This window comes from Panthera uncia (genome assembly GCF_023721935.1).
Source record: "Panthera uncia isolate 11264 chromosome C1 unlocalized genomic scaffold, Puncia_PCG_1.0 HiC_scaffold_3, whole genome shotgun sequence".
NCBI classification, from domain to species: domain Eukaryota; kingdom Metazoa; phylum Chordata; class Mammalia; order Carnivora; family Felidae; genus Panthera; species Panthera uncia.
Genome location: NW_026057584.1, coordinates 73,116,814 through 73,235,901, shown reverse-complemented (window position 1 = coordinate 73,235,901; position 119,088 = coordinate 73,116,814). Strand labels below are relative to the sequence as shown.

At 39.1% G+C, this 119,088-nt stretch overlaps 1 protein-coding gene and 1 long non-coding RNA gene across 3 annotated transcripts; both read right to left on the bottom strand.

Moving 5' to 3' along the window:
- Nucleotides 1-23,978: 23,978 nt before the first annotated feature.
- CYTIP (cytohesin 1 interacting protein) lies at nt 23,979-63,843 on the bottom strand. Of its 2 annotated transcripts, XM_049615617.1 has the most exons (8): nt 63,579-63,843; nt 56,339-56,388; nt 56,038-56,092; nt 51,737-51,839; nt 51,430-51,523; nt 48,557-48,626; nt 36,915-36,981; nt 23,979-34,084 (listed from the first exon to the last, which is right to left on the bottom strand). In XM_049615617.1, the coding sequence occupies exons 1-8, from the start codon at nt 63,750-63,752 to the stop codon at nt 33,627-33,629; spliced, it is 1,071 nt and encodes a 356-aa protein (XP_049471574.1). In that variant the 5' UTR covers nt 63,753-63,843; the 3' UTR covers nt 23,979-33,626. The 2 variants fall into 2 exon arrangements, with proteins under 2 accessions (XP_049471574.1, XP_049471575.1); XM_049615618.1 differs by lacking the exon at nt 56,339-56,388 and having other exon boundaries at nt 63,579-63,838.
- A 41,323-nt stretch (nt 63,844-105,166) lies between these two features.
- Nucleotides 105,167-106,819, bottom strand: LOC125911607 (uncharacterized). Its single transcript, XR_007454380.1, has 3 exons — nt 106,742-106,819; nt 105,735-105,831; nt 105,167-105,256 (listed from the first exon to the last, which is right to left on the bottom strand). It is a non-coding gene; the product is annotated as an uncharacterized LOC125911607 (long non-coding RNA).
- Between the last annotated feature and the right edge of the window lie 12,269 nt (nt 106,820-119,088).

The following is a 119,088-nucleotide window of genomic DNA, read 5'->3' as shown; positions in this document are numbered from 1 at the left end:
TAGATATGCTAAGCCTTTGGTTACCATGCTATACTGTCTTCTCTAATTCCTTCCCAACTCGGTCTCTACCCCAATCACCATGACAACACATATCTTATAAAGAGAACCTTTATCAACAGGTAAGGTAAGACCTTTGATGTTACTCTTCAGGGATCTCATCCATATCCATACTCTCTGTGGGATCCTGACATTTTAATGTCTGAAATACCTGAATTCCAAATAACCAATAGGAAAAGGGAAATAACTCTTCTACATTCTAATCACAAAGAAGGTTGCTCAAAGTCCTAAGCCAAAAAGAAATGCAAAATGTTTCCAGAACCTCATCATGGAAGATATTTAAATATTCATGAGAAGCATTATTATCATTAGAATATCTAAAAGGAAATCCAAAAGCTGCAGAGGAAGGCCAGGGCGAGGTGGATTTAAAATTCGCTGCCCTTGAAGCCAGGACAGTAGGGTTCACACCAACTCCATTTGACTGGCTTCTTCTTTAAGCCTATATAATCTTCTCAACTAGTACTTTGCTTTTCCTTTTATTTCTGACTCTTGGTCTTAAGGCCCTTAATAAAAAAGTGACATGGATGACTGCCAAAATAACATAATTGGCTAGAATCCAAAATTCTGACATTTGTCTGGCATGCTAGGTTGTTCATTGGAGCCTAGATTTCTGAATCCTTTGAATATTGGGCTGGCTGACTGCTCGCCGATAACAAGCTTTCCACCAGACTCGCATCTGCCCTCCGGTAGGAATCTGGTTTAACTACTTTGTGAAAGACCAAGCTCCATTTTGCCCTTAATTTCTCCCATCATCCTCTGAACAGCCCAGTGAAGTAATCTTGCTGGCTGTTTTCTATGGAGTAAGAAACCTGAACTTGGAAAGTTAAATAAGTTACTCAAGGTTATGGAACTGTGAAGGGCAGAGCAAGGTTAAAATCCAGGTCTGTCTGAATACAAAATCCATTCTCTTCCTATTACGACAGCCAGCTCCATAACAGTGTTATTCATAATGTCAATCTTAAAAATGTCTTAGAATATTAAAAGAAGTATTTCAATTGACTTGCATCCAATATTAGCTTATCACTTGCCTTAAGAAGCAACTATTCTTCCTCATCTGTCCAATCAGAAATTCAACTCTCCGAGGATATTTAGTATCCTCTCTGGCAACTTTTGATGGTGAAACAGGTCTTCTGTTCAAATGCTATTGCTGTCAGTTCATATACATGTGGTTAGAAACAAAGATGGCTACCATGCCCGTCTCCCTTCTGCAGAAAACAGACAATAAATGGACTCCCTCATCTTACTAATGCTTATAATTGGTCCATCATTCAGAATCCCAAGCTTCTGTTCAAGTTCTATTTTTCTACTTACCTTCTGTGTGTGCGTGTGTGTGTGTGTGTGTGTGTGTTTACCATGCATAACTTTTCACTGTTTCTTTATTTGTCAAGTTTAAGAAAGTCATGTGTCTGGAGCTCATTAACAGCATCTCTAACAGACCAACAGCACTTGGAATAAGCATGAGCAGCCTGTAAATAATACTCCTCCCATGTATGTATACTGAACTTTGAGAAATATTCTATGATTCTTTCAGCTTTCTCAAAGAAGACACAGTTTCATCTAGAGAAAAACAAAGCTTGGGACAACTGGCTTCCTTCTGAAAGCTTCCATATGTAAGTCTGTGACTCCCAAATTTTCTGACCAGGAATGCATGTTGGCACCTGTTTATGGCATGTAGAGGTAGCCTGAAGTACATGGATTGTGTGTGTGTGTGTGTGTGTGTGTGTGTGTGTATTTGTGCACCCTTCCCTGAGTTCTTCTCATAAACCAATTGTTAGAAGAAGCCCCAACAGGATCTCTTACACCAAGAATATTTTTATGAAGTTCTGGCAGTCCTTGGACCACAGTTTTTAAGAGCCCACTATTATTATCATTTATTGGAACAGCTTATTACCACCCCTCTTCAGTTCTCAATAAGAACAGACTTCCACATCTCTCTGAAGTGCAAACAGTGTGTTCTAAGTCATAAGGAGCCCACTATGTCCCCCACAGTGATTTCTATTGTTCCGGTTGCATCCTGACTGATATAGTGATGTAACTATGGGTCTAACACAGCTTCCTTCTTTAGGATTGAGGAAGCAAGTCTGCTCTGAAACAGTAAAGGAAAGAGTGAGGCATGAAAAAGTGGGTAAGCCGATTTCCCTTGTGTGCTTCAGAGCACGCAGATCACCTGCATCCACTACCTGGCAGGTGAAGGGCTGAGGGTAATGTGCACATATAAAATTCTCCAACATAGTAACCCAGCCTGGGGACTACAGGTTCCCAAAGGAGAGAAAAGGGCGGACTCAGAGTAATTTCAAGGGTTCTGCCAATACACATAAGTTCCTACCATAAATTTTGCTGTGGACTAATTAGTACCAGAAGGGGGCAATGAGAAAATAAAGTAAAATGGATTCTAACATTCCAAATGAGTAAGAGTTGTATTTTAGCGCAAATGTGTTAGCCCGGCCACATTTTCTCCATGCCCTGGCTTGCTTCCCTTCACCACCTTGGTCTTTTCTGAGTCACTGCACACCACAGCCGAAGGAGCCGCTGTGGCCTTCTCTGAGACTGCCCCAGACACCTGGGTGGGGTGAGACAGGGGAGGCAGCGGTACTTTTAGATGAAAAGGGGATCCACCAAAACAGAGAAGTTGCAAAAGTTGATCCCTGTCTCATTTTCACGCATTTCTTTAATTCTTCTTTCAATTTCGACCACAGGAAAAACAGGGACAAAACCAAACGAAACCGAACCTTGAAAAGGCTTTGCAAATATCAGCCAAGATCACACTGCGTTCTTAATTGAAATAATTATTGCAACCAGCTCTTCATGTCAATAGGAATGAGCTGCATGTCTGATGTAGAGGTTGGGGCGAGACCGTCAAAGCAACTCTGAGAGCCCCTGGACTCAATGTGATTGCACTCTACGATGTAAAAAGAGGATGGAGAGGGATATGATGAAACATGATACATGGCAAAGAAGGCCATGTCAACATGCTTGGCAAGCATTCTCCAGAAACAACGGTTGAATTGAACTTAATTAAAACTAGCTAACAAAGTGGAATTTCAACCTGATTTTTTCATATTTGATTGTAAGGCTAAAAATAACTCCAGGCAAAAGTGAATACTGTGAAGAATAGAGAAAGAGTCTTAGAGGAATCTGATAATGCCATCGGACAACTGGAGACAAATTAAACATTTTTGTGGGCTGAGATGACTAAATGTGACAATACATCAAGAAAAAATCATAAATCATGAAGTAAAAATCTTAACAGAAGGGAATAAAACATGAGGAAACTTCAAGCTTTCTCTATGGGTCAAACCACCGCCTCCTTCAATATTCATTAAGAACCTGGGAGGTGAATATTATTATTCCTACTTTAGAGATTAGGAGGTCATGATTCTGGAAGATTCATAACATGTCTGAAGTCACAAAGATATTTGTGTTCCCGCAAACGTTGGCAGGTATTCTACAAAGAGTTCCATGGTACATAATTTTTTTGAAAAGCAGATCATACTGTTTCTCTCTTCTAGAGATTAGACTCTGAGAGGTCATGCAGAGATCAATCTTTTTAACTTTTTAAATATCTCTTTAATTCAAAACTTCTCAAACTTATAACATGATGGGAAATGTGTGTGTGTGTGTGTGTGTGTGTGTGTACTTACCACCTTTGTGAGCACATGAATGTTCTACTAGAAGCATTTTGAAAAGGCAGCAAAATGCTATAATGGAACTAAACCAATAAGACTAAATTTAATACAGATAAATTTAAATCACATATTAGATATTTTAAAAGTGTAATTATATAAGAACAAAATTCAGGCCAACAGTGTATTTTAAAATGCCCAGGAGAAGGACTACTACAAGCCAAAGATGATGACAAAGCTAAAAGTTAATGAAATCTTAGACACCTTAATAAGAGGATGCTGTCTATATCAAGGGAGAGTAAGGTATATGTCTGGCCATAAATGAAACCTTGAAATAGAATGTTGACAAATTAAAGGAGGATCAGACATTGACAGTGAAGTTGAAAGTTCTGGAAACTATGTCACATGACTTTACTGGGGAATCTGGGACTATTTCATTAATGTAACTATTTGGAGGTTTGAGGTTGCTAAGATGCGGTAGTTAACATTCTTCCCATAGTTAACAGACTGTGATGAGGATAATGACTTACTTACTTAAGGATAATAGACTTACTTGGTATTTTCCTAGAGTCCTGAATGAGGAGTAACAGTTTATAGTTATAAGGGATTAAGTTTAGTTGTCACATAACAAAATGACTCAGAAGAAAATGGACGGATGAAAGATCGGGCCTGTTAGTCTCTTAAAAGTCACCGAGGAGCAGAGGTGTTTTTCTAGTTACTTCACTTAATGGGAATATACTCTAAAAATTCAGCTGTAGTGAAAAAGGAATTTTCAAAAATGCCAAGGGAGCCTGGATGGCTCAGTCGGTTGAGCATTCAACTTCAGCTCAGGTCATGATCTCAGAGTTTGTGGGTTTGAGCCCCAGGTTGGGCTCTGTGCTGACAGCTCAGAGCCTGGAGCCTGCTTCAGATTCTGTGTCTTCCTCTCTCTCTGCCCCTCCCTTGCTTGTGCTCTGTCTCTCTGTTGAAACAAATAATAAAAACATTAAAAATATTTTTTAAGGGGCGCCTGGGTGGCTCAGTCGGTTGAGCGTCTGACTTCAGCTCATGTCATGATCTCACGGTCCATGAGTTCGAGCCCCACGTTGGGCTCTGTGCTGACAGCTTAGAGCCTGGAGCCTGTTTCAGATTCTGTGTCTCCCTCTCTCTCTGACCCTCCCATGCTCATGCTCTGCCTCTCTCTGTCTCAAAAATAAATAAACATTAAAAATTAAAAAAAAAATTTTTTTAATGCCATAGCCATGTTCAAAAAGGAAATAAAAGTGTATTTACTGGTCCAGAACTGAATAGCGTCTTTGTTTATCAAAGAACTCTTCTGTTGACCCCATGGCGACTTCAGTCATTGACTATGCTTGCTATGGTGCTTCTCCTCTTTGCTGTTGTAACTGCACTGACCTGCCCCACAACCGACTAACGTCTTTCCCTTTCATGGCTTCCTCTACTTCAAGGCAGGAGAACCTTCCTGGTGGCTTCTCCTCACTAGTTTCTCTGTTGTTTGGCTTCTGACATCTGTGCTCTCTGGTGATTTTCTCTATGACATACCTTAAAACCTCCTGAAAGATCATCTTATTGGATTTTTCCTGCTAACCATCCAGGGGAGCACATTACCGTTAGATTTCTCTTACAAATGCCTTACAGACTGATCTCTCCAGACAGCGGCCTTTGAGACAGCCACTCAGCCATGATCTACCCAGTTGTGACCAGGGTGATGTGATAATAACACAGCAACCTGTATGAGAGACATTCGTAAGAGGGGCTGTAAGTGGCAGACACATTAGATGGCCCACCAAATACCACCATCTCAGAAGAATGCTCCAGAAGGTACTTCTGCTTTGTATGAGAGAGTAAATAATACCTTTCGTATAGTCCCTTCTAACACCAATATTCTATTATCTTAGAGCATAACTCTAACCCATTGTTTTTTCTTCATACTGAAAAACTAAACCTTAAGTCTTATAGAAATAATGGATTACTGGTACCACGTTTGATACAAAACATAAGTGAACATAATTTTACTTCTTCCAATAGAAGTCTCTAATCCAGAACATTTATTAACAAGTGAGACAAAAGAGAGAAATGAGAATAAGCTGTAAATATACATGGACACAAGTTTCTATTTTACATAAGCCACCCTGGCTCTTACTTGCTGAATTTAAGTAGATCTCAGTATCTTTGAGATTTGGTTTCCTAATTTGAAAAATGGAGACTATGATCTGACTTTCAGGGTGTGAGAATCAAATTTTATGAGTATGAGAATTCTGTATAAGTTGTAAAAATTTCTGTAATGCCTTAACCGATAACCCGGAAATGATTCAAGTCACAGGATTTTGTTTCCCTCAGTATCCAGTTAGCAAAATAAGTTATTTCAAGCAAATGCACAGTGCCCGTTTTCTGCCCAGCAGAAAACTGGGCACTTGAAATTTTCAAAGGAGCACAATAAATTCAGGCATCCTTCTAGGTGATGAATTTACAACCAGCCAGTAGTTCTGCCTTGATTCTTATCTTTCTCTTCCTCATAGTCTGTTGTTTGATTTCCTACATGATTCAAAAGTATAGAACCACCAATTAGTTTATATTTCATATTAATCTCTGCAAACCAAGTTGAGTTACAATCTGGACAATAAATCCTAGAGGAAATACCCAAGAGACTGTCATGACACATTGTTCTCTGGCACAAGCAGAGATAATAATTAAGAATCACATGACTTAACACTAAATATAGATTTCCTGTGTGGTTTTTGTCATACACGCATCTCAGCCTTTTTTTAAATGTTTATTTTAATATGCCCCACATTTAGCCTCTGGGAATCATTTCAGTGAGAAGCTGGGAAGCTGCAGTAAATTTTTGATTACTAAAAAGACAAATGGATGGGTTATTTAAATATCTTTATGTTTATGACAATAGATTTGTTTCAGATCAATTGTCCCATTGTGGCTAACTCATAAAGAATTCACATCAGAGTAGGAGAGGCTATGCATTGTTTTTCTCAATACATTATTATCTTGAGATATTCACTCAGTCAACCAACATTTATTGAGCCCTCACCGGGCTAAGGCATTTCTTCCCGGGCTAAGGATACTGCAGTCAAAAACACAGATGAGTCTTCTCCTCTGGTAAACTGTCAATTCTGTTTTGGAAAGGCAGACTGTAAACAAGGAAATAATAGAGAATTCCAGATGGAATAAAATGCTAGAAAGAAAAGAAAGTGGGGAACAGAATAAGGAAAAGCAACAGGGACAGGGATGAACCTATTTAGATGAGGAGACGATGGCGGGCCCTCAGAAGGGAGGTACCAAGTGATGAGGAGCCCGCCGCTCGCACACTGGAAGGAAAAGTCGTCAAAGCGTAGAGAACCACAGGGGCAGGGCGTGCTCGGGGAACAGAGGCCAATGTTGCTGAAGCACAGAAAACAGAATGCGGTTGGAGATGTGGTCAGCGAGACAGGCAACAGCCAGAGTCTACGTGCGCATGTGCGTCATGATGAGGGGTTTGTGTTTAATCTAAATTCAATGGGAAGCAATTCGAGCTTTAGCAAGGCACCCATCAGAGCTACATGTTTTAGTTTCTTCTGATTATTGGCGATAGGAATGGACTTAGGGAAATCATTTCCGTTTTGGAAACGTTGAATAACACGGACCAGTTTATTTTATACTGGTTTCTGCATAGCATAGTAGGAGTTCAAAGCTGATAATAATAATTAAAAGAAAAAAAAAAGAGTAGTCACATAATAGAAGGGTTGAGCCTTCTGGTTCTGTGATCACTGTAGGAAGACCAGAGATTATGAGTTTGTGGAATTTTCTACTTCCTTCCTGTATAGTAACAGATGACTCTACTTTGTCTTTACATTTTACCCAAGATGATAACTTTTGGGCCACCTGGGTGGCTCAGTTGGTTAAGCCTCTGACTCTTGATTTTGGCTCAGGTCATGATCTCATGGTTCGTGGCATCAAGCCCCATGTCAGGCTCTGCACTGACAGAGCGGAGCCTGCTTGGAATTCCCTCTCTCTCCCTCCCTCTCCCTCTTTCCCTGCTGCTCCCACCAAAATAAGTAAAATAAACTTAAAAAAAGACTATAATTTTTGCACAATGTTGTTTTAAGCACACAGCCCTATTACCTAATTTCAATGAAATGTCATCAGCATAAAAAGCAAACAACAAAACAGAACAAAATTTGATCAGCATCGATGTGGACAATGAAAAGAAAAAACAAAATAATAGTGCAAAAATATGCAAAAGCAAAGAGGATAGAAGAAAGAGAGGGGGAGAAGCCTGACACACGCCTGGGGAATACAAAGAAAGTTCATTTCTAATCATCGGTTTCTGTGTACTTTTGAACCGAGAGGGTTTTGAACGGAGTGAGTTCAAAAGGTGGCCAAGATGGATAAAGTGTCTTTGTTAATCGAAAAATTTAAAGTGAATCTACTCAAGAGAAGCATACCTACAAGCCCTCTAATGAATTTCTCAGTGGGGGAAAAAAATCTGAACCTAATTCTTTAGGTTAGTTCTCTTTAGTGAAAGACAAGTCTAGTGAACCAACTTTTCTGAAACGCTGAAAGGAAAATGTTGCAGAGAATTAGGGCTGCAAACCATTGCAGTTTAGGCCTTTCCCCTTGATCTATTTTATTTTATTTTTTATCTTCTTTGTTGGCTAATCTGAGAACTCTGTGTCAGGCTGCCAGGCAATGCAAAGGTCTGAACTCTTTGTGACGGGAATTTGAAATAATCACATTATGTCTGTCAAGGCTTTGTATTTGTAGAGGTAAACAGTAACAATCAAGAGAAAAAGTCTGCAATCTGTATTTGTATTACAGGGATAATGACCAGGACCCATTGTACTTAATGGAAGAATAGTGTGGCATCGCCAGCTAAGTCTTTGAAGTACAAATATGATCGCACAAGGTTTCCCATAGAAAACTTCTTCCTTGAACTTTGTGACCGTTGGTATTTTGGTAAACCTAGTTCCATAGCCTTATAAAGGATGCAAGGGAATTTCAATAAGAAGGTCATGAAAGTAGACTTGGGTTGTAGAACATTTTATAAGGCTTTACTTCTGTAAGTCTCAAGGTAATTGTAAACATCCAGTTTTATCAGTTCATTGCATCTGGGAAATAAGTCAGCTGCTTTTAGTTATGGAATAAAGACAGGAAGAAATTTAAAGGTTCAAAGCTCTGAACTCTCTTAACTCATTTTTTAAACAATTACAGAAGATATTTTGTCAACATGAATAAATAACACAAAGTGGTACTTGAATTAAAATTGGAGGTGTTGCTACACTAGATAAGTATTTATATATTATTAATGGTAAAATGGCTGAGGTAAATTGGATAATGGGGCTGGAGGGGAGGGACACATTATTTTTTTGTGTGATATAAAAGTAGAGAACAAGTTTTCTTTTTTTCTAGTACCAGTTTGCTCTTCTAGAAGCAATATTTTCCATCAGTGGAGGAAAAAGAACTATAAATAGGGATGGTGAAAGAAAAATCTGGGGGAAAATATCAAAAGCGAGATGCTTAAGCAAGATGAAGGCTTAATTCATGTTTTGGGGTCACTTTATAGAAGGCCATATGGTTTTGCAAAAATCAATCAATCAGTCAATCAATCAATCAATAACACTGGTATCTAGTAAGAAACACCTGTTTGCGTCCATTATTTACCATCCAGGTGATCTAGGGCAAGTTATTTCACCTTCCTGAGCCTTGATGTCCTTAACTCTAAACTTAAGAGTCCAAATGAATTTCATGGAGCTATTGGGGGACATAAATGAGATATCACCTTAAAAGCAGCTGACCAATGGTATATAATACCCAAAACACATTCACATCTAATTCACAGTGTCTTCACTAGTATAGCAAAACTATATTAATTTGTATTTAAAAGAAATCTGTGTTAATGCAAGAAATAAGAAAACTAAAAGAGTTCCATATTTTCATTTCCCTTTAATATACTGTATCTCCTCTGTAAGTATACTGAGGGATTTTATTAGTGGCAATGAATTAACCACCCTTTATATAAATGCACTTCTTCCTGTTACCTTAGACTTTCAGGATAAAAGACAGTGGGAAACTTGCCTTTTTTTTTTTTACAGGTTTAGGAATGAAGGAAATAAGTTAAAGCAAGAGGCTAACGAGATACGCAATTTCTTCTCTCTCAGTGGTACTTTTAGAGAGGGGATCAGAACTGCTAGAGAAGAGCACCAAACGTGGAATAATTTAAGGTGACATTTATTAGTTGGATAATGACCTGAGTTCTGAGAACTCAAATAGGATTAGCCATAAATAAAGAAATTCTAGAACCAACGGAAAAGATTTCTGCACTTTCACCTTTTTAAAAAAATTTTTTTTAACATTTATTTTTGAGAGACAGAGATACAGAGCATGAGCAGGGGAAGGACAGAGAGAAAGGGAGACACAGAATCTGAAAGCAGGCTCCAGGCTCCGAGCTGTCAGCACCGAGCCTGACCAGGGGCTCAAACTCACGAATCACGAGATCATGACCTGAGCAGAAGTCGGATGTTTGAGGGCGAACGCTTAACCGACCAAGCCACCCAGGCGCCCCTGCCCTTTCACCTTTTTAAAAGGGTTGGGAAGATAGAAACTGAAGTGTTACAGTTTTTAAACGTAGTTAAATTTACTGAATCTTTATTGTGGATCAGGCACTAGGCTGAAAGCTTCTTTGTTTTTTGAAGCTTATTTACTTATTTTGACAGAGAGAGAGAGAGAGAACGAGTAGGGGAGGGGCAGATACAGAGAGAGGGAGAGAATCCCGAGCAGCCTCCATGCCCTCAATGCAGGGTTCGATCCCACAACCCTGGGATCATGACCTCAGCCAAAATCAAGAGTCAGACACTTACCTGCCTGAGCCAACCAGGTACCCCTTGGCATCCATTTTAAAGTTAACAAAGTAAAGACATATGATATCTGTCCTTCTCTGACTGACTTATTTCACTCAACATAATACCTTCCAGTTCCATCCACATTGCTGCAAATGTCATGATTTCATATGTGGATCTTAACAAAAGTCCATGGGGGAAGGGAAGGGGGAAAAATAGTCACAAACAGAGAGGGAGGGAGGCAAACCACAAGAGACTCTTAAATACAGAGAACAAACTGAGGGTGGATGGGGGCTGGAGGAGAGGGGAAAATGGATGATGGGCATTGAGGAGGACACTTGTTGGGATGAGCACTGGGTGTCGTATGTAAGCCAATTTGACAATACATTATATTAAGAAAATAAAAATAAAGTTAACAAAGTAGGCCAAGATCATATAATTTTTAGACAGAGGATACCAGCATCTGACTCCAAAGTCCTAGTTCTTGACTACTTCACTGCACTGTTCGGTAACACCAGTACATGTCATGAAGCCTCTGCTGAAACATTTCCACTTACACAGCCTCCTGGTATTTAGCCATATTTTATGGGAATGAATTCTTCAAAAGGAGCAGTATGATATGGGATACAGTCTGATAATTTGTCCTTGTTTTCTTTAAGAGCCTATAAAGTCTCATGTTGGGATTCCTATTTTAAGTGAATTTATAAACAACACAATCCATTTTCTTCTCCTCTTGTAAGTATCATTAGGTACAAATTTCAGTGAACTCTGATTGTCAGATTGTTTTTCAGGAATTCTCTCCTGTGAGGTAACCTCTCGCTTTCAGTAGAGGTAATAATTAGTTACCGTCTCTGTAGCTCACATTTATTGAGAGCTTAGTATGTGCTAAACTTTATATATAACTTATCCCATTTAATTCTTACAGATCTCTACAGGTAGATACTACTATTATCTCCGCGTTATGGCGAAAGAAACAGGCTCGAAGGAGGTAAGTTTTGTCTTGTCCGACATTACAAAGCTAGCAACAAGTAGTGGCAAGATTTGATTCCAGAGCTATGCGCCTACAAACCCAAAGTCTCCATCATGTAAAAGTTGATTGTAAAGTTGATCATTGTAAAAGTTGATTAAAGTCACATTTTACATTTTACACTCTTGGGCAAGACATACAATCTCACTGTTCCACAATCTCCTCTTTTGAAAAATGGGAACAATAATATAACTGGCTCTCAAAGTAAGATGAATAGATATGACATAAAGTACAGATAAGAGTTTGAAAAGTGCTAGAGCATATAGTAAGCATTAGATAAATGCTAACAGAAATTTTAATTCTACCCAACAATGTTTTTTGAGTAGAAATGCTAAACTCTATATAAATATCTTTGTGTGTTTCTTGAGGTCCATGTAGAACCAAGTTACAGTAACGAGAGTGAACCTTTCTGGAAAGAACTCAATCTGATCACACACTGTTAAAATGCTACAGTTGTTGGTGGTTAATCCTACTTGGATTTGTCCTTTGGTTCCAATCCCACTGTCCATGTGAACTAGTGTCCAATTTCTATGGAGAAAGGAAGCTATAAGTGAAAGCCCCTATACTGTTTTGTGATCCAAAATATTTATAAGACTCTGGTGTATGGAAACAGGAATGCAAGGTGCCATTTCTTTATGATCAAAGTAACATGGGAAAGAGACCCTCCTAAAAGTGTTTTCTAAGAAGTTAATAGCGTATGCACTTTTTCTCTAACTTTGCCATTCAGGTTGGCCACCTTAGATGGCATCTCATTTTACACCACATCAAAGGACTATCCCGAAGGCTTACATTAAAAAAGAAACAGGCTTTACATATAGCCCTATCCTTCTAAAATTGTTTGATTTGGAATTTCAGGAAAATATTAGATTAAAATATTAGATTAGATTTATAGAATAAATATAAATATTTATTCTATATTTTTCCTTGGCATCTATGAAAAGTGTCAAAAACTTTTTAAATGGGGAAGAGCATTACAAGTTCAGAAAAGAGTTATAAAACAAACAAACATGGAAACAAAAAATCATGGGACCATATTCACAAAATCTACCAATTTCTGTACAATGTTGACCAAAATGAAGGCAAAAGCTATAAACATACATATTTAAAGTAAGCCAGAGAATTGCTAAAGATGTTTCCAATGATATTTTAAATAAAATAAGAAGGAATAAAGGCATGGCAGTCCACAAAAGACTTGGGGAATGGCCCTAAGAGAGTCAACATCAACACTATGCAAATAGCATAGAAGTAATTGATACCGAGGCTCAAAAAGTTTTGACCTCAAAAAATCCATCTGGAGGTAACATGAGAAGAAGAAGAATAAAGAGAACAAAGACCAGATTTGTAGTTAAAGATGAATGCAACTGAGCAGAAATAAATCCAGAGTGATCACTTCTAAAACCACAATAAGCCAAGAGGTTCTGTTGAAACCCAAGATGACCTCAGACTAGTTCACCTGCTCACCCCCAAAAGAACCATGCAACAAGGTCAATAAACAATTTTGAGTTGATGAGGACTAGTGAGGCACCATTCCCAATCTGAAGCTGTCCATGGCCCTGACTCAAGCCATTAGTGTGTTCCACACTGTTCTTAATCTAAGGGCTGGTAACATTAATTTCTTCATTCAAGAATAGTAACAAACATAAAGAGTCCAACATGAGACCCTCAACCAGAAGCTACAAAAACCTTTGTAAATGAACAAAAGGAGAAGAAAATAAGATAATACACTAAGAAATAGAAAACCATTAAACTATCCTGCTCTATGCTTAAAGGGATTATAAGCATATTCATAATCAAGGGGTTATGAATTCTCAAAAGGGATTTGGTGAAGAGATACAGTGATCAAGGATACACCATAAGGGGCACCTGGGTGGCTCAATTGGCTAAGTAACCAACTCTTAATTTTGGCACTGGTCATGCTTTCATGGTTTGTGAGTTCGAGCTCCTCATGGGGCTCTGTGCTGACAGCATGGAGCCTGCTTGGGAGTCTCTCTTTCTCTCTCTCTCTCTCTCTCTCTCTCCCTCTCTCTCTCAGCCCCTCCCCTCTCAGGTGTGCACATGCACACGCTCTCTCTCTCAAGAAACAAACAAAACAAAACAAACAAACAAAAAACACCATAAAAACATGTGACCCTATGTAAGAGTCACCAGAAGTAACACATAATATTATTAAAGTCTTCAGATATTGGAGCTATCAGATACAGAATATAAAACAGCTATGTACTAAGTATTTTTAAAAATAAAAGATTGACTTTTCTTTCAATGCACAAGGACAAAAAAGTAATCATGAAAATTTGAAAAAGAACCAGGTAGGATATTTAGAGAATGGAAGCATTGAAATTAAACATTTAGTGGATGGATTAAATAGGAGATTAAGCAGAGATGAAAGGACCGTGTGAAGAAATTATCAAGAATTAAGTAATTATGAAGAAATCAAGATGAAAACAAAGTGAAACTAGGAAATGAAATATGCAAAATCTACATGAAAACACAGACGTATAGAATAGGATTTTCTAGCACACATCAAATTCAAAATGTGGAGGGGCAGAATAGAAAGAATGAAGGAGAGGTGATATTCAATAGATACAGCTGAAAAATTCCCTGACTTGCAAGATAAGCAGCCTTAGGCAATGAAATCAAAATATAATATGCCATTCAGGGTAAACAAAAGAAATTAACACCTAGACATATTGTAGTGAAAAGGTATATTATCAAAGATAAAAAGAGGACATTATAATTATTCACTAAAAAAAACTAGCAAAGATAATAAATTAAGAGCAGATTTCTCAAGAGCAAAAATTGAATAAGGAAAATTGTAAAATAAAATCTTCAATGTTTTGAGAGAAACTGCTATGTGCCTATAATCACGAATCCGGCAAATCTTTATTTCAAAAAATGTGAAATACAGATTTTCTTACATTAAGAAATGTAAGTTCACCATTAGACTCTCACTGAAAAGATCAATATTGGGAAGAAAGAAAATGATGTCAGAAGCACTATCTGAGATACAAGAAGGAATGGTAAGAAATTAATAAGGATGAGAGTAATAAATATTTACAAAATAATCATTATTATCATATTTGTATAGTTGGAAGAAAGAATTGAAATACTGGAAAACAATAGCATACAATTCAAGAGAAGGGTGATCACAGTTAATGGGTAGTATCTTTGGTTTCTTCAAAAGAAGAGGTTAACTGTGTCTACTAACTTCAGACCTTGCTAGATTATTAAGTGCACATGGTACAAGTTCAAGCATGCCCATTGAAAGAACAAACTGGAAAGGTATGCCTTCAAATCCAACCTAATGGGATGAAAAGCAAAAGCAAAATACATTCATTTAAAAAGGAGAATTTTTATTTTTTATTTATTTTTATGTATCTATGTTTTTGAAAGGAGAATTTTTAAGAGCATAGAAAAAACAAGTCAATAGCATAATATAAGATACTAGAACACATACTAATAAAGTAAATAACCAAAACAAATAAAATAAAACTAAATGTTCCAAATAAAAGATAGATTTTTTTTAAGGATGAACTTTTAAAAATCAGGCTATGTTATGTTTACAAGAGACACATTTACAAAATAAAGATCCAAATGTGTTAAGAACATGGAAAATGATATGCCAAATCAAGAATTGCAACAAAAAACTCCGTAATATCTATTTTATATTAAAAATATGGACTTTAGTCCAAAAAGTATTAGAGACAAAGACATCTCTACATAGTGATAGAAGTTTCCAGGGGCACCTGGGTGGCTCAGTCGGTTGGGCATCCGACTTCGGCTCAGATAGTGATCTCACGGTTCAGGGGTTCAAGCCCCGTCCGTGTAGGGCTCTGTGCTGACAGCTTAGAGCCTGGAGCCTGCTTCGGATTCTGTGTCCCCCTTGCTCTATGCCTCTCTCTTTCTCTCTCTCTCTCTCTCTCTCTCTCTGTCAAAAATAAATAAACATTAAACAAAAAGAAGTTTCCAGTAATCAGAAAAATATAATTCTAGACACTTATACACCCATAAAATAACTCCAAAATATGGAAAGCGACCATGTAACAAGCTAAAAGCAAATCCCAGCTAATCGTAAACAATAATATTATACAAACTATATTACCTGCAGTGTAATTAAGGGATTCAATAACACAAAAGTCGGGGTGCCTCAGTGGCTCAGTCGGTTGAGAGTCTGACTTTGGCTCAGGTCACAATCTCAAGGTTCGTGAGTTCGAGCCCCACATCATGCTCTGTGCTGACAGCTCAGAGCCTGGAGCCTGCTTCAGATTCTGTGTCTCCCTCTGTCTATGCTCCTCCCCTGCTCACACCCTGTCTCTCTCTCAAGAATAAATAAAGATTAAATTTTTTTTTAAAAAATAACACAAAAGTTAAATAAAGTATCCCATACTTTTAGAAATATAAAATACAATTCTAAAAAAAAAAAGCCACAGTTCTATATAGCTCATTTGCAAAATAAGTATTCATAATGCAAATTTAAGATATTTAGAACAAAACAATAAAAAAATACACATCCAATGTTTGTCAAAACCCATGGGATCCATCCAAACTAGTAATTAGAAAGAGATGTATAGCCTTAAATAATTACTTTAAAAAGCGCAAATCCATTCTAAAAAATTAGATACGTAACAGTAGACTAAATTTGAAGAAAGTAGTAGAGGGGAGAAAATTTTGAAAGCAAAAATCAGTAAAAGACAAAATATAGTAAGTACAACAAAGATAACATGTATACTTTAAAGACTGCTGAAATAGACAAGCCTCAGCCAAAACTGAAAGGGGAAAGTGAGAAGAGACAAACAAATGTTAGGATTTTTAAAGATAGCATAACTAAATAGTTAATGAAGATTAAAAAGAAAATCAAATGATACCATGCAGAATATTATACTAAAAGCTTTCAAAACTTACATGACATGAGCAGTCTTAGAAGTATGTAAGTTATTAAAAATCGCTCAAGAAGAAACAGAACTATTTTTTTAATTTTTTAAAAGTTTTTATATATTTATGAGAGCTAGAAACAGTATGAATGGGGGAGCGACAGAGAGAGGGGGAGACACAGAATCCGAAGCAGGCTCCAGGCTCTGAGCTGTTAACACAGAGCCTGACACAGGGCTTGACTCACAAACCGTGAGATCATGACCTGAACTGAAGTCGGACCCTTAACTGACTGAGCCACCCAGGCAGCCTGAAACAGAATTTTTGAATAATCCTATAATTAGTGTATAAAGTCAAGTAAAAATGTACAGATCTTCTTGAGAAGTAAATAGCAGGCCCAGATAACTTTACAGTTGAATAATACGAAGTTTCCAAGGAATAGATCATGCCTATCTTTCAGAAACTAACCAGGAGAAGAGAAAAAAGAGGAAACACTCCTTGATTCAATCCTTAGACTGATTGGTAGGTCCCAGAGCTACAATAAGGAAAATGAAGGTGATTCAGAGAAGACTTCTGGCCAGTATCAAAAATTTGGGATAATCCTCAACCTCAGATGGGATAGGAAGAATGGGGTGGCAGGGGGTGATTGAGTACCTGCAACATAGACAAGGAATAAGAAAACCAGGAATCATTAGCATGTGCAGGGGCCATCACAGTGAACAAGGGACTCTTACTAGGATAGAGTGAGTATACTAATTAGAAGAGAATATTTAGAAACATAATTGGTAATTTCAAGGTGATATAATTCAATGCTAAAACGTTCTAGATATTAAGAACTTGATTCTGAGTTTTACAAAAATAAGTCGATGTACCAAAAAGAAAAGTAGACCATGATTTATGAAGGAAGACCATCATAAATCAAGCAAAAAATGAAGAAAAATGATGGCAACCCAGGGTGGGGGGGGGGGAGAAAAGATTTGGAGAACAGAATACGCAGATTGTTAAGCTATAAAAAGTGGGAATTCAAGAAAAAGAGAAGGTAGAGATAGAGCAGAGGCAATAATCACAGAAACAAAATAAGGGTAAGCCATCATTGGGTGAAAAAGGAGGTGAATTGTTCAGATCGAATGGTCAATCTAAACACGTGTAATGCACACAGACACCACTGATGCTCCTTAGTCTGATAGGCAAAATGTATCTGAGAATGTTTTCCAAGAATAAGTACCCAAGAATTCCAAGAGTACGTATTTTAAAATATACTTTATAAGGGAAACAAACTGGCTTTGGATTGTTTACATGCAAAATGAGAATGCAAAAGAGAGAAAATATTTATTACCGTCTTGAGAAAGGGCTGTCATCCTAAAGCACAATCCCCACCAGTAGAGCATTCACTTAAGAAAGCAAAGAAGAGGTGTTTTCATATATCAAAGGTTCAGAACATATGCATCTGATGAAGTTTAAAAATAAAGTTGTGGAACATTATATGTGGTAAAATTCAGTTTAGGTAAATGTATTAGATGTTTACGGTTTTTAGATATTAAAAACTACAATTTCATACATAAATTATATTTTTTACAGTACAATTTCATATAGACATGCCCAAAGGTCTGTAAGAAAACTCACTAAAATATTAACAATACCTCTGAGGACATGAGTAGGCGTTAACTGGAAACATTTTTTATTTGATTTAATAAAAGCCTTGAGATGCCTTGGTGGCTCAGTCGGCTGAGTTGTCTGACTCTTGATTTTGGCTCAGGTCATGATCCCAGGGTTGTGGGATCAAGCCCCAGGACCAGCTCTGTGCGGAGTGTGGAGCCTGCTTAAGACTTTCTCTCTCTCTGTCTCTCTCTCTCTCTCTGTCTCTATCTCTCCCCCCCCCCTTCTCCACTTGTGCTCTCTCTCTCTCTCTAAAAAAACAAAAAGCATAAAAATTATTTTGTCATTGCCAAGCAACGATGCCCATGAACGTTCTCGTTTGAGGATAGTCTCCTAATCCATGCTTAACTCGTGTTAAACATGTTCTCTCTTCTGGCACCTCACAGAGGATTTTGCTCTTAGAAACCTGACATTTAAAAAAATTTTTTTTGTTTCCAAAATGAGCCCAAAGGGCACACATGTCTCTCTTGCTTTCTAAAATGACTGCCAAATTTGTGTGTCCCATGCTTAGTGATGCATACACAACATTTAGCTTTTTATTGTTGTTTGTAAGACAAGAGGGTCAATAAGTATCTTGTGGATCCTTTTGTTTATTAAATTTCCCCCCTAAAGGAGCAACAATCAAAACCCTCCAAATAAATGACACAAAGGGAAAGCATGCGGATTTGTGTGTGTGTGTGTGTGTGTGTGTGTGTGTGTGTGTAATTCTTCAAATTGTAAAATCAGCAGAGATACTGCAAACATGATCGGTTACACATTAAAATCCAAGGATTTTGTTAAAAGCAATGAACATCAACTCGACAGTGGTCTGGCAACATACCATTTCTAATCTCACTGTATCTTTTTACCAGGGGCTGGTTCATCTGTCACCTCCAATGACAGAGAAAGGGGAGACGCTCGTTTGTTACAACTGGCCTACAATTTCTGAGACAGATTCTAAGTCTCTTGAGTATTTAAATACGATCGATCCCAAACCCTCTGATTACCAATAGGTTTGAGCACCCATTTGAGGCCCCGATGAGCCTGCCCATTAGCATTATTTGGTGCCAAGTCAGAGAGAGAAGAGTTTTGAGGGACAAGAATCAAAGCCAGCTTCAAAACTTCACACGTGCGTGGACAATGCTAGGTACTATGGGACACACAGAAATGAATAAGTAAGCAAATCCGCCGTCAAAGAAGGTAGCATTTTTAGCGGCATAAGGTAAGAACATGTATGACGATATATTCCATACTGTTATATACAATATAAAAAAAATACAATCAGTGCTATTAAGAAAGTGAAGTTCAAAGACCAAGGAAAGGTAAAGGATGGACAGCTCACATCAAGGAGGAGATATCAAGGGGGAAATTGTGGGTGCGTGTGTGGATGTGAATGCATATGTGTATTCACACATCTGTGGTGTGACGGGGAGGGTGGCATCTGAGCCATTTACACACAATTTATTGAATTTGAGAAAATTAGAAACAGAGGGGGGGAGCTGTATGTAGATCAAAGGAGCGGCATCAATAAAACAATAATGTCGAGAAAGCTTGGGAGTGAAATGGCGGTGCAAAATCCCAAATTCAACCCAAGATAATTTGGCATGCACTCGATCAATCTACAAATTTTGTTAAAGCAGGTGATCATAAAAACCGGAAGATTTCATCTAAAAGATACGAGTGTATATTCATTCACCAACATTGTAACCTAAAACCAAGTACCCTTCTTTGAGTATGGACTCCCTGATTGGAATTCCAAAGGCATCATTCTCTTATAAAGCATTTATCTAGAATATCCAGCCCCAATTTCTTTAAAGTGTGAGGTGAATTCATAGACCCTTGTGAAGCAAACCAATTGCAGAATTTGAGGCTTTTATTATTTTCTTCCAATGTTTTATACTGTCCTGCCCAATTTCAGTAACAATTTTTTTTTTAAATTAAGTTTATTTGTTTTGAGAGAGACAGAGACAGCACGAACAGGGGAGGGGCCAAGAGAGAGGGAGAGAGAGAGAATCCTAAGCAGGTTCGGTGTTGTCAGTGCAGAGCCAGACTGGGGATTCCATGTCACAAACGGTGAGATCATGACCTAAGCCAAAACCATGAGTCAAATGCTCAACTGACTGAGCCACCCAGGTGCCTGCCCCTCAGCAACATTTTTAAATAGTAAGTACACTTGGGAATTACAAACAACCAAACCCTGAAGAGCATAACCTCAACAAAAGTTAGATGAACACACCGAATGTGAATTAACCTGGGAGTGGAGATCTTGTGTTGGTCTGATGAGGCAGTTATGCAGAGAAGTCTGTTAAGAAAGCCTCTACTGCAGTCCAGAGGCATGAGATGCATGTAGAGAAGCTGGGGAAATACAGCTGAACGGGAAAATCAGGACTGTGTTGAAGAAAGCATTGAGAGCTCTGCTAAGGGGGCGCCTGGGTGGCTCAGTCTGTTGAACGGTCCACCTCCTTACATCGGCTCAGATCATGATCCCAGGGTCCTGAGGTTGAGTCTCGAGTTAGGCTCTGCACTGAGCGTGGAGCCTGCATAGGATTCTCTCTTCCTCTCTCTGCCCCTTCCCCACTTACACTGGCTCTCTCTCATCTCTCTCTCTCTTAAAAAGAAAAAAAAGGGGTGGGGGAGATTAACCTAGCAATCGAGTAGGATGAGAGGGAGTAGGCAGAGAGTGGGGGTAGGAGTGTGGATTGTGCAGGGAGTTTCTTCCACAGTCTAGATTTAGGTCCGAAATTGCAAACTGGTTTCCAGGAGGCTAAATATGGCTGCCAGATATATTTTCTTTGGCTTGCACTGTGTTTTCTCAAGTTCAAAATTTAGTTGTCGATGTTTAGAAACGGGGAGACCATGACCATGGACAAGACAGTTAAAAACAGAAAACCTGAAAAACAATTCACGGGAGCCGAGTAGCAGCTGCCCTTCTAGCCAGAAGCTCTACAGTCCCCATCTCTTTCTGCTGTCCTGACACTGAGGCTGATTTGTCTTTATCTTGCCTATACCACTCACTCATGTATGTACTCTCCCTAATCTTTGTAGTTATAGAAGCTGGAAGGTCTGTCCATTTGATACAATCGAAATACAGGATATCTAGGAGAGACAGGGAGAGTGGGGGTCAGGTATATTAGAAGCAAGGAATTCTGGCTTGAGAAAATGGCTGAGGAACACAAGTAATATTTCAAGTTGTGACACGGGATGAAAACCCCAGGGAAAAGGGTAGAGAGGGAAAAGCAGAGAGCAGAGTATGTAACTCAAGGAATGGCTCCATTTGGGTCAGTGAAAGAGGAATTAGAAAAGGAATAATCAAGAAGGCAGGACGAGAGTATTTCATAAAGGAGAGAGTCTGACTGCAGAGAGCAAGTGTTACAAAGAGGTTGAGAAAAACCAGGTTTAATATACACACATATTTAAAACATGTAAAATTATGACTGGATCCCCTAAGTCTAGGAGTGGAGACAAGTTATCTTGGAGTATGATTTTGTTATGAATAGGAAGTTTCTAGAGTGGATCCTTAATTAGGTAAATATAATCTACTGTCTTACAGAAATAACAGGACCTTTCATCAGCTAACTGCAGCTGCCCCTGGCATGCAAAGTTGGGCACTATTGTAGGTGAGACAAGAAAACACTGATCCCTCTTTTTAGACTCTAAACTTAGCCATTTAAGACCTCCACTGCATTGAGAATGTCCTTAATGAGATCCACTCACAGGGAAAGGACACAAAGGGACCACAAGGGAAGGAGTAGTCTCAACAGATGGTCTTTGCTCAGTACTAGAACCCTGCTAGGCATGCAAAGAGGGGTTGCTCCCATGTGAAAATTAGAATAACTCCTTCCAATTCAGCCATCCCATCATGAAAGGGGTCCTGAAGACAAAAGACTAAGCATGAGAAATTGAAAGAACTGCCATCTTGAGAGCTCACGTGCTCTTGGCTGAATTAAATACCAGATGATCTAGACTGTCCTCTTTCCAAAAAAATCCCAAGATACTGAAGCCTTGGGACCAGGAAAAATACCAATCAGTGCCCTACACTCTGGAAAGCAGGATTTCATTGATGACATTTTGTGACACAAACAGAAAGAACAGTAAGTGAACCTGGGCTGCCGAGTAACTTCTCACAGTCTCCATTTGTCTTTTCAGGAAGTTTGGAAGCACAACCAAGTAAAGTCCCAAGGTTCTCAGGGAATTTGGAAAGGAAGATAGAATAGGATCCATGAATGATAGTTTGCTCATGCTAAGTTGAGCAAATCCGAGGATCACAAAATTTATTTCAATATTGAAGACATATGACCTTCTTTTTACTTTTCATGTTGGTAAAGCAGACTTAAGTATTAAATTCAGAGTAAAGAAAGATGGCAAACATTTATAGGCCTGATGGAAGAAATCTGTGGCTAAGTACGAAAGATGTGGGACATGGGAAAAACGGATTCACATCAGTCAGTACCTTTTCTCAGAAACAGGGCCAAAGGGAAAGTGACACAGACACCACTGGGGGTAAAAGAATTGAGGATATTCTTTTCAGATGGCTTCCATTTCAGTCAAGTAAGAGTCAAAATCATTCCGTGTTGAAAATGAGGGAAGGGCACCTGGGTGGCTCAGTTGGTTGAGGGTCAGACTCTTGATTTCAGCTCAGGTCATGATTTCACGGTTCATGAGTTCGGCCGCTGAGTTCAACTCATGAGTTCATGAGTGCTGACCGCTCAGAGCCTGGAGCCTGTTTCAGATTCCGTGTCTCCCTCTCTCTCTGTCCTTCCCCCACCTGCACTCGGTCTCTCTCTCTCTCTCTCTCTCTCTCTCAAAAATAAATAAACATTTAAAAATATATAATAAATTAAGACATGTAATTTTCGATAGTTTTCATAACTTTCTTATCCTTTTTCTCTTATCACTCAGAGTCCAACCCTTTACCAATAAGAGAGCCGGCAGAGAAATCATGAGCATAGAACAGTGTTTCTATGGTTCCTTGACTATTTGTGTAAGAATCTGTCGGGGAGCTTGCTTAAAAGGAAGATTCCTGGACCCCACCCAGACCGATTTGACAGACCTTCTGGGATCTGATGCCTGCATTTTACAAGTTTCCCAGGTGGTTCTTATGCAACAAGCCAGCACTTGTCTGAAGACTGCTGTTTTAGAACCACTATCTTAGCTCATGTCTAGTCCAGCAAGTCTTAGGCACGACTACTCACCCACATCCTGTTTTTAATCGGTGGCTCTGTCTGTAGTTTTAAAACTAAAATAAAAGAGTCACACACTGTGGTGAGGAAATGGCAATTCTGTCTAATTAGGATCAGTCGCATACCCATTACTGTCTTCTATGTTTCACCTATGTATTTTTAAAAAACACTTTAAAAAATTTGCCTGTACATCACTTATGGTCAAGATTTGAAGGATACTATAATTAAGTACAATTATATAATTTTATAATATTAAACTGCATTGCCTAGTCAATCAGTTTATCATTGTCCACTATTTAGTTGTGGTGGTGATGAGGTTTAAAGATATATTGACACATTAACTCAATTTCTGGACATTTGGGGAGAAAGCAATTACAAAATTTCACCCTCCAAACAGTGTCATTATGTACTTCTCATTTCCTTTCTGGCATTACGGGTTCATTAGCATTTGCAGATTCGGATAATAAACAATTGGGGCAAGAATGGAAGACACTGTCTTCAAACATCCACTGAGAAGGGAAGGGGTACTAGGCGATATCTTGTGTGCTTACCATTTTGAGCATGGACATCAGTAATAATTTGTAATCTTACCTGAATGCTCTCAGGTTATAATCACGAAATTGACACTGTCGTAAAGAAAAGAAAAGCTTACTGCAAATCCAGGTGATTTGCTTAGAACAACAGTTTTATAATTTCCCTTATCATATATCTGATTGATTGATTGATTGATGACAAACAACTTTTTTTTTTTTTTGAGAGAGAGAGAGAGAGTGCATGTACAAGAGCAGAGAAGGGGCAGAGGGAGAGGAAGAGAGAGAATCCTAAGCAGGTTCTGCACTGGGCACGGATCTCAAGAGCTCAATCTCAAGACTGTGAGATCATGACCTGAGCTGAAATCAAGGGTCAGATGCCTAACCGACTGAGCCACCCAGGCGCCCCTCATATATCTGTGTTAATGTCATAAATGAAGTGAAGTTCTTTGCACTCCTTCCCTAAAGGGTTTATGTACAAAAATAATCACTTTTCTGACTCCAAATTGAGTTAGGTGGCCCTTGTATAGGCTCCTAAAATATATTATATATCTTCTTTACCTTAGAGTTTATCATAATATAATATGTGTCTTCTGACACAACTGTAAGTTTTGAAGTAAGAAACTTTTATTTGTTTTCAGTTTCTAACACAGTTCCCCCTAATTAAAACTGGTCAGTTGTTCATTGACTTGTTGAGTGATTGAAGAAACAAATGGAAACTGAACATAAGCATTCTTTTGTGAATCAAAATTCTTGTCCCTTTAAAAAATATTTCGTTCATCTGGTAGCTACAAAATTATAAGAAGGAAAATTGTACATGCCACCAAAGGTGAATTAAGCTGTGCACCTTGGAAAGTCTGGTAGACAGTCTCATGAAAGATATCACAAAGTTACACTCTTTATCATGGAGAATTTAGTTAGTAGTAGGGAGATTTAGAAACTTGATTCTGTCATCATCAGTATTGTTCCTTGTAATCGGTCCTTTCTCTGGTTGCTTTTAAGATTTTCTTACTGATCTAAGTGTTCCATGATTCCACTATAATGTGTGAGTGTGGGTGGATGTTATTTGCCTGTTCAAAATGTAGTCTTTTTTGACTCTTGTAATTCATGGGTTTTTTCTTGGATTCTGTTAAATTCCCTTTCATCAGCTTTTCAAAACAGCAACCCTCTCATTTCCTCTATTTCATTAGATGTATCCTCAATATTTTCATTCTCTCCTCCCTCTCTTTAACCTATTTCTAATATTTTCACTCTTTTTGTCTTTCTTTCTCTATGTGAACGTAATTTCCTACATCTTTTAGTTCACAAATTCTCCGTATCTATGTTGGGAGGTTTTGCTCCTCCCATCTGGAAGGTTTAAGTTCAATGACCATGTTTTTAGAGTAAAAATGTGCTTAAATTTATTTAAATCTTCCCAGTTAATCTTAATTAAAATAAAATTCCACCGTGCTTCCTTTTCCTTCCTTTTATTCTTTTCAATCAAATTCCATGTACTTCTTTCTAATAAACTTTATTTCTTGAACAGTTTTGGTTTTACAGAAAAATTCTGGAGATAGTTCAGAATTCCCATATACCCAGCACCCAGTTTCCCCTATTACTGACATCTTATGTTAGTATAGTACATTTGTTACTGTTAATGAATGAATATGGATGCATTTTTAGTAACTAGAGTCCATACTTTATTCAGAATTTCTTTTTACTTAGTGCCTTTTTTTTTGTTGTTGTTGTTCCAGGGTGCCATCCAGGAGACCACATTACATTTAGTCATCATACCCACCTTGGCTTCTCTTGGCTAGAACAGCTTCTCAGACTTTAGTTGTTTCTAACGATCTTAACCATGTTCGGGGGTTACAGTCAGTATTCTATGAAATGTCTCTTAACTAGGATTTGTCTAATGTTCGTCTCATTATTAGACTCAGGTTAAAGGTTTGAGAAGGAAGACTACAGAGATGTAGCCCTTCTCACTACATCGTATCAAGCCTACGTGTAATCAATGTCACCTGTCACTATTGATATTGATCTTGATCACCTGACTGAAGTAGTTGTCAAGTATCTCTGCTGTAGAGATACTTTTCTCTCCCCTTTCCATGCTGTATTCTTTGGAAGGAACTAACCACGTTTAAGGAATGAGGTGCTATACTCCACCTCTTTGAGAGTGGAATGTCTACATAAGTTATGTGGAATTTTTCTGCACAGGAGATTGGTCTCTTCCCTCCATTCATTATTTATTCAGTCATCCATTTATATCAGTATGGGCCCACCCATGGATATTTATTTTATATCTTTGGCTACAGTCTAATACTCTTTTAATTAATTTGTTGCTCAAACCTCCACATTTGGCCATTGGAAGCTTCTGTCTCCCTTTGATATCTCCATTACAATGAGGTTTTGTTTTTATATTAAATACTTTACATTCTGGCACTACAAAGTACTCCAGGTTCTTGTACATTTCCTGCCCCAGTTCTAGAATCAGTCATTTCCGCAAGGAATCTTGGCTTCTTTTACTGGAAATGGATTTAGAAACCAAGATCTTAGTGCTAGGTCTGCTCATTGATTCTAGGGTATCTCATTCCTTCTATACCTTCTCTGCTGACAGAGCTAATTAATATGTGTGAGTATATTAACCTATGTATATAATATAACTATAAATATTTCTCTGTGTAACCATCTGTATCAGTATTAAGCTAATACTGAGTGCATACTGATGTCTCTATCTATAACCCATTTCCACATGGACCACCCTAGTCTCTTCCCTTACTTACAGTAAACTCCCACTCCAATAGAGAAAATCCAGGCTCTCATCATCAACCAGTCATTTATTAATAGTTCAACTCTAATATACATGTACAGCAGTATCAGAATGGTTTACAGCCACCCCTATCAGAAAAAAAAAATTTTTTTCAACTGGGATATGTTTATGTATGGTTGCTTTTGCCTTTAATTTTATAGACTAATCATTCCCAAAGTTACTTAAGTCGGCTCCTTTTCCTTATCTTTTCTTAAGTAGGTGTTTCATAGATTAGTAATACAGTCAGAGTGTCTTGTCCCATTCTGCATTTAATCCTGGGATCCTCCAATGTTTTAAATGTGTTTTTGTTAATTCTCATACATTAAGTTATTTTTTGTGCTGTAAAGTTCTATGAGTTTGGACAAATAGATAGTGTCATGTATCCACAATCATAATATCATGCAGAATAGTTTTATCATACTTGTTTTGGTCTGCTTGGGCTGACATAGCAAAATTCCACAGATTGGATGGCTTAAACAACAGTTGTCTCACAGTTCTGGATGCTGGGTCCAGATCTAGTCCAACATTAAGGTTCCACAGGGTTTGGTTTCTGGGGAGAGCTCTCTTCCTGGTTTGCAGATGGCTGCTTTGTCCTCAAATGGCCATTTCTACCCACAAGGCTCTGCTCCCGAGCAGTCAGTCACCAGAACTGTGAGAAAATAAATTTCTGTTGTCTAAGATTCTCCATCTGCAGTATTTTGTTTCTGTAGCAGTATGTTGTTTCAGTAGACCAAGTAGACTTAGACAGATCTATAAAACTCACCAGGGCTCCATCTATTCAACTTTCTCCACATACACATCCCTCCATCCTACCCCAGACCTCTGGAAACCACTGATTTATTTGTCTCTTCCAGAATTTCACGTAAATGGAATCTTATAATAGCCCTTTCAGATTAGCTTCTTTAACTTAGCAAAAGGCATTTAGGATTTATCAGGTCTTTTCCTGTCTCGATAGCTCATTTTTTATACCTGAATAATATTCCATTATATGGATATACCACAGTTTATCCATTAACCTATCAAAGGACATTCAAGTTGCTTCCAAGTTTCAGTGATTACGAATAGAGCTGTTACAAACATCTGTGTGTGGGTTTTGTGTGAACATAAGTTTTCAATCAGTTGGGTTAATACCTAGGAGCACAATTGCTGAACCATATGGTAAAGCTATCTTTAGCTTCGTGGGGAAAAAAAAAGCCAAACTGTCTTCCAAAGTGACTGTGCTATTTTGCATTCCTACCAGCAATGCAAGAGCTTTTCTGTAGCACTACATCCTTGATGTCAATTGGCATGGCCAGTTGTTTAGATTTTAGTTATCCTGTAGCCATGTAGTAGTACTTCATTGTTGTTTGAATTTGTAAATCCCAAATGACAAATAATACTGCATTCTTTTCATGTATTTATTTACCGTCTACGTATTATCTTTGGAGATGCGTCTGTTTAGATGTTTCGAACATGGTTTAATTAGGTTGGATTCTTAGTTTTGAACTTTAAAAGTTCTTTTTGTATGTTGCATATAAGTCCCCTTCTAATATGTTTTTTTGCAAATATTTTCTCTCAGTCTATGCTTTTTCTTTTGATTCTGTCAACAGTATCTTTCCCAAAGCAGAAGCTTTTAATTTTAATCAAGTCCAGTATATTGATGTTTGGTTTCATGAACCATCCTTTTGTTTTACCTAAAAATTCATGACCAAACCCATGTTATCTTCCAGAAGTTTTAGACTTTTAAGTTTTATATATAGGCCTATAATTCATTTTAAGTTACTTTTGTGAAATGTGTAAGGGCTTGCATATGGATATCCAGTTGTTCCAGAACCATTTGTTGAAAGCACCATCCTTTTTCCATTTAACTGCCTTTACTTCTTTGTCAAAGATCAGTGGCTATATTGTTACAGGTCTATTTCTGGGTACTCTCTTCTGTTGTGTTGATTTACATGCTATTCTTTTGCCAATATCATGCTTCTTAATTATTGTAGACTTACAGAAAGTCAAGAAATTAAGTATTGTGATCCCTCCAACTTTCCCCTCCTCCTCCTCCTTCTCTTCATTCTTCTTCTTCTTCACTTTGGCTACTCTAGGTTTTTTGCCTCTCCATAGAAATTTTACAATCAGTTTGTCAGGGTCTATGAAATAGCTTACTGAAATCTCGATGAGGATTTCACTAGATGTATAGATTAAGTTAGGAAGAAGTCACATCTTAACACGATGAAGTCTTCCAGTCCTTGAACACAGACTCTCCATTTATTTAGATTTTCTCAGACCGAATTTTTCACATATAGTAACAGTACATATTTTTTCAGGTTTATACTTAAGTATTTCATTTTGGGGTATTATTATAAGCTTTGCTGTCATGTTTTTGTTTTTGTTTTTATTTCAAACCCCAGTTGTTCAGTGCTTGTATATAAGAAATCAACTGGCTTTTGTGTAGTAATTTGTATTCTGTGAACTTTCTGTACTCACTTATTACTTCCAGGATTTTTGTTGTTGTTGATTCTTCCTGAATTGCTACATAATCATGTCATCTGCAAAGTTTAATTTCTTGTTCTCAGTTTGTATATACTTTTTGTTTCCTTTCTTGTCTTAGTACACTAGCTAAAACTTTTAGCACAATGGTGAATAAAAGTGATGACAGGACATCCTGAGTTTGTACTTGAACTTAGTGAGGAAATAGACAGTTTCTCACCATTATGATATTTGCATATATTCTTTAATAAGGGACTTCTCTTCTATTCCTAAGAAATATAAGTCTTATTTTCTTTCAAACTGCTTTATTTACTCATATTCTGATGATTCTGCTATTTGTGGCATCTCCTGACTTTTGCTCATGGTTAATCATTTCCTTTTGTGCTTTGTAGTTTTGATTATGAGAATTTTATTTTGTTTTTCTGTGGCATTCCTGACCTATGCTCATAAAGATGTACCCACATAGAAGTGACAAATTTCATCGTGTCGATCACTGAATTCACTTAAATACACTCAAATTCCCTGAGAAGAATTTTAAAGGAAGTAGCTAGTTCACACTTTAATATTCTTTGAAGTTTCCTAATATTTCATGCACCTGAGCAACAATGTTGGGAGGTCAGTAATGGACCTGAATTCAGTTTCCTCTTCAGCTTTTTTGGTTAGTTATACAATCTTGGCCAGGTTCTTTAATTTCAGAACTCTTTCATCTTACTACTTCTGTATTAAAAATTGTTAACATTCTCCATTTATATTTACTCAAAGAAGTTTAGAAAAGACTCACTGTATTATCAAGTTTGTGAACTCCTTGAATGATGTTGTGAACAAATCCTAAGGCACCTCCTTGATCCCCACCTCCTGATATTCACGCCTTGTGCCATCCCTGCTCTTTGAGCTTGGATGGATCCCATGACTTACGTCTAACATAATGTGGCACAGTTGGTCGGATGTCACTTGTGCAGCATGTCCTGCGATGTGGCAAAGATGATGTCACCTGTATGGTTACATTGCATTATTTAAGGCTGCCTTGCTTGCGGTCTCTCTTTCCATTGCTGGCTTTTGGTGAGCGAGCTTCCGTGAATCCTATCTATGGCACGAAGAAATGATTCTGACAGCAACCTGAGGGAGCTTAGTAGTGTTTCTTTTCCCAGTCAGAACTCCAGGTAAGAAGTCATCCCAGATGACACCTTGATTGCAGCCTCATGAGTCCATGAGCAAACCCAGCTAATATTTGCCCAGACACCTGACCCACACAAATTTTGAGCTAATAAATGTGTTTGAAACCTCTAAGTATGTAGTAATGTGTTAAACATCAAACAGCTAATACAAGGGCAAAGCCTCAATTAAGTAGGTAATGCCTTTTAAAAATGTCAGGGGCACCTGGGTGGCTCAGTCAGTTAAGGGTCCAATTTTTGCTCAGGTCATGATGTTGTGATTTGTGGGTTCGAGCCCCAATGTCAGGCTCTGTGCTGACAGCTAAGAGCCTGGAGCCTGCTTCCGAGTCTATGTCTCCTTCTCTCTCTGCCCTTCCCTGCTGATGCTCTGTCTCTGTCTCTCAACAATAAATAGATGTTAAAAAAATTTCTTTGCAAAAAAATAAAAATGTCAAAAAATTAGGTATCAAGAGGTCATCCCAGATCTCTTAAAAATCTGCTTTTAAAATAATCATTTCATGTAAGGTGAATAAGTAAAGAGATAGAGATAGAGAGAAGGGGGGAGAGAAAGGGAGGGAAGAGACTTCTGACACTGAAGAATAGCATTCTTTATTCCAGAAAGGTATTAACTTTTTTATTGCCCATATTCTGTAAGGAAATAGATACAAAGTACCAATAACCTTGTAAACTGAAGGGTTCGATATAGTTGTTATGTAGTATTTACTATACTTAAGTTGTATACATCCATAAATACTTATACTGTATGATCAGTACACACAAATTATACCCAAGTTTGATTTCTTCAGTTCAAACTAGGATTTTTAATACTATTTGTACATGCAACTAAGATATAAAAACACTACAAAGTAGAAAGTGATGAAGAAAAGCTCATTTCAAAAAATAGAGTACCCACGTTTCTGACACCACAAAGGTGGTGTTCCTTTAGCCACATGACAGAATAATTCTCAATATGCTTCATTCAAATTTGGCTTCTCGATGCCATGCGACAAAAAATGCATTTTCACAACCAGTTATAAATTAGTGAAATCCACCAATATCGCATATTTGACAACTTTGGGATAAGCAAAAAACAAAGCACTTAGCTTTTCAATTATTTTCTCAAAAATTACATCAAAGTGAGTCATTGTGCTCCAAAAGATTAGAGAAATGAAGTCTTCTAAAGCCCCACTGAGGTCACAAGTCTGAAAAGCTCTGCTGTGAGAAATTTACCCACATTTCCACTGAACAGCTAGTTTTCTTACAACTTGTGAACACACAAAACATGAGATACCCTTCCTTCCTGTACTTTGGTTAAAAAGTGCTTTTCTTTTTTTCCAGAACATATCAAACTCTTGACTCTCATTCTTCTTACCTCAGACTATAGTAAAATTTGCTCTGTCCCTTCCCTGAACTTTTTTAGATTTGACGATTACTGTAAGGAAGATGTATTTAACACTTAAAGCCAGAAGAAAAGCAAATAACCTATAACCTGCTTTCCCAGATGATCTGTGGAAGTTCTTGAAACACTGATCACGTTGTAGAAGAATTTAAAGTCATCTTTCCTCAAATAAACATGATGATTTCTTTCCCCCGGATTTGGCAAAATAAGGTTAACAAAATACACTGCAGATGATCGTTCTAATCTATGATGGGAAATAAACAGTGTCAGGCAATCACAACTGGTTTGCAAGCCCTTGCTGAAAATAAATGTATTGTTAACCACGTAGCTATTAATGTGCCCATATTTGAAAACTAGCCTGTGGAGGCCAAGAGAAAGAGTTATTCTAAATGCGTTTGTTTTCTTTTTTACCAAAGACAATTTTTGTCCATGCAGAGTCTCTGAGGGGTGTGCTTTATGTATTCTCTGAGGAGTGGGGGTGGGGGGAAGTTCTGTGGTGATGACCACACAGAACCAGCAAAAGAGTAAACAATATCTTGAAAGACTGAAGATAGGCCAGAGCCAGAAAGAAATGGTTTTCGATGTAAGCCTCGCCCTTGGCCATGGGAACTTCTCTGAATTCCTCCTCCTTTCTGTAGGCCTAACACCTATCTAACAGGGTTGGATCACATGGAAAGCATCTTTAACCTGCTAGGTATTCAGTAAGTGGTACACAGGATTGTAACTGTTCCTGTGAAACACTACAAACTGCTTTTCATATGAATGATTCTCAAGCAGAGCCGACTGGATAATTCTAAGTTCAAATAATTAATGGAAAGCAGGTTCCAATTAGAAATCTTTTTATATTTTATTTTTTAACATTCATTTATTACCCTACAGGCTTCCTCACGCTTCCTTTTTTTTTTTTCTCAAAATGACTCATTCTTTTGATTTAAGTGTGGTTCCACTCAAAGTCACCTATCAAACATCTCTTTCTCCCAAACACACACACACACACACACACACACACACACACAGCTTTAAATCAGTAAGGACTATTTATTACACTGTCTACTCTAGAATATAGGTCATGAGCAGCTGTATCACCAGAACAGAGTAACCATGGACTTCAAATGGATACTGAATGAAAATGTCATTTAAAGGCTAGAAGTAATGTGATACTAACATGACCAACACGCAAAAAAATGCTAAGGCAGTAACTGGAATCTATAATATAAAGTGAGGAATAATGCGAAAAACTCTACAGGAGAAAAATCCTTTTCCTGGCTTTAATTTTTCAAATTTCAGACATTTGCTCAAAAACAAAGATTACAAAGTTGTATGCAGGATCTTGAGAATTCTAGACTTGCCATCAAAGTTTAGGCAGAACAAAAGTTGAATCGCGTAAGTGACATTCTCACCTATTTTGGTTAGGCTGACTATAAAAAAGGCCGTATCATAATCTTCCTCAGCACCCCTATTAGACAACATGTTTCCATGGATCTCATGGATCTAAACCCTAATATTAACTTATATGCTTCCTGCTTTATTGTTGCTGTGTTTGTGAAACATAGCTATCATCTTTATTTATAATCCTTCACAGATTTAAGCAGAAAACGTTCAAAATTGCCTATTATTAAGCCTCCCTGGAGGCTCCTGATCTTAAGCAAACATAAGGTTCCATGACCTACCAATGAACCTACGGAAGGTATCCCAAATAATTATATTCCGTCACTCTTTTATTTACACTTGACTCTGAAAAGTTCTCAGTTTTTCACATAGATAATCCAGAAAATAAATATAACCCTTGCCTTCACAGGCAGCATTAAAATGAGCAGGAATGTGCATTAATTTGTTATAGTATCTAACTTATGACTTAATTCCCCTACCTTCTGGTTATAAACAGAGCTTTCCTGGCTACAAAACGACTTAAGAAGCAAAAATCATGACACAAAAATTTAAATAAAGGTCACTATTGCCATGAAATGGGGTTTCAGTTTTGCAATCCCTCCACAGTTTCCCACCAGGCCGGGTGGAGTTGTTCTAAACAAGTCTAGAGATATTTACGAAATAAGCTAATACAAAAGGGCAAGACAGCCCATCAGAAGCGACTCTCTTCCTCTTCCACTGCACGGTGAAGGCCGGGGATGAATTTTAAGAGTTGTTTCCGGACACTTCCCCTTCTGCTTTTCCGGGGCAGGGTCCCAAATATGTTTGAGAAGTTGCCCTCCCACAAGGGGGACATGGACCCACTACTGGCAGTACTAATGCTTCGGTTCCTCCTCGAAGAAGACCTCTTCAGAAAATCGTCCCCATCCCTGGGGACAAAGCACTCATCATCTGTGCTCGTCTGTCGACTGAAGGCTCCCCTGCTTGAGTCCTCAGACACACACATCTGGTAGCCATCTTCGCTGTCCATCGTCATGGAGCTCAGACAGCTACTCTCGCTGGATAATCGATTCCGGTCCAGGAGGGCAGGGCTGGGCCCAGGCAGGGTTCCAAACAAAACTGATTCATCTATGTCCATGTTCTCCAAACTCGAGCAGTTACCTGAGTCACCTAGAATGCAGAAAAGAGAGTCTACTGTGGAAATGCATATGAGCATCACTCCCTTCGAGTAAATACACAAAACTTCTCTTCAAAGGGCGCAAAAAAGAAAGAGTAAAAGTGAACAATATTTTTCACTGAGCTTCACCTATATGAACAAGTGACTTATTTTGAGGCCATTTGATAAACCTTGTAGGGGTGTTTCCCAAACTATTGTTCATGGACTAGCTTCCATGTAACAGTATTCCACAGTCACAGAAATGGTAATGCTAAATGAAATAAATTTAAACAAGATTTTTCGTATAGGAACAGTTAAACTCATCTGACAGTATGCCAGGGTGACTTGTCAATCTCCAAGAATTTAATTTATTTTTTAAAATTTTTTAATGTTTTATTTTTGTTTTAATGTTTTAATTTGTTTTATTTTGGGGAGAGAGAGACAGAGCACAAACAGGGGAGGGCCAGAGAGAGAGGCAGACAGAATCCAAAGCAGGCTCCAGGCTCTGAGCTGTCGGCACAGAGCCCAACATGGGGCTTGACTCACAAACTGTGAGATCATGACCTGAGCCAAAGTCAGATGCTCAACCGACTGAGTCACCCAGGCACCCCCAAGAGTATTATTTCTTAAACTGAAGTGACTCTGCAACATTCACTAAAATTCTCACAGAAATGGGGTTCTAAAGAATATCTTTGGGGAAAAAAATAAAGAATATACTTGGGGAAATGCTGTCTTATGGACTTCCTCCATTTAGTTCCTCTGATTTTTAGTTACCGTATTGTTACTTATTTTTTAATTTTTTTATTTATTTTTGAGACAGAGGAGACAGAGCATGAGCAGGGGAGGGGCAAAGAGAGAGGGATACACAGAATCTAAAGCAGGCTCCAGGCTCTGAGCTGTCAGCACAGAGCCTGACGTGGAGCTTGAACTCACGGACTGTGAGATCATGACCAGAGACGATGTCGGATGCCCAACCGACTGAGCCACCCAGATGCCCCAAGGTACTGTATTTTTTAAACAATTATATAATTACTGTAACATAAGTTGAAGTATATGGGAAACACAGTTATATAACCTGCACCTATAGGCTGATTATAGAGAATTCAAAAGGTGTTTAAAACAGAAAAAAATACCTTCCAGCCTCAATATTCCTTGTTTCTTCCCAGACTACTTTAACACCTAAATGCTCTGGAATGCTACTGTGCCCAGAAAACATCCCTGTCCTGAAATAAGTAACAATTCATTTGTACAAGTTGAATTTGATCGGCTTAGCTAAATTTGTTCATCAACCTTTCTCTGTATCTGGGCTCTCCAAACTCAAATTTTAATTGCACACCAACATCCATCCTGTCCATACCCCACTTGCTTATGTACTACCTGAGTTGGTTGGTATGCTGCTGAAAGAAAGGGGATTAATTGTTATACCAGCCTGAGAATGACATAATTAGAAGGTGACTCTGCTTCAGGAAAAGAAATAGAAGAGACTTTATTTTTCTATTTGATCTGCAAGGTTCAATATGTGAGCCCTGCACTGACTAGTCATAATGCTTTCCTTTTTACTAATAAAACCTACTTTACATCATCTGTCAACGAGGTGATGAATTCTTTTTGATTGGAAAGCCATTGAGAATCTCATGCCTCGTGTATTTATTCTAGGCCTAGAAAAAGTAAACTAAAGAAGTCCTTCAATCTCTCAAAAAGAACATGTACAAAAGTGGCTTTATGCGGAGTTGTTTCCCTTAATCCTGAACGAAACACCTTGTCCGTACAAGCCTGTTCCTATAGAACCCCAGAACTGCCTGTACTTATTAGACCAAACCCCATCTCCACTGCAGAATGCTCCAGAAGGGGAGGCAAAGGTTTCCTAAACACTCTCAAGTCTACAGAAATCCAGGAGGTAGCTGGATTTTTATACCTCTGTCCTGCTAGGACACTTCAGACCCCACCCCCCCAAAAAAAGAATCTATTAAGAATTGTTTTAATATTAATTTTAAAACATACAAAAGAGAAGTAACATATATAAATTTCATTTAAGAGAACAAAATTTCAACACAAACCTCTATGTCATACATTAGTGCCTAATTATGAATTAAATGTCTTTTTTCCCATAAATAAGTTATGACTTGAAACAGACATTCTGGGTTATAAATGGAGACTTTAGCTCAGTGTTATCTTAAGAAGATATAACCTATGTTTCACACCCACATACCTAGTGGTTTCAGTGAATTGTTTGTATGTACAAGTTCATTCCTCGGGTTACAGGAGTCACATAGCAAATGTCGCATCAACAAATTTTTCAATCAACCCATTCCCTTCAGAATTCACACAATTGCGAGAGCCATGCATTGACTATTGGGATGATCATTCCGATTTCTGTCTTGGGTTTATGGGCCCAGAAGAAGAGATTCTCTGCACTCATGTAACTTGTATAATATGAACAAATGACAGGAGCTCTACCCAAGAAGCGTGCTACCATTCCAGCTTCCATAGTTTCTGAGACTCACACAACCCCCGAGCCATAAACATTGTCAGGAATTTAACTCATCCACGGCTCTTCTAAAATCTCCACGTGCCTCTTGCAATTGTGCACATGCATGTGAGCATGTGCATGTTTTCATGTGCCGATGTGTTACACGTATGGAGGAGAGGAGGTGACTGGACTTACTCACCCTCCAGATACATAGGTCACTCCAAAAGTCATGACAAAAAACCTACACTAGCATTCCTAATCCATGCCAGACAATTTTTTCTTACAACGATGATAATCTTAAAATAACGTAGAGGCAGAAATACAAAAAAAAAGATGAATGTTAGTGTGGTTTCTGAACAGGAAGTCACATTTACCATGAAGCAGACGCTGTTCCTGTAACTGCAGAGATCTGAACTCCACCCATTTTTTCTTCAAGGTTTGCTGATAAAGAAGAGAAAAAGTGTTAATTATTGGGAATCCCCAGTGAAGGTAGCAATTTACTTCTGGATGTTGAGATTTGTCATTAATTTTTTTCTTCCTTTCTTTCTAGCACTAACAAACCCTCTCATTCATTCAGAAGATTATCTTCTATACAAAAGGGGGATATTGGGAATGCTACTTTCTCAAGAAATAATCTAGTAGCACCAATGTGTTGAAACAATCGACAATAGAAACAATGACTTTTTTTTTAATTTTCATTTGTTTTAAATATTACATAACTGATTGTTTGGGTCTGTGTCCATTTTCTAGCTGTTGAGGCAAGGATTTACCACCTAGGCTTCCCCCACGCACAAGATGAAGGCATTCATAGAATCCAGACCCTGGGATTGTCATGAAAATTAAGTAAGTTAGTAGATGTAGAATGTTTGGAACAGTGATTACAACTTAGTAAATGTTCAGTAAATGCCATCATTCTTTAAGCCTGGGGCATTAAACCAGTGTTTTCTGCTGCACACCTATTTATCTTTCATACCAAAAAGGGGAAGCTGGCCTGTCTGAAAGGCTTCCTTTGGAGGGCTAAACTTAGAACACTGCTAATAAGGACCCTCACTTAACTGCTTCCTTCCTTGGCTGCTCAGCACGAGAACAGCGTCCCAGGGTGGGAATGAAGTGGCTGCTGTCAGTCAAGACTGCTCAGGAGACCTGGCCTAACCCATCAAAGGGGCTGAGGTGAGGAAAATCAAAGCCAGCCAGGCAGAAACCATCTGACAAGGATAGCTAGAGGCTCATTCTCCCTCACATCCTTTGGCCTTTACCCTACCCCAGTCCTTGCCGGTTGCCATCCCCACAGCAAGCCCAGCAGGCAGGCACAGCTCAGATTTGCCTATGGCCGCTTCATCCCAAAGGAAAGGCAGCCTAGTTGGAAACAGGCACTGCTCGGTAAGAAACAGTCTGGAAGAGGTAGATGAAGGCTGAAAAGAAAGAGGGAAAAAAGCACATTTGGAAGGGGAAAGCCTAAGGAAAAGAAAATAATACACTTACAAGAATATCGTCGAATGCTTAAGGGAAGAATGGCTTTCCTCAGTTCAGGGACTGAACAATCAGTGGGTGGGATTTTCCAAGCCTTGGTAACAGTAACACTAAGCATCAACCCTTAGAGTTACCTATATGATATGCAAGCACTAAATCAAAGCCATAAAATGCCTGGCTCAGTTGATGTCTTGTTTTTTCTACATTATACTTTAGTCAGCGTGTCTACGAGATGGCCAGGCTACCTGAATTACAGCTCCTTTTATTTGTGCAAACTGTGGTCCTATGAAGGTCAGAGTTAAGGACCCATGGAGAAAAGAACTAGGATCCAGCACCTTCCTCCTTACAGGGGTCTATCTCCTGCAAGAGAATAGAGTCCAGGAGAGGAGCACGGCATAGGCTGACAATCAACACTAAACACAGAGAGAAGCTTGCACTTGCTTTCAGAAATACAAAGTCAGGCCTTGCCAAATAGTTATTTTTTGTGAAAACAAACGTTTTAAAATATCTAATCTGTTGATTTGGTCCAGTTATCTAGACACGTCATCATTTAAACCAAGAAAACACCAGAGTAAAGAGCAGATGTGTCAAAGTGATTAAGAGTTCTTGGTCTCTGTGGAAGCTTCCCCATTTTCCTCAGAATCTGTTTCTGCCTGTTCTTAACATTACAGTGGTATATTTGGACCAACGAGAGCTCTTGCCATCAGAAGAAAATGAAAGCATGTGGGAGATCTAACCCTACTGGGCCCTATTGCCTCAGTGTACCTAGCTCAGGGCCTGGTATGCAACAGCTGCTTAGTAAATATTGGTTGAATGAATATATCAAAGGATGGCTTCCTGAAATCAAACTCAACTCTCACAGATGGGTATTTTGAGTTGGATGTATTTCCAACGTTTCCAATATACGTGAGACATACAGCTAAACATTTCCATCTTTACGACTTTTATAAAGTGCTCTCGTGGATAATACACGGTTTAATTTTCCTAACTGTCCTACGAAGTTCCAGACTAGAAAATAAAGGTGCAATGTACCAAATACTTCCCAAGGGCTACGAACCCAGTAAAAAGCAGAGTTAGATTAAAAAGTAGCCCCTCCAGCTAGCACAGTGGATGTGCTATTTTCATGTTAAACATCTGAATCAGAGGTCCTGAGAAAGGGAATCCCTGAAGCCATGGCTCAGAAGGGACCACTCTTTCTAAAGAAGAGCTTGTGGCCTCACAGAGTCTTTGAAAGATCAGTGCATACTTATGTGGGACCCACAAACTAAATGTCATTGTGGGAAGGGGAAGCCAACTTGACCCTGGTTACACGTCAGATCCAGACATTTCTGGCTCGTGACCATGAAAATGAGGCTGAGAAAAGCTGCTAATGGTGGCTATGGCTCATGTAGAACTCGAGCCTAAAGAGGCAATTGTATAAAAATGCAGCCTCATGACCTGAGCCAAACAGGACACTAACCCTCTAGAAGGCATCCACACGGCCAGCCCTGGCTTGGGATTGGGAGCCTTGAAAGTGCAGGGTGGAGGAAACCCAAGCACAATATTGAGTGGTAAGGGAGAGACCACCATATAAGGGAAATGGGCAATATAAAGTCCAAAGGTATGAAAGACTAGAAAACCGATTGTCAGCACATGGATTCTCTCCAAATAAAATGAAAACGAACAGTGTCCAAAGAAGACTTTAAAACAGGAATATTTATAATCCTCTGAGGAAGAAATGAAACCAATGTTGATCAGAACAAGAAATCTGAAACAAAGAAGTAAAACGAGAACGGATAGACATGAAAAAGAATGATCTGAAAATTAAAAATTAATCCTGGGGCGCCTGGGTGGCTCAGTGGGTTAGTCGTCTGACTTCAGCTCAGGTCACGATCTACCGATTCATGAATTCGAGACCCGCATCAGGCTCTGTGCTGATAGCTCAGAGGCTGGAGCCTGCTTCAGATTCTGGGTCTCCCCCTCTCTCTGCCCCTCCCGTGCTCACTCTCTGTCTCTGTCTCTTTCTCGAAAATAAATAAGCATTAAAAAAATTTTTTTAAGAATCAATTAATCCTTAAAGCTGGATGGAAATAACTCATTCTATACAGCATAAATACAACATTACTGAAGAACTAAACAAGAACCTAACAAAGAAGATAAAGTGATACAAAATATGAGTGGTTAGGAAGCAAGGGAAATAAATCAAAAGATTCTAAAATATGTCCAACATGAATTCCAAAAGATAATTCAGGGAATGGTGAAGAAGGTATATTCAAAGAGATCAAGATGATAGTTTTCCAAAACTGAAGAAATTCATAAGTCTTTAGATTGAAAAGATAGTGCATTTTTTAAGCAATATAAATTTAGAAATGAATCCAGACCTAGTCACATTTCAGTGAAACTTTAGATCAGCAAAGACAAAAGAACATCTTAAAAGTCACCAGAAAAAGACAAAAGATTGCCACAAATTGAAATACTGGTTTTTGAAAAGACTCAAAAATAGAAAATCCTCTAGAGTACCATAAAAAAAAGGCATAAAAAGTAGTACAAGTAAAAATGGGGACATAATCCTTCTTGTGAAGAAAATAAAAATATGAGAATAGAATTTTTATTATCAACTTATTCGATAAATTTGAAAAATTTGAAAATTTATTAACAAAAAAATTAATTCAATAAAACTGACTCAAACAAAACAAAACAAACAAAACAGAAATCCTGAGAAGTCTTATAATTAATAAGGAAACTGAAACAGAGTTTAGAAGTATTCTCACCAGAAAAGAACCTTAAGCCCAGATGATTCAGATAGTTACAAGAATTCTAGCAGAGAAGAAAAGGGGAAGATTCTTCCCAGCTCACGCTAAGAGTCCAGAAAACATGATGCCAAAACTAAAGAAAGATAGTTTGAGAGAAGAAAACTGCAGGCCATTTTACCTATAAATGAAGCTACCTTCAAAAATCCTAAAGAATATATTAGCAAATCAAATCTACAATTATATAAAAAAATGATTGTAAATTATGACTAGGTTGGGTTCTTCTACAAATGCAAGAGTAGTTTAACATTAGAAAATCTTTAAATGTCATTTGCCATATTGACAGATTTTTAAAAAATACATAAACAGGAGGGGTGCCTGGGTGGCTCAGTCAGTTAAGCATCCGACTTCAGCTCAGGTCATGATCTCGAGGTCTGTGGGTTCGAGCCCTGCATCAGGCTCTATGCTGACAGCACGGAGCCTGGAGCCTGCTTCGGATTCTGTGTCTCCTCCCCCTTCTCTCTGCCCCTCCCCTGCTCACACTCTGTGTCTTTCTGTCTGTCGATAATAAATAAATTTAAAAAAAGTTTAGAAATACACAAACAAGAATAATACATGCAGAAAGCAGTGTTTGATAAAATCTAATACACAAGCACTATAAAAACTACCAGTAAATTTGGTATGGAAGGGAGCATCCCAAATCAGAAAAGTATATTCATAGAGAGAGCTCGTTCCTAATAGGAACAAGTAGGAATTCCCTTTAAAATCAAGAAAAAACAAAGATGCCTATTATTATAGTTTCTATTCAACACTGTATTATAGGCTATAGTCAATGTAATGAAGAAAGAGAAACTGTTATTCTCAACGGTTACTATCTTCACAGAAAACCCAAAATAACCTACAGATAATTTGTTTAAATGATATAGTTTAGCAATAGTTTGAACAAGATAGCTTGAATGACAGCATAAAAATTGATTTTATGTATCTATACATCAACCTCAATCAAAACATTTATTTTTTATAACGAAACTATAATACAAACAAAAGTCATTCATAGAAAGGGATACATCTAGCGAAAGACATACAGGATCTACTTGTGTAAAATTATGAGACTCTGTTGAAAGAGATAAAGAAAACAATTAAAAATGGTAAGATTATGAAAACTTTTCCTCTAAGATCAGGAAGAAGACAAGATGTCCACTCTCACCACTTTGATACAACAGAGTGGAAGTCCTCGCATGATAATCAGACATACAAGGAAATAAAAGGAATCCAAACTGGTTAAGGAAGAAGTAAAACTGTCACTATTTGCAGCTTGTATGACACTATATATAGAAAACCGTGAAGATTCCACCAAAAACTATTAACACTAACAAACTCAGTAAAGTTGCAGGAGACAAAATTAAAATACCGAAACCTCTTGCATTTCCATACACTAATAATGAAGTAGCAGATTATAATTGCATCAAAAAGAACAAAATATCTAGGAATAAATTTAACCAAATAGGTGAAAGACTTCTACTCTGAGAACTGTAAGACATTGATGAAAGAAACTGAAGACAACACAAACAAATGGAAATATATTCAATGTGCACCCTTTGGAAGAATTAATATCATTAAAATGTCCATACTACCCAGAGTAACCTAAAGAGTAAATACAGAATACAGTCCCTATCAAAAGACAAACAGTATTTTGTAAGTTTATTTATTTTGAGAGAGAGAGAGAAAGTATGAGTCGAGGAGGGGCATGGAGAGAAGGAGAGAGAATCCAAAGCAGGCTCAGCACTGTCAGCACAGAGCCTGACATGGGGCTCGAACCCAGGCACCATGAGATGGTGACCTAAGGCCAAAGTCAGATGCCCAACAAACTGAACCACCCAGGCACTCCATGAATAGCATTTTTTAAAGAACTAGAATAATCCTGGGGTGCCTGGGTGGCTCAGTCAATTAAGCACCAGACTTTGGCTCAGGTCATGATCTCATGTTTGTGGGTTTGAGCCCCCGCATTGGCTCTGTGCTGACTCCAGAGCCTGGAGCCTGCTTTGGATTCTGTGTCTCCCTCTCTCTCTGCCCCTCCCCTGTTTGTGCTCTATCTCCCTCTCTCTCTCAAAAAATAAATAAACATTAAAAAAAATTAAGGGGCGCCTGGGTGGCTCAGTCAGTTGACCATCCGACTTCGGTTCAGGTCATGATCTTGCGGTCTGTGAGTTTGAGCCCCGTGTCGGGCTTTGTGCTGAAAGCTCAGAGCCTGGAGCCTCTTTCGGATCCTGTGTCTCCCTCTCTCTCTGACCCTCCCCCGTTCATGCTCTGTCTCTCTGTCAAAAATAAATAAACATTAAAAAAATTTAAAAAAAGAACTACAATAATCCTAAAATTTGTATGAAACCACAAAAGAACCCAAATAGCCAAAACAATCTTAAAAATGAACACCAGAACTTGAGGTATCACAATCTCAGATTTCAAGATAAACTAAAAAGCCAAAGTAATCAAAACATTACACCAGCACAAAAATAGATACATAGATCAATGGACTAGGATAGAGAGCCCAGAAACAAACCCATACTTATATGGTTAATCAATCTATGACAAAGGAGTTAATAATATACAATGGGGAAAAAATAGTCTTTTCAGTAATTGGGAAAACTGGACAGCTACATGCAAAAGAATGAAACTGGACCACTTTCTTATACCATATAAAAAATAAACTCAAAATGGATTAAAGACCTAAATATGAGACAGGAAACCATAAAACTCCTAAAAGGAAACATATGTAGTAATCTCTTGGACATTGGTCTTAAAAACATATTTTTGGATATGTCTCCTCAGGCAAGGGAAACAAAAGCAAAAATAAATTATGGGGCTACAACAAAATTAAAAGCTTTTGCTCAGCAAAGGAAACCACCAATGAAGCAAAAAGGCAACTGAATGTGAGAAGATATTTGCAAATGATATATGCAACAAGGGGTTAATATTCAACATATGTAAAGAACTTCCATAATTCAACACCAAAAAGCCCCAAATAATCCCATTAAAAATGGGCAGAGGGCCTAAATAGACATTTTTTTCCAAGGAAGACATACAGATGGCTAATAGACACATGAAAAAAAACACTCAACATCAGTTATCATCAGGGAAATGTAAATCAAAACCACAATGAGATATCATTTACATCTGTCAGAATGGCTAATATAAAAAACCCAAGAAATAAGAAGTACTGGGGAGTATGTGGAGACAAAAGAAACTTCATGCACTATTGGTAGGAATGCAAATTGGTGCAGCCACTGTGAAAAACAGTACGGAGTTTTCTCAAAAACTTAAAAATAGAGAGGCGCTTGGGTGGCTAAGTTGGCTAAATGCCCCACTCTTGATTTTGGCTCAGGCTATAATGTCACAGTCCATGAGGTCGACCCCCAAGTAGGGCTCCGCACTAACAGCTTGGAGCCTGCTTGGGATATGCTCTCTCCCCCTCTCTTCGTCCCTCCCCCACTCACATGTATGTTCTCTCTCTCTTTCTTTCTCTCTCTAAAAATAAATAAACTTAAAAGAAATAGCCAAGATATATAGGCACCCTAAGTGTCCATAAATAGAGAAATGGATAAATGGTGTCCATAAACAGTGGAATATTATTCATCCACAAAAAAGAATAAAATCTTGCTATTTGTGACAGCATGGATGGAGCTAGAGGATATTATCTAAGTGAAATAAATCAGACAGGGGAAGACAAATAGCACAGGATTTCACTCCTATGTGGAATCCAAAAAAATTCCACAATCAAACAAACAAACAAACAAAACAAACAAACAAAAAGAAACAGATTCAAAAAATACAGAGAACTGGTAGTTGCCAGAGGGGTGGGGAGTGGGAGGATGGGCGAAAAAATGGCAAGATCGTCTGTCACTAAGAAAACTCAATACCATACAAATGTCAAGCATTTTGAAATTGAGCTATCTACATAAAATGTGGTATCAATCAAAATTCTAAAATGTACTTACAGAACTTGACAATCTGATTCTAACATTTATATAGATGATCAAAGAACCAAGAATAACCTGGAAGTTTTGCTCAACGGAATACCAATATTTAAGGTAAAATAACTGAGTTTGAGATAAACAATGGATTGGAATACAGAGCCCATAAGAAAATCCATGCATATATGAAACGTGCTTGAAAACAGAGGCTTCTCTGCAGTTCAGTTGGGGGAAAAGACGGACTATAAAATAAGTAGTACTGAGAGAACTGAGTATTCATATGAGAATCAGAGAAAATTAGAATCCCATCTCAAATCACATATAAAACTTAACTCTAGATGCATTCAGAATGCAAGTGTAAAAAAGAAAAACTTTAAACCTTTTAGAAGAAAATATAGAAAGTGCAGATTACCTACAAAGGATAAAAAAATAGGAGATCTTTCGTAAACAAAAATATCAAAGGCGCAATACATTTAAAGTGCTCAGGAGACAGAGCATCAGCTAAGAATAATTCAGTCACCTCGCAAAACTCTCCTTCAGCAGTAGCAGTGAAAGATTTTCTTGACAAAGAAAGACCTACTTACCCTTGCTAAAAGCAAGTACTACGGCAAAAAAAGAAAGTAAACCCAGAGGTAAGGAACAGAAAAAAACAGCAAGCAGGCCAGTTCAACTTATGAGTGTATTTGTTCACTACCAGATATCTGCAACAGAAGCCTGTAGTTTTTCTTTCTAAAAGTTGATAAAATTCTCCAAAGGCAAGCAATAATAAGAAAGATGGGGTCTTAAATGGACATTTAAACATGTTAACGTTCTTATGATGTTCTATGAGAGGATGGGTATATTGAAGAAATTCATGCATCATTTAAAAAATAGGTAAGTATGAATATTAAAACTTCAAGAGAAAACATTGAAGGAGCAGAAATTGCTTAGAAACATGAAATGTGTTTTTTACAGGAGAATACTTTATTCCATGAAATATAGTCCTATTTGATCAGTCATACTTTAAATAACACCACCAGTTTATTTTGTACATTTCTTTCCTTTTTCTACAAAAGGTTAAAGAAGCCAGGTTTATTTAACAACAACAACAACAACAACAACAACAAAAAGATGCTCATGAATACCCTCTTTTACAAAAACAAATTAAGTTTTGACAGTTTTAAAACCTAAATAGGGGAGCCTGGGTGGCTCAGTCAGTTAAGGATCTGATTCTTGATTTCGGCTCAGGTCATGATCTCACACTTGATCCAGCACTGAATTGGGTTCTATGCTGAGCCTGGGGCCTGCTTGAGATTCTCTCTTCTCCCTCTCCCTCTCCCTTTGTCCCTCCCCATTTGCACTTATGCTCTCTCTCTCTCTCTCTCTCAAAAAAAAAAAAAAAAAAAAGCCTAAATGTAATTTACATTTACATTTACATTTAACTGTTTATTACATACAAAATATTCATGATAAAATGTTAGAGGCATTCCCTTTAAGGTCAAGAACAAGAAGATTATCACTCTTGAACAACATGGGGGGGGTTGGGGCACTGACCCCTGCACAGTAAAAAAATCTACATATAACTCTGCACTCCCTAAAAACTTAACTACTAATAGCCTACTGTTGACTGGAAGCCTTAATAATAACATAAACAGTTAGCACATATTTTGTATGTTATGTTACATACTGTACCCCTACAATAAAGTAAGCTGAATCCTTGCACTTCAAACCTTTGTTGTTCAAGGATCAGCTATATTTGAATAATCAGGGAGTAAAGGGCCAAACCTTTCAGTATCTGCAGATAATAAAAAAATCTAAGATAATCTACAAATATATTGGAATAAAGAGACTTCAGCAAGACTACTGGATTTAAAATTTACACAGGGGCACCTGGGTGGCTCAGATGGCTAAGCGTCTGACTTCAGGTCATGATCCCACGGTTTGTGGGTTTGAGCCCCACATCAGGCTCTGTGCTGACAGCTCAGATTCTGTGTCTCTCTCTCACTCTGCTCCTCTTCTGCTCACTCTTTCAATCTCTCTCTCTCTCTCTCTCTCTCACTCAAAAATAAACATTATTTTTTTTTATTTACACAAAAATAAATAACAACAACCTAAAAGATCTTTTAAACGTAAAAGATCATATTGGAGCGCCTGGGTGGCTTAGTCGGTTAAGCATCCAACTCTTGATTTCAGCTCAGGTCATGATCTCACGATTCATGGGATCAAGCCCCGCATCGGGCTCTGGTCTGACAGCACAGAGCCTGCTTGGGATTCAATCTCTCTCTCTCTGTCTCTCTCTCTCTCTCTCTCTTTCCCTCTCTCCCACTCATGCATGTGCACTCTCTCTCTCTAAAAATAAATAAACATAAATAAATTAAATTACAGTTAAAAGATCATATTTATTATAGCAAGAAAACTTAGAAGGTACATAAGAACAAACATAATAAAAGATATATAGAAGTGCATGAAGAAATTATAAAATATTTTTGAAGTACATAAAAAACCTGATTTAAAAGATCAAGTCCTATGTTTGAAGTAGGAAAAGTGAAAACCATAAAGATGTCAATTGATATTTATTCTATAAATGTCAATTCCCATCATAATCTGAACAGAGGAATTTTTAAAGAAATTTTACAAATTAACTCAAAATATAGCAATAAGTACAATAACAAGAGTACAAAATCAGTGTTGACACAGAAGGAAACAGAGGCTATTGATGAACTAGATGTGGGGTGAGGGAGGAAGAATACCAGATAAAACAGAAACAGTAACTCTACCCTCAGGGGCGCAAAAATTAAAATGTACACACTTCAGGGGCGCTCAGTTGGTTAATCGTCCAACTTTGGCTCAGGTCATGATCTCACAGTTCGTGAGTTCCAGACCCACATCGAGCCCTCTGCTGTCAGCACAGAGCCCGCTTCAGATCCTCTGTCCCCAGCTCTGCCTCTCCCCCACTGGCACGCACATGTGCATGCTCTCTCTAGTTCTCTCAAAAATGAATAAACATTAAAAAGAAAAGAAGTACATGCTTCACAAAGAAAATTAATAAACACCAGCTATTGTTAAACACAGTCCAGGCAAGCAACCTGCCTGTAGTAGGCCATGTGGTCTCTGCTTAGACTGACCCCCTCACTGCCATGCAGGGGAGATCTCTGGGATAAAGAGATCATTGCAATCTGTAGGACCATGACTCACATGCACATGGGTGAGGGCTGTACTTCATGGCCTGGCAGAACCTCACCCATCTAGCAAACTGAGATTTTCAAGACCCCCAAAAAGCCATCCCAGGGAATTGTATCTAAACATCCTGCAATATGCACTGTCTCCTGGAAACTTAATTTTTTTTTTTCTGCTTCAGAGTTGATTGCGTGTTGGCCAATGAAAGTAGATTCAAGGACAACCACAGGAGCAGAGGGAGATGATTTCTGGAGGAAGAAAGAGGCTGAACAGAAAGACACAGAAGAGGAAAGTGGAAAAACAAAACTTCTAGGCCCTCCTGCAAACAGGCAACACGGAGGGAAAAAATGAAGAAAAGACCAGCAACTCCTCCTTTGTTTCTTCCCCAAACAAAATGTAAATCAAGAGAGATCACAGGTGCATGAATGAAAGTTCTTCAAGTGATGTGCCTTCCTGTTGCTTTTCTGAGCCTCACAGAAACACGGAAGGAGGAAGGAAGAACATGATTTGCACTGGCTTGTGGAATTTAATATTCCTGTAAAGGTAATTGTGTGGCTCTTGATAATTCAGCAGTTTAGACTCATCATGACATTTCATCTTCAAGGGCTATTTCAATTCCTCAAATAGATTTTTATTCCACCACTCACACGTTCAAGGATGAAAAAGGTACCTCACTGTATTAAATTAAATTACCTTTAAAACTTGTAGCTTTGCTTCAAGCTCTGTTCTTTTGAGAATCATTGTTCCATTAAGAGTCTCTATCCTGTTTTAAGAGAAAGGGAGGGGGGAAGGGAACAGCATGAGTGATTCTTTCAAACAAGTACCATCCTTGTAGATTATGCCACTTTGAGCACAGACTACACTTAAAAAAGCAACATAAATGTTATTATTTTCATGGCACTTCAAGTATCTGCACCTAGGCGGAATCTTCTGACAGTATTCAGAGAAAGAAAATGGAACAAAAGCAACACAAAAACAAAATGTCCCCTAGAGAGGGAGGTTGAAAGAAAAGATACTGTTTAACTTGTAACCCGTGGCTCGCTTTATAGATGCCAGCGTATGGCAATGATTGTTGTTCTCTAATGGAATCTATTCTTATGGTCTCTGACTGAATCACCTATTCTATTTGGTGAATATTTACTGGGCATTTACTGTGTGCCAGAATTTAGATAGTCATGCTTAGCATGAGAGGTCCAGCAATGAAACCAACATGCAATAGGGATTTTCAAACAGTGGTAGCAACATGCTCTTTCTTGGAAAAGGGAAACATCCTTTCTTTCCTGGGATGCTAGGGACCTTTACTCTGTAAATTGACTTAATTTTACAGCTCGAACAAACAGAACCGAAACCACTAAGAGATAATAACCTTCATATGACTCTCACATCTTGGAACCTTTTAAGTTTATAAACCTTAATCCTAGCATTATCAGTTTGATGCTGTTCTTTTCTCCCTATACCAAATGCCTTTCTAAAAATAAAAGGACGTGTTCTATCCTGAGTGATTTGTTTTGTGGGCTCATGTTGAGGCCTTTATTTTGACTACTAAGTCAGCAATCTGAATAAGGTAACAAATTCCATGTGTTAGTCACACACCTAAATATTTTTAAAGTATTGGTTCAAGTTCCTTCTGACAAATAAGCTGTAACTATTAAGATTCAGGAAATCTTTCAAGTCATGGGGGAATAATAGCATTAAATATGGAGATGAATTTTTCTCCATTTCTAATAGCATCATTCCCAAGATAATGAAATGATAATGAAAGCCAAGATGTTGTCTCCTTTCTCATTAGGATGGTCTTGTCTCTGGTCACGAGTGAGGATCCCTATGAATCTGTTTCAGTGGGAACTTTAATGCTGACCTGAGCTGAACAAGCAATAAATGTCTATGTGCCAAACCTCAGGAATACACTGGTCACCCTCTTCAGTATTTATACAGTTGTCTCTCATTTTCCTGACGTCTGAATTTCCATTTGTCTCCACCCACTACTCCTTAATTACATACCTGCGTTCTACCCACTTCAACCATTTGGAACATAGCCTCCTGATTCTAACTGCCACCATTTTCCCTGGGATTCTATATGGCTCCAACCATACAGATTCAAGTTTCTCTGGAGTAAAGAGCTCCTTTACCCTGAACTCACAGGATCCAAAGAGTTGGACCATCAGGAGTCCCACACACAGTAAGGACATCTTTGAAGCTTTAGACCAGAATAATTGAAGAGCATCCAGGGGATTTTCTATTGGCAGCTTGCAATGAGCAGCTGTGGGGTAGCTGAAGAGAACAGATCTTGGCTTCCAGAGTGGGTGGTCAAATCCTAGCCCAGTCACTCACTATATCATTGATCTTAATTCCACCTAACTTAAGCTTCAGGCACTTGCTCTATAAATAGAAATAAAACTAACATCACAAGGTGGCTGTGAAGGATGAGCGAGATAATGCACACACACCCCACCTTAGTCATAATAAATGCTTAAATTACTTAGCCTGACAAGACCCATGCTCTGCCCCCTGGCCAACTCCCTGGCTTCATTTCTTATATTCTCCCTAATCTACCAACCACCCATCACACTGGTTGTTTCTCTATCTCTTGGACATGCCAAGCCCATTTTGAGAATTCACAGACCTCTCTCTTTGCCTGAAAGGCTCTCACCAGAAGTTCACATGACCATCCCTTCTTTTTCCTTATGTCTCAGCCCAGATTTCCCCTCCTCAGGCAAGATCCCTCTAAACGCAGGTAGAATCCTCTTACTCAGTATTCTACCCCGTTCCTCATTTTACTTTCTTAATAGCAGGAACCAAAAGTTAAAATTTCAAAATTACTTATTTTGAAGGCTTTCCTTGTCCATCTCCCTCCACAGATAATAAAGCACTACAAGAGTCCTTGTCTTTGTCTCTCCTAAGCCTATATCACAAAGCTGGAAACATAGTATTTGCTCAATAAATATCATTTGAATGACTGAGGAAATTCCATCTTTTAACTAATTACTGAAGTCTTATTAGGCTCTAAAGGATGGTATGGTAGAAAATTCAGTCAAATCTCTAGTTGGGGAGAACACTCTCCCATGAGTAAGTCTGGACTATTAGTAAGTGTGAGTGTGTGTCGCAGGGCAGGGAGGGTTGACCAGAGTTTTCTTCCTGCTACATGGAACGCTAGAAGAGAAAAACAATTGGCTTGTGGTGTGAGAGTAAAAAACTCAGCCCTCCTGACCTTTTATTTGTTCTAACCACAAGATTATATCAACCATGGAAGCTGGACTAATTCCTCTCTATCCAAAGAGAATGTGGTGCCAGTTTAGTTGAATTTAACATTAAGATAAATAAATAAATAAATTTTCTAAATGTCATCCCTCCCACACAGATGTTGGGGCTATTGATGTCCTCTGACTTTAGATGTTGACAATACTTTCAAGTTTGAGGAAACCTTGAGAAACAAAAGGGATCCCAAAGCTTTGGTGCACTGCCTGCCTTCTTGTGATCCTGAACAAAAAGCCTATTCATTCACTCAACAGGCATTGTGAGAGACCATAACATTTCTGAAGCCCCATGGGAAGCAGATGGATAGTTACGTTAACACGTTTCCTGAAGATCTGATCAGGTCAACGACTTGTTTGTGGGTAAAGCCTTCCGTGCTCACACCATTGATATTTGCAAGGACATCACCTGGGAGATGCCAAGAAAAGTGAGTGTTAAAACACTTGCTTGAAGAATCCCTCCTGACATGCAAATAAAACAAAACAAGCAAGCCCTAAACCTTAGCAACATAAAAGAGGGAAGAAAATTCAAAGCAGCAATCACATCCTGACCTTCGGTAGCATAAAGATTTCTTTTCTTGCTATTTAAATCATTACCAACATGAGCAAAGTTATAAATTACCAGTTTGCAGGCCAGCGTAGTGGGCTGGGCTATCCTCCTGTATTTTGCAAATCAGAGTGCACATCTCAGAAGAGCACATGTTCTGGTTCTGGAGCCTGTAAGTCTAAAAATTCAAGTGATACATAATTATTATTCAAAAAACTCAAAATCTATGTGTCAAAAAATAAAAGGGTGTTGATTACGCAGCAGAACAGGTAAAGGTACAAAGAACAATTGGAAAGGCTTTCTTGAATATAAACTGAATCAAAGGTACCAGTCCTGAGATTCTATGATGAAATCTGTAGCCAATCCTTTTCATTAAAAAAAAAAAAAATCCAGGGTGAGACTAAAAGTGGGATAAGACTGGCTCAAGATTTTCCATTTTCAAGCCTGAGAGACCACCTGATGCTCTCATTATTACATATCTATTAAGAAAAATTAGGTTTCTTATTTCCCAATGGGATAAAACAATAGTAGCCAAAAAGCAAAGAGAAAAATCTCTGTGTGGTTCTCCCAAGCTAAAGCACTCATTACAAGAGCATATGGAACAGTACACATCCAGGAAGGGAGATGTGCCAACAATAATTATTTTAAATCAGAGCTCTGCAAATAATGACAATCTGCCCTGTATTTTTTCAAAAGTGCTATAATTGACGTGATTACCTTCTTGTCTAAGTGCTCTCTGGTATGCCTGCCTGAATACTCACCGGTTCATTAGTCACTCAACTAAATTAGAAAAAGTTATGCTTCGTCTCTTGCCTCAGTTTGTCAAAAGCTTGGTTTTGTTTTTATTTTTGTTTCAAACTGTACCAAGAACACTCCATAAATATTGCTCGATATAGTGGCCCAGTGACCTATAACAAACATATTTCTCTTTTGCACACATTTAAGTTACGAAGCCTAGTTCCATTTAGAATCAAAATCAGTATCTGAGTTGAGTAATCTGATTCCTAAAGTTATTCCTATTACAGTACTGCTTCTCTGTGGAGAAATTAACGCCTGATGTTCACTCCTTCTTATTTTACAGACACACAGACTCCAGAACCAGAAGTCAATCATGTGCATGCAACTCCTAGAAACTTGACTTAGTTAACATCTAAGGAATCTCTATTCGCTCTGCAAGGCATTTAGAATCCCTATATCATAAAGGTACGAGGGACCTTTAAAGGTCATTTATTACACTTCCCTCTATGTCAGATCCCTTTAACAGCTTTTCTGCCAGGAAGTCTTGCTACAGCCTGGACCCTTTCAGGAATGAAAAGATGATCTAGTCCATGCGGTACATGAACCAAAGCTCTAACAGTCACTCCTCTGGGAAACCACCGTTATAACAGCTCTTATTAGCAGTGAGAATCTGCCCTCCAGGTCCAGTGATCAAAGTGAGTACAATGAGGGGAAACATGTTGATTTACACAGCCAGCATATATGTGCACAACCAGTGTAAAATTTGTGGATTGGGGACAGAGAAGAAAAGGCAGAAGCCCCATAGTTCTGGATTGAAATAGTCAAATAATCCCTCCCGCCCCCCTCACACACACACACACACACACACACACACACACACACACCTAGTCTTCTAGTTCCCATTTTAGAAGCCAATGACAGAACAATCCCCTGCATTTCTCAGAGATATAAAAGTCACATAGCCCTCTCTCAGGCCCAGTGACCTTTATTCTAACACCTGCCATTGTTTGATCTACTGGTACCGGGCACGTTACTAAGGACTTTATATGATGTATTGTTTCATTTGAAACTCCTAAGAATCCCACCAGGCAGCACCGAGAGAACATGAACTTGGTGTGTATGAATCTAACATTTGTGTTGCTATCAAACTGTGTGACTCTCACTAACAGTATAAAACTAGCACCCAGGGAAATCCAAAGGGGATGTGTAGTTTCTTTGCCAATGTGCCCTTCACTTGGTAGACCAGAACCCAAATACATGTTAACCATGGGTGCACGATGTGGATACATGAGGCTCTATCTGGTCTTCAAAAAATTCCCAGAGTATTTCCCCTATTTGATGACTACCGTAAATCTTAGGACTGTTAAAGAATAGATTATGGTGTGGGGACGCTTGGTTGGCTCAGTCGGTTAAGCGTCCGACTTCCACTCAGGTCATGATCTTGCTGTTCGTGGGAGCTGTGGTGACGGCTCAGAGCCTGGATCCTGCTTCAGATTCTTTGTCTCCCTCTCTCTCTGTGCCTCCACTACTCTCTCTCTCTGTCTCAAAAATAAATAAACATTAAAAAAAAAAAATAGATGATGGTGTGGAGCTGGCAATGGAAAGCATATACCAAGAGGAAATTGGCAGAGGACTGGGTTCCTGCTTTACTGGAACACACTGCAGTTCAGAAATAAAATCATTAACTCGTGTTTATCTACAAAGGTTCTAGCTGCTGTAACCTGCTGTCCACTAATGATAGTTTTGACTTGTGCTCCATATGGAGTCAGCATTCATGGTATGGGGGAGAAACATGGGGAAACAATGACATATATCATAGAAGAGTTAGAAGAAAATCCTCATTTGTTACATTAAATAGGATAAGTGAGTAGTCATCGATCTTGTTTCCAGTAGCAACTGCTACATACCCTCTGGATAATTCTCATTTAAAAGCAAGCACAAAAGGCAGTGTCTCCACAGCAGAGAGAGAGAGCGTTTCATATGAATGGGGAGTAAGAGAGAGTACTATGCTTCTAAAACCTCATAGAAGAATCATAGATGTCACCGAATTTAAAAGTAGAATAGTTCAGGGGCGCCTGGGTGGCTCAGTCGGTTAAGCGTCCGACTTTGGCTCAGGTCATGATCTCACGGTCTGTGGGTTCGAGCCCCGCATCGGGCTCTGTGCTGACAGCTCAGAACCTGGAGCCTGTTTCAGATTCTGTGTCTCCTTCTCTCTGTGACCCTCCCCCGTTCATGCTCTGTCTCTCTCTGTCTCAAATATAAATAAACGTTAAAAAAAATTTAAAAAAAAAGTAGAATAGTTCAGAAAGTAGAAAGTATCTTTCTTCTTCCTATAGCCTTCTCCCTATTCATTATAGCTAGGGTTCCATTTGGTTTCTTTATTCAGAAGGCGTGTTTTACTTATTAGCAGTTTCCTGTTCCTAATCTTCAAATACACAGCATCTTTCCAATTTGGGGGCTGATATTCAGTCACCAAAGTTTTTTGAAAGCAGCACCAAAGTTAAGATCTCAAAGCTGATGTGCACTATAAGAATACGATTATGCAAAGAATATGATTATCTAAAAGAAATGCCAAAGTGTGATGGAGGAAAAAAAACAATAATACATAAGCTATTACTGTTGCACTTAATTGGACTGGACTTCATCTGACCTAACTCACCATTTTTACAAATATGGCCATGAAAAAGCAGAGAGCAAATAAGAAATGAAATTTTTAAGCTATTAGAAATTGAAAGCTATATGAGGCACCTGGGTGGCTCAATCAGTCAGGTGTCCGACTTTGGCTCAGGTCATGATCTCATGGTTCATGAGTTAGAGCCCTGCATCAGGCTCTGTACTGACAGCTCAGAGCCTGGAGCCTGCTTCAGATTCTGTGTCTCCCTCTCTCTAGCCCTCCCCTGCTCACGCTCTGTCTCAAACTCTCTCTTTCTGTCTCTCTCTCTCAAAAAATAAACATTTTTTGAAATGTCAAAAAAAAAAGAAATAGAAACTTACAAAGACTGTTAGAAACTTCCTAGAGCATGAGACAATATGCAGGTAGACCCAAATGTTCTAAAATGTTTCAAATAGTAATTATAAGGTGTTGTCATTAAGAAAAAAGTCCAATTTTCTTCGTCATATCCAAGATAAAATCCTTAGTATCTCAAAATGTAACAGAGTTTCCACACGAATACATGCAGTCCCATATACACAAATATACACGCTTTCAAGTATTTCTTGAATGCCAGAGAATAGATTTAAAATCTGATATACAGTACAAAAATGATTATGCAAAACACATCTTAAATGCAAATATATAAAATGCACATCTGTAATAGAGTATTTCACTTTCTTATTTAGAAGATCTGGCTGAAACCAAGTATTTCTGATCAGGCTCAGACTTACAGGAAAACTAAAGCAACTCAGAACAAGGAGCTGAGCAGGTCTCAGGGGTTTTATTTTGGCTTCAATGTTTTCTTTTCTTGATGGCACCCAGCACGCTGAAAAACTCCCCCAAACCACTGCACACTGGATAAAAGTCACAGATACAAGTCACGGAGCCCATGATTCTCTGATCCTGTCTTCCCTCTTTCTTTGCAAATATCATACTATCAGTGCCACTTTCTTCATTAAAATCTGGAAAATTGAAAACTGCCCACCTGGATTTCAAATCCAAAATTTCCATTATCTTGCTTTTCCACGGTAACAAGCTTTCTGTAACAAAGAAAAAAAAATTGAAAATATGCATGAAGACCAAAGTATCACATTTGTCACATACATATCATTAAATAACTGCCACAATTACGAACAGCTGACGTTCATGTAAACCATAGTATGTGAGACTCTGTGTGTGTGTGTGTGTGTGTGTGTGTGTGTGTGTGTGTGTTGTCGTCCACAGTCTGAAGAGCTGTGCTCCTGAATGCCTTGGTGAGAGACACAAAAATACAAGAATCTCTTTACCTTTGAGACCAGGAGAAGTCACCTAAAGAACTTGATCTCGTTAAAGCAAGCTGAAAAATATAATAAGCACACAGTTATCCAAAGGTCCTTAAGACACAACTATAGAGTGTTGTAAATCACCAAGCACTTTGTTCTTTGTCACCTTCTTTGGCCCAGCTCTGGGAAATTGTTATGTAAAGGTAGTAATTTCCATTTTCTAGTGGTAGCGAAGGAGAGCAGGGAAGGGGAACATTGGAGCATTAAAAGGCTAAATGAGGCTCAGATAATAATACACCCTGGCAAAAAGAGTCCACGTAATGTGGCAAAACTCCAAAGCTTCCAAAAGGAATGTCATCTCTAATCTCTATTTAAAATAGCCTCCGAAAGATTAACCATAGCATTTTCTAATCACACGGAAATCCAAAGAAAACAACACCCACAGAATGGCATATAAAACTCAAATGCTTGATAGTTTTTTGAGATACTGATGAAATGACTGTATTTATTATAATAGTTCAATATGTTACTGTTTTTAACAGGATAAAAGAATCTCTAAAGAACCAACTCATATGCAGAAGCACAATTCAGGTGAAACCAGGGACTCAAAACCTCAATTCTGCTTATGATTGATTTTTGCAGAAGGTCTGGAAGAGTGCGGTGAGATCTGTAGCCAAGAGAGCAAAGGAACCAAGTAGTATAAACAACAGGAATACTATCACCTTTCCTCTTCGGCATATTTTGGAAAAAGATCCTATAAACATAAACTTCCGAGATATCTTCTACCCTTGTAAATAGGAAAAGTAAGCAAAAGGCAGCATCTTGTTTTTTCAGGTGATGGCTGTTTTTTCTGTGTTTTTGTGTTATTTGTTTAGGAATTAACAAATGGTAATCAGCCCTTTCTCAAATGTTGGTCCAGTGGCCCAAAATGTAAACTGCAATCCTAGCTAACCCACGGGTGTTTCATGGTCAACCTGACATGCCTGTCATCTATCAGTGAATACATAAAAATGTCAGGGGCTGCTTGGGTGGCTCAGCCAGTTAAGTGTCTGACTCTTGGTGTTGGCTCAGGTCCTGATCTCACGGGTTGTGAGTTCAAGCCCCACATCGGTCTGTGAGCTGACGCTATGGAGCCTGCTTCGCGTTCTCTTTCTCTCCCTCTCTCTCTGCCCCTATCCCGCTCATGCTCTCTCTGTTTCTCTCTCTCTCTCAAAATAAATAAATAAACTAAGAAAAAAAAAAAAAGTCAAGAGATCAACACATAGTCCAAACAAATAGAGGCTGAAAATCAGAAGGCGAAAAACACATAAAATTAATGCACAAAGAAAACCCTCATTAAGGCATTTGTTAGGACAGAAGCCTACGTCACTGTAATGAATCTGAATTATCAAGTACCAAATGCCAGCCTTTTCACAAACTTTCTGAAATGGCTCAGCATTCAGAATTTGGCTACTGATTGGTCAGTTATGCTAATGCAATGAAGAGATGATCTCTCCTCGCTTTGATGCAAATTGATTACGTTTTGGAATTCCTTGTCTTTTCAGTTCCACCCCTCAAATCATTTGCATCATCCTGAAGTCTGCAATCAGAAGGCTCAGACCCAAAAAGATTCTCTAGATTTGCCAGAAATTATTTATTTTCAATTTGTAAGGACTAACGATAGATGGCCTGCAACAATGTGCATAGCTTATTTCATCCTGATTTGTCCTACTAACCACAAACATGGGCTAGGGACAACTCAGCTATGCAGTAGGGCTGCCTTCTTATAAAAGAGAGCAATAAACTTGATATTGCCAAGTATTTTCATCTTGCCAGCACACTGCACTCACATTGTCTCAATCGACTTTCATTATTTGCATCTCCCTGGCTTTTATCCTTGTTTCCAATTGCAAGCTTCTTAGGTAGGTCATATCTACCTGTTACCTGTTATCATAACCAGGGCTTATATTTAAAAATACTACTCTTGCTATCAATATTCATCATATTATTCACATATTCTTGTATGTGGAGACTGTATGTGTATTTATATAAAGGGTATGCTGGATCAAATACCTCGCCTCTGTACAGAATTATCTTTATCCTTAGAGCCACGTGGGGACTGTACTTGTTTTCCTTTCTACCCCAGTGCCTAGTGCAGTGCCTGGAATATAGGGGAAACTTCAAAATAGCTAAATAGACAAATAGAAGTAAACTATTAGACACCAATGTAAGTAAGTAGTGATGAAAGATCAAGTTCAGGAGAAATGCATTAAAATATTCTTCAACTTTGCCCTTCATCAAATTTTAAATATTTGCAGGAAAAACTCAAGGGTAATCATTAAAAATATAAAATTAAATTTAAGAAAATCCCAAACACGTGGCAACATCAAAAATGAAAAACAAAACAAAAAGAACAAAACCATCTCAGTCCAAAAACAGCAAGACCCATAAAGGATTAATAGGAAACAAAGGAAGTTCTAATGCCTTAATACATAACTGCCAAATGAATAAATGGTGGCAAAAATGAATGAGTTATTTCCAGCCTTTCCTCGCAATTTTAAATGCCCTTTTGCCAGGAAAATAATCATAGCACTGACAGGAACCTTAAGATTTCATCTGGTCCACCTGTAACCTGCCTTCTAAAGTAAAAAAAAAAAAAAAAAAAAATCATTCCAGATAAATTCAAATATAAAATAGTTTAACTCCACAAGACAAACCCAAAGCAATTTTCCTACTTTTCTCTGGCTAACCTTTCTATCTAGCTAATCGACTAGTTGAAAATATTTGCCTAGCACACCGTGAGGCGCACGGCAGAGACCCAATTCCTGTGGCTCACCTGATTTGGGTTACCAGTGACACACACACAAAATCAGACTAAGTCAAATTGTAAATTAGTTTCTACTCTAAATTAGCAATGAACCTCTCTTAGGCACCTAATGTTTAAAGAAAAAACAATTTAAACAAATTAGGCACCATCAAATTCTCTGACATGTGCCACATCTTGACACACAGCCTCCTTGCATGTGATCTGGGCTGTCAGACTCAGGCCATGTGGAAAGGAATGTTCTCAGGGTTCAGCCCGTGCTCAGGCACCCGGGTATCTGCCTAAGTGGGAAGAAGCATGCCTAAGGCCTTATCCAAAGCGTCACCCTTTGAAAAATATTTTGCCTACAGCCCTTTTCCTAGAGTGAGCGGTCCTGTTCTAGGCTCTAACCTGTTCTAGGCTCTAACCCGTTCTAGACTGTAACCCGGGGTGTCAGTGCTCCCGAATGCGCTCCCAGCCAGAGCCTTTTCTCGGGGTTGCAGCGGAGACACCAAAACATATGGATAAGGAACGGGTGTGTGATGAACGGCATATGCCGGCAACAGCTGTCTTTTATTACACATTATCTAATATGAGAACTCTAGGTTTGGCAATTTGGCAGGCCTGCAAGCCACACATTCAATGACGACCGCTGATTAGACAAAGCTCCTTAACCCCTTGTTAGCCACTAATATAAAGATGCCTGGGGTTGAGTTTATGATTCCTCTTCTTTTGTTTTTAGTCAGAGGGCTTCAAAGATCAGGCATTAATATTCAAAACGGAATTTTTGCCGCTATGCGGTGATTTACAATGTCCCTCTTTAGGGGGAAGCCAACACTAAATATTTCAGCTGTCAGTTTGCAAAAGATCAGGGTAATCTGTAGCTCAGCCAGAGAGCCAGCAGACTCACAGGAGCTCAAAGTTCAATACTGCAGCCACTTCTGCTGCTAAGTAACAGATTGTTACTTCCTGGTCCCCACTGAGTGAATGCATTTCCGGAAAGTATTGGGGGTGGAGAGAGGATATATATTAACATGTTTCTTTTGTTTCTATTGTTTGTTTCAAAAGCCCAAATCCTGTGCCTTGTTCTCTTCTCCAGTCTCTGCTGCAATCTCCCTAATTCTTCCAGGAATCCAGGTTTGTTTTTGTTTTTGTTTTTTTCTGTTTCCCTTTTAACCCAGGAACCTTGAGTTAGCAGGGCTCTACAGACTATTCTAAGATACAGCAAAATAACGAAACCGTGTGCAATTTCCTAAGTCGTAAGTGCCCTTAAGGAACCCAAATAAACATCACAGCTTCCCAAGAAAGTCTCACTGTGGACTCATGAGCTTTTTTTCCAAGAAAAACTGTGGGCTGTTCACTCAAGGCATGCCACAGTATGAATTAGAGAATACTTTTCCAATTATTTTGTAGTGAAATTAACACAGTGTTGTACCTAAAAGTATTCATTTAATGATCAAGATGCCTTGTTGCAGTTAGAAACTTGGGAGTTCGGGGTCACAGACAGGTGAACAGACAGAAATCATGTGAAAGCTTCTGCAGGGCAGAACCCATCCCAGAAATAGACACGTTCCAGAGTTTAGCACAAAATTCCGTATCAGAACTTTTAAGTGAATTCACCCTTTCTGAAGTTGCCTATTGAGTAATAATTCAATAACCTGGAGAACGTCAGGCAAAGACAACCTGTGGTACCAGTGAAGCACATTCCAGTTTCTAACCCATTTGTCAGGTCCCTGGTTCTTAAACTGCCTTCCAACTGCAACCTACTACCCTTGAGGGAGCGGCCCAGAGGTACAATCACTACTCCTTTGTTATCACCACATTTATAAAGCCTATCTGTATTTCCTCCCGTCTCCTTCCCACACTGTTTCCCTTTGCAGGGATTTTTACCCCCAAAAAATATGTTCAGAAGTAGAAGCTGTACTGAGATGTCTGTCGCCTCCTACAAATACAGGTATTGAGATAAGAGGAACACACAGAAATCTATTTTTAAGCAATTCCAAGTGTAAACACCCAAATGCTTCCGAAGATTAATCTGAAACTACGTGCTCACCAGATACAGCTTTGCAGAAACCAAAGCCAACAATAACGAGAAGTATGAACTGTTGACGTCAGCCCTGAAAGTGTTGAAAATAACAGTGGGCAGAAAAACACCTGCTCATGTGGTTGCCTCACAGGGATCTTGTTGCCTGCGATTCAGGGAGTGCCAAATGGGTGATTATTCTCTACAAACCACTTAAAGGAAATGAACATCCATTTGGAAAAGCCTGAAATGTTGGGATAAACTTGCATCAAGTCTCATTGATGCTAACTCTACAGAATCATAAGTATCATGCAGAAGAGAGTTTTTGTTTTGCCTTCTTTTTTTCCTTAAAGTCATTCTCACAACAGGAAGAAAACGCTGTTTGAATAGGAGTTTGCTATGGGAGAGAATAAGAGAAAAGGGAGAAGACGGGGCCTAAAAAGATGAGAACATCAGATAGATTCCTCGGTGTGAGAATGTGGGCATTTGTATGTATATAGGTTATATACCTATGCACAATGCATGTGTTTTGTGTGCCCAAATCCCTCTCCTTATCTCCTTCCAGTAACCTCGTACTGACTGCCTTCTTTTTAGTGGAAGCTATCTTCCCTCGAGTTTAAGACCAGATGTGACTCCTCCGTTTTCACTGCCTTTCACAGCCAAGTCCCCGGGTCTCCTCTCCATTCTGTCCATTTCCTTTTTCTCCAACTACTATAAAAGTTGGTCCCTCACTGCTAATCTCTACCCACGTACACACCATGTTTCTAGAGTGAGGTTCCTAAAACCCTCTACTGCTCAAACATGCCCAGTGGCTACCTGTGTTGGTCAAATCACTGCTTCCTCAGGGGAAGTGTTTAGTAAAGCAGCCCGCTGGCTTCTCGGCCTTTACGCTAAGATCAACGTAAAGGAGCCCAGCACCAAGGTCTCCACTCCCCTTCAACAGACACTTATTGGGTCTTCCAGACATAATAATGTGCTGTTACCTCAATGTGCCCTAAAGGCCCCGAGATCTGTGCCTTGGCATTAATTATTCCCTTGCTCTGGAATACCGTTCAGAACTGGAACATCCTATCCTTCAAGGTTATATTAAAAGACATGTCCTTGAATTAGAGCATTTATGTTGTGTAATGCCTATTTTGTTCTGCCTACTGAATTGTTAACCCTAAAAGGCCAGGAAATGCGTTCTTTTCATCTCTGTACCTTCTACACACTGCTCCATATCTGAAACCTGAATAAAGACCTTGGTGCTTCCTATAGCTGCTTTATTTTCAGACAGGCAGTAAATTGATAGAAATGTTCATCATTTGATTAAACGTAATGTCATAAAAGCACTTGTGCATTAAACGAAGATCAAAAATCCCAACCATGGCAAATTATGCCCTTATCTTCATTGTGAAAAATAACGAGGAATCAGCTGTATACATTGCTGAGAAAAGATCATGACTCGCCCACTATGCTCTAACTCTCTAATCCTGAAATTAGAAGGCTTAAGAGGAGCACATGATGTACATGGAGGATTGAAGGGCAAAAATTCATGCTTTAAAGCAATTCCAGTTCTGAATTCAGATATGTACTTGGAGCATGATAGCAAGTTATGTAACTAAAACCTGAAGAGGTGCTAGGGTTAAAAAAATTATTTTAAAAATTGGAAATTGTAGAATCAAAGAAACGAAAAATAAACTCAGCTGGACATGGATTTTCCTAAGCAAGTTTTCATCTCTAGGGAAATCCCTTCCAATAAAAATAAAAATGATAACACGATGGTTGAGCACCAACTTCGCGTCAGGCACTGTGTTAGGCACGGCGCATTTTCTTCACTTACGCCAAAGAAGAGCTCCTTAGGGTGGTTCTATTATTATCTCCATTACAGAGAAAAGAAAATGAAGTCTTAGGCAAGTGGCTTGCCCAAGGTCCCACCAGCTAGCAAACAGCTGAGCTGGTACTCAATCTGCCAGTTTATCCAGTAAAAGCCTTCATTCCCAATGGCATTAGGTATGTACCTGTGCCCCCGCACTGAAAATAATTTAGTCAACAAACACTGTCCGGAGAAAAGGTACTCTCATTCCATTGAAAATGACTATCACGGAGTGAGGCTGGGAGGCATAGAATCAATGGGACACATACAGGGGGAAAAGATCAATGATTCTCAAACGGGCCACATCTGCATGCACTCTCTAAGTTTGATGCCCTTAACGATTTTCATTTTACCTGAACACCTCTTCAAGTGAGAAAAACAATCTTCTTTTAAGTTTGGCCTTGAAAACAATATTTTATTATGGTCTTAAATCTTTTGGACTAGTCCATGAGCAACCTGGGCTTCTTAGCTGCGTCCTCCCCCATACTCTTAAGTGACTAATTCCAAGCCTCTAAAGTACAAGTTCAGTGCAAAGTCAGATAAACATATCACTCTGCTCCCAAGAGAACAGGAAAACTCTGAAAGTACAAAATAGTAATCATACCTGCTTTCTTCCCCGAGGCAAAGTGGCCACTGTGTCTGCCAGCATTTGAATCCTTCTATTATCATCCATTCGGAAGCTGCCTGTGAGTGTAGAGTCAGAGTTATAAGATGGACCAGCACAGTAGTCCACCAGATTGCCATTGCTGTTCTGTTGCAGGAGCCTTTGTAAAGACATTGTGAATAAAGATTACTCCAGCTAGCACATGGTTGAGTGGCCTTGCAGGATGGGGGAAGCTAAAACTCTAACCCTCTGACAAGTAATCAAAAGTAGCAAAGCAGAAAGAGCCCATGTGACTTCTGTGGTTTTAGGTACTTGTTACACAAACCCTATCTTGCAGTTCACTCCCATTTCTCAATGCCTTTTTTCTTTAAGCCCCTGGGAGAAACAATACTTTTACCGTTAAAAAAAATCAACTTATTATTTTCTCTTTCAAAAAACCAGAACTCTTATGCTTTTATGAGCTGTGGCAAGTTGTGTTCAAAAAACCATCTGCCTTATTTTAAAAGGAAGAAAGAAATATTTCCCCAAGTTCTGCCATTTGCTACCCACCCATTCTCCTACTTAATACGGGCAGTTCAATGTCAAAGTCAAGATACGCATTCAGTTCTTGTGGATATAAGCAAGAATTACAGGGTCCAGCCATAATGTTCTCTTACAAAGTCCTTGTAATGTACTTTCCCCAAAGTACACCCTAGCTCATTAAAGTTCATCAAAAAGGCATTATATCTGCCACTTGGATAACCATTCAGCATTCTTCCAGTTGCCCTTCTACTACTTTGTCCTGACTAAAATTATCCATCATCTTACAAGGAACAATGGGAGGAGAAGACCAGCACGTTCAGAGCTCAAAGTTGACCCTCTCTTAGACTGGACTTTGCTGCAGTATCAGCCTGTGGTCCTCGGGGAATAATGGAAAGAACAGGAAGTTATCAGGCAAACCAAGGTGGCGCAAGAATGTTTCTTGTTGGTCCCGGCATGAATATGGGTCAAGGACGCCATCATGAAGTACTCAAGATCACAGATACTTTTTTTGGTGGGGGTTTGAGACCTGTAGTTTTGAGACAACTGGTTTCAGAGGAGGAGCGGGGATGTAAGTAGAGAAAAGAATCAAAACAAAAACCAAAAAAAGAAGTTTTACCTACTAGAAAAAGTCAACTGTGATTTTCAAAATAATTGTGAAGGTCAGTAGTAGGATGTAAAGGAGTTAGAAAGTTTTGAACTAAAATGGAGGTCAAGGTAAATCCAGGCCGAACAGAAGCTGCCAAATATAAAGGGTAAAATCTTGAACAAAACGATGTTTCTAAAAACATAAAAATATCTAAATCAGGTATTACAACTGCATTTGCCTTCAGGGCCCAGATGGGTAAAATAATATAACATAAATGTGTAAAACAAAAGAGAGTGGTAGAGACTTTGACAACTAAAGAATGTGTCAGTTATGAAGACATTTATGTGGTATGTGTGTGTGTGTGTGTGTGTGTGTGTGTGTGTGTGAGAGAGAGAGAGAGAGAGAGAGAGAGATTTTAAAACATCTCCAGGCTATGAGGTACATGACTTAAATCAACACTATTAATTGAGGACAGCAGTGCACCTGCCCCCTCAGAATTTTATAAAGTTAAGTAAATATTTTCATATTTCAAAATGCCAAATGGAAATTATACACTTGCCTGATATAAGGCCATATAGCAAAATGACAACGAAGCATTACAGATGGATGCCAAAATTGTATCAATTTAATTTGTTATGCTGACCTTAGCTAATATAAATTATAGAAGTTTATTATTAAATTAAGAAATTAGAAAAAAAAGCTTTACTTATTTTATGACATTTGTTTAAGAAGGAGAATCTTTCAAATCGTAAGATCCATTGCTGTGCAACCAGAGACAAAGGCAGAGCTGACATTCAGTCAGTATATACCAGATTGGTCAGTCTTGTTAATTATATATTTAGGACCTGGCCTATTTTGATTGGCCAGTTCCCTTCTCTGATTGTCAAAGTCTTGTGTCATACCAGTTATTAAATATTTTTAATAACATCCTCCATCAAAAATAGCCTTTGTGATAAAATGTGGAGAAATACTAATATTTTCATACAAATATGACTTCAAGCCTCAAACCCTTGATTCACAAAGGTGTTCTACTATTTACAATTTATTTGTTCTATAGAATTTACCTCAGAGTAATTACACTATTCTGAACTCTCTTCCTCTTCATCCTCCCCTTTATTTTATAAAGCTGATTCAGAAAATAAATCAGATCAATCTATCTACCTACTCAAAAGATTTCAAAATTGCCTCATTGTCCACAAAATAAAATAAAATAAAACTTTTAAAAAGTCCAGTTCTTATCTAACTTTATTCTCTGAAATGTCATATCATTTTTTTCAGATCTTTCTTTTGAACTTAACGTATGATATTTAGATTACACCTGGAAAGTAAGAGCCAATTTGTATCTTTAAATGTATACTCGTGTCCTATGTATAGAAAGCATTCAAGCAATGTTTGTTAACAAAAAGGGGAGGGAAGTAGATATTTAACAAAAATGAATTAATATTCATCTAAAGCACCAAAGAAGAAAAACTAAACTGGTAGAAAATTCTTGTATTATGGACCCATAGTCCAAAGAGCCACAATCTTACATAAAGAGAAATCTGAGAGATGCAGAAAGAATCTCTTTTAAAATATGTCTGTCATGGGGCACCAGGGTGTCTCAGTCAGTTAACTACCTGAATTTTGGTTTCAGCTCAGGTCAGGATCTCATGGAGTTGGAGCTCTGCATCAGGCTCTGTGCTCTCTGTCCCTCCCCCACTCATGTTCCCTCCCTTCCGCTTTCCTTTCCCTCTCCCATTTCTCTCTCTCTCTCTCTCTCTCTCTCTCTCTCATCTATCTCCTTCTCTCTCTCAAAATAAATAAGCTTAAAAATATATATATGTCTGTCGTCTACTCAGAAAGCTAACATCCCATTATTGGGGGGGGGGACATTCTTATTCGAGGCATTTTTTCATAACTATGCAAATACTCGTGGATTGAGTTAAGTTTTAGTACAAATGAATTGAACCCTGAGGAGCTGGAACATGGGCAAGATGTGATAGAGGCCTCTGAGAAGGGTATATACCTAGAGGACGGAACATAGAAAGTCAGGAGGGTCTAGAAGGCAAACTTGGCCAATTCCGTAACACCCATTAAACTCATAGACAGCTATAAGAAGGTTAACAACAGCGGTTTCAGAGCCTAACTTTTTGGATTCAAATCCTGGCTCTGCAAGTAGCATTTGACCTTGGAAAAGTCATTTATTCTTTCTGCTATGGACTGAATTGTGCCCCACTATACTCATATGCTGAAGCTCCAAACCCCAGTGTGACTGTATTTGGAAACAGGACCTATAATTAAGGAGGTAATTAAAATTAAATGAAGTCCTAAGGTGGAGTCATGATCCAATAGAATTGATGTCTTGATAAGAAAAGACATCAGAGAGCTAGTGCCTGCTAGCTTGCTCTCTTGTCTCTCTGCCATGTGAAAACATAGGGAGGGGATAGCCGTCTGCAAGCCAGAAAGAGAGGAAAGAGAGCTCTCACCAGGAACCCAATCTATGGGCACCTTGATCTTTGACTTTCCACCCTCTAGAACTGTAATAAATTTCTATTGTTTAAGCCACCCGGTCTGTGGTATTTGTTATTATAGTATTGGTCCAAGCTGACTAATACGCTCTCTAAACCACAGTTTTTACATACCTAAAATAAAAATTTGTAGGGAAGAACAGATAAAATAGTCCATGCATAGCACTTGGTTCAAAGTAGAGTATTATTATTGAATTTTAAGTAATAAGAATTCAAAAGGAAAAACTTCAAAGGAAATTACTTTAATTCCCTATGAAATGCCTTATCTACCACCAAATGCTCATATATGCAGCAAGGGTGAGCAGTCTAAAGGCCAGAGTACATGTGAAAACCCTTGCTGTCCTGTACCATTTTGCAATGCTTGCAAAACACTGTCAGAGCCAACGTCAGAAATTTCTGGGTTTCCGTTACCCCTAATTCATCTATTCATTAGAGTAGATATGGGACAGAAGGAAATGGCTGCTCAAAAAAAAAAAAAAAGAAAAAAAAGAAAAACCCAAGAATTCCTTTGTGTCTTTCAGGTTTTAAGACAGTTGTTGGGTTTATTTTATTTTGGCTGTTTGCCTTTATTTGCACAAGAAGTCTTCATTTGCTTCCTGGAAAACCATAGGGTTTTGTTTTGGTTTGGTGTTTGGTTTTGCTTATTTGTTTTATTTTTGCGTTTTGCCTTCATTTACACAGGAAGCCCTTATTTGGCTACTTGCACTGACATAGACACAGGTTATAGTCACACAGACAATATTTGAGTCTTTTATGTTTGAGTTTATGTAAGGTAAATTTAATTTGGTAGGGCTACTCTCATATCTGAGAGCTGACTAACAGTGACAACTGGTTTGTCCTATTTCTCACCTATTTGTGTGATTGGACTGGGTGGATGGGTGTCTCTATCTTCCTCAAAAACTCTGTGTGGGTCCCTGGGATTCTGAGAGAGTTGCTTAAAGGGAATTCTCCTTCTTCAGAAAAAGGTAAACGACAATCAGGGCTGGCTCTGAAAAATAACAAGCTCAGGAGAGGGAAATAATAGAAACAGAGATCATGAAGTCCCTATATTAGAAACCCTAATGTGGATACAAACCAAATATTAGCTTCAAGTTGTGACGTACTTATTTAAAACCACACACACACACACGCAAGACTTTAAATCTAATATAAATAATAGTTAACAATAGATCATATCCATTATGTTTTATTACAAGTACAAGGAAATTTTCTGACCTATTAAAGCTTAATCCAACCAGTCATGAAGCTATGGGTAGACTATAGTGCCACCTAAGAGATTTAGCTGCTGAATTCATCTGGGGTCCTAAACAGATTATCTGGATCAGTTGTTCATGAATCCATTCAGTAAGATAATTTCAAGCCTTATTTCAAATGTAAAAACAGATTATCTTTGTGCATTCATTTTGTGCATTTATCGCATAGAAACATAATTAACTGCTTTTTAAAAAAATTTATTTACATCATTTTACCTACTTCAGGTTTAGGGAGCGTGCTCTGAGCATGATGGGAATATGACAAAGATGGGTCTCTAAAAAGGTCCATGTTAAAGGTATAAAGTTGTATGTGGGCCACTTTGAGGTGATACCTATGTGTGTAGGTTTTATCCCGGATCTCTGTGGGTGTGTCAATACATCTATACAAAATGCTTTGTAGGTACGAAGGACTTAAGTCTTCAGGACACAGTCTCTACAAATTATTTTAGTTATTTTAGTTATTTATTTAATTTGAGAGAGAGCGCACACAAGAGAGAGCACGTGTGCGCGCATGCAAGGGAGGGAGGGGCAGAGGAAGAGAGAAAGACTCTCAAGCAGGTTCCACACTCAGCGCAGAGCCCAACGCAAGGTTGGATCCCAGACTCCGGGACCATGACCCGAGCTGAAAGCAAAAGTTCTAGCTTAACCAACTGAGCCACCCAGGCACTCCCCTACAATACTTTTAAGACTGTACTCCTCAGAATACAGTAAGAAGAATACTCCTCTTCTTCAGTAAGAAGATCCTTGAGTTACCCGGAGGAGAAAGGTGTGCCAGCTTCTGGAATTTCCAGCCCTGACTTGAACCACAGTAGCTCCATCTTTATTTGCTTTGTACTGTGTTCCTCCTCATACCACATGGTTTCCTTGGCTTAAAAAACGAAAGCTACAGGCTTATAGAACAGAGAAACGAATCACAACACATACTGTGTGAAAAATAATAGCCTGTTAAGTCACTCGTTAAGAAAGTGTCAGTCCGCAAATGAGTTTCCCGGTATTCACAGACATGGCTCTCTTTTGGAGGGAAAAACACTAACAGTGAGATAGTTAGGGTTCATGGGGACAAGCCCCAAATGAAAAACATTGTGTACCTGAGGCGCTTTCTGTTGCCTACTCCTGTGAAACTGTTTCTCCTCCGGGACAGAACCAGAAAGGGGCCACAATGCAGCCTTATATACAAGCCAGACTTAAAATGGGAGACCCCGGCTCCAAACCACACCACTGAGCTTCCTGAATTGCCTGTCAGTATTGACCAATCAGAACAAGGCCCTTCCAACCCTTTTGGAGAAGGGCACTTTCTCTATGGGAGGCCTGCCTGACTGGGGTCTGTCTGTTGGTGCCGTTGCTCCTGTAACAATAGTAAAGACTCTTTAAGCATGAACACAAAGTAACGAGTGATCAGTAGCCCAAGGATCCGTAATTCTGGATTTGCTGAAAAAAGTTTTTAAACTACTTTTTTTTCCCCATGAATTTATTAAGAGAAAGGTGAAGATGCTTTAAGCAAACTGAAGTACATTTTCATCCTAAAGAAGTCATTCTCTGATATGAAGATGCCTTTCTCAGAAATATAAAGTCTCTAAGAGAAATAAATTGGCCACCTAATTACCAGAATATTTTCCTTGCTTGAGGATTATTATCTTAAAAAAAAAAAAAGTAGCTATTTTTTTTCTTTTAAAGTTGCTTCATTAATAAAGCATTTGGGATATGACCAACACGTTTAAACATAAAGGTCAAAATATGTATTGTTTTTTACTCTAACAACCATAAAATAGGTGAAAAGTATCAGCTATACCTAATAAAAATTACTTCAGTAAAGTATGTGGTTTCCATTTGAACATAGGGGTAATTCACTGAAATGAGTTCATTCAGATCCATTTGAGTCAAAGAATAGGACCTTAAGCATGTGGGCAAGAAGATAAAATATTTACAAATAGATAATATATACATATGTGTGTATACATAGATGAGTGTGTGTGCAAGAGAGAGAGAGAGAAACTATAATCTTTATTGGTGATATGGTTGCATAACTAGAATATCCGTGACAATCTGCAAGCCATTGAAAAGTAGACTCAGTAGACGGTTTTCTTAAGTGTGAGTTTCAAAGGATACCATATAAAGAGAAATGAATTTATCATACTGCAGCAATGGATGAAAAGAACTGAAATAACGGGGGAGAGAAACATTATCAAAAGAGCCAAAAACCATAAAATAGGAATGAACCTAGCATGTTTAAGATTTTATGAAGAACATTATAAAATCCAGACTAAGGAAAAGAAATACCATGTTCCTATATGAGAAGAGTCCTTCTTATAAAGATATCTGTAAATTTCCTAAAGTATTCAATGTACTGCACATCAAAATCCCCACAGGTTTTGTTAGCTTGTTTGTTTATAACATTTTATATATGTTCTTACACTCCTCTGAACAAGAAAGTACACAAGACTAGCGGAGAAGAATTTGAAAATAATAGTGGTAGGTAAGTATGGGAATTGAGAAAACTATCGTACCTGAGTATCAAAAAATATCATAGGAGTTAACACCATCAAATAGAATAGGTCAATAAAAAGAATATTAACAAATAGAATATTGTCAAATGGAAAGAGAATCCCAAACATATCCATGCATATTCAGGTATTATATCATTAAAGCAATTAATTTCATTAGGAAAAGAATAGACTCTTCAATAAATGTGGTTGCTACCCATGTGGAAAAAAATTAAGTGATAGTATTTTATTACGATGGATAATAAATTCCAGATGGTTTAAAAAGTTAAACGTAAGAAAAAAATTTACATATATAAAATAGTAGTGGAAAATACAGAATATTATAGTAAGATCAGGTTGGAAATGGTTTTCCTAACAATATAAAAGTCCAGACAGCATTAGCAACATAAAGATTAAAAATTTATGTCCAATGAAAACTATAATGAACATAGGTCAAAGCTAAATGGCAGATACCAAGAAATAGTTTGTGATGCACAATTGATTACAGAAGAAATACAAGGCATCAACACATTTATTAAAGGATATTCAAACATGTTAGCAATCAGGAAAGTAAAACTTGAAATACTATACACTAATTTTACCCACCAGATAAACAAAAAATAAGAATGGATAATACCTAGTACTGGTTAAGTTACAGTTAAGTGGACTCTTAGAACTTTGTAGGAATATAAATCAATAAAGCTTTATTAATAATTTGACAGTATTGGAATCAAAATATACACACCAGGAATTCTACTAAGTATTTACCATACAGAGGTACTCTTAACACATGCAGAAAACAGTACAAAAATGTTTCTTGTGACATTATTTGTAATTATGAAAAATTGGAGTTTTAAATGTATATATATTGGGAAGTGTCTAAGTAACTGATGATAATTCCATGGAATATTCTGCACCCATTAGAAAATACAAAATAAATATGTACATGCATAAAGATCTTTAAGGGAAATAAAGCAAGAGAAAAGAATAATGTGCATAATAGGATCCCATGTTTGTTCCTTAAAAAAAGATCATTTATGTAGATGTGCACAAACATATGCCAACCTGTGAATACTGGTTACTGCTGGAGAAGGTGCTGTGGGGGCAAGGGAGGAGGGGTATGAAAGAAGCCCTACAAAATTTAGTCTATGTGTTTTGAACCTTTAATAACAAATATGCATTCCTATACTAGTTGGTCAACTTAAAAAAATACCAACAATTCACAGAGAATGTTAAAAAGACAATCACCTTTTGTTGATAATAATATCTTAGCATTTTCAAGGTCACCATACCTGTTTAAGCTTATTGATGAGAATTATTGGATATGTGATGTTTGTTCACAGCCTACGATTTTGCTTTATTTAATGGGATATTTTGCACCCATTTAGGGAATTCTTTCATATTTCTTTATCATTTTCTGTCAACCAACTAAACTTCTTCCTCAGGAAGGACCGCTGGACTCCCCACAACATAGTGTAGTAAAGGAGAGGAACACAATCACAAGCCACTGATTTTTATGCAAGTAAAGGGCACCGGTTCGTCCTATTGAAACCCCCTCCTGAATGGCAGAACTGCCAAGTTCAGTTCTCATTAGTCTTCTATTACCCCTCCCCTTCCCCACCACACACGCATAGCTCCATTTCAAAACCCAGATCTTTCATCAAAATTCAAGGTAAACAAGTGACAGTGTTTCTTCTTTTTCCCTCAGTGAACACCTTGCATCACCCTCAGTACTCAGCTTTTTCTTAACTCGCCCAGGGGCTGCAGGCAGTGCCACCCCACAGAATGGGGAAGGGTTTCGGAACTGTAGAAGGGAGCTTCTTAGAAAGCAAGACACCTGTCTGGGACTGGAATTTTGCATACGACTTGGAAGACTAAAATACCTACTTGCTAGGTAGGTAATTTCCTCCTGGCCTTTGAATAAAATCCAAACTCCTTAGCCTGCCCTTTCAGGTTGTGTATATTCTGGTAGATCCTATGACCTCATATCATACCACACCCTGGTTACACTGGCCTTTCTTCTGACCCTCCAACAGAAAGCAGTTCCTCCTCAGGGCTTCTTGCACTCACTTTTCTCTATGCCCAAAACAGTGCTCTCCCCACCATCTTCAGGTGGCTTGTCCTCTGTCTCTTCAAAGTTCAGCTCAAGTATTGCCTCTTGGAGAGGCCCAAACTATTCCTAACTGAATGGATAAAGGTGTTAAATAAGCCAGTCCAAGCAGAACAACTCTGGGAGGGAGTGTGCACCTTGGAGTTTCCTAAGTAGACAACTGTCCAATCTACTGAACACCTGGAGCTGCCTGGATTGACCTTACTGCCTGTAAGGGACTTGCTTTTGACAATAGCAAGAGAGGCAGCAGAGAAAGGCTAGCAGGAAGCAACTTAATGGAGTGTACTTCACCTTCTCCATTTTTGCTTTTAGAGTCTAGAGAGATGGGGTGTGTGTGTACGTGTGCATCAGAAGGAAATACAGAAGAACAATAAGGTAACTCTTAGAATATCAGAATTCTCTATTTTACTTCCATCCCTGTCTACTTACAAAAAGAAGGAAAGACATGAAATCTTAATTTCTCTGAGATCCAAATGTAATACAGGGAAGGACAGTGTATTAGTCATTTCCTTGTGTCCATAAAGTTATGAACAGAGCTGGCTAAAATGGGCATCTATAAATTTTTCCTAACTATTATTTAATGGAAATAATAAAGTCAGACAGACACTGTACAAGGTAGTAAGCACAGGAGACAAACCAATGACAATGCATCCTTCTTTGGTAAATCCATAGTTAGAATCTTCAATATAGAATCAACTAAATATACAACTGAAAAAACATATATATCCTTGAAGTCATAAGAAAATACTAGCTGAATTTACTGAATGTTAGACTGGAACGAACCTAAGAGTCATCTCATCTAACTCCCTTAATTTTGGGGTAACAACAACAACAACAAAAACAACAACTAAGCCCTGGAAAATGTAAGTCTCACTGAAGAGACAGAGTAATTTCATGGCAGAACTATAAGTAGACTGCTTGGTATCCTTCAATCCTACAAGCATTTACTGAGTACATAATCATAGTAACATCTTGGCAATGTCTGAAGTGTTTACTCTCATAAAAATCATAAGAATAGTATTATATTTATCATTATTTTTCAGATGAAGCTCACATACTTGTCTAACCTTACACAAAGAATATCCAGGACAGTCAGGATTAAAATCCACAGCAGACATTTCCAATGATAACAACATTAACCACTATGCAATATTGCTTCCCCAAAATTGCTCTAACACTATGGGGACGTAAAGATGAGCCAGATAGGACCTTGCCCTCATGGAGATCAGAATCCAGACATATAGGGAAAAAAGTCTCTCAGAATGATAGCAATTAAAACAATAATTCAAGGGGCACCTGGCTGGCTCAGTTGGTTAAGCGTCCGACTTCAGCTCAGGTCATGATCTCGTGGCTTGTGAGTTCAAGCCCCGCGTCGGGCTCTGTGCCCGGGCACAGCTCAGAGCCTGGACCCTGCTTTGGATTCTGTGTCTCCTCCTCTCTCTGCCTCTCCCATGTTCATGCTCTGTCTCTTTCTGTCTCTCAATAGTAAATAAACGTTAAAAAAATTTAAAAAAATAGATCTAAAAAATACTATGGATTTACTAAAGAGGGACCAATTATTTCCTCTACTGTAGCTCAGTTCATTCCCCTAAGAAATTTACAATCTAGATACAGTGGTCTGATTTGTACATAATTAAATCATAATAAAAGGAAGAGTACCACAGGGACTGAACTGTGTCTCCCCCCCAAAATAATGTTGAAGTCCTAACCCTTGGTACCTGTGACCTTATTTATTAGAGTGTCTTTGCATACATAATCAAGTTAAGATGAAGATTTAGGGTGGGCCCCAATCCAGTATTATTACCCGTGTCCTTATAAGAGGAAAACATCATATTGAAGGGAGACACATAGGAATCACACAATGTAGCAGAGACAGATTTTGGATTTCTAAGCTTTGTGGGTGCAAGTCAAGGGACACCAGGGATGAAAGGGCACCACCAGAAGCTGTGAAGAGAAAAGGAAGGGTTCTGCCCAGAGTCTCAGAGGACACATGGCCCTGATGACACCTTGATTTCAAACTTCTAATTTCTAGAACTGTGAGAGAGAAAAAAAAAAAGTCTGAGTTAAGCGGCTAAGTTTGTGGTAACTTCTCATGGCAGCCCTAGGAAACGCATACACATCCATTCTTCCTTATATTTAAAGAAAGTATAACAATATTAAAAGTGGAATGTGTGGTCAATCTCAAGAGCAGGTGGTTATTCAGCCCCTCCTTGATCTGGGTGCTGATTCAGAACACAGCGAAAGGTCTGTGAAGTGACAAGTATTGACATTTTATACACAAATTCACGACAAGGAATTATGCTGAATTTGGAAACAATGATACTTTCTCTTTAGCCAAGCACTGATCATTCTTTTTTACTAATCACCTGGATGGGGCTGGGGAGAAGGTTGTGAAATGAATGATCTAACCTAAGATAGGTAGACAGCTGGCCTAGTTCCCAAAACAAAAGCCTTGGGAAATTGCCAAGAAGTCCGGACACTAAGCTTCTGGAGGCAGCCAGCTAGGGTTTTTCCCTCCCCACTGATGGAAAAATACAGGAACTACTGCTTCTCTGGACGAACACCTGATCATATGGTCCTGCCAGTGTCAGCCAGAAAGTGGTCCACATCTCTTGTTGAGCAAGGATATGATCTACTTAAGAGTACTGATTTCCAGTGTTGAGCAAGCCTATCAATTACTATATATATATATATATATATGCCCATTTGCACCTCTGACTGCAGAGGAAATTGTTAAGATAAAAGTAAGTGAGGACCCAATAAGGACAGTAGCAATGACTTAGGCTCCAGAAGATCTTGTTTCCTTCCCCAGCTCTGCCACCTACCAGCCTGAGGGCTTTGGCAAAGTCAGTGACAATCTGGGGTACGTTTCTCCATGGACTCAATGCCGGGGGAAATGCCACATCATTATGTGGATCAAAATAAATGACATAGGAAATGGAATAGGAATGGAATAGGAATGACATAGGAATGGAATAAATGACATAGGGAATGGAAGATCTATGAGATTGTAGTCTTACAAGAATTTAAGGGTTTTAAAGTTCCCTAGAGGATGCTAGAATTTGATGCACAACCTACACTCTTCTGGTACCATATTTCTAAAAACCACTTTGGTCCACTTCCATTATACACACCGTAGCAGTGAGAACGTAGTATTTCAAACCCAGGGATGCCATCACATCAGCTACAGAGTAAGCTTCAGAGTCCTTCACATAGTTTTTGGCCCCTTCCTCGGCCTGTATCCAGGACCCTTTCACAGCTGTGTATCCCTGTGTGTGACCTTACACGTACAGTGCTTATGAAAGGAGTAAGGCCAACCTTTCAGCTTGAGCTCTTAGGCCCCTGGGCAAGTTACTGAACTGATCTGTGTGCTATTGTCCTCACCTATAAAATGGGACTAGTTATACTGCACATCACCAAGGAAAACACAAGAGTACACAGAACCTAGTATTGTTCAGTAAATGCTTCCTGAAACCATTATTACTCATACTGTTTACTCATATTGGCCCGCCAGCCACCCTGGACTGCTGTGTTCCTTCTATACACATGGTTTTTTCCAACTTCTTACCTTTGTTCACAACACATTGTTCACCTGAATCTACCTACACCAGCTCTATCCGTAGAAATCCAACCCATCCTCCCAGGCCTGACTTAAATACCCTATCTTTCACGAAGCGTTACCCGACGTCCCCAAGCAGATATGAGCATCCAAAACACATTTTTGGGGATCTCTCTTATGATGAATCACATTTCCTCCTCTCCCTTAATAAGTCGTGAGCTCACCTCTCCACCCCCCCTCCCCAGGATAGAATTCTTTCCTCATTCATCTCTGTATCCTTCCAGCTAGCACTTGGAAGAGTGACTTTCTCATAAGAGCTGCTCAGTAAGCATTTGATGAATGCATTCATAACCTGCCCAAAGCTCTGGCAGTTGATTTATTCTCCTGGTGGTTCTTTACTCTGGGCAATGTAGGCATTTGATGAATAATAGTTACTGTGTTTTCAATATCCATGTGTAATTTATGTTTTCTGGATTGTTTGGCTTAATTGTAATGAGTGTGAAATAATTTGGTAGTTTGAAAGGAAAACTTAATACGGTAATAATATACATTTTATACTTTATTTCTGTGCTGGTAAAGTGCCATCAACTGCAATAGTTACCATTGATATACTATACTTTTCAAGGAAAACTTCCACGTTAAATGTACCCATAGACGGTAAGAGCATCCTAATATCAGAAATGTAAACTGTGGAAAAGATATGCATCAGAATTGAAGAAGTGTAATTAGGGCTCCTTTCTCCCAGCATAGACCCCTCAGTGCTCTGAGATGTACACACTTTATAAATTAGACTCACCTAGCCAGTCTTGTAGGGCAGAATGCAGCCTGTCACTTTGTTTCAGACTTCTCTTTTTCTACTTGATTGAACCTCATGTTTTGTCACTTCTGCCTCTAGAATGTCTAACGTCTAACATCTGACCACCTACCTGCCTCTTCCAAGCTCGGGCCCTGGGTCCAGCAGCCTACAACACAACAAAATGGTAGGCAACTGATCTCCCTACGTACAGTCTCCCCCAACCCAACTATTCCTGTCTGACTGTGTCATACCTCAGGCCTACTGAATAAAGTTTACACTTCTTAGCCTGGCATTAAAAATCAGTCAGAATCTAATTCTTACCTAATTTTCCAATCTTAGCTTTTAATCCAAATAAATTTAGAGCCCCTAAGGTGTGAAAGCATTCCTCCTGAGAATATACCTAGCATTGTCATACCTCAGCATCTTTGTTTAAACTCTCCCCTCTTCCTGTGTCTGGGTGGCTCAGTCCGTCGAGCATCCAACTTTGGCTCAGGTCGTGATCTCACAGTTTGTGAATTTGAGCCCAGCATCGGGCTCTGTGTTGATAGCTCAGAGCCTGGAACCTGCGTCATATCTGACATCTCCCCCTTTCTCTGCCCCACTCGTGCTCTGGCTCTCTCTTTCAAAAATAAATAAACATTAAATAATTTTAACTGTCCCCTCTTCCTAAAACCTCCCCCTCGTTTCTATTTGTTGAAACTTCCTCCACTGTTAAGAGCTAAGCTCATGTCCTACCTCCTTGGTGAAGTATTCCCTGATGAGAGCAGCCAGCCTATCTCACTACTGCTAAACTCCTATAAAATTTAGTATCTGCCTCATTCACACAGCCCTTGACACATCACCATATATTCTAGTCACTTATGTGAATCGTCGTCCTCCTATTAGGATGAGAACCTCATTTTATGTATATTTATCCCCCTCATGGGCTTAAACCACATATTGGTTTAGTAAAAATTGAATGGATAGATATCAAGTGAGTAAACAAGGTTCTTGGAGCAGATAACTCACTTGACCGGATGTCACGTGGAGGTTTCTGGAGTGACATGGGGGGAGTCAGAGCCGATGAAAATTACTGAAATTAAGAATTTTACTTCAAGCTATTCCATATGCTCGTTTGACAGGGCACTCAGGAGCGTGATACAGGAACGACTGGCACGCTTAAGGATGCCCCTTAAGGCTATTGGTAAAATGGCCACTGTCCCTAACCGATTGGTTTTGTTTTGACCAAGTAGAAAACATGCAGAGTAGAAGGGCTAAACTATTAAATATTCTTGGGGTCACGGAGGGGAAACTCTCAAGTGTATGTCACCACCGAAATACCTGTTGTAGGTTAGCGGTGTCAGAAAAAGATGTCACCACTTTACAGGAAAGAGAAGAGGAAGGAAAAATATGTCATTTTGTGGAAAGAGAAAAGGAAGCATTTCACGTCTTCCCTGCTGGTGGTTCAACTTCAGCCGACAGGCTCTGTACCGCGGAGGATTTCGGGACCACCCTCCTCGGCAACACTGGAGAAGCATGAAAATGAAGTCTGTAGAAGAGATGCATCTGGAGAGAGACAGTAATTACTGGCCAGGACTGATTAAAATTCTCGCTAGGACCTCAGAGAAGCGCTGAGCGTGGCTAAGCAAAGAAAGGAAAGCGTAACTGCTGCTTCCCAGAGCACGTGTGGAGTGAGGAACAAAGACAGGAAAATATATCACTGGCTCCTAGCCACAAGCTAAGAAAGTGAACGAAGGAAAAGCCAGATTGTATCGATCTGTCGCTCCTATCTATGATATGATATTCAACGCCCTAATCAGTGTGTAGGACAACGCTTTCGCTCCCTGTAAGCAGATTGTTAATATTCCCTAGGTCTTTCTCATGCTGCTGCATTTCATCTCCCTCAATAACAGCAATCACAGGGGCAAAGTTTGTTTGTGTGAAACACTTGTCTCACTCATACACCTGGCAAAAAAAAAAAAAAAAAAAAAAAAAAAATCCCGTACGTGTTACACACTGACACACTGATGTTTCCTTCCCTCTTCACTCCAGAAAACAAACTTAAGGTTTTACTCCCTGAACCAGGGATGACAAGGTAGTTTTTGTTTTTGGTTGTTTTTTCTTTCTTTCTTTCTTTCTTTTTTTTTTTTTTTTTTTTTGCCAGGTTGTTGACTCCCACCTTTCCCTGACCTAGAGAGTTGGTTTACTAGCTGGTTTCTCAAGTAGATTTTTAAAAAAATAAATGCTTTTGAAGTATTCTGTCCAAGATGTAGGGCTCACATGAGCAAAGGTCTTCAAGGCAATTAACTTTGATCTGTTTTCCAATAACTGCTAGCTGATGATGTTACTAAACTTATGCCTTTGAACTTTTGCTAAGGATACAAATTCCGTTCAGGAGTAAATGGGGTGGGCCTGGGTGGCTCAGCCAGTTGAGCATCCAACTTGATTTTGGCTTCGGTCATAATCCGAGAGCCCCACATTGGGCTTTGAGCTGAGTGTGACACCTGTTTAAGGTCCTCTCTCTCTCTCTTCCTCCCTCTGCCCCTCTCCCCCGCTCACGTACTCTCTCTCTCTCTCTCACAAATGTAATAATCAGTTATACCATTATAGATTTGTCACTGTCCACTGTATCCCTTGCTTGCTGTTTGCTATCCTTTGCTTAATGGTTTTGCTTCTGGAACATGGTTCACTCTCCCAAACAAATGGAAAGCCAAACCATCTAAATCAATGAACTCCCTAGGAAAAACAGCGTACTTGAAAATGCTGGCAGTGTTTAGGGACACGCTAGTCTGTAATATGGCTTTTGTCATTTGCAAGTGAACCACCATGGCTTAGTGTAAATTTCCCTTTTTCTCCACTTTTTAAATGTGATTTCCCTGAAGGCAGGAATCATGTCATGAAAACTATGGACTAAATGGGATCTTTTTTTTTTTTTTTCAATATATCAAGTTTATTGTCAAATTGGTTTCCATCCAACACCCAGTGCTCATCCCAAAAAGTGCCCTCCTCAATACCCATCACCCACCCTCCCCTCCCTCCCACCCCCCATCAACCCTCAGTTTGTTCTCAGTTGGACTAAATGGGATCTTGAAGATCATCTAGCCCTGCTTACCAAACCCTGAGGCCCTCTTTGTCATTCCCCAGGTAAGCAGTAGTTAATTATTTACTTAATTCCATGGGTGCTTGAAGGATTTAGGTACAGAGAGGAATGCAGTTGTGTGTTATTTTGCTTTTAACTACTGGTAGTTTGTTAGTAATAGTTTTGTAATTGTCTGTCTTTTTCTTTTCCTTATTCCTCCACTTTTTTACAAAAACGCTAACAAGGTTTGCAAAGAAACACAAAATTGGCATGCAAACAAGGTTTGAGAAAAAGCAGGGCAGGCTGAGAGGAAACCAGCGGTCTCCCCAGAAGAAAGTGTACTTGGAAAAGTGTGATTTTCCTATTTACATTCCTTTTTTTTTTTTTACAGCTGTTTTTTGAAAACGCCAAGAATAAACAAGATACAATGGGCTTTGTAAAGGGAAGGAAAAGAAGATAAGCGCTGCACCCAAATGCCAACATCACAGATTGAATAGAATTGTCCCAGGTTTTATGACTGTTTCATCCCTAGCTTGAAAAATACTGTATATTTTTTGTCACCAAGGCTAATTTCATATACTTTGTACGTTTCTCCTGTATTCCTGGTAGATGAGAAGCCTTCATAAAGTTTGAGATGGGGGGACCTTAGAAATAACTCAATACAATGCCTTCATTTTACTGATGGGGACAGTCTGAACCAAAGAGGTGAAGCCACTTGCCTGGAGAGACATGGAACCCTGGAGTAGCTGCGGAGTAAGGCCTGGGACTTCCACTTCCCACACCAATGCTCCTTCTGCCAAACCACACCACCTTTTACTAGAAGATCATCATTAGAACCTACTTTGCCTTTTTCTTTTCTTCCCGCATAACTCCAGGCTACTAGACTTTCAATCATTTTTATGATCTTTCAACTAATCAGTAAGATTTTGGCATGGTGTAAGATCACAGGTAACTTTTCAATAAAATATAAAACCATCTGTTCATTTGCCCATAATGGCATCTATTGTTCTAGCTCTCTAGCTTTACTAGTTTTCTGTTCCTCTTAATAAAAATAGTCCTTTGCTGCTATTTTCTGTTTGAAAACCAAACTCTCATACATATTTCTGGTTTTTGCTCTTTTCCTACTCCTTTTCATGTGCTACAGATCAGACTGCTAAGATTTCTGAAGCCTGACACAAGAATCGCTTAGTGCTCAATCCCGCTGCCTTACTGCCTGTCATCCGTCCATCAATTCAAAAATGAATATGTAGGAATGTATTTCACAGTCTTGGCAGGACAAATTTTTTAAAGACTCTGACTGATTTACAACATTTAACCAAATTGCTAGAAATATACCCTGACAAAAAATAACCCTCAATACTAAAACATAATTATAGGAAAGAAAAAATAAATTCTTTCTTCAGGTACCTGGAAAAAAGTCTGAGTTATAACAACACCGAATGAATTACTGTTTTTTGTTTTGTTTTGTTTGCCTGTTCTTCTAAATTAAATAAACTAAAAAACTTTTTTATGCTTGGCTATTTGAGGTGGGGTAGGAAAGGAGATAGAATATAAATTCAATCATGGTAACTGGCATTTCAATGGAAAACAAGATTAACATATTAAAACAATAAAAACCCATTGTACTAACTACGTACAGTGGGTTAGCATGCTCTTCTTCCATGAGAAAGAAAGATACTATGCATATGAAAGGGGTCTCACATCCTAATAAATATTCTCTCTGCTAAGCCCTTGGTGTCTCAGGTAGAAAACTGGGAAATGCAAACTCAATTTAATACACAAATAATAAAGTTTAAAAAACACACATGCACACTGCCACAGGGTTTTTGTTCAATATGAGTCTACGTAAGAATAAGAACTTGGGGGTAGTCATTCCAAAAATGTTCCAAGTGTGCTGCTTAGAAAATTATGCCTTCTTACCTCTGGAAGAATAAAATGGAAAGAAAGAAAAAGAAGGCAGAACATAAGGAGAAAGAGGAGGAAAATAGGAAACAAAGAAGAATAAGAAGGAAAGCAGCAGGAGGAGGAAAAAGTTAGACTCTTCCTGAGTTAGGGGAAGACTCTCACAGAGAGAGGAAGATAGTTCTGTTTGCACCCAGATCTTGTTCAACTTTATAATTCTTGTCTTTCTACCCAACTGTCTTTTCTAATCACCATTCTGTCCACACTAAAGTTTCATCTAGAATCACAAAATTTAAAAGATATGATTAGAGTAAAAAAGTCCTTGGGACAATCCCCTTCCTCTGCTACATTTGACACACAAGGAAACTTAGGTAGAGACAGTGTATTAGATTTGCCCAAGAACACAAAACATTATTCTAAATAAACTAGAAGAGATAAATTCATTCCAAAACAAATTTACTCAGGGTAAGGGGTGGTAAGAGTGGTCTTTTATATCAGTTTAATAGTAAGTTACACCTGCGTATGAAAACACTCAAATTGGAGGATTAAAATGTCCTTTGTGAAAAACCGGTCACAGGAGTATCTTTTCCTGGTCCCTGAGTTTCTTAACTAGAAGAGCCTGAGTTGAACTGGTTGGCGAAAAGCAAACTTTGGCCCACTCAGTTTACTTCATATAAAAAAACCTAAATATGGAGACTAGTGATCGAAGCAAAGAAAGTCCCAAGTTTAGCATGTCATAAGTTATGGATATTTGGAAGAAGATGCAGAGAAGAAATCAGGAAGAAGCTAAGAGTTGAATGACACGGTTTGGATAAAACACAAAGGCTGACCTGATAGTCTGTTGATTAACTACAAGAGGACAAGACTTGATGTCCAGACAAGAGCAACCCAGTTATTACTACTCTTCAAATGATACTTGAGGTGACATTTTCCAGAAAAGAAAGACCATTCAACATTAGCATGTACTGTCAAGGAATTTGTGGAGTGTCTTTTTTTGGAGTTTTACAAAGTTAGGCAAGACTTCTAGGGAAGAGAGTTGGATGAAATCCAGTGGTTACAAATGAGAACTGAGCATCCTTAAGTACCCATCTAGCCCTAACAAGTCAAGCAAAGGATCAAGAATGTAAAATAAGGTGGGGGGGGAGGGGTGCCTGGGTGGCTCAATTGTTAAGTGTCCAACTTTGGCTCAGGTCATAATCACGTGGTTCGTGGGTTCGAGCCCTGCGTTGGGTTCTATGCTGATGGCTTAGAGCCTGGAGCCTGCTTTGTATCTCCCTTTCTCTCTGCCCCTCTACCACTCGTGCTCTGTCTCTCTCTGTCTCTCAGAAATAAATAAAATTGTTAATTTTTTTTGGAAAAAGAATGTAAAATGAGGAAAAATATTGTATTCTTTTTTAAAAGTAAAAAACAGGTAAAAAAAGGAAATGACCTTAGTCTATCTCCTAGCATTTGCAGAAGAAACACATTGTTTGCATCTACAAGGACTGAAAGACACTGTCAAAAATTATCAGTTTGTGGGGTGATGGTTCCTGCCAGAGTAACCTAATTGTCTTTGACTCACTTTTAATCTGGGTGGATGTGGTGAGAATGGCTGATGTTGCTTAACAGCATTTAGTGTTGGTGTTAAATATAGAAAATTCACAAAAAAGATTCTTATCTACAGAGGAGTGGAAAACATTGTTATACATGATGAAACAGTAAGACAGAGAGGAAGATGGGAAATGTCCCCCTTCCTGTCACATAGTTCATCTGTGAACAAAGTTCCCTCTGGCTTCAAAAAAAAAAAAAAAAAAAGACCTGTGCTCAAGAGAAATAGGTAAATGTGTGGTCGGGACTGAAAAAGCAAGTCCAATATGAATAACATTACCCCCAAGAAAGTATACATTACCTGAAGGTAATGATGGAAAATGATGCACTATTCAAAACTGAAAACCGGATAACTAATTATTACAAGGTACAAAGAGAGTCAATTCTGAAAGTGATACCTTTTAATATGAGAGAAGGAAGATTTGGAACAACAAATCACAAAAACAGCTTTTCTTTAAAATAGCAGTTTTATGACTTTACTGTACAATTTTCTGTGACCCTAACCCTCAGTCTAGCTTACACATTAGTTGGATCTTATTAATCTAGTTGAAGATGGAAATACACACTGGTGGTCTCACTTCTCATAAGCATACCACACAATAGAGCAATAGAGTCACCTCTAAAAAGATGAGGAAAATAAAGGCATATATATATATATATATATATACACACACACACACATATATATATACACACACACACATATATATATATATATATATATATATACATATATACATATATACTCCTCTGTATTAGGAGTTTGTTGTTAGACTTGACAAATTCTAACACGCTAACACTTAAGTGCAGTCACTGTGCATCCAGTGTTTGAGAAAACTGTCCTATTGTCTTTCAACAATTATATCTCTTAAGCATCCTTTATTAAATCATATTTAAAATGTCTGACTTGGAATATATAATCAAAGTAATACGAAAACAAACCAATCATACACATTTCACCACACTCGCTTTATACGCTTTATATAGAGAAAAACTCGGGTTGATGGTCTGGATTAAATTTAACTTTTCCCCCAGAATCTGTGAAAATTCAATTCAAAACAACAACCTTTAGCAAAATCCCACTATATATCTGGCTCTAAGCTAAGGAAAAGCAATGCTGAATTTTGTAAAACATTGTCTCTGCCCAGAATGAGCCTACAGTCTAGTAAGAGATCAACATACCCACTTCCATAGAATAAAAGACAGAAAATGGTACAAAGGATTTCAAGAAGACAGAACTGAGAGACTGATTTCTTCTTGGGATGGGGCAGGAGTTCTCTTTAAAGGAGGAAGATAAATTTAGAGATACTAGTATAATTTCAATAGTTAGATACAGTGGTTATGGAAGACTCAACATTTCACATACGGATGAGGGCCCAAAGGGAGTCATCAAGAGGAGAAAACAGAGAGAGAACTGATCAGAGACTGGTAACAAGGCTGGTGTTTCAGGAGTGTGGGCTGCTTAGTAAGAGACAGCTACCAAGCACCTTACAGGGACTGAATGGGTAAGGGCTCTTATCTACTATGCTAAATACTTTGGACTTGATTCAATAATCAAAGGGGAATCACTCATTTTTTTGAGCAGAGGTATAAGGCAACTAAGTGGAAATTTTAGGGAAATTGACTTGATCGTAAGATAATTGGAGGGAAAAGAGCTAAAGGCCAGTTAGACTAATGTCATAATCTTAGAAATAGGCAATAAAGGCTTGAACCAGAGTAGTGTCCATTCGGGAAAATGGGAAAGAGGAGAAGCCAGAAGTACAGAAGTATAGGAATAGGACTTACATAGTGACTCTTACGTACAAGGCACAATGGGAGTGCAAGTTGAACTCTGAGCCATACTGAGGATGATGATACCTTGGGCAGGAATGGCAAGGAACCTAATGATTTCGCTCCACTGTTGGACTCCATTTTCACTGCCACTTCTGTAGCCAAGCTCCTACAAACAGTGCTCAACCTCTGAGGTCCAAAAATCAAACTGCATTGGAAAATCTAATCCTCTCCTTATCCCATGCTACAGAATTCATTTGTAATGGCAGGTCAACAATTGTTGAGATTGTGTAGTTTTCTAAAAACAGTAATTCTGAAAGCCGCACTAAATGGGTATCTTGAACTCAGCTAGATAATCAGAGTCTGACCATCCCTTCAGACTAATGTCCAATCAGAGAATCTGACCTGAGCATCCAAAGACTGTAATGGAATTTGTTTCAGTTGCTTCCTCTTCCTATATGAGACAACTCTCACTGGGTACCAAGAAGTCATACTCTACTAGTGAATCTTATCAGTAGAGGAAGAACGTGGCCTTTAATGACCTATTCAAGAGTAATGTTTTATTAAAGTAGTTTAAATGTTAAAAATAATAATGAACTAAAGGGTAAATGAACCCAAACAATACATATGGGTGGAGAAGCCAATGTAGGCAAACATGACAGAAAGCTCCTACGGGTCACTGAGAAACATTTAGCCAAAGATATTGCCCTTGTGTCTCTGTTCGGTTTTTTCTAAATGCACTTAAATATGAACACAAGCTCTTTTAAAATTGTATCTCTGGTTCTAAGCTCTTGTAAGCACATCATCACGGAACCTTAATGATCGTATGGTCTCCCTCTATTGAGGCCAAACTAGGAGGAAGAGTAGAGCCCCTGGAGCTTGAATTTCCCCAGTTAAAACCCCCACAAGGGAGGCAACGAGTATGTGTACTGCAGGTGTACATGTGAATGTGGAAGGAGGTGGGGGAAAGATTATTCCCAGGGGCCAGGCTGGTCTGATTTGGGGTTATCGGTTTGAGTGATGTGACACCAAGAGACGACAAATGTGTCAATGTCCAGTGAGCAGAGGTGATGGAGAGCTGACTGAGGAAACCACGTGTGAGAGGATGAAGGGCAGGACAGAGGAGAAGATACACAAACAGAAGCGACAAAATAAGATGTAATAGGAATGGGTTTTGAAACAAATTCTGTGAACAGGGACTTCCCTTGTGTTTCCACATCTCCCTGTGCATAGCCCATCCCACTTTGCTTGTTCGGGAGATGTGTTCTTTGATGCCAGACCTCAGCGGGTGTTAGAGACTTAATGTCGGTACAGAAGGCCCACAGAGATACCATTGTGTCAAAGCTTTTCTCTCATAGGCACCTATAATAATTTTTGCCACGAAATCTAAGAGCCAACAGGACGCAGCCTGGACACTTGGCCCTCACCTTTTCTACCCCAGGCTTTCACTTCCATACTCACGTAACCACTGCCAAACCATTACTCGGGCTCTTGAGTCATCCAGGTGAGTTTCACTAGGACGGGGCAGGGCTTTATGCACCGACTATGGTCCCTAGAGGATGCAGTTTTCAGCACACCTGCTCACATGAAACTCAGCCCAGCATTCGTCCCAGTTTCTCCTGCACAGTCAAATGGTACTTTTCACACACCTTTTTGGCAAAGAAAACAGCTCAAATGCATCTGCGGTTACCCCAGGGGAATCATTTTATAAGAAACTTTTCTTTTTAAATATAATTTATTGTCAAGTTAGCTAACATACAATGTGTGCTCTTGGTTTCAGGGGTAGATTCCCGTGATTCATCGTATAGGCACCTTTTCTAGCAACCACTAACCATCGTCTCTGGTGAGATTTTATACCTGAATCTTCTTTCTGAGATGATGGGCAGCATCCTCATGAGAATGAGCCATCCCCCCTCTTCCCTTGTTAGCCCAGTTCAGAAGTGCAAAGAACTTCTACCTGTTCCTCCTCCTAACCAGGATTCAACAATTCAATTTCCTGGACATTGATTCATCATCTACTATGTACAAAGCTATGAGATGAAGTTCTGGAAAATAGAGGGATGAGCCTAACATGAAAAGCTACTTGGGGGATAACTGTATTTTATAAAGATGACCTCATAGATATCCCATAGGCTTTCCTTACAATGTGATTTTTGAGAGGCAGGATATACATTCTATTCCCTTGAGTCTAGATAAGGCTGTGGCTACTGCAGAAATATGCTATGTGACATCCAAGGTTAAGTTATTAAAAAAAAAAAAAAGGAGTTTCTATCCTGTTCCCTTGAGATGCACGCAACCCAGCCACCATGCTCTGAGGAAGCCAAGTAGGTCCATGGAAAGACCATGTGTGGGTGTCCCGGCCACCATGTTACTTGAAGTTCCAACAGAGAGCCAGCATCAAACACCCACATAAGAGCAACTGAGCCTTCCCATGATTCTAGCCCTACCTCTGAGCCACCCCCACCAATACTGAATGGAGCAAAGATTATGTTCCCCTTGGGCCTTGCTCAAATTGTTGATATGTGAGTAAAAAAAAAAAAGAAAAGAAAAAGAAGAAGAAGCATTTATTTTAACCTCTGAGTCTTAGGATCACTTGTTACTTAATGATAGATAACCAGAACCATCATGCATAGCATGATGTCCTCAGAGAGCTCACAGTCGATTTAGGGAAATAAGCATGTTCACAAATGACTATGATATGTCAAGGTATAACACAATTACCTTAGGAGATCCACAAATGAAACTGAATATGCGTGTGTATGCATGTATATCCGGGCTTATGCATAGGCAACTCTGAATACATTAAAAATTCATACCAGTTACCTCTGTGGAGTAGTCTTTGGGGGTAAGGGAAGGAAGACTTCTTTTTGTCTACCTCCTTGTATGTTTTAAGCTTCACCCTATATATGGACTTACTTCCGTAACCACAGAAACTGTTTAAATGTCTAAAATAATGATAAAATAAGTTGAAGGAAAAAGCTAGACTTTTGCTGCAAGCACCTTACAGGGACAGAATGCAATGAAGCCATTGGGAAGAGCTGCCTCTTCTCTCTCTATGCTTCTGTTTTCACATCTGTAGAAAATAGGACCAGCCTCAGAGGGTTCTGTGAAAATTTAAATGCTGTATGAGCACCCAACGCCGGTAAGCACTCAACAAATAGAAATGAAAAGATCTAAGAGATCCTGAACTGCTGAGTGTTGCCATGGCACGCAGACAGAGGGTCCCAAGTCACAGAATCAGACTGTTGCTTTAGGAACAAAGACATTGTCTCTCCTACTGAGAGTAGAGGATAAAACGGAAGCAGCCCTGTTAGGTGTCATTACAAGAGACAGTGTATGATGGCAGTGATTATAATGTGAAAACTTCTGCAAATGCTACACGGACCTACTCGTTTTCCAAAATGTGAAGAGACCACTAAGAGAAAACTTTCTATCCCAGTTCCCCATTCTGCTTCCCCTTTCATGATTTTCATTGGGTGTAACAAGTTGTCTGCGTCTTACAGATGACTGCCATCCACAGGCGGCAAGGTCAGTGTTTACAGTACTTTTGCATCTAGTGTTCAGCTTTTCCCTGTATCTTGAGAAACTAGGCGTTGTCTCAGCTACATCAGGGGAACACTGATCTTTCCATTTGTTCTCATACATAGTTTCCCCATTCAAGTTATATAGGTCACCCAAAAGATAGGGAGGGATAAGTTAACTTCTTCGTCGTCAAAGTGCCCCACATTCTAAAACGTTGGTGACAACATGATCTATTTCTAGAGGTATGAAGGTTTGGAGCACTCTAAAAGAAATGGAGAAGGTGAAGCCAGCCAGCCATGAGATTACGTGATGGGTGAGTATAACCATAGTATTTTCATAATTGGCAATGAGTTATCTTAAGTGTTGTATGTTTCAGGGCAATGGCATCATCACCATGCTTGCAAAGTCAAATGAGTAACGAGCAGTTCCTCTCTGACTCAGAAATTTCTGTTGTTTCCTGTTTGATTTAACTTCCCTAAGTATCTTAGAAACAGATAAAATATTGCTTCAGCTTCTTCAAGGTGACCAGACTTGATATTTTTTTCTTAGGGACCAGGTGTTTCACCTCCTCCAAGCTTCTGGCACGTCAGGAACTGTGTTGTATCTCCATTTCCCTTTCCTTAACTTAGCCGTGAAGCCAGCCTCTCAAATGCAAGAGAACTCTCTATGCTCACAATGAATTAAGCAACAACAAAAATAGCAAAAGAAGAGACATCATGCTAAATGTGGTCAAGAGCCAACTTGTTCAATTTTGCGAAAATTTAGCCACTTGAAATCCCTTTTTAAACAGGGATAAAATTAAATAAACCAAGAGAATGACTAAGTAACAAACAAATCTTGCTGATTCCATCACTGCATAACGCATATGAGGAAATGTCTGTGTGAACTGAGATGAATACGAAGAGTACACCGTACAAACTATGTACCCGGAGTTCCCTCTCATACCTTGGGTGGAATTGGACAGGGGCACGAAGCATCCCTAATTAGCTCTATAGGAGCTTGTCTTGACGGGGACAAACACAACCTACAAAGGTTCCGTGGCGACGCTTAGCTGGGACTTCTGAAAGATGGTTCAGGTCTCTAGCAAAAATAGTAATAGTAACAACTGGACACAAGATTTATGTGATATGGCAGTCATCCCAGCCCTCCTCCAGACCATTTTCCCCTACTTTTCATTGTCACTGCTGGTGGCAACATTCTGGAAAGAAAGTGAAAGGAAGGCCATGTTCAGATAACAATGAGTCAATGATTCTTTTATACCTTTTAAGTACCCTTTTATCATAAGTCTTTGGCACAAGAGGTACCTCAACAAGAAGGCACTCAGTGGAATATGAATAAGGTCTGACGATCTTATGTATAACTTGTGACTATAGTTGAGAACACTGTATATTATATCATTGAAATTTGCCAGGAGAGTAGAACTTAAATGAAAAAATAAAAGGGTGAGGTGATGGATGTGATAATTACCTAATGAAGCAAATCCTTTCACAATGTCAAAATCATTGTGTTGTACACTTTAAATAGCTTACAGGGGTACCTGGGTGGGTGGCTCAGTTGGTTAAGCATCTGTCTCTTGATTTCGGGTCAGGTCGTGATCTCATGACATCAAGCCCCTCATGGGGCTCCATACTGACAGCACGGAATCTGCTTGGCATTCTCTCTCTCCCTATCTCTCTGCTCCTCCCCCACTCACATGCTCTCTTTCTCTCTCTCAAAATAAATAAATAAACTTTCAAAGAGTAAAACTAGGGGCGCCTGGGTGGCTCAGTCGGTTAAGCGGCTGATTTCAGCTCAGGTCATGACCTCACGGTTGGTGGGTTCGAGCCCCTCGTTGGGCTCTGTGCTGACAGCTCAGAGCCTGAAGCCTGCTTTGGATTCTGTCTCCCTCTGTCTCTGCCCCTCCCCCACTTATGCTCCATTTCTCTAAAAAATAAACAAAAAAATTTTTTTAATAAAAAAATAAATAAATACCTTACAATTTTCTCAATTATATTCAATAAAGTTGGAGTGCAGAGAAAGGTGTCTACTGAGGTTGACATTACTTCAAAACAAGAATCAGAGCCCCACTAACGCATGGCATGTGGCTAAATGCACCTTCTATTCTTAGCTGCCCAGGGCATGCCTTTCTCCACCACTAAAAGTGCCTCCTCGATGGTCTAATTAGAACCAATTTGACACCTGCTCTATCTTCAACCCCTCTAAGTAAGAGATTTCTATACTTTCTTAGCCACCTGTCAAAGTGCACATAGGCACAACAGCCCCTCCAGAAGCATAGAAAAAAATTTTAATTAGTTTCTCGTGTTCTTTCTCAGTTTATGTGTTCTTACAGTAAGTAAACCCACATTATAAAGGTGGGTTTTTTTAGATAATAAAAGTTTTAGAGCATGTCAAAGAGTCTGTAGATTTACAGGGTTACCTAGGAATTACTGATGTCAACAATATTGATCTGGTAATCCAGACAACACTTTCCCCTATCCCCAAGAGGAGTGGTTTCAACTACAGTAACTCTGATCATTTTTTTGGCCAAGAAATAACATATCTAAGTCCCTAACGACCAACACGCAGCAGACAGTACAAAACAGAAACAAAAAGAAAACAAAACAGAAAACTAATGCCGGGTGACACTGCTGGTCTGGGGTGGGCTACTCAGGGCTCCTTGCTGATTGCTGACTCTGGGGTCTTCCAGATTGTGTTATTCCTCTAACAAGGCCTACTTGCCCCCAAGAAGGCCCTTTGTTTGCCTTGTATTATGAAGTACATGTTTACATCCCCACCCCTACCACATTTATGTATTGAAACCCTAACACCCAGTGTGTTAGTATTTGGTGATTAGGCCTTTGGGAGGTAATTATGGCATAAGGGTGGGGCCCTGATGATGGGATTAGTGCCTTTTTAAGAAAAGACAAGTGAGCTTGCCTGTCTCTGATCTTTTTTTTTTTTTTTAATTTTTCTTTTGATGTTTTATTTATTTTGGGGAGGAAGACAGAGTTGCAGCAGGTGAGGAGCAAAGAGAGAGGGAGACACAGAATCCGAAGCAGGCTTCAGGCTCCAAGCTGTCAGCACAGAGCCCGAAGCGGGGCTCGAACCCACAAACCGCGAGATCACGACCTGAGCCAAAGTCGGACGCTTAACCGGCTGAGCCACCCAGGCGCCCTGTGATCTTCTCACCATATGACACACAGCAAGATAGAATCGGGCTCTCAGCAGAACCCAATCATGTTGGTACCGTGATCTTGGGCATCTGAGTCCTGTGAACTGGGAGACATAAATGTTTGCTGTTGAAGTCACCCAGTCTGTGGTATTTTGTTATAGAAGCCCAAGACTAAAATCCCTTGAAACCTGTGGCAACTGACACAGCCAACAGTCTCACGGGGCTCTTCTGGACATGTTGCTCCCAGTGTGTCACAGGCCAGGAAGTGCTGCTGGGGCACAAGGGCCTTCTGAACCTCAGGGATTATCAACAGAGCTCAGTAGCAATGCGGTGTTCCCTATTGTATATGAATTTTTAATATGTCCCATAAGCTGAGAACAGTGGCCCAAAGCTTACTCCGTAACCTCACCTGCAAAATGAAGATAATGCATCTGTTTTTGCAGGATTGTTCTGGAGATAGCGAACGATGCTTTGAACGGTGCCTACAATATTGTCACTCAACAAAAACAACACCAAGCTGTAGTAGAAGTAGCATCAGCCGCACAAGTAGTATCATTTCAGCCTTGCCCAGACAGATCCTCTCTAGTGGGGTTATTCACAAGGTGGGTCCATTCTCAGAGGTCACTCTGGGGCTCGAGCCAGCCTCCAGGAAAGTTAGATCTGCAGTCAAACCCCAGAGGGACCTTTGGATCCAACACGGCACATTCAGAATTTTGTCCACAAAAAGAAATAAACCATTTATGTATTTTTGTCTTTAACGTGTATTAAGTAACACTGAGAGAATGCCCCCAAACGTTAACAAACCAGAACACTACCCAAACTAGAGATTAATGACTGTTGTTTCCCCAGAGCCTGGCCAAGCTTGCTTTGGGCGATTTACTGCCCTATCATCCTGGTGCTTCTGGAATCCCAGTGTGTGCCCGTGTCACATGCATCATGCAGATGCCTCCCATGGAGGAGGGATCTGGAAGCACCAGACAGCTTTGCCACTCTTCTTCAGGCTCTAGATTGCTTCTCTAGGAAATTTCCCCTCTCCAAAAACTATTCTCAATGTCCCTCTTGTGTACTTATGTTCCCACAGCATGGGGGATTTTTCTTACCACCCCACACCATTCATTGGCTTTTTCTCTTCTGTATTTCCCAACAGGTTGTAAGCTGCCTCAGGGCAGGGTCTTAACTCTTTTTCACTTGTATCTCTAGCACCTACCAGAGTGCCCGGTGATAGGTGCTCACTTTGCATTTGCTAAATGAATTACTGAATACTAGAGGTAGAAGCAGTGGCGGGCAGGGTTGACATGAGAAGTTAATAACAACGTCAGGATTTCCAACAGGAAACAGAGGGGCTTTATGTGGCATGGAAGTCTGAAATGGCTCCACACTTCTAAAGAGATTTAGTGACTCGATGGGCATTTGAAACTACCTGTGGACATGCTGGTTTTAAATTAGCACTTTACAACTCTGATTGTGACCTCTGTATTTACAAAACAGCAGCTAAAACCACCACTGTACTACGGGTAGGTATGTCCTCCCTGAAAGAATGAGCTGGCCAGAGTGACAAGATGTTCCTGTAAAGCGGCAGAATACCATTTGCATCTGAAAATCTGGCACCAGGGGTACTGCGTGCAGTGACAGCCAAAACTGCCTTTAGAGATAAAGTGGAGATGAGAGAGGAGAGAAGGTGACCTTGGAGGAGGTGAATTCATAGGCATCATCTCCTAGACCTCACAGAGCAACCAGTGAAACCATGCACAGGCTATGATGATTCATGACCTGGGACTGGTGATATCACCTTTTGAAATCCAACAGCCAGAATCTCATATCCTGGGCTGATGGAGAGCCCCATGGGATCTTACTAAGAGAGAGGAAAGAAAATGTTCTTCTCTATATAAAACAGTTCAATGATGACTCAATGGAAAATGCAGCTTTAAATACACCTGATTTCTGTGCAAGTTCATTAAAAGTAATTATGTTCATGGTTGAACCAAACACTGATACCTCCTAAAAAAACAATGAAAGTAAACAACATTCTTTTCTACCATACCTACATAAATGGCCACTCACTGTGGGCAGGTAGGCAGGCTAGTGCAAGGGAACATAGGAAGAGATCCCAGGTAAGTTGAGGAGACAGAAACTGAGAGGAGAAACTTGAGTGTGGATCAAGGATCCAGGATACTGGATGTTAGAGCCTGATTCCAGAAGGGTTTGATTAGAACCAAGAGGTCAAGATGAGAACCAAAATGTAGGGAAATAAATCCTCCTGGTCTGGCCATGGAGCAGAGCTTACAAGAGATAAATATATCCAACCTCCCAGGGGAGACAAGCATTTGAAGAAAATAATTAGACCTTCAATTTTCTCTAAGACATTTTATAAAGTTCAATTGAAATGAGGGGGGGGGGCAAATTGGAAAATTCTGTGTATATTTATAGAAAAATGAAAGTAACAGCTAACAGACCAATTACATCTACTTTTCTTGCTGCCCTCCTCCCCAGTTTATAATATAGCAGGGACTGGAAAGTTCAGAGATTTAATAACAGAGAAATGCTAAAGACTGAATTCCAAGACTCATTCCTTTTTTTTTTTTTTAATTTCAAGTTTTTATTTAAATTCTAATTAGTAAACATATAGTGTAATATTGTTTTCAGGGGTAGAATTTAGATTTGTATCTTCACTTACATGCAACACCCAGTGCTCATCCCAAGTGTCCTTTTTAATACTCATCACCTGTCCACCCCGTCCCCCCTCCCACCTCCCCTCCAGCAACCCTCAGTTTATTCTCTATAGTTAAGAGTCTCTTATGGTTTGCTTCCCGCTCTCTTTGTTTCCCTTCCCCTATGTTTCTATGTCTAGTGTTTCTTAAATTCTACATATGAGTGAAATGATATGGCATTTGTGTTTCTCTGACTTGACTTATTTTGCTTAGCATAATACACTCTAGTTATATCCATGTCATTGTAAATGGCAAGATTTCATTCTTTTCGATGGCTTAGTAATATTCCATTATCTATCTATCTATCTATCATCTATCTATCTATCTATCTATCTATCTCCCCCTTCTTATTTATCCATTCATCAGTTGATGTGTATTTTCACTCTTTCCATAGTTTGGCTATTGTTGATAATGCTGCCGTAAACATGCTGTTGATAATGCTGCATATGCCCCTTCAAATCAGTACTTTTGTATCATTTGGGTAAATACCTAGTAGTACAATTGCTGGGTTGTAGGATAGTTCTATATTTAACATTCTGAGGCACCTCCATATTCTTCTCCAAAGTGACTGTACCAGTTTGCATTTCCATCAACAGCTGTTGTTTCCTGTGTTGTTAATTTTAGCCATGCTGACAGGTGTGAGGTGGTATCTCATCGTGGTTTTGATTTGTATTTCCCTGATGATGAGTGATCTTGAGCATCTTTTCATGTGCCAGACTCATTCCTTTGGAAACATCTTAACCAGACATTTTAGAGGTAACACTGAAAATCTACATGACATCTGTAAAAACATGAATTTGGGCAGAGAACTGGTTTGTTTTAGAAAAACACCAGCTTTTATCAACATATCCCAGGGGATGGACTGGCATCTCTTTTCAAAGTTAGAGACAGAAGCACCCATCCTTGCAGTTTTTCTCTTGACTCCGTTGCTTTGAAGGGGCGGACCAAGAGCATTCATTGTTTCAACATTTTTATTCACTCTAGACTTCCTCCTGGCTCTGCGATCATCTCTGATTTGAGATCATATTTGTGTACCTCTCATCATTTTCAATGATCTGCCCCTCTTCCTTTGTCTCTATTTTGCCCCATACTTCTTCTTTTGTTTGTTTAAAATAACTTTCCACCCATTCTTGTCTCTGTTTTAAGGCAGCCTGTAAGAGATAGAAATCCCCACCACTACCTGTAACCATGAGGAACATATGTCATGATCTTTCAAGTCCTTTTTTTGTTATTATTTTTAACTGGACGCATAAATAATTGCATATCCTCTCTTGCTACACTTAACCATGTTCTCTACTCACTAAGAACTACTCACAACATGATTTTAATTGTAGTGAGATGGTCCACTCTATAGCCATGCCGTATTTTCCAGTTATGACCAACTCATCCAACTTTATTAAATATTAAGTAGTTTCTAACATTTCACTATTAGAAATAATGATGTGATGAAAACTTGAACATAAATAGTTGTCCACGTAACCATTTTCAGAGGATAAATCCTTATATAAAAATATTGGTTTGAAATGATGGATGTTTTAAGGCTGTCTATGGATATTGGTAAAATTTTGGTAGAAATTTTCCATCCATCCTGAAGAACTCCTGACAACCTTGATTACTGCCAGTTAAAACTTGCTCTGTGAAAAATGCCACCTAATTTTTGTTTTAATTTGAGTTTTTGTCTTTCTTGTATTATAGGAGGGTATTTTTCATATTTTGTTAGCCATTTCCATTCTTCTTTTGTGTATGAAACATTATAATTTCTTAAACATGCTGGTTGTTTGTCTTTTCTTTTTGTCTTATGACATACAGAATTTTTTTATTTTATCCATCGGTATTTTCCTCTGTGATTTTCTTAGTTGTTTTTAAGTTTAGAAAATCCTTTTTCATCCAGAGATCAGGTAAATATTCATCTATATTTCTTCCAAGTTATTTTGATTTAACTATTTAGATTTAACTCCTTAATTTATTTGGAATAAAATGGATAATTATTTTTAGTGGGGGGGAAGGTGCACTAAACTGCATTTTTAAAATCTAAATATCTGCTTTCCTGAATAGCACTGTACAAATACCTAGCTTCTGTTTCATTGATTTATGGTGCTTCATATTTCCTATTAAGTTTTTCAATATTCTATTTCCAGTCTATTTATTTTTATTACATTAAGAGCTATGATCTTTAGACAATGCTATGTTATTCTACTATTTTGTTTTTGTAACTCAGTAGGGTGATTAAGAATCCTACTCTGGAGGGGTGTCTGAGTGACTCGGTTAAGCGTCCGATTTCAGCTCAGGTCATGATCTCACAGTTCGTGAGTTCTAGCTCCACGTCGGGCTCTGTGCTGACGGCTCAGAGCCTGGAACCTGCTTGGTATTCTGTGTCTCCCTCTCTCTCTGCCCCTCCCCGTCTTGTACTCCGTGTCTCTCTCAAAAATAAATAAATGCTGGGGTGCCTGGGTGGCTCAGTCGGTTAAGCATCCGACTTCAGCTCAGGTCACAATCTCACGGTCCGTGAGTTCGAGCCCCGCGTCGGGTTCTGGGCTGATGGCTCAGAGCCTGGAACGTGCTTGGTATTCTGTGTCTCCCTCTCTCTCTGCCCCTCCCCTGCTCATGCTCTATCTCTCTGCCTCTATTTCTCTGCCTCTGTGTGTGTGTCTCTCTCTCAAAAATAAACATTAAAAAAAATTAAAAAAAAAAAAGAATCCTACTCTGGAGCCAGGTTCTTGTTCTCAGATTTAAACTCTACCCTTTACGAGCTATCTAACAATGGGCTGGTCATGGCTTCTCCATGACTCAGTTTCCTTCTCTATAAAATGGGTATACCAATATTACTTCATTCATGAGGTTATGAAGATTAAATTAGTTTGTAAAATAAAATGCTTAGAATAGTGCTTGGCACATAGAGAGTGTCACAGAAGTGTCGGATATTTTTGTTGTCATTATTGTATGTTAACAGGGCAAGTCCTTGTAACCTTTATCTTTCAAAATTTTCGTAACTACTTTATCTGTTTTCCTTTTGGGTAATCTAAATTTTCAAATGGAGTTATATATATATTTTTTCTGATGATAAACAATGCGTGTTCATTATAAGCACAATTTTCAGAAAATCCATAAATGTAGTTTACAATCACCTATAACCCCATCATTTGGAGACACATGTTTGTAGCACCTGCCTAGGAAATCTCCAAATATTAACTCTTTGTTAGTTGTGTAAAACATCTTATTTTTTTTTAAAAGTTTATTTTGAGAGAGAGAAAAAAATGAGTGGTTGGGGGTGGGGGAACAGAGGGAGAGGGAGAGAATCCCAAGCAGGCTCCACGCTGTCAACATGGAGCCTGACATGGGGCTCGATCCCACGAACTGTGAGATCCTCCCCTGAGCTGGAATCAAGAGTCGGATGCTTAACTGACTAAGCCACCCAGGTGCCCCTAAAACATCTTATTTTGATAGAAGGTGTCTGAGAGGCCAACACACAGACTGGGTCTCTACAGTTAAAAGTAAAACAGTACTATAATAGTTAAATGTCATTTTCACCCAAGTGACTAAATGTCTCAGACCTCTGCCATGTTTAATTTGACAGCTTTGGTTTTGTCTTTCTCTGCCTCTAGTACCAAGTAAACACCAACTGAAGTTGTGAACAGAGAAAAGAGTGTTCTAAGAAAAGAGCATCCCAGCTTTTGGAGATTGCTGTTTTTTTAGGTAACAATGAGTCACTGTAGAGTTACATTGTTCGGAACGGTAACTGTGGTGCAGAATTCTCTGTAGCATTGAGGTAGCTGCACTATCAAAGAGAAGGCTTCCTGGAAGAGGTGTCTCTACTCATCCACCTGTGCTGCTGCCTAGTCATCTCAGGATCTGTGTCTCCTAGTACAACATATAGAGAGGACGTAGAAGACTAAATTGCATCTATCATTTGCTAGACATTCTTTGTCCAAAGGATGGACAAACATGTAACAAATTACTTGGTTCTATACAGATGTGAAGAAATCTGTCATCCATTTAGAAAGCAGATATCTTGGGGCACCTGGGTGCCTCAGTCAGTTAAGCCTCCGACTTTGGCTCAGGTCACAATCTTGCAGTTCGTGAGGCTCAGGACTCATAGCTCAGAGCCTGGAGCCCATTTGCAATTCTGTGTCTCCCTCTCTCTCTGCCCCTCCCCTTCTCTCTCTCTCAAAAATAAATAAACATTATAAAAGTTTTAAAAAAGTAGAAAGCAGATTTCTCTATTTTGGCTACCTATGACTGTTTATAAGAATATATTTTTTAAGTTTATTTTTTATTTATTTTCAGAGAGGGAGAGAGCAAGTGGGAGAGGGGCAGAGAGAGAGGGAGAGAGGATCCACAGTGCACAGGTCTTGATCTCTCCATCCCATAACCTGCAAGATCATGAGCTGAGCCAAAATCAAGAGTTGCTGGCTAAGCCACCCAGGCGCCCCAAGAATGTTTTTAATGTAAGTTAATTCTTAAAAGACTTTCTTTTTTAGAGCACATTTAGGTTCACAGAAAAATGTAACAGAGAGTATAGAGTCCTTATATCCCCTTTGCCCCTACACATGCACAGTCTCTCCCACTATCAACCTCACACTCGGGGAGATTTGTTACAGTTATTGAACCTACACTGATACATCATTCTCATTGAAAGTCCAGGGTTTACATTAGGGTTGACTCTTGGTGCTGTATGTTCTATGAGTTTGGAAAAATATGTAATGACATGTATCCACCACTGTAATATTTTACAGATTAGTTTCACTTCCCTAAATATCCTCTGTGCTCTATCTATTCATCCTTCCCTCCTCTGACATGCTGGCAACAACTAATCTTTTTATTGTCCTCTAGTGTTGCCTTTTTAAGAATGTCATATAGCTGGAATCATACAACATGTAGCCTTCTCAGATTGGCTTCTTTTCCTCAGTAATATGCATTTATGGTTTCTCCATTGCTTTTCATGGTTTGATAGATCATTATCTTTTAGTACTGAATAATATTCCATTGTGTGGACATATCACACTTTATTCATCCACTAAAGGACATCTTAGTTGCATCCAAACTTTGGAAATTATGAATAAAGCAGCTATAAACATCCTTGTGTAGGCTTTTATATAAACATAAGTTGGTTTATTTTTTTTGTTTTTTTTGTTTTTTTTTTAGCTCATTTGGGTAAACATCAAGGAGTGCAATCCTTGTATTGTAGGGTAAGAGTATTTTTAGTGTTGTAAAAAGCTGCCAAACTCTCTTCCGTAGTGGCTGTACTGTTTTCTCATTCTCTTTAGCAACGGATGAGAGTTCCTGTCATTCCACATCATGGCCCCAGCATTTGGTGTTGTCAATAATTTGGATGTCACTGTCCTAACAGGTGGTAGTGGAATTTCATTGTGATACGGGGATCATACAAATGCTTAACCATCGTCTTGTGTATCTTCTTCAATGAGGAGTCTGTGCGAATCTTTTGCACATTTATTTCATCAGCTTGTTCATTTTCTTACAATTGAGTTTTAGGTGTCCTTTGTACTTTTTGGATAACAACCTTTCATTCAGTATGCCTTTTGCAAGTATTTTCTACCAGTCTGTGGCTTGCCTTTTCATTCTCTCGGCAGTGTCTTTAGCAAATAAGAAGTTTTTCATTTGATATCAATATTTGTCCCCAGAAAGGCACAAATGTTAATAAGCTATTAAGTGTAAGTTTTCCTGCCACCACGGAATGAACTACTGGAGTCCCAATATTGAGATAAAGAAGCTGGAGGACACCTGCAGCCATCAACTCCTCCCAGGCTCCCTGAGGGAAAGGTAAGTGGCCCCACTGCTCTCAATTGCCACTCCGCACTGTGTCCTCCCCTCCCCCAGTGAAGTCTAGAAGGAAGATTGGAGGGGAAAGAAAAGCAGCAAGTCTTCAAAGTTGTGAGGCGACCTTAATACGGGGGTGGGGTGGGGGGGGGAGTGATGCTGAGGGTTTTTTATCCGCTCCCCAAGGACACACCTCTCACTGCTGAGCCAAGCGCAGGGGCTGCCAAGAGAGCCATTCTTAAAGCCAGGGAGAGGGGGCTATAGGAGGAGAATGCCAGCATTTCATGACTAACTTGGACATCTGCGTATGTAGTTGCCTTGCCAGTTCACTTACTGTATCTATTTGAACTGAGGGAAAAAAGGGACGCGGAGAGAGGGCACAGCCCCGGGGCCACTTGCAAGCTTTTGTCTGTGGGCCAAGGAAACTCAGGGGAAGTAGCCAGTTAGTGCAGTCTTGCCATATTCCATGCACGAGGTCCGTGCACGAGGGCTGGCTGCTCACGAGCAGAGCCCAGCAGCAGTAGGGTGGGTGGTAGTGTTGGACAAGGGGAGTGGTGTTACACGTATAAGATCTTACTGGAGCTGGATCGCCTATACCATTAACTTGGAAAGGCCCCCAAAGGGCCCTCTGAAAACTGTTATATGGATGCCTACTATACAGGGAGCTTCAGCCTGCCAGTCAACCTTAGCCAGAGGAAGAGAAAATCTTTCACAGAAGAAGGATGAAAACCTCACTATTAAATGTGAGAAACTTGGCCTTTTCTTCTCCTTCCTCCCTGCCCCACATCTCCTCAAGTTGTTGTAGCCTGGAAAAGGGAGACAGAGATGGTGTCCCAGAGACAAAGCAAACCCCACCCTCCCATTCTAAGACCTCCTAACTGATGATGTCAAAGGGGATACTTTAAAACCGGCTTGAGACTGAATTTTTATAACAAGGAGTCACTTGTGTTTTGTTGTCATTTTTTTTTTTTTTAACAGAAAAACCGACCAAAGGTCATGGTATCTGTCCAGAGAAAAGAGAATTTTGACAAAGCTTAAGCAACTGGAGACGGAAACATTGTTAATTTCACATGTATGCCCGCAGGCCAAGTTCAGACTAGTCAGTAAACTCATTATTCAGTTTAAAAAACAATGTGATATTGATGTTAAGGAAAAGTGGTCCCCTAAAGTGGTCACAAGTAAAAAGTGAAGGAGGAAGACAATATATGTACACTTTGCATTCTATTTTTTTTAAATGTTTATTTGCTTATTTTGAAAGAGAGAGTGAGCGCGAGCAGGGGAGGGTCAGAGAGAAAAGGAGAGATTCCCAAGCAGGTTCTGCACTGTCAGCACAGAGCCTGACTTGGGGCTCTAACCCACAAACCATGAGATCATGACCTGAGATGAAACCAGGAGTCAGACACTCAACCGACTGAGCCACCCAGGTTCCCCTGAATTGTATTTTTGAATAATGGAAGACCCTGAATTGAGAAACAAACTATACAGGCATACTATGCATGTACTTAGTAGAGTAGATTTATGGTATGTTACAGGAGTAGAAACATGGATTTTAGAGTTAGAAAGACCTGGCTTCAAATCCCAGCTCTGCCATTTGCTACCTCTGTGACTCCTTAGAATCTTCATGGAAAATGGCCACAATGATGCCTTCTAACAGTGTTAGTGTAAGGATTAAAGAGGAAATATGATAAGCATAATATGTAGGAGGTCACCATGTTCAAAAATGGTTAGCATTTTTTCCTTCATCATTTATTTATCATTACCATGCGTTATCATGGGTGTTTACTGAGAGGATATGAATAACATCAATAGAAATAACAGCACTGGTTAAAATATATTTCAGTTGAAATTTGGGTTTATAGAAAAGCCCAGAACAATTCATGTTTCAGGGTGAACAAAGTTCTTCAAAACAGCTAGCATTTGGCAATAATTTAGGTACCCTAGTTTAGGGACTACATTCCAGGTACAAATACGAATGCTTTGGGATTTGCCCCACTATCTATGCCTTATCACAGTGCGTCAGGGCTAGAAGGGCACTTAGGGAGGAAAGTAAGGCCCAAAGAGGGTAAATGATTTTCCCAGGGACAGTCTGGTTGCATCTCACCCCCACTGGTCCTTCATACCCCCCGTCTATCAATTTGTTGGCTGTTGCAGTCATAGCATACGTTTTGGTGCCTCTAAATTTTATCTTTGTCTTTTAAGAAAGACACCTAACAAAGGTATCAGCCTGTTTCCTCTACTCTTCATGCTTCTCCTTGGGAGAGTCCCTGGCAACGGTCACATGCACGTGAGCCAGACGGTTCAGTACAACCTGACATTGCACTGAATTGCCAGAAAAGGATTTCATTTCATGACAGTCTATTTGATTTGTAGTCCCTGTTCCTTTCCATTTTTCTCTTCATTCATTACTCCTCCCATGGAGAGTGGGTGGCAGATAGGAACAACTTGCCGAATTTGGTGCATTTCATTTTGTTCCCTTTTAGAAGTTCTTACAGTGGTTTTCCTGAGGAAAATCAATTAACTATTGACATAAATACTATTTGGGGATCAATTATAATTCCAATTAACTGTGCCATCTGGGTGGCTTATTACCACTCCTGGGAAACATTTGTAATGGTGAGAAAGGGTGCCTCCTGTCCTCATGTTTATGCTTTTTCCAGTCTGTGATCTATCTTCAGACCTTGCCCCTGGACCCCCAAGATCCAAGAACTAGCCTCCTGTTGGTTACCCCTGTCTCTGTCTTCCTGGAACCATTTTCCTGGCCACTGAGGTCTTAACCACTGACATTTCCCTTCTCTCCCCACTGCAAGAGGTAATATTTACTAATTGCATTATTGTATACCCCTCCCCTAAGTGCTTTCTGTGCATCATTAAACCCCTGGAGGTAGACAAGATGGCCGTCCTCAAAAAGGAGGAACCTGAATTTCCAACAAGAAAAGCACTTTGCCCACCGCCACAGAGGATTCAAACCCAGGTGTGTGTGACAAAGGCATGGCTTCTTCATCTCAACTGCTATGAGTCTCTCTCACAGCCAGGCTCCTGGCGGGCTCTGAACAGTCTTCTCATGAGGTTAACAAGCTAGAGAAACCCCACACATTTTCTGCATCTTTTACAAAATGAAGATCCCCAGGGATATTCCCCCACCACCCCACCCTGACTGGCTGAATCAGAATCACTACAGGTAAGACCCAGGAACCAGGACTCGAACACTTGTCATACTTGAAAAAGTTTGAGATCCACTGCCCTGTGTTTTTGATGCCAACTGTCCTTTAAACAAACCTTTCCTGGAGGCAAAGCCCTGCCCCCTGGTGGCCTAACCCAAAAGTGTGACTGCCGTAATGACGGGTTTGAGGGAATTCTTGATGATACACTCACTGATCACCTTTTGACGGACAAATTATTTGATTGGGTTTCAGCTGCCTCTGTCTGAGTTCTGCTTACTTTATTCAGGCCCATCACACAGAAAGTACCTGAAAGCAATTGGCTTGCTGACTTGTTTCTTGTTTGTTTGTTTGTTTTGTAGCAGCTACAAAGAGAGATTGATTTTTGTTCAATAAATGTTTGATTGTTTATTCTTTGCAGATGATACGGAGCTAAGGACAGAGCTTCTGTCCTTAGAAAGACTAGTGTATATATAGATAAGAAAATACCTAATTCTTTTCCCTAAACACACACACACACAAAGAGAGAGAGTTTCCATGAGCTGCTTTGCTCTGCCTTCATCATTAGGATACCATGTTTGAGCTCTAGTGCTTAGCCAGTTTAAACTTGGCTTCTCACCAGCTTTTTCCTTTCTCTTAATAAGAGCTTTCAACTTTCCAGGCCATTCTCTACTCTTTTCCCTTTTCCTGGCCATAATGTCACACTCCTGTATTTATTGGACCTTTCTAGCTGTTACCAAAAATAGCACGCATGTCACAAACACCACATCTGCCTTTTACAGAACACATTCCCACCACCAAATCTGCTGACCCTATAATATAAGAAAAAGTAGAAGAGATCTAGTGACAAGAACAACAAGAACAAAAAAGAGAGACCGAGTAACAGCAAGTAGAAGCCCAAAATATTTAGGAAAGAAACCCCAAAGAGCCAATCAGCTTACTCACTAAACACTTGACTAAGGACTTCCCAGTAATAATTCCCTCAATATTTTATTTATCTTAATATACAACACTTCGTTCAATCTTGTTGGCTTCCTCCCCGCCCCGTCCCCAAGAAAATAACACAAGAGGAGAATCAACCCGCGCGTTGCAAACTCAAACTTACCATAGAACTTTGGTTGGCAAATCTCAGACAGTGATTCCTCCTGGTCTCCAAGCCAGGCCACATGAGGTTGCCTGCCGTCTGCTCTACATGAATTTACAGCTCCATGCAATACCACAGGACACTGACGTTCTGAAAAAGAAATTTGATCTCATCCTGATTCATACCGCCCTTCTCCTCTTTCCTGAAGGGGGATCCCGTGTGTTTATTTTAGGACCTGGGCAAACTGTCTAGTTTCAAATACCTCACAAATAAAGAGATGGGAAAAAAAACCCGTAACAATTCAATAATACCTATGTGATTTTCAAGCCCCAAACAAATGGGAAATCATGGCTCTTTATTTTATAATGAATCAAGTGGGAGAAGAAACCATTTCTTATCTGGAGTCACCCCCAAATAAATGTTTCACGGGTGGCTTCTATGGGGACACTGAGGTCTCAGAGTTTCAAATGCTGCTTACTATAACCTAACCACAAAATATACTCAGCTTGTGTTTGTTTTCAGATTAATAAGTCTAATTTAATTGGAGAGAAGTTTCCTTCCATAGTTTCTTAAAACAAAATCGAAGACTTTTGGTTTATTTAGTGCTGTCAGCTAAACCCAGACTTACCTCAGTTTTTTCTTTGAAGCAAGACAGACATCGTTTGTGTGGTCTTTTTAACAGGGAACCATGTTAGTTTTTGTCCACATAACATTTGTTTCCAGTCCTTAGGAACAATAGAAAGAGAGAGCAAATTTGCTACATGTACAGCAACCAGCATATGAATATGTATTATGGAAAATTTTCCACACACAGAGAAAACCTCATGATTTGCTTTGGAAAACAAGTCACTTCAAAGTTGTGGAAAATAGGACCTGTTCCTTCCTTTAAGGCAAACTCTGCCGCTGATACTCAATTTGGTTTTTCTGCTTGTAACCGGCTCTCCCTGAATTACTTTGAGATGTTTGTTGTGTGTGATCAGCTGAGAGTTAATATATTGTAACCTCAAAACAAAAACACCCAAACAAAAAACCCAAACCTCTTTTTCTTGAATTTGTTCATAAAGGACAGCCATTCTTAATAAAACAAAACACAAACACAAAAACCTTTTGTTTCCCAGATCACACTTGAACTGCTTAATGATCGAGTTCCTAGAAATAAAGGCAATTTTTATAGTCATAAACACATGGGAAAACATTGAAGCCTGTATCTATTGAGATACAACTCCTTTATTTGCCACTCTCAAATATTTAAATATTATGGAGAAAGTGGTCACGACAGTTGAAATGTACCCATACAGAAGATATCTGATTTGCCCTATGAGTTCCTTGTAATGCAACTGTATTTTCTGCCAGTGACTTGTCAAGGCTTTGTATTATGTGTTTAAAACTACATACATTAAAGAAACCACCCATGTTGGCACATTCTCCCAGTCGCCTGTATGACATCCTCTAGTTCTCCTTCAGAATCTAGTCCCCATGGGTCAGCCTGTCTGCCCTAACAGCTCCTTCCATGGCTGGGAAGCCCTCTATACACTATTTGCTCTAAAGGTCATTAGGATCAACCCCAATTCCATTTCCCCAGAGTGTCTTAAGGAAGCCTGAAAGAAATCTTTCCAGCGTTTGCTCTGTCCCTACCTCTCCTGTAGGGCTGGAGGTGGCTGGAGGAAGGCAGGAAGACCCGTGCAGCTGTCCTCTGCGAGATGCTGGCCTGGCATGGAGCTGGGGGAGGGCACAGTGCGAGCAGCTGGAGGAAGAGAAGGAGGAGTAATTCATGTGCCACTGCAAACATGATACAATGCCAACAAAAACACCATTCTTTTTCCCAAGAAGTTCAAAGCGCTTTGCAAACATTAACTCATGAGCCCAAGTAGTCATGGAGCAAATATTCCTTTATTATGCCCTTAGGGTAACCACTGCAAGCAAAGTGAAGAGAAAAGGGACTCTCTTCATTGTTTCATTATTCCTCAGGTATTTATTGAGCACCAACTATGTGCTGGGTATGAGAGGCAGAAGAACAAACAAGACAGACATGGTCTGCGCTCCTACAGCAGCAGTGGGGGGCACGAAGCACCAGACTCCACTGCATACGCTTCTTTATGCTTTGTGTTTGTCCAAATTGTTTAATGGAATTTGTTCCATTCTTCAGAATGTCTATAATGTGCTAAGTGCTGAGCAAACACACAACAGAAAAACTTTTTAAGCTACCTGTAAATCGCATTATGAAGACAGGAATTGGGAATATCAACTCAAAGTGCTTTCTTTTAAGATAACATAAACAAAGCTTTACTGGGAGCAGTCTTGTCTCTTGCAATGTTTATGGAATTACTGTGGTCGAACAAGGAGAGTTAAGATCAGTAACATCATACCAAGCAGTTTATATAAATAATCTGGCTTTCTAAAAATGATTAATCAGATGAGCAAGCATATTTGGTGAAGCAGAGAGCCATTATCCACAGGTCTTTTCCTGACTCCTTTTTATTTTATGTGAAAAGATGGCTGATGGGATGCAGAAAATGACTTATGCCAGTTCTGAACCCTTCTCTTCAGGCAATGGATTCCAGATATTTTAGAGTATAGGGTTATCTAAGACTAACTAGACAAGAGTCTGGTAACTGCTTTTAAAAAATGCATGACTTTCTGATGAATCAAGAGGGAGGTAAGCCTTTATGTTTTAAAGATGTTAAGTAAGGATTCTAGTCTGTCCTGGGAGTCACTAGCTCAACCCACTTTGAGGCTGAACATAGAGGCTGTTGCACTCCTCCGTCAGCGACTTACACATATTTTAAAAGTCTAGGGAATTATAGCACCACTTTAAACCCATCCTTCCTCCCCAGCAAACACTTCCCTACTGACAGAAAATATTAGAGGTCTAATGTTGATCTGCCACTCAAGCGTATAGGTTAACACACAAACTCAGTGAGATTCAAGCCCCATATCTTAGTCCTTAAATAGGGTCTTCATTTGGCCCCAAACTGCCTTTCCAGCCTCAACCTCCCCCTCCGTTACTCTTGTCACAGCACGTATGTCCATAATACAATATCACGCTCTGCCTTTCTGCCTTGAAGGCTGCTCCCCTGCCTCCTACTCCAACACACACACACACACACACACACACACACACACACACTTTGCCCACCTGGAAAATTTTTCATTCTTCAAGATTAGATGAATTCTTTTGGTTATTTCTTCCTCAACTCCCACACCACCACCTTATCACATATTTATTTATATAGGTCTCTAAAGCTTGAATGTCTCAGGTTTTGAGATCATATTTTATTCCTTTGTATCTTCAGCAGCTAGTATTAAATTTTTGATGAAGTTAAATTTTCTACAGAACATCAATATAGCACTTATGGAGGCTGGCAAGGTGATCAATTACACTTGGTTTTACTCTTCATCTGGAAGCACAAATGGGAGTTGCTAATAAAGAGAATAACATTAATTAAATAAAATTTTCAGTTAAAATTATTTTTGATTCAAGAGCTACTATATTATCAAACACCGTTGTCATTCAGCTTTGCACCCTTTGGATGACCAGCGACTTAAGAGCTGGGACCATATGCTACTCCAGTGGTAATAATGGCACTGAAAAGAAAGGATAGGCATGCCTACGCAATTGCTGTAGGGGACAAGAAATGACTCACCCTCAACAGCAACAACAATGCTAGTGGAAACAACTTATTTCTGGTTTCAAATCAAACAGAAGGAGAACAGGAGGGAGAGGAATAGGGAAGGACCCAGAACAAAAGAAGAAAGGAGGAAAGAGAAGGATTGGATTTCTGTAAAGAATTATTCTTAGAATTCGTCGTGGCCATTTTTCTGTTTATAAAAGTGAGAAATATAGACATTCTTAGCGTTATACAGAACATAATGATAGACAGTCGAAGGTAAATACTACTTAGTAAAAAGTTGCTCTGTCTCCAGAGCCACTCTCAAGAAATTATTTTAGGACATCCTGCTTTCTTTCAATATGCTTAGGAAGGTTTCTTTCATTCTCTAGACTTGAAATATTGGTATCTGTTTTCTAGTTTTACCCAGAGTCAATTTTCAGAATTCACTAAGAGTCAATGATCAAACAGTGTTGCCTGGTACTTTTGTGTGAACCTCATGTGTGTATGTATACTCTTGTATGAACCGGTACTATATATATATATATATATATATATATATATATATATCTCACAGTTCTGGTGGGCACAGTAAAGTACTTTCATATAGATGATCAGCTGGCTCCAACCTCACAACAACATTTCAAAGTGGGTTTGGCACCTGACAAGAGACTTCGTTTTGGAGAGATTTACTATCTTGCGGAATTAAACTCAAGCAGTCTGATGGTACTCCCGAAGTGTTTTCTACCCCATCAGGCCATGTGAATACTTTAAAACTTATTAGAGACACAGCTTTGATTCTTTACATTTCTTTACAAATGTCTGCATCCCTGTTTACTGAGCAAGAAGTGTACACATGATAATGATTTTTTTCCTGGATACCTGGAAATCCCCTAAGAAACCAGATGTCATTGAAAGGATGTGTTCTCTGATTAATTAGACCTCATCACCATGCAAGCACATATTTGTTTTCGGATAAAATCAAAAACTTTCCATCTAATTAATCCCTTCGCAGGCCATGCACATTCATTCTTCCCGCCATATCCAGCAGAGGGCAGGATGCTCCCACCAACAGCCGGCTCACTGGAGCCACCAATCAAACCAGCACAATTACCCAGAACAGGGTTCCCACATAATTAGAGCAGTTATCATTTTCTCATCTGGATCTGAAAAAGAGTTCAGGCTTGAGCTGAGAATAGGGGCTGTGGGATGGAGACTGGGGAATGTCAAGGAAAGTTTTGCTTTGGAGACTGCCCACATTTTTTTGGGATTTGATCTTCAAGGTACCTGGAAACTAGCGAGTTCCAATTATCTTCCCAGAATAGCTTGCTGAGGAGGCCACCCTGGGGGATTAATGTAAGACAGAGCGTGATCATTTGTTTCTGGTTTTAGGCTGTCTCAGGTCACAGTGGGCTATTGCGCTCACAGGCCTTGTTGGGCCCCCCACCTCAATCCATCCTGAACCTACTAAATCCCCCTGTGTCCTTCAAAACTCCTAATGGCATAACCTCCTCTGTCTGACATTACTGCACATCGATATAAGAGAATGACCTCTGCCCCCTAATTCAAAACTTCCCTTTCTCTCCCCAGGTCCGATTCTGGAACCGTCTCAAGAAAATTTCTGGAAACCTTGGCCCTGTGATCATTACCAAGAAACTTTCACCAAGTGAACCAGTAGACGAAGGCTTTGTGCCAGGTCTTGGGTTTAAAATGATATACTCCATTCTTCTAGTCCAGTTTATAGCATGGTAAATACAAAATGGAAGGGAGTAGAATGAGTGCCATAGTTCACAGGAGACAATCTTCTAGCCCAGAGTTTTCAAACTATGGACAAAAAGTTTGTCGACTGTACCTCAAAGGCTCCCAGAGTGGAGTGGCGACTAGGAGTGTGGTGGTCACTTGGGAAGGCTCTGCATTATTCCTCAGTCCACTCCTCTCTCCTCCCTTCCCTTCCCCCAACCAGATGAGAGCAGTTCCATTTTTACCTGTATTATTTATGTACACCCCTGTGTATTATATGATTTCTTTTCAGAAAAGGAGCCTGTAAACATAAGCAAACAATGGGTTCATCAATAATTACAAAACAACAAGATAAATGTTAAAAACAGCATGAAAATCATTGCTCAAAAATTTAAAGGCCTTTCTTTTTCTATTTTTTGAGGGGGGGGGAAGAGACAGGAGAGGCGGAACAGAGGGTCTGAAGTGGACTCTACTCTGACAGCAGCTAGCTTGATGCGGGGCTCAAACTCATGAACGACTTCGACCTGAGCCAAAGTTGGATCCTCAATCGATGGAGCCATCCAGGTGCCCCCAAAGACATTTGTTTATTGTTTAAGTAACCTTGCCTGGAAAGAAAGAAAGACCAGAGGTGGATTGGAAGCTGGAGGGTGAAAGAACGGGCACTTGCATACTTACATCTAGTCTCCAAAGCCAGAGATGCTCCCTCCCCCCCCCAAAATAGGGCTTGCATTGAGCCTGAAGGAGGAGAGGCATTAAGTAAAGGGATGGAGCATTCAGTCACCTGTGAACACAGCATTCCAACCAGTGGTGGGTACTCAAGAGCAAAGGTGAGAGACAAAGGTGCTTGCAGGGGCTTGCTCAGCAAAGAAAGACTAAGGTTATGGTTTTCTGCATGTTTATCGAACAATGTATTCAGCACTGGGACAGAGTGGTGGATGAGATAGACGGGCACCTATCTGTGTTCATGGAGCTTATATTCTAGTAGGGGAAACAGACATGTGATTGTAATTTGATAAATGCTACGCTGGAAAAATACAGGGTGCCACAAGATCATTCTTAAACTCTGTGACTTGTACCGCCTCCTGGATAATGCATTTGTCCCCATCACTTCAATTACTCAAGGAATCACCTATTCTAATAGCACCGAGTCCTGCCTGGCTCTCCAGAGAGCCTCCCCCAAACCCCAAACAAGACAAAATCAAGTATGTCTTCTCAGTCACCTCCAATCTGGGACTGGTCCTCAGTCACTTTCTCTTTGCCTTTCATGACCTTGATATTTTTGAAGAGTACTGGTCACTTGTTTTGTAAAATGTTCTTCAATTTGGGTTTGTCTGGTGTTTCTTCATGATTAAATGGAAGTTATGTACTTTTGACAAGAAATTGCAGAAATAGCATCATACCCTCAGGGCATCCTGTCAGGAAGTCCAGGATGTCAATGTGTCACATTATTGGTGACGTTAATTTTTATTACTTGGTTGGATAGTGTCTGCCAAGTTTCTCCACTGTAAGGATACTACTTTTTCTTTGTAATTCGCATCTTGTGGTGAGATATTCTGAGATTATGCAAATATCTTGTTTCTAATTATATGTTTACCCGCTAATTTTAGCATCCATTGAGGCTTCCCTAAAACAATTATTACAGTGGCATTTGCCAAATGGTGATTTTATATTTCCACTATTTATTTTACATGTACTCACTGCAATTCTACTGTAAGGAAAACCAGGCCTTTCTTTTGTGTTTATTTAGTTACTTGTTCAATTATCTGTTTTATCCATACAGACTTGGATATTTATTTTATCCTATGAATTATAATCCAATATTCCCAGCTTTGGCAATTGGGAGCTACTTCAGGTTGGTATCTAATCTTTTCATTAAGCTTCCACCCCTCTTCAACGTTTACTTTCTAGTACCACAACATGATCCAGACTTTCTTCGTGTTTTCTGTGCTCAGCCCTGGACTCAGCTATTTTACTGAAAAATAGTGCTTAAAAAACCAAGGTTAGGGCATTAGGTATATTCATTGCTGAGGGGTCATTGTTTCTAGGTCTTCTAAGTGAACCAGAGCAAGGAAATATATACATGCATACACACACAAATACATGTACACCTGTATCTATCTCTGCATCTACCTCTCTCTATATATGTATTGAAAACCAGTAGTTAAATCTTATCTCTATGATCCTTATCCACAGGGTTCATTCTAGCCTTCCCTCTTTCCTCATTTGTAACTCCTTTGGACAGTAATAAATTGGCCCTCACTATCCACAGTTTATTTACTTCTTTATTCAATTTTAGAGTATACGTAGTTACAGAATTACTAATACAAACCTCTGATGAAAATAAATTTACTAACAAGAGGGCAATATTTGTGTCTTTGGCCTTGTAGACTATGTTCAAAGTACTGCTTTCCAATATTAGGCTTATCTTCTTTTATATCTCATTTGTTACAGCTGTGGTATTTATTTCTAGCAGTTAGATTCATTGGTCACCATGTGTATTCTCTTTGCCCCCCCCCCACATCTTGATGGATATTAATTACCTATTTTTTAATATGTGAAACACCACTTGGTCCTAAAAGTCAGAACTATACAAGATGGTGGGCTTAGAAGTGTGCCCCCATGCATGCTTTCTACCCACTCTTACTCCCACATCCTTTCCACTCCATTCCCACTTACCTCTGTAGATAATCCATCACTTTAGTGTATAATTTATTCTTCCCATGTTCCTTTTTGCCCAAATGAGAAGAGGTATGTATATATTTTTATATCTCCTTCATTTTTACTTGAAGGGTACCCTACTATTGATATATGTATTTTTCTTTCACATAAAAATATATACTGGATATCACTGAACGTTGGTTTGGAAAGGTCTTCTTCATTTTTTTTTTTTTTTACAGCTGCATAATACTCTCTGTTGTGTGGATGAACCATAGTTTATTCTACTACTCTCTTATGTATGAGTATTTAAGTGTTTTTCCATATTTTGCATTCACAAACAGTGCTCCAATGAATAGCACTGTGTATGTTGTTTGTATTGTTGTCTTCGGAGTAACTTTCTGGAAACAGGATTGAGTCAGAAGGGAAATGCATATGTACCTTTGTTAGCTATTGCTAAATCTTCCTGGGGAGATTTTCGTACCTAATGATGTCCAAGCCCTACCCCAGAGGTTCTGACATAACTGGCTGAAAGATGGCACCAAGCATTGGTGTCATTTTTTATACTTTTTCTCACTTTATTGAGGTATAATTTGCACCATAAATTCACCCACTGTAAGTATGCAATTCAATAATTTTTAAAGTAAATTTCTAGTATTGGTATGTTTTTAAAGCTAATGGAAATCAAGTTTAAGACCACTGAACTGGTACACGATTGTTGGTACCACATGGTACCACATGGTGTCACTATTAAAGGCACATTGTGCTGCTTGGAGGCTCTGGGCTTTTCTTAGACAACAGCGCCCCTGCTGGTTTAGATCCAGTGGAACCTGTTTCACACTGAACAAAAGCATGTAGCCCAAAATCAGTCCTTATTCTTCAAAGCAGAATTAGAATCACTGGGCTCTAAATATTGCATTGGAGGGAGCTTCCAGTCAAAGTTACACACTTATGCAAAGCAACTTTCCTCCAGTAGACTCTCGTGCTGTGAAACTGTGTCATGAAACCAGACTTCACTTGTGACTTCTTTAAAGGTGTTCTCTCTCTTTTAAATTTTTTAAATGTTTATTTATTTTTGAGAGAGAGAGAGAGAGAGAGCAGAGGAGGAGCAGAGAGACAGAGGGAGACACAGAATCCGAAGCAGGCTCCAGGCTCTGACCTGTCCGCACAGAGTCCGACACAGGGCTCAAACCCACAAACTATGAGATCATGACCTGAGCTGAAGTCGGATACTTAGCCAATTGAGCCACCCAGGCAACCCCCAAAAATGTTCTCTTATTCATGCCAATTAGTCCCTTCTGTCCCAGCAACCAGCTGAAGCATAACTCTAAATGAACGAGAAGCCAACATAAATTTTAAATACTGCCCATGTGAGACAACTCTTTGGATGTCTTCCTTAAGAAGCACTCGTACAGTTCCATATAAGAAGGGTGTAACCAGCATAGACCCAGTCTGGGAAATGGTGGGAATGGTTTTCTTAGGCAGGCGATATCTGAACAGAGCTTTAGTTGATGACTCCTAATTAATCTGGTGAAACACAGAGAGGTAAAGGAGTACACATCCCATGCAAAGCAAGCAGCTTATGTGGAGAACCAGTAGGAGGAAAGGACAGGAAGGCTAGCATGACTGATGCATGGAGCGGTTATGGGGGAATATGTTACCAGACTAGATGGGTAGACCTGAGCCAGATCATTCAGACCCTTTCAAGCCTGAATGATTTTGCTCCTAATCTTCAAATCAGCAGAGACCCACTCAAACATTTTAAGTGCTGGATTAGAAGAAGGTAAGGGGGAATTGCGTGATCATATTTACTGAGAAAAGTTCACTGTGACAGCAGCAAAGAAAACAGACTGACTAAAGTAGCTACTAGAAGACCAACTAGGAAACAAATGCTCTGAAACAGAAAGAAATGATTTTTTAAAAAATCTGGCTGGTGACTGGAAAATAGTGCTAATATTGGGGAAAAACAATAGATTGACAGGGCTTAATGATTGGTTAACTCTGGCACTGAGAGAGAGAAGGTATCAAGGATGACTCAAGTGAACAGACTATACCACCCACTCCTCCTGATTGCAGTCATCTCTGGTTCATCCCTCATTACTCCTCATCATTCTTTTGAAACATTTAGCTCCTCACTCTCTGTCATTCTCACCATCCTGTGATAATTCTCGATGATTTCAATGTATAAGCAGATAATCCTTCCATTACTTTGATTGTTTGGCTCCTTGATTTCCTCTTCTTCAATCGTTTTGTATTCTGTGCTACCTTAGCCACTGATGCCCATGGACATATACTTGACTTTTCACTAGTATTAATTGAAATCCCTCCAGAGCTTTATTTGTAAAGCCCCCTTCTGGTACTCCAACTCCAATAATCCTTAGACCCCACTGGGCCTTATAGTCTATTGATCCTACCAAGATCACACTGTCTCTCATCCCATTCTGTGCTCATTTTCATTACTATGCAAGTTAAATTCCAGAACCAATCATTCCAATCACTCTTTCTTATATCCTCAACTCACTTACCACCCCCCTCCCCCAATCTGTGGAATCTCTTGGCCAAGCCACCATTATGACAGTTAAATAATGTCCTTTGACGTTGAGTAAAAATAAGGTGAATAAAGACACCTTGTGTTCTCATCTTAAGATCCAATCTCCTTCCTTCTCTCTACTCTATAAGCTGACCTATAGAGACTACATGTACAGTATTCCCATGCCCTTTGGCTTTCAAATGGTCCAAGCAATGGAGAGGCCCAGCAGGAAATGGAAAGGATAGAAGATAATTGATTTCTATCTGGTTTCATCCCTGCAAGCTCACCAAAGGTTGTTTGTGTCCCTATATGAAGTCAGTTCACTGGCCTGCTGTAGGGAACTCACTCTCCCAAATTTTGGAAAACTCTGCTCCCACCCTGGCCTTCCCCTCTAGAGATGTTAGTAGCTCTACTTCTGGTAAACCTGGGTTCCTACATATCTCTGTAGTTCAAGTGCACCTTACCTACAATTTTTTTATTACATTTATTGTTCAGATATATTGACATAGTGAAATGCCATGAGCCAATCAACTTTGATAAATGTATGTACCTGGAAATTCCATATTCCAATCAAGATATAGAACATTTCCATCTCATCGGAAAGTTTTCTCATGACCCTTTCCAGTCAGTGTACTCTCTGCCACGGCAAGAACTGTTCTGATTTCTATCATTACAGAATACATTTGATTATTTTAAACTTGCATGAATTGAATCATATAGTTTTTATTCTTTTGTGTCTTGAGTCTTGCTCTCAACATGATGTCTATGAGATATATCATATAGTTGAATCTGTAATATGCCTCCTTTCACCGTCTTATTCCATTGTATGAATATACTACAATTGATCTCTTCTAATCATGGACATTCTAGTGGTTTCTAGCTATTGGCTTTTATACATAAAGATGGTATGAGTACACTTGTACAATCTTTTTGTGGGCACATGTTTTCATTTTTCCCAGATAATTAAAGAGGAATGGAAATGATGATTTTTAGGGAAAATCTATTGTTTATCTTTTTTAAGAAATTACCAGTTTTTCAAAATGATTGGATGATTTTATATTCCACAAACAATGTGTGATAGCTCCAATTACTTCATAGTTTTGCAACATTTGGGGTTGTTATATTATCTCTATGTTTATAGATATTTTACAGAGTGTTTAGTAGTATCTCATTGTAGCTTTAACTTGCATTTCTAATATTGAGTATCTCCTCACCCACTTTTTAACCATTTGTTAATATTCTTCTATGATGTGTTCTAATTTTTTTGTCCAGTGGGGAGATGAGTATTTAGCTTCTCATAATTGAATTATAAGAATTCTTTTTATATTCTCAAAACAAGAATTTTTATATTCTCAAAACGAGGTCTTTGTGCATATATATTTTGCCAATATTTTCTTCTATTTAATGTCTTGTCTTTTCATTTTCTGTTGATTAGAGGATAGAATTGTATCAATGTTAATTTCTTATTTGGATCATCGTACTGTGGTTATCTAGGAGAATGTCCTTGTGTTTAGGAGATACATATTTAAGTAGGTAAAGGTAAAGAAGCATCATGTCTGCCATGTATATGAAAGAGAATGATATAACAAATGTAAAACATTAACATGAGGAAACTAAATAAAGGGTAATCAGGAATTCTTTATACTAGCAATGTTTCTGTAAGTCTGGTTTTTTCAACATAAAGTTAAAAAAATATATTGTATAAGGGGCACCTGGGTGGCTTAATTGGTTAAGTGTCCAACTCTTGCATTTGGCTCAGGTTCGTGAGATCGAGCCCTGCACTGGGCTCTGTGCTGAGAGCACGGAGCCTGCTTGGGATTCTCTCACTCTCACTCTGTCTCTATCTCTGCCCCTCCCTTGCTTGTGCTCTCTCTTTCTGTCTCAAAATAAATAAACATTGAAAAAATAATTTATGATATCAAAAAATCATAGGAAGAAAGGATTTTAATAGGAAAGATAATGTTTTTTACTGAATATTTGTGTCTTCCCCAAATGCATTTATTGAAGCTCTAACATCAATGCGATAATATTAGAAGGCAGGGCCTTTGGGAGGTAATTCGGTTTAGATGAGGTCACGAGGGTGGAGGCCCCAAACTGGGATTAATGCCCTTATAAGAAGAGGAAGGGAAACCAGAGCTTCCAGCGAGAAGGCAGCTGTCTGTAAACCAGGAAAAGAGCCCTCATCAGACACTGAATCTCCCAGCACTTTAATGTTTGACTTCTCAGCCCCCAGAATCATGAAAAATAATGTTTTGCTTTTAAACTATTCACTCTATGGTAATTTGTCAGGGCAGCCCAAACGAAGACAGAAAGATTCATCAAACTTATGGGCTAATGGAAACTCAATTTATTTAGAAACTGATGTATGTTGGAAAGGTACGTAGAAGGTAAGTGGTAGAAACCTTAAATGTCATACTAAAGGTAGTTAGTTGTATTCCTGAGAGCAACTGGGATAAATTAACAGTTGTTGAACATCAGTAAAACAAATATGATGGAGTATTTTGGTAATATTAATCTGGAAAAGACATTCTTGGGAAAACAAGAGGCTAGTTGGAGACATCACTTAATGAATAATTGCCAACCCAGCAAATGAAAATTTGGACTTAAGTGGTAATGAAAGTAGAAAAGCAGGGATAGACATGAAAAGAATTATGGTGCATGAGCTCTGAATGGGCCGTAGAAATCTATAATTTTCAAATGTCTCCAGAAAATTCTGATTCACAGCCAGCCATGGGAACTTTGAGACTAGAATAGGTGCTGGCACCATAAAGTGACATTAATTGAGACATAATGTCAATTATGGGAACCAGATTGAAGCTAAAGAAAATGGAAAGTTACTATAATAAAATTGTGGGTTTAATTATTTTAAGACAGAACACTTAAACAAAATAAAAATTCAAAGTACTAAATCCAAAGGAAATGTAATGAAATTAACAACTTTGTATTGAGCCAGAGATCTGGATGGGACTGTTCAATATTGTTTAGGTTCATATAGTCTCACATATTGATTAAATTATAATGCCTTTAAGTTGTTTTTATTTTTTGGGGGGGGGACACTATCAATGAATAAAAACATGTGTGATACAATACAAGCTCTATTTACTCCCATTCCCTTTCATCTCCCTCATTATCCTGAGCTGTAAAAACCTCTCTTGGATATTTCCTAAGGAGTGAATCAAGTGCCTGTTCAGAAGACCTTGCAGTTACACACTTAATTCTCTGTAATTTCTACCTCATGAGCCTTTACAGGTCAACATAAATGCTTTTGTCAGACAAAATGGAATAAAGTCACCCTGCCAAAGTCAAAGGAACAGCATATACCATTTTCTTTCTTTCTTCCTTCCTTTTCCTTTCTTTTCTTTCTTTCTTTCTTTCTTTCTTTCTTTCTTTCTTTCTTTCTTTTTTCTTTCTTTCTTTCTTTCTTTCTTTTTTCTTTCTTTCTTTCTTTC

Bases quoted from the DNA above. Each gene is read 5' to 3' on its own strand.
- CYTIP (XM_049615617.1), bottom strand. From the start codon at position 63,752: ATGTCTTTACAAAGGCTCCTGCAACAGAACAGCAATGGCAATCTGGTG. The intron at 51,524-51,736 runs GTAATTTATAAC...GGCATCTCCCAG, and splicing joins CTACGCTGGCCTGCAAACTG to GTGATGTCCTTGCAAATATC. The intron at 48,627-51,429 runs GTAACTATCCAT...CTCTTAAAACAG, and splicing joins TCTTCAGGAAACGTGTTAAC to GATAGAGACTCTTAATGGAA.